General features: G+C 42.5%; 1 protein-coding gene across 1 annotated transcript; it reads right to left on the reverse strand.

Annotated features, from left to right (window-relative positions):
• Positions 1 to 16,472: 16,472 nt before the first annotated feature.
• suclg2 (succinate-CoA ligase GDP-forming subunit beta) lies at positions 16,473 to 120,701 on the reverse strand. The gene is made up of 11 exons (XM_030419157.1): positions 120,552 to 120,701; positions 97,355 to 97,496; positions 75,603 to 75,702; positions 72,678 to 72,768; positions 70,827 to 70,979; positions 69,014 to 69,103; positions 67,522 to 67,618; positions 62,693 to 62,854; positions 61,239 to 61,381; positions 26,505 to 26,625; positions 16,473 to 17,495 (listed from the first exon to the last, which is right to left on the reverse strand). Exons 1-11 carry the CDS (start codon positions 120,699 to 120,701, stop codon positions 17,383 to 17,385), a joined length of 1,362 nt encoding a protein of 453 aa, XP_030275017.1. The 3' UTR covers positions 16,473 to 17,382.
• Positions 120,702 to 121,896: the final 1,195 nt, after the last annotated feature.

Genomic DNA, 121,896 nt, shown 5'->3' on the forward strand with positions numbered 1-121,896 from the left:
TCTGCATTCAGAAATGGTTGGAAAACCATCTCCTTTTACTTTTTCTTTCCAAACTTCCCTCCGATCTGATTAAAAAACATAATGTCAGTCGATTTATGTGGCGGGGTGGAACTGAGATCTTAAAACGTATCTCTGGTCAAAGTTTCTGATTGCTACCAAACTCACTTATATCAGTTTTTCTTCTGTCTTGTTGTCAGCCATTTGGTTTTATGGAAGAGGAGACATTTCTTGCAAAATCTACCTTCACACTGTGGATCAGAGACGTTCTAATATATTCAAGGCTTAGAAAACGAGAGAAGGACCTTACTCTTATCTTGGTAATGTTAAAATAGCCTGGAGACATTTCAATGATGCTTTATTTTACAGGTTTTTTAATACTGTTTGGGATTAATCACAGGCAAAGTTGAGACATTGTTATGAACACTTATATGAAAGTGTATATTACCATATATGAATTCCAATTAGCTGATAGAGAAACCTGTAGTCGGTGCACATCAGGTCGGGTGAAAATGCGTAAAATGTGTCATTTGTCTACAGGCAAGCATAGAAGTCATCGTTTAAGTCATCGGGTTAAAAACATTTCCATTAAATAAAAAAATAAAAAACAGTAATAAATTGATATTTACTCTGATTTATATGAAGGGTTTTTTAAAGGGTATTCCTCTGGAAATCAATCACTATCACTACTGCAACACGACTTAGCAGACTAACTTCAGAGACTGAAGAACAGAACTCTTTACTTCACCTTTGTCCATATTGTTGTTATAATTAGTGGGTTATATTTTGATTAAAAGAAGAAGAGAAATCGGAAGAAAAATGTCATCTGCAGACGAAGGACAAGCATCCACTTTACATTTCTTCAGAAACCGTGTGTGAAAGCTGGTTATCTTTACATAAAGTGGCACATAACTTATTGAAAAAGCTTGTTGCAATCATCCTGCATAGTCAGTTAATGGCACGCCAAGCAAGGGGAGAAAGAGAGAGAGAGAAAAAAGGAAAGAAACAACAAAAAAATATTTTTTATCATGCAGCATGAGGTCACCATGAACCATTCACCGTTTTCCAGGAAGTTACAGTCCCCATATAATCTGAGTCTGAGTGATCATAGTTCATATTTTGAACACATCCACTGCATGTTATGGATACGCTATAAATAGATAAAACACTAGAGGAAAATAAATAGAAACATAATGCAAAAGCCGAAGTCCACAGGATACACAGGACACCAATAACGCATCAATACCCCCAATACCACATCATGAGATCTGTGACCACTTTGGAGAGCATTTTTTAGCCTGGCTGACACACGCACACACACACACACACACACACACACACACACACACACACACACACACACACACACACACAATCTGCCCAGGCGGCAAAGAGAAGAGAGAGAGAAGCCGGGGGGAAGAGTGTGTGAGAGTATGACAGTGGATCAATAGTTGTGTTTGTGGCGGCGCTCCCACAGGAGTGGAGCAGTATATGAAAAGCCGCTGCTGATGGCTGAAGGTCCTCTCAGAACATTCCCTGTGTGTTTAGCCCAGAGCCAAGGTTAAACCCAGCACAAAGACGCCACAAAACCTCAGCCTGCCTCCCCGGGGCTACACACACACTCTCACACGGGCAAGGGCCCACAGGAGCCTTTCTTCTTTCCCTGTGTGTGTGTGTGTGTGTGTGTGTGTGTGTGTGTCAGTGTTTGTGAGTGTGCCTTGTGGCATAGAAATGACGGTGAATCCCTTAAATATTGTGACACAAGCGGCTGCTTAACTCTTTCATTTATCGTGTCATCGTTAGCGGGTTTTACTGCGATAACTGGCTGTAATTAAATTAAAGATGACGGTGAAAACAATGGAGAGAGGGATCACGCTGCAGGTACGACAGCACGCTTCCGCAACGTTCAAACTCTTGTTGTAAATAAAGTAATGAATTTCATTAAAGGCAGACTGTAATTGTGAGCCGAGGCAGAGTTAACCCCAGTGATTTATCCAGACTTAATTTCCATCTTAACACCTCTTTATTGCTTTTACTAGCATTAAACAGCCCCTCAGAGAGAGAGGCAATAACTGCGGGGCCATAACACTGCTAAATCATGCATTTAAAGCAGTACAATGTGTGCATGGAAGTTTCACTACACAAAGGGCGACAGGCTCCAATAAAAAAATGAATGTAACGTTGTTTTTTCTCTGGTTGGAGTTGGACGTAAGAGATGGGGGGGGGAAGTCACTCTCCCGAGGCTCATTTTCCTCCTGAATTATATCTTTTTCACCAGATTCTCTCCACACAAAGGATCAGTGTTGTTGTTGATTACACAGATGAAGAGAAATAGGACGCTTGTCACGCTCTCTGCAGTAATGATAGGGTACTCTGTCAAGCAGCTCTCAAGGTGTCCACATTCCTTTACTTCAGCCGTCCTCGGGCCGTAACTAGCTGCGATGTGCCTCGACAGGCCGTCATCGCCACAGAGGACTGATGGAATACTAATTAGCGTGCCACCACTTGAATTATTCATGCATCTTAATTAGGGGAGAGATTTCCCATTAGGCTTTCGGATGTGACTTAAGAGTTTGGCTCCTGTTTTTTCGTGCGCGAGCGTAAATAGCCGAGTGTGCGCGCGCAAAAAACACATAGGCCGCCATACGTGTGCTCGAACAGAATTTAAATTGGACATCACTCACGCAAAAGCTGAAATTAACGCCGAGAGAAGCGATTCCCAGGCGGTGAGCGGTCATCACATTCATCACTGATGTGCAGCTCTTTCGCAAAATGCCACATCGCAACAACTTTTCTTTTTAAAAGCGCTTAATTAATAAATAACAGCTGCCTCTCTGCAAGGCTGCACAGAGAACATGCTGGTCCCGCTGCCCTGCTATAGGGTTCACCAATTAACTAACGCGCTACAGCTAGGAACGCAGACTGAAGCCATCGGTGCATCGGATTCCTCTCTTCCTCCCTGCGCTTTTCTTTGGTGCCGAGCGCTAGCCGGCCCGAGCCAGAGCCACATCCATCTGCTGCGGTTTAGCAGGGAAATTAGGCACTCAATGTAGCATATTTGTTTAAGTAATTGGAAAGTAATTAATAACCTGAAAATATAATAATGTGCTCAGCAGCAGCTCCTCTTCTGCAAACCATTCAGGGGAAAAGTGGTGGGAAGTGCCAAGTGTGTGTGTGTGTGTGTGTGTGTGTGTGAGTGTGTGTCTTGTCAGCATATTACAGTGCAGCTGCTTTATGCATATCTGGGAGTGAGATAAATAGGACTGACAGTAGAAAGGGGAGAAGGGGGGGAGAAATCAAACGTTGAGTCATAGGTGAGGCACCGACGAGGAGCTCTACATGACATCACTCGGCAGGGTGCTCATTGGCCGCCCGTTTGGCTGCAGACGCTGCCGCACTGTCTCCCTCAACCGCACAGCGAGGACGGCGGGCGAAATAGGAGCCCAAGGATTAGGCCCGACGTTAAAGCCGGCCTCTAATTACGCAGCTCGGAGATTGTTTTTTATAAATATTTGATGAAATGTCATCTGCTGCACCGAGGTGCTGAGAGGAGGAGGAGGAGGGCGAGAGAGGGCTGCTGCAGCCTCAGTTCACACTCACACATTCTCACACACGCACTAACGCACACACACACACACACACACACACACAATCAGTACCTGTAGACAGCCTCCCTTCCCTTTTCACATTCTTGCTCTCAAACCCACACGGATCATTCTTAAAGCACTCTCATTACTACGTATTTCCATGTAATAAAATCACTGAGACATCATCTTTATATATGCAAACCTGGAGCATCATCTTCACCACACCTCACACCGGATATGTATGTCTAAGTTTCGAGCAGACTAAACACGTACTGGGACAACTATTTTTGGCCTGTGATTGCACGAGATGGGGACTTCAGAGAGGACCGCACCTCACTGCACAGATCTGTGTATCTGTATCTGGACATTCCTGGATAAGTGATAATAAATCTTTATAGTGCTGTATGTGTCATGGTGCTGGGTTTTGGTTCAGCTGATTTCCTGTTTTATGTTGAAAGTTTATCCTCATGTGTCAAGTTTTACTCTCCCCTTCCTGTCTTTGTCTTTTCCCCGCCTGTTATCTGTGTACTCCTGTGTTTCATTTGTCCTTAGCCCTCGTTTATTTAAGTCTTTCTTTTTCTTTACTCATCACTGGTTCGTCTGTGTCTCTTGTGTTCCTGTGCCTGCTCCTCGGTCCTGTGTTTTCCCGCTCTGTCCTCAGTGTCTTCTGGTTTTTCTTCAGGTTGGTATTTCTCTTTATCTCTCTTTCTTTGTTTTTTTTTTTTTTTCTTTGGACTTTTCTTTGCCTGCTTTTTGTTGTTTGCATTGGATTTTGGTTTGTCGGGTATCAGCCCATCATTAAAGCTTACTTTTTGATGTTCAACCTACCTGCCTCTGCCTCGGCATCTGGGCTCTTTTATGATGAACTGTGACATGATGTTTTATTTTTGAAAACAGGGTATGAGTGTAATAGTCAAGATGCTCAGCGCGATCCTTATATATGAGGAAGGTTGATTTACATTTACATTTGCATTTAGGGCACATCATGGGACCCGCTCATTTCTCAGAAGAGCTTCATGGAATCTGTTCGTCTTTCACATGTTGAGGTGTGTGTGTGTGTCTCCCAGAGCAGACCCCTTCGCAGCTGCTGCACATGGCTCTGTGGGACGGTTGCCGGCACGATCGAACTCCACCACAGAGTTTTTCAGGCGTCCTTGAAAGTGCGCGTCAAGGGCGACGGATCCAGGTGGAGGAAGACAGGAGGGATCTCCCAGCTCGCTGCCGCCGCTTTGTAGCTCCACCAAGACGGCAAATTGACAGCTGTTTCACTGCTTGAGAGAGTCCTTTTGAAATTCCTACTCTCCTCCTCTCTGTTGAACCCTGGTGTAGTGACTCAAGAGCGGTGGGTGATGCAGACACGTTGATCCGAAGATCTGACAAGGAAATTAGGGTCATTGTACTGAGCGGTCTGGATGTCAGCTTTATCAGTTAATATGGGCTTTGATAAATAATAGGTCAGTGGTCTATTGCCTCATACTGTATTTCTCACCTTCAGGGGCTCATGCCATGAATCGTAATACTTTGTGTTTCTGTCAGATAATACCACCCCGTATGTCCTGCAGACTGGACCTTTAATTTCCAACTGACATCTGTGGGTTTCCAGAGAATAACTTGGTAGTGTCAGGTCTATATCAACTGTTTGCACTACCATGAGAGATAAACAAGAAGAAAAAACAAACAATTTTCATACTTGCCGATCATGAGATTTTGAAAACAAAGCGTCGTCCTCCAGAGGAATCCAGTTTTCAGAGACTCTGTTTACTGCATTCTGGTTATTAATATGTACATTGTAACATTTTTATGTTAAACACTCAATTTCACTTTTAACTCTCTGGACAGAATGTGGAACAATTCCCCCCTTTGGCATGAACAAGCTTGAAAATCTAAAATGAACAAATATTCATCAGTGATGCATTTTTCGCTAAATATTTCCGTGACAATCAGGAATTAACTAGAGTATTTCTTTCTCTTCCACATTTCTCTGTCTGTCTCTTACACAGAGAGGACGCTGTGCAGAGCCAGACACAGGTTGTGATAAATAAAAAGAGGAAAAGGTGTAAAAAAAATTGTCATAAATTTGGAGAAATACAGGTCATGGCTGTGTTGGCGTGACGTACAGTATATTGAGCAGAACGATGTAATTCACAGCAGTTTAACGCAAGCCTGAAGGGCATTTCCCGATTTTTTATGACAAACTGCACATTTTTTGACTTTATATGTGTAACTCATGGGACAATTAAAACATGATTAAAACATGATTTGTCTCTCGCCTTTAGGGTTGGTCCAATAGAAAATGCCATCATCCGTCGCTGATGGTCATAGACTATTGAACCCTGTGCCAATTGTACCATTGGGATTTAAAAAGCCCCCCCGCCATAAGTGCAAAAGAGCAGTGTGTCCCCTTGGAGTTGTTGGTGGTGTTTTTGACATGTGTGAGGGGAAAGAAAGAAGTGTGTTGCTGCTCAGTGCACTAATGTTACGTCTCCTTCTCCTGTTATTTGATTATTAAAACAGCTCCGTTAGGTGAACACAAGAAACCCGGTTACGTCAGTGGCAGCTGTGTTTCTGTTCAGTTGCTAATGCGTTTCTCTCAATGCCCCCTGACAGTGATGTCATCATCCATCACTGTGGACATCGTCATACACCAAATCAGTGGACATTACATACATGTTTTTTATCCAAAATAAGATCCCTTGAGGGAAACCAGGAGGGTATTATTGCGACAAAGACAAACGACAGGGGCTCGAAACACAAGCTGCGTGATGATCGTACAGCTTGTAAAACAACATTACGTAGAAATTGGCATTTTGTGTGATTTGGCGCCCCCCACAGTTTCTGAGTGGAACACCACTGTGGTGAATAGAAATCCCAGGTCTGTAACAATGTGTCGGATGTAATGTGGGTATGTAGATCCCAGGTATGTAACACTGTGATCCTAACTACTGTGACACCCTATCACAAGACACTGTACCATCACACTAAATCTGAATCTGTTATTTTAAGGTAAAAACGTTGCAGGTACATCAAACTTATTCAAGAGAGACAACTAAAGTGAACTGTGAAATTATGAAGCACACTGTCAGTTATAAACATCTGTCACTGTTCAACAATGTCCTTGTTCAACATAAAAAAAAAAAAGAAAAAGAAAAAGTGTTTGAGGTCAGTCTGACAGCTTGTCTCTTGCCTTATGGGATGTTCAGTGTTCTCAGCTCTCCCCAATGACTTTGGTTAGCAGTGTTATCTTAAATGTTATTCTAGAAATATAACCAACAGCACACGTATTTTCTTACATATATGAACGACACTTAAAAAAGTGCCCACTGGCCACTCAGCAGGCCTCGGGGTGTCATCTGATTCGTCGTGAAATACTAATCCTCCTCATCGATCCGCAGAGGATCATCGACGGCGGCAGACCAGATGACTACGTATACTTTATAATGAAGCGGCAACCTGAGGACGCAGTTGAGCCTCCACCTGATGTCAGCGAGAACAGGTAACAGGGCTGATGCAGAAAAATGTGTGGGGATGGGGAGTTTCAGCAAGCACATACAAAAATAAAATATTTCCATGTGTCGGTGCCACACGACCTTGTGGTATATCCAGAGCTCATTACAGGGGGAAGCAGCAGTAGAATCGGTGGCGATGAAAAGCCGACATGACCCTCGGATTGTCGGAGCCAACATGAAAACGCTCGGCTATCGGGAGGGGGGGGGGGTGTTGGCGGTGGTGGTGGTACTGTAAGAGCGAGCAAAAGGAGCTGTCCACAAACTGGAATGTGAACTGTACTGGTTTGCATAATTTAAGGTTAATGAGGGAACAACAGCAGATAAGATCCCCCTCGTTTTTATCCCCGTTGGCTCGGCTCTGGCAGGGCGCTTTTCATTAAAAAGGCATCAGAGGCAGCTCTTTAATGACCTGCGGATTCACCTCATTTCCAATGACTTCACGCGCTGCACTCGGATGTGAGCGAGCACTTCCCTTTTTTCAAAGAGATGCTCGGTCTTGTTTAGCTTCGGTGGATCAGTGGAATAAACACGCCGCTGCGTCTCCGCCCCCTTTTCTGAGCGATATCCTCATGCTTCCATCCACTGATGCTCACATACCGCCCGCAGACTGCATACGCATTAATGCAGATAGGCATTGTGCGCATATAAAAGAAGCACTTAATTGTCTTTAAAAGGAAAGTTGAAGGTCAGAAGAAGAACAGCAAGTGGTCATTAATACATCTTAAATGCAGCTTAGGCTATCACATGAGCGGATGTGCACTGGTGGGCTCGAGGGGGGCTGATGGGGGCACCGGGGGGCCCCTGTGGTTTTGAAAATGCTGCGAAAGTGCCCTTTATGAACGTGGTGAAGGACCTTCACTTCACTTTAATGACTTTCTGCACATTTCCTAAACACGTGTGGGGCCCCTTTTTATTTTTTAATTTTGCCCCTGCCCCTCAAACATCCTGAGTCCGCCAGTGGTTGAGTGTGTGTGTGTGTGTTTGTATGCATGCATCTTGTGCCAAAATACACAAAGCTTTGACTCCTAATAAGTGTTTCAGAGGCAGAAGCAACCTGTGGCCCCCACTTGCTGTCTCAGTTATCCTTCTGGAGGTAATTGGACAAAAGGAGCCGCCATCCTCCTCCCCACCAGCCACGTCTCCTCCCCCCCCCCCCCCAGCGCGCATAATCATGCCTCCATTTGCATGGAGAGCCCCGAGAATCAGCCTCAATAACGCCGTGCTGCTTTGAAAGATGAGTTTTTAATCTGGGAGAGGAGATGAGTTTCTGACCCGCACCTGTTTGTTTCCGCAGCTTCTTTTTCCCTTGTCGTACAAAAGTGACCTGCGGGTAAATTTGCCGAGGCAGGGTATCTGCTCGCCTCCCTAAGTACTGTCATTGTGCATTCATTAATATCCCCATATCTGACATGGTGGAGAAAATGGTTCTTGGCAAAAAAGGGCACTTGTCGTGGTGGGTGAGACTCCCTAACAGGCAATCAGATGAGGCTGACAGCGAGTGTCAGACAGTGCGTGTGTGAGTGTGTGTGTGTGTGTATGTGTGTGTGTATGTGTGTGTGTATGTGTGTGTGTGTGTGTGTGCAAGCGCAGGCAAAAGAGAGGGCTGCGGTCTTCGGGAGAGGTGTAGGTATTTATTCTTCTCCCATTGCCCTCTATTGACCCGTGTAATGGAGAATTTTACAAGGGGAAGTGTTTGAAATATCCTTTGGATGTAGGTAATGTTTCATCCATGAGAGCGGGCCCTGCTTTCTATCTGCCTCGCTCCTTCTCTCACACATAGACACACTGCCTATGCATGTATAACGTTATACTGCAATATGTAACATTGGAAGTTTTTAATCGGACTGTGTTCCAAAACAGTACAACAGTACAAACCCTGTAGATGCCCTGAGTGCTGCCGCTGGTCGAGTTTGAAGGAAAGACGAGATCGGGTCTTTGAATGCGACATCATTCAGACTGATCCACAGTGCAGTCCTGGTCCTCGCATGTCCTTCTGTGGCATTTTTCGCCAGATGTGCCACACCTGCCCGTATCGGGGGCACTTTTCTTAAACCTGGCACATTTTAGTCAAACGCGCAATCCAAGCAACGTTATGCCACACTGCGTTTACCCGGTGACTGTCGCAACCAGGATTGGGGTCACTTACGGTAGAGTTACTAGTTACCCTTTAAAAAATGTAGTCAGAAACGTAATCCAAGTATCACAATACTGAAGTAATCTAACTGGATTACTTTCCGTTGCTTTTGGATGACCTCAATACCAAACACCTGATTCTTTATTTTAAAACTGTCCTCACTTTTACTGAACGTCTCTGTTACCTAATTGAATCCTTCTTCTGTAACTTTAGTGGAATGCAATGCATTATTTTGCACCCTAATTATGTAATCCTATGTAATCCATCTCTAAGCCTTCTCGCGACAAAGGATAAAACTATGCGATGGCGTGACTATTAATTGCGATAACCTTTCAAACTCATCCGCAATTCAGATGTCACTATCCTGACCAGCTACCATCAGCGCGCCATTAACCGTGCTTTTAATCCTCACCGTGGATCTCAGCAGCCGGCAGAAGAACAGGAGGGCCGAGCTCTTCACAGTCGGCGGAAGCTCCTACGAATGAACGTACGCCGCAGTGCGAACACACTGCTGCTGCAAAACGTCTGCAAGTAAACAATGGTAAGACGAAGTTTGCAATTAGTCATCATGCCGTCTGGCGTATTCAGCTCATGCTAATTGCAGCCGTATGATTTAAATGTTCCAGGCCTGGGCTGCGCTAAGCTGGCACGCGTTTACCTCTTAACTCTGGAAAAAAGGCAATTCAGTTGCAGCCCAGAGCACAAACAAATCTTCAAGCGTATTCCACTGCACAAACAGCTCATCGCCTCTTCCCATAGAATAAACAGAACACACACACACAAACACATATGCACAGAGTTGAGGTCCAGGTACATTTTGTACGAGTAAAAATAAAACACACCTACTCTGATTACCCACAGCTCCCGCACCAGAACAACATCCTCGACAAGGCAGATCTGAGCGCACATGCTGAACTTCACCACCTTGTTTACTCTGTCTGTTTACAGCTGGATGTGTGTGAGTGCTTCGGCGCCACAGCAGCCTTCATCTTGCCATTACCGCTCCCGCTTTATATTGTTGCCAAAATCACAGGTGACAGGCCACTTTTCCCGGGTGCCTCGGCGCAAACCCTCCTCTCAGCGCGCGCTGCAGGCGAAGTCGTTTGACGGCGATGGCACCCGACACGCACAGGTTTCATATATTCAGCCCCGAGTATGAGACGGCGGGGGGAGAAGAGAAGGCAGTGAAAAGCTACCGTTATCGCTATTAACTGTCAAAGTCACCTTCACCCCGAGGCACAACCCCCACCGAGCACGCTAAACAAACATTCGCTCAAGATGGAAGCGACGGCGGCTCAGTGGTTAGCAGGAAGGATCTGGGTTTGAGTCCCGGAGGGCCTGTGTGAGTTAGCATGATCTCTTGTGTCTCTCTATGTTGGGACTTCTTAATACTATCTATACTAAGCATAATACTAAGTATATTTAATATTAACTTAATATTAACTCACTTAATCCTTCTAAAACTAACTAAACTTAGCATTATGATAATACTTCATAATAACTATACTTAGCATAACACTAAGTATATTGAATGTTAACTTAATAATAACCAATTTAATAATATTCAATACTAACTATACTTTGTATACTACTAAGTTCACTCAATACTGACTTTATACTAACTAAATACCAATACTAGTACTAAATTAAGTATTAAGAATACAGTTTTATTAATTTAATACTAAATACTTCATATGAATTTCCCAGCTGAAACTAGTATTCATGAAATTGATGAAGGGATGTTATTTTAAAAACAACCTGAGACCAGCGCAGCAAAATTTCCGCCGTCTGACGCGAAGGAAGATTATATGTGAAGGAGAAAAACAAAAACAAACAAACGACAACTCACGAACAACAAAAGCGTCTCCCCGATTCTTCTGCGCTGTCATTACCGCGCCTCTCCGTCGGCCCCTCAGGATTGCGTCTCACCTTTATTTTTACTCAGCAGACGGCATGAAAGCTCGGCATTGTGGGACAATGGAGTGTCTGAGTGTGTCAGCCGAACACCTGCCGAGCGCTCCACCAGGATAACTCGGGAGTCTAATTATCAAGCAATTTGAAACAGCATTCTGTTGTCTCCGCCGCCGTTTTAATTAGGGGGTGTTGGCTTTCAGAGGTCACACCAAATGAGCTTTTAACTACTGTCATTCCAAGAGAAGATTTCTCTCCTCGCTGAAGGCCGCTCTCCTGGCGCTACTTTGTAGACGACAGGACGGCGGGCAGATCGCCAAAAACAACAACAAAGCGGCACGAAAGTTTATTGTGCAAATGGAAACTTGGGAATATTTAAAACAGACTAAGTGTATAAGATGTGCAAAGCCCCAGTTTCCTCCTTTTCCCCCCTCTGTTGCTCCTTAATGGCTCACTCAAAGGATGTTGGCATGTTACTGAGGAAGGATGCAAGACAGGAAGGGTGGAATGAGTGACATGAGGAAAAATTACAGATGAATAAAAGGAAGAAGGTACAGAGGAAGGAGGGTTCGATGGAATAAAAACTGCGGACGGTAGATAAGAACGAGGACGTGACAGACGAAAATGAGAAGAGGGAAGATACAGAGAGAGGGAGCAGAATAAAAGGATGAGGGGGAAACATCCCAAATTACAAAAAGATGAGTGAATAAATGGATGTTTGAATGACGGGTTGACAGGGCAGGAAGGATGGGGAGAATGGGAAAGCAGCACGATGGGTAAATTGGATGAATGAGAATAAGAATGAGAATAGGATTCAACTTGAAACACACGAAAAGACGGACTGTTGGATAGATTCAGCTCTTCTTTTCTTTTCTTTCTTGTCATTTTTTTTTTTCAACTGAAGAAGGGTCAATAGTTGCTCACGCTGAGGGGAGTTTAAAAAAAAAAAAGAACTGAGGTAACTACTGGAAGGACGGAGGAGAGCACGGAGGGAGGCAAGGAAGGAAGGGAAGAAGGGATGATGAAAATCTTACAAAGGAAGCAGGATGGAAGAAGAGTAAAAAAAAGAGGCGTACCCATTTCACATTCTGTATATCACACTCGGTACACTGCGCATGTGCCCCTCTCAACAGAGATGAGAAACGAGCGATCGCCTACTCTTAGCCGTTTACAGTACCTGCATATACGAGCTTTCCCTAAAAAAAACTGCAGGAAGGCAAGGAGCAGAGCAGGAGTTTCAAAAAAAAGCAAACGCAAAGAAGAAAGGATATTGCCGCTGGACATCCTGAATTTAAAAACGCCACTGGCGGCCCTCTGTACTTTGGCACAGCAGTGATTTGACTTTAATGCTAATGCCAGCATGCTCACAACACTGACTGTATAAAACACGGACAGAGCTCCCAGGTCTGAAAAAAGCGAAGCAGTGTTGAAATCCTCCTCCTCCTCTTCCTCCATGGATGAGTGCTGCAGAGACGGGACAGGACAGAAGGAAGGAAGGTGGAAGAACAGACAAAATTAGTAAAGGAGGAAAGGGCGGAGAGGAGGCACGGCTGAGAGGTTAAGGTGTTTGGAAGCAGGATGGGGTTTAGCGAAAGGACAAAGAAATTAAAAAGAAGGATGGCAGGGCGGATGGATGAAAGAACTAATGGATGAAAGTAAGATGGAAAGGAACGGTGTGAGTCAATAAAAGGAAGGAGAGAGGAGAGGAAAAACACAGCGTTTGAAGGGACAGCTGGATCATTGGAGAACAATAAAATAAGGGGGAGAAACTGAGGTTGGATTGATGGAGGGAAAGCAAAGCATGATGGGAAGGGCACAGCGGCCACGCTGGAAACATCCCAAAAACTCTTTCAGACGAAAGCCGCGTGTTCAAACTTTGCACTTGAAACTCAGCGAGCCCCTCAAATTGTATTGATTGTGTGAGTGGCTCGGAGACGGGCTGAAAACAAGACATCGTCATGGCAAAAGGAAGATTCAGGAGATGGGCCGCTTATTGCAACTTTTTAAAATCTGCCCCCTCTTTGCTCATTTTCTCGAGACAGCCAAGGTAATTTAAATCGATTCTAAGTCCTTCAATTACGGACAGACTGACAACAGTTTGGAGAGAGGGAAATGGATTTTTTCTGCTCTTTCGCGAGCCAAGGCCAAATCTGAGGACCTCGGCAGGCGCGCCGCAGCCAAAATGCAACGCAGACGGCCCCCGGCAGCTCCCTCCCTCCCTGCTGACGTTTTTGACCCTCTCCCGCGCTGTGTTGCTTTTTCCTCCATAAAACCTGTCAGCGACTATCTTTTATGATTTCAGGCTGAGAGGTAAGACAATAACGGCTGCGGAGAGGTGAGGCCGGAGCTGCTGGTTGTGAACGAGACGGAGAAAAACAAACTGAGAGGCAACACTTCTGCGTGCGGATTGATCCCCGAGGGGAAGAGGAGTGTTTGCTGTTCTTGTACAGAAGCTCGAAAAAAACTTATGTAGGAAACTAAACGCATTCATGCTTTACACAAGGATGGATCAATATACCAGAGAAGACACACACACACACACACACACACAGGCTCATGCACCTTATCTCCCCACCGCCTGCTCGGCAGATGCACGGGCGGAAAATTGTAAATATTGAGCAACCCCCTTGTCCCTGAAAGATGAAGTACAATAGCCGCGGGCAATTCACACCGCTATTGCTTTATTATGGACTAATATGTTCATAGTTGTTGCTTCCAAATGACTCAATAAATATCCAATACTTCCTGAGAGACGGCCTTGACCCTGTTTGTCTGAAAGAAAGCTTTGTCCCCGAGCTCCGGCTCTTCCGGCGCGCCTAAACACTGAAGGCAGCTTCATAAAGTAGCAATTACCGTTTTGACATCAATTCAAAAGCACATAAAAAACCTGCCGCGTCTCCGGAAAGCAAAACGGACAATTACAGAGACAAATAAAGTGAGCCACCAAGGGTGAAAAATAAAACTGCCGCCGCATAATAATTCAGCTTAATTAAAGGAGCAGCCCGCCCAAAGAGGTCGCTTGAAAACAACGCTAGCCCCCCCCCCCCCCCTTCGCTCACCTCCAGAGGTATTAGCCGAGTTAAAAGCAGCGGGCTCCATGATAGAAGTCTTCGAGCTGACCTCCAAAGCTTCTTTCCCCCTCATCTATATTTATATGAAGGAGCGGCACTAATTTTGCCCAGTAAATCAGTGTGCACATTTCGTTGTGACCTCCAGCTTGACACTGAATTAAACAATATCAGGGCCCCGAGAAGCCCGCTTTAACAAGCCTTAAATTCCTCCGTCCAATCCATCAGCGGGGATATTTCTGACACATGGAGGGAAGAGCATGAAATAAGGCAATTATTGAACCCTTCAGCCCATTTCTACGGCTCGGCTGGCTGGCACGGCGCCTCGCCTCGCAGAGCCACAAACCCCCAGGTTTGTGTCTTCAGATGACTCTCGGCGATAGGGGACACCTTAAATTAATAAATCACAAACAAATTATGTTTTTCAGGCCAGCAACTTCGCTTAATGTCTCTCTCTGCTTTGTGTTAAGGTTGGCAGTAATCTGCAGCACGTCACTTCTAACTACGTACAGAACAAAGATGTGAAGCGGCCGTAAAAAAATTGCAAGAAGGCCTGATAAAAGAAAAGACGAGCTCTCTCTCTCTCTCTCTCCAGTTCTCTCTGTGTGTTCCTCTCAGACAAAACCTCCTGGTGCAAGCAGGAGGGAGAAAAGAAAAAGAAAAAAACAAAAAAAAGGAGCTTTGTGTGTGTGTGTGTGTGTGTGTGTCTTTCATGGAGGTGGCAGTCGATCCTGTGTGTCTGGGTATCCTCTCAGATTGCCTGACAGATAATCCATCACACAGTCAGTGTGTCTGACAGGAAGAGGTCTCAGTCAACTCTCCGTCTCTCGGTGCTGCTCGCACCGGGCCCGTGAAGGACAGCCGCTCCTCTCGGGTCTCTCCTGGGACGCTGTACACTTGAGTTCCATTAGAGGACTGAAGGTGTGTGCTCTGAGGAGTTAAACCGTGTGTGCGCCGACGCGAGGAACGGAAAAAAGGTGCGCAGGTACGTACGGAGCACGCTGTGTCGCATATTTTTACATGAGTGAGTTCTGAATTGAACTGAATACAATAAATATCATGAATGCAATCATTGTTGTGTTTATATATTTATTGTGTTGTCTGTTAGTTTTGTACTGGCCTGAGCAAAATTCCCTTGTGGACAATAAAGAACTTCTGATTTAATCACATCTGGAAAGATTTAAGTCTTTTTTCGACCCAAACAGAATGTCAGTTTGCACGTCAACAGCCTGTCATCCTTTAGTTTTTGAAATTTGCTGCTTTTTCTTGCATTACAAAGACACTCGCTCCATTAAAGTCTCCTTAAAACGATTTTGCTTCAAACAGACGACGATATCAAACCTACCATGAATTTGAGTTAATGTTGGACAAACAGTTGCTACATGAATAAATCAAGAATTGTGCTGGTTGGACAAAATAAAACATTTTTAAGATGTGACCTTGGAGTGGGAAGTCAGTGATGGAATGTAACTAAGCACATTTACTCAATTTGAGGTCTCAAATTAATTATATCGTTATCTCTGGAAAACAAAGTTTTGTTATCTTGAGATCTTGAAAAAAAACATCTCTGGAAAATGGAGGAAATAAAATGTATGAATGCAAGGTCCTTTAGGGCTTCCGTACATTTCATACTATTACTCCACTACATTTATTTGATAATTTACTTTGCAGTTTACATGATGTATCAGAGACAGTTTTGAGATTAATATTTGTCAGCAGTGAGATAAAGAAAAAAAATCTTTCGAACAAAAGCAAAAGGATTGAATATTGGATCCAAATCACCCGGTCCACTCAAAGCACATGGCGTATACATACTTGGGAATAAATATAATCAATATGTATGTTTTACCTTTACTACCTTTGATACTTCAAGAATTTTCCTAAAATACTGTTAGTATGGAGGGGTAATACTTCTTTTCAATTAATTCTTGTTTTGGTGACGGAGCTATAGCTTTGGGTAACTGACACATGGCTCAATAAATAAATAAACTCTATTTAAACAAGTCCCTCCAAAAACGCGACTAAACCGATCCGGATCTTATCAATATTTGAACCTAAACACATTAGACCATGTGACCTTCACACTGAACATACAGTAAGTTGACCTGAAGGATGAAAACTTGGCAAAATGCACGATTGATGCTGGAAAAGTCGAGGTGAGTGTAAAGCGAGCCAATGAACACCACAGTCATCTTGAAACATCAGTTTTTTTTTTAATCTCTCAAATTATATACACAGTTTTCACACTGTATTCAAGATTTGCTGTCAATATACATTCACGATTATAAAAAGAATCTAAATACAATTTCCTATCTGATTTTTTTTTTTTTTTTTCTGAACGCCTCTCTGTGCGAAACTACTGCTGGGATAGTTTACAAAAACGCCTTCATGAAACAGGCACAGATTTGAAGCAGTTGACACACCGTTTCCCATAGAGCACTTCAACAAATAAGACATCATGTACAAAATTCACAGCGCGGGTTCCTCACACACCTCGTTTGAGACACAGATAAGGCAACGGATGGATGGGTTCACAGATTCGGACCAACCTGGATCAAGTCATTAAGAAATCGGGCTGATTGATCCAAAGTTAACTGCTTGCCTTTTGTTTAATATAAGCTAAGTGCCATCAAATGATTTCACCACTCATGAAAATGCTGTTTTTTTGAGTCATATTCTGCCTTTAAAGTACCTAAAGCAAAGGCTGACAGTGGAAAGAGACAACGTCTCTCTTAAATATTTCCAACAAATGCCACAAAATGGAATGCACAAAGTGTTGAGTCTTCATCCAATTTCACTAGAGCTTTATCATATTTCATGTTGACTTTCATAATGTCGATTAATAACAAGCGTGAGAGTGATTTACCCCAATTAGTATGTATTTAATAGAGAAAAAAAACAAACCTGAAAGCTAATTTTCAGTGGCACAGGGGACGTGAGTGTAAATGTTAAAATCTGTAGTGATACAGCACCTCATACATTGATATTCAGTAAGAACTAGAAGTGTAATTTGTAAGCTAGTGTTAAAAAGAAAAAAACCGAAGGCCTGTGAGAGCAAAGGCTTGAAGTCTTGGAGGTCTGTAAAAAAATATATAAGGTAGACGGTGCTAATCTGAGGCTGATATAAATGGTGCTGACGGGCGGACCAGAGCGTAGTCGCTTTTTACGCTGGGAGTTTTCTATTTCTTGATGGCGGCCACTGCTTTCTTGGCGGCGTCGTCCAGGTTCTCAGCCGCTGTGATGGGCAGGCCGCTCTCGGTCAGAATCCTCTTGGCCTCGTGGACGTTGGTCCCTGGCAGACACAGAAAGACACGGTCACAACAGGTACACAGAAAAAAAATGACAAAAAAAAAATGGCTTAACAAGGTTGAACCTGATCTGCCATCTGCACTGATGTAAAAACCACGCTGTGTGAAAGACGAAGGGTTCCTTTGGAGGAATCAGTGCACACGAAGACAGATGGATGGAGTTATGGGTGAACGGCGGCAAATTCGGCTGCTGATCCGAAAGCGGCTTGGTCTCTGAGCAAAGTCTGCGAGGCAAGAGGGCAATTTGTGTGTGTGTGTGTGTGTGTGTGTGTGCTCCTCCCGACTGCAGCGAGGTCAGGAGTAGCAGGTGCTAGGTGATACCGTGGCATCCATGCCCCGGTAGACCCTCAACCAACCAGAGAGAGAGAGAGACACCCGGAGACACTCTGCACGGCCCCGGGGCTCCACGCGCAGAGCTGGCTGCCTCCCAGCGCAGCCAAACACCAGCCTGACACGGCTGTCACAACACAGGGCAGGGGGGCGCCGCAGTGGACGGAAGGACACGGAGAGGGGGAGGATGGCGGCGGGGAGAAGGAGCGAGCGAGCAGGCGAGCGAGAGAGTAAAAGGTCAAACGAAGCAGAATCACCCACGCCGCTAAAACAACAAAAGGCAGCTGTTTATGTGGCATTTACTGATTTCACACATGAAGAGGTGATGGCAAAGAAGACACTGTTTGCACAGTGTGTCTCATCTGGGTTCAACTACTCTTGTTTTTTTTTTTTCACTTTTTCATTCCTGTTCTTAATCTTATTTTGTTTTATCTCAATAGTTGCTGAAGTTATTAAAAATTACTTTGCTGTCTTTATGCTTCTGCAACACTAGAATTTTCCCCCAGGAGAATAATAAAGGCTCATTGTATTTTAAATAGTGATTGGGTCATCATGTACCACTGAAGAAGTCAAAACAGCATTGTGTAATCTGATTACTTTGCACAAGACCCATCACCTTAACCACTTTTCTTTATGAAGAAAAATTAAGGCCATTGCTGGGGCGAGCCAGTAGCTCAGCTGGTAGAGCACGTGTGTGTGAACGTAATACGATAATATGATAATAAATACAGTGAAGCTGCACAGGGTCAGGAGTAAAAATGTAAGTAAATGTAAGATATCAGCTGCTCTTCAAGGATAAAAGTCGAGCACAAATAAGAGAGATGACTGTCTGGCTTGCACAGGAACTCTGGCGTGTCTGACTGAGCATCCAAGGCACTCTGATATATAAAAACCCTTACCAATTTAGAGGATACGTCATGTTGAACAGTAAATAAAAATGAAAAATAATAAAGCATTAAAGTTGCGTTATGTAGTTGCATTTGTAGATTGATTTGAATGCCTGAATAAACTAAATAAAACCAATTATCTTCATTTTTATGACTGAATAAACTGACTTAATGGACAACACAGTTTCATACTGTTTCACTTTTTTAAAAATATGTGGCGGACCCTGCCACCTTTTGGTACTTCAAGCAGTGTTCTGGCACCTTATTTTCCTCCGAGAACAGCTTGTTTATTCAGTTATGGATCAGACACATATTTCTGACTTTGCATTGTTTCTTTATTAACACTGTAAATATGTATTTTCTGAGTTTGATTTTTTTTTCTAAAACTACATAGTGCCCCTTTAATTTAGTTGTAATCTATAAGCCAAGAAATACAAAAAATGCACTGGTTCAAATACAAATATCTGCTGGTTCTTACATAATAGGATTAATAAAACAAATAGGAAAATAATCATCATATCATCAAGTATACCACTACACTGAACAAATCGCTGATGTTAAATGGGTGGAGCTGTGTGTGTGTGCTCAGACACATACAGGTTGACCTTAGCTCTCCTGCTTGGCGTGTAATTAAGACCGCATGATATGTGAATTCTCCGGAGGCCCGGCCACCCTGATCAATAGACCTTTCATGAGGAATTCTATTACCAGCGCCACTTAACGCCTAATATTTCATCTCTTTAGTCCAGCCAGATAATAAGTCATTCCAAACACATTTCTGCAGGCTCGCACTCCAAACAATCAATTCCACAATGTAATTAATTAGAATAAGAGCAGGAAGAGGCCTTGCTCTGGCACGTAAACAGGGGGGATCGGGTGTCCCATGTCATCTTGTGATCAAATAGCATAGATTTTTCTCTCTCTGTAAAGTCTCAACCGGCGAGGCTGTCGCTCATAGAGAGGAGAGGAGAGGAAAGGAGAAGAGAGGAGGGGCGGGGGGGGGGGGGATCAGTGCTGTATGCTTTACATTCAATAGGCTGACCTGTGCTAACTTCATTGGGATTGACAGATCCATATTATCATACTGACAGGCTCATCTGTCAGATGATTAAAAAAGTTGCTGCACAACAAAACTTGAAACAACAGGAGATAAAAACTGTGGGAGAAGCTGCCATATGTGCCCACAGCAGATACATAATGCAAGAGATACACTGAAGAGACAAATATGCTTATGGAAAGTGTATACAGCACGGAAATAAAGTAAACAAAGCATGTGTTTTGTGCTCGTTTTCCACACCATAAATATTCATGGGAGGCAACAGTGAGTGCGCATTGTTCAGACAATACCTGTCTTATCCATATCACGTGTGAGAGGGAGGAATCTCACATCTGTGGGTGTGAGAAATAAGAGGTATGCACTTCATGTATGTTTGAATATTTGTATGTGTGCGTGTGTGTGTGTGTGTGTGTGTGTGAGGTGACTGCAGTTCCACTGTGAGCAGTAGGGAGCACTGATAGCTCACAGCAGCAGAGGCAAGGACAGAGCCCAGATGGATACAGCACCACTAAAAGTCTGTGTGTATGTGTGTGTGTGTGTGTGTGTGTGAGACAAATGTATGTGTATAGAGTATGCCAAGTATATGAATGTGTTCACCTGCAGCCACTAGGTGCTGCCAGAGACCTACTCAGAGCCCGGACCAAGACACATTCAGTATAAGGCACAATGCACGCACACATGAAGCAAACACACCGAGACAGAGTCTCATTTTGAAGACTTTGACAAGAAAGTCCATGTGGTTAACTCTGAAAAACCACGCAAAACGGAACAAAAAGAAAGATTTTTAGTGTCCCACAGGAAGGAAATGATCACAATATATATTTAGGATTTAATGGGCTTATTCGTCATTTGCAATGACTATTGGCAAATGGGATTACTGGCTTTCAAACCTCAATTTAAATTTCATTCCAACCCACACGGCCTTCCACACTTTCTCCCGCAACTCTGAGGCCTGCTGCAATCGGCTGATCAGCCTCACAACAGCCGCTCGGCTACGAGTTCGTTCAAGCCGAGACAACAGGAGGAGCAGGCGGCGTTAAGTATTCCTCCACGTGATATATTGCCACTCCGCAACACATTTCTGTTTGGACCTCTGTTCTAATTAGCGGGCTTACTTGGTGATTATTGTGAAAATGTCACTTTAATGTGTGAGTCAATTACAGGCCGCCATATTTCAACGAGATAATAAGGCCTGGGGCGCTGCCAAACGCTCGATGCTGCCGTACATTTGTGACTAATTCTGTCCTATCAGGCCGAGCTTCGTGAAGATAAGATCTGATGAGAGGAGGAGACTCAGATGTAGAGAGAAACTTCATTGTCCTGCAGTGGACTGCGTACCTTGTCTTAGAAGAAATAACAGCATCTACATCATCCAAATGAATAGCTGATGTCATACATAATAACTCTGCACTCTTAGAGGTGTTGCTGCTACAGCCTTTCTTGGTGTGGTATGCCTAATTGTGGCGACGTTAGAGAGCTTTTAGTTAAATATTGTTCTTTAATTGACATTACTGAGTCAGTGCTGACTCTCTGACCCTTCTGCTCTTCTAACTTGTAGAATTTACCATGGGCCTGTTTCACCGGAAACATTCTGACTTGTCACAGTCGGAGGAGCAGGTGTTACTAATAACATTAACGATGGCTCAGTTCTATCCGAGTGTCCCCGTAAGCCACGACAGTGTGACAGTGAGCCAGCCTGAACAATAACTAAGTCATCATTAATCGTATTATTTACACCTCTGCTTTTCCCACTCTGAAGTGTCACAAAGTCTTCATTGAAAAGGCTTATTATCTCGTCACTTTTGAAACTGTTCGGGAAAAGTTCAATAAACATAATTTAATAGGGCCACTATGTAGTTTAAGAGAAGACAGCCAACTCGGAATGTTAATATTTACAATATCAATGAGGTAATAATATAAACTCAGAATTATTTTTCAAGCTGCCCACCGAGGAAAATAAGGTGCCCAGAACACCGTTTGAAGCTAGAGAGGTGGCAGGGTCCGCCAAATATAAACAAAGTAAAATAGATTGAATTGTGTTGTCCTTAATGGTCAGCTTGTTTATTCGGTTTATTCATTTACCCTAAAACTACACAGTGCACCTCTAAAGTTTTACCAAAAAGTAAATGAACCCTTTTAAAGAAGTCAGTATTGTAGACTTTCTAATTCTAATCATTATAAATAATTATAATAATTACACACTTTTTTATTTTGTTGAACTATAAGTAAAACCAATCTGAAAGAGATGGAGGAGAATCACATGCATCTGAAACATCTGCTGAGCATCTTTTGGCAGATATCCTGGTCTGATAAACTATGTCCAGTTGGAAAAAAACAAGTTAATAATATCACTAAATATTAAAGCAACATCATGTAGAAACTTGCATTTTGTGCAAGTTTGCGACCCCCACAGCCTCTTAGAGCAACACCACACTTGTAAATACCAATCCCAGTTCTGTTACATCTTGTCAGACGGGATGTCATGGTGCTAACTACGAACAAAACTCGTTACGTCACAACATTGTTGAGTCTAAAGCTTGTATGCTGAAGTAAACGCGTGTAACGCTGTGATTCTACCCTCTCAATGAAGTTACATAGTGCAGAAAGAAGTGATGGGGGGCGGAGTGGCTGAGACAGAGACACCAGCCACACTGTTACAAGACACTGTACCATCAACATGATTTTGACACTGTTATCAGAATGTAAACAAGTTGCATAATTAAATTGATTAAAGAACAGAGATACCAAACTGTATCTTTAAAATGTTTGTCACTGGAGGTACAACAGAAAATACAAACGTTTCGGTGTCTTGCGACCCCCGTCTACCTCGAATATCTGGCGTAAATACATTTTTCTTTCATCGTCGGATGTCATCATATTTGTTCCTACTCCGACTGCTAATCCTCATAATAATCAGCAGCAACAGTGCAAGTTTTTTCCCTCGGCAGCCAGAAACGGATGAGCCCTGCTCCTCCCTCCTTATCCTGCGTGTCAAACATCAAATGCTTCTCATTTGGACGCCGAGCGAGACGCTCCTGAACAGTGCGGACTCCTTTCCTTTGATGTGCTCGCCAGTCATTAATCCAAGTTTTCATGTCTCGTGTGTTGTCTAGAATCTTGTTTAAGAGAAACGCACACTGCAGCCAAGGGTACTAGATCAACAGAGCATCTCTGACAGGCTGATAAAGAGCCGTATTGTTTGAACAAGTAAAATCACTTGTTTTCTGTTTTTGTGCAGCAGTTAACTGCTCAGTTCTCGTCAGGTGCTTTTTTTTAGAAGAAAAGGCAAAAAAAAAAAAAAAAGAAATATTGGTTGTTGTTTAATATTTACATCTAAGGATGTCTTAAATGTAGATCCAAAAGGCTAAACAAACAGATCAGATCGGAGTCGAAGCAAGCCGGAATGTGCATATTTAAGTATATCTGTTTGTGTGTGCAGCTGCAGCAGACGGCTATTTAAGCTATAATGATGCTGTCAGGACTGAAAAGGCCATCTCGAGCGCACTGTAGGAGCTTGCATCTCTTTTTAATTAAATGGGACAAAAAATGGCCAGATCTCCTTTTGAGGAGAAAACAGCCTCCACTGTTTGACAGACAGTTGGGGAATGGCTCTGTAAATCAATAGGCCGGGGAACAGAGTTAAGCGAATGCAGTCACCTTTATCCCAGGACTCTGAGGGCTATTTAAGGAGAATTTTTTCCATAGTGGTAGACAGCATCCTCACAGGGCAATATGTCCATGTTCACACTGTGGCCAAAGGGGGCAGTGCAGTGCTTCCTCAGGTATCTCTTCCTATCAGTACCTTAAATATTAGTGTTTCTCCGTGTGTGCGTTCTGTGCTGAATCTGTAGCATTAATTGTCAGTGAGTGAACACAAGTGCTGAATCTGTATCCCACAGACCGGTTGTGATTTAGTTAGACTCTCTATCAGCCCACAATAAGCACTTCACGCAACCCTAATCAACTAATTCCACTATCAGCATCTAGACCACATGGCCCTTCTCCTCCACATATGGGAATATTAAACTCTCCACCAATGAAATCTACCCAGGCCCTTTAAAAAGAGCCTTCCCAATTAAAAGTGTGCCAGTTAATCCATTCTGATCCTGCTGAAGAGCGCTGGGCCGTTCTCACTGCCCTGCAGTCAGCCTAGCAAGCTGAGCTGATTGATTCTGAACCAATCTTCTCCACAAGGCTGCAGCCCAGGACGTAATGACCCACAGCTAAAGCTTGGATTAGGCCCCGGCCAGCAAAACGCGGTTGGACCAACCACCAGCAGTGACCTTCTGGACTCAGCCGGTTTGTGAGTCAGGTTGAATTACATGGCCTGGTATGAGGAATGTGCAGGGACTAATTGAGGGTCTGTTTTATCACTGCCAATCCGGTCGCTTCTGCGGCAGATCAGCAGTTACGGATACACTCTTCAGCCAATCAGTCGGCAACGTTAGGACGGGCAGTTGACAGAAATTACACACAAAATTATGACTCTGATATGATACTTGTCCAAATATCTCAAAACTGACGCTGAAATTATGAGCAAAAACCTCGAAAATCGGGAAAAGCAATGGAACAAGGTACCTTATTAAATGATAGAACATGAAACTTCAAATTCGGGAAAAAAAAAAAACAAAACTTCAAGTGTAAATGTAAATGATTACTATTACCAGAATTATTTGACAATGCACTGATAACCACCACCTCTTCCTTTAATTCATCAGTTGGTTGGTTTGTCATCAGGATTACACCAAACTACTCAACGGAATTCCGTGAAATTTGGATTGTTGCCATCTAGGATTGAGTACAAAAGGGGACTGTTGGTTCTTGGCAGAGGTTTGCACCCTACTGAGTGCCATTCAAGTTTATAACTGGTGTTGTTGATCTGCATACTTGTGAAAGGCTTATTTAGCAGCTCTCAAGTTATAGTAAATGTACCTCTTCACTGGGAGCCTAGTGTTAACATACATTAAAATCTATGCCATTCATACGTTAGCTAAAGCTAAAGCGATAAAACTTTATTGTCCGTAGTTGTAGGTGGCAGGTCAGAAAGATGCTTTGCCAGTTTGGATATGTTGGCTCCCTCGGTCTGCGTGGTTTTCAACCATCTTTTACAGACTGGCTTTGTGATGTGAAGCAATGCCATATTTTGCTCCATGTGTCTGACTGTCAACAAGAAGTGGACGGACGGCAAGAGCACTCGTACTTGCAGCTACGCCTAATATGAGATGTGCATATGAATGAAGTTGGGGTGAAGTGCGGTTTTTAATTGCAGGGTATTGTGATACCTTTTCTAGTGGCAGTTCACTGTGTAACACAAAAAGCACAGCTGCATATTCTGCACTTTGAGCTTTTCCAACTGGCACCAGTGTTTAACTACGTGTGCAAGAGTAATCGGCGGGATCTGGGTGTAAGCCACACGTTTTTCCTTGTTAAAGGTTCAGTTTTGGTCCAGGTGCAAAGACAAAAAGAGGCACTGATATTACACACCTGCACAAAATGACTTGTGTTTAGTTAGGAAATAGTGAAAACAATTCTTTATGGATGTGGTGTACATTATCCTGATTTAGAGGTACATCTGCTACATCTAACTATCTGTGTGTGTGTGTGTGTGTGTGTGTGTGTGTGTGTGTGTGTGTGTGTTTAGGCCTCATTTGACTGCAAGTCAAAACCTTTAGGTGATAATATAACAACTCATCTTTACACACTACCGAGTGCTCTGAGCACACCTAGGACACAGTTGGGTTCTAGAAACCACTTCTACACCCTGACCTACAAACCACATTAGCAGAGCGTGTAAGGACGTACACACACAGACACACACAGACAGACAGACACACACACACACACACACCTGCTCTGGACACACTACTCAGCAGGATCTTGACAATTAAGCTAACCACCAACTGGCCCCCGCGCCTCCGGGAGTCACCGCTGCCATCCCACACACACACACACACACACAACTGAAGGGGTACCATTAGCATATACAGGTGAAAGGTGAGCCAATCAGTGCCGTCTCTGCTGTTATTCTGGCTGGCGCTAATGACGGGTGCGGCAAAATGTGACACGTATGAGAAATGCACTGCTGCTCTTACTGGGACACTGGGCCGCAATGAAGACGGATAGGCTCCAGAGAGTGCAGCAGCAACAAGACAATGGCTCTGAAATTTTAAAACAATGGGCTCTAAATCCTGCTGCACACCACCAAAGCTGTTATATACACAGCTGTCATTAGAAAATAGTAAATAAATACATTTAAAGTTACGTATAACTGACTTCATTATCTGTGATTATTATCACATGCTTTTTAGCTTTATTTCATGGATGTTGATGCTAGTCGTCACATGTTATGGCTGTGTGGCTAGCCGTCAGTGACAGTGATAACTGTAAGAGCTGTAATATAGAAAAGATCCATTCAAAATTAATGTTTGATTTGCTATTTACATGACACGAATGCTGACGTTAGGAAAGCCTAAAGATGTGCCTCATGTCAGGCCAAACAGCTCGAGTGACAAGTGCTGGAGGTGTGAATTTGGTTTCATATTATAGTTTTGAGGCCAGTGTCATTAACCTGCATCATGAAATCCTCACTAATGTCAAGTGCTTTTCAACACAGGCCAGATGGAGATCAATGGTCCAGGCTTCTGAGGGGGCGACACACATTTTGTATTGTGTGAGTGTCAGTAGGGACCAGCTTGACGAGTATGTGTGCACATTCTCACCTTCCAGCCTGACCACCAGCGGCACCTTGAGCTCCAGCTCTCGACAGGCCTTGGTGATGCCGTTGGCGATGATGGCACAGTTGACGATCCCGCCAAAGATGTTGACCAGGATGGCTTCGACCTGTGAAGCAAGACAATGAATAAAATGATTGAGTCCAGCGGCGGGGGGGGGGGAGATACACCTGTGAACAAAAAGCATCCATCTGTGTGTCACAGCGGGGCAGAAGCACTGAAAGTGAGAGCACTGTATTAGCAATGAGCGCTGAAATCCACGTGGACAGTGTGGACGATGCACATTTGTACTGTCCAATATTTATTGTGAGGTGAACACATTTTTGCCGAAACCGAAGTACAGAGTGTTCTCACAGGGTCCAGAAGGGCTGGTAACAGGCTTCACCCCTTCGGTGTAAACCTAATTCGTTCAAGGTTGAGATCTACTCAGACATACAACATTTAGTAGTAGAGCAGCCTCACTCCCTTTGTGTACAGTAGGTTGTGCGCCCACAGGCAATGCAACCTGCGGCCATACAATATAAAGCTATATATCATTGAGACGGCAGCAGCAGCATGTGAAAAAAGCAAAAATGGAGGCAGTAACGAGAATGCTTCAATGGGAAGCGGTGTCAGGACAAACAACATCGGCTCCACACCTGGCTGCTTTTCCAACTAATGTGGCAGAGCAATGGCTCATACTCAGCCTTTAAAACTGATTTACATACAATGTGTGGTAAAAAAACAAAACAAAAAAAAACAAAAAACAGGGCTAGTATAAAAATACAAAAGTATCATGTACACCCACACAGACAGCGATCAGCAGATCCAATCGTCACTTCCCATCCCATCCTGACCCTGTAAACAAAATTCTGCTGGTATCACTCCCAAATCCAAAAAGACGTCCTTCGCTTTGACAATTCCTTGCTTTCCTAGAGGCTTTTAAGAACAAACATGCATGTTTGAGCACACTAAGTTGTGACAAACAATCCTCCTGTCTGCGCTGTGTTCACTTCAGCTGTCAGCCGATATATCTCTCTAGCTATCTTACAGAATGAGCACGAAACTGATACCACTAAGTAGTGAAGCAAGGCATCTAATGTGTGTGTGTGTGTGTGTGCTTGTGTGTCTGTGTGTGAGAGTGCGATTACACTAACAATCTAGCACTTGGTAATTACCCTGGCTAGCTCAGTGGAAAAGTAGACTGAGAGCACACAGGATTAATCCTCCATGTTTGTTTATAATCACTGCTAATCTGTTAGCGCCGATTTGGATGAGCAGCTTGTGGGTGTGTGAGTGTGTGTGTGCCTGTTGTGAATGTGTATGTTTTTTATGTTTTCACTGTGTGGTAATGATGTTTATAGGGAGAGAAGATCAAGGACTTGGATAGCTATCAGAGCGACAGCCACGGCATTGTCCTCTCCCTGCTATCCAAATGAGCATCTCCTTATAAACAGTGGAAAATGACACAAGACCGGGAGAGAGCTCCAAAACAAACACAGACGTAGGCAGTAGCATAAAGACTCCGACTCCATGCAAAGAAATTGAGCAAGCTGTTAGGTCAACATGGTGTACTGTTTCAAACTGATTAAGTACATCACACAGGGATGTGACCAGGAATGCAAAAAAACAAAAGGGAAAAGGCAAGCAAGCATTCGCCTCCAAGTGCAAATGAGCATGACTCAGACGTTTACCTTTAAAGCAAAGAGAAACAACACGAGTCATGACCTCCTGAGTACGTATGTATGACACGTTTTATCCATTTCATGAGATTTTGTTTAAGTTCATTTAGACGAGGTAAGAGTAAATGTGTCGGCAAGTTCATCTTGTTTACCACGTTCCCAGCCCACAGAGCACATGACCTGAGGACAAAGTGGGATCTCCGTTTATGTCATTGATGCTTGGTGCTCACACGCAGAGTTGATTGACAGAGTCTACCTGATGTCAAACTTGTAATGTGAAGATGCCAACCATATTGTCATCAGCAGTTTGTTGTGGCTGTTCACATTCAACTAGACGCAAATTCAAACGATGCACTACAGAAATGTTCCTGAGTTTAAATGTGTATATAAATGACTTTTAAATCTTTCACTTTTTATGCAGCCCTGTGTTGAACCTTGATATTGTCACTATGGTTACCTGCGCTTCCGTATACAGTATGGTCTGTTCTCATTCAGAATGTTATGATAAAACACGATTTCAAAAAGCCCTTATCGGCCAATCATTGTAAGTTTATTCATTCAAGTTCAGAAAAAACTTATCCTGTTAATAGCTCTCTTACTCCTGGGATCAAAAACATTGATCCCAACTGGTTACTTCCTTCCATTTTCATACTCCACATCCAGAGATTGGAACACGGGCTTTCTGTAAAAAATCCAACATCAACGGGGTGATTCTCTTAGTCTTAAGAAAGCTTTCGAAAGCGCCAATGAGGATGTTATACAACTGTTCGCACAGGATAAGTATCACTCCTTGTGATAAGCACAGTCATCTCCATGTGTGAAATTGGTGGATTGCCCCTTTAATGTAAAGTGGCTATCATATTTAAGAGCACAAGTGATGCTCAAATGGATCCATGGTGTTAATTTCTGTTTCTTGGCCTGGTACAACACGACTGATGGGAACCTGCTTCCAGTACACATTCTCCACATGCTGATGTGTGCGTGCATGTGTTAGATGGAAAACTCTGCGGGCGAGAACGTGTGTGATCGCATCTTCCAGGTGCACAGGACAGACACACACACACACACACACACACACACACACACACACACACACACACACACTTGTAGAGTTCTTCTACAGATAAAGCTGCATTCATTTGCTTTATATAGAAAACCAACACATCAGTAACAGCCTATTGGAGGACGGGCCTGAATGTAAATGTGTGAAGAGTTGCAGACTGTGAAAGGCCTGGTCGAGAGTTTAGCAGCAACAGACAGAGGTGTGAAATGATACTGGCTTGTTCTCAAACCTCAGCTGTATATCGAACGGTTCCTCTGACAGCCTGTTTGGCGCGATCCAGAGTTCATTGAGTGTGTGTGTGTGTGTGTGTGTGCCTCCTCTGCTGCCTTAGGGCACATGTGTGAATGTGTGTTTACCACTGGCTTGTGCAGATGTGGCCTACAGCAGTGGCTCCAGGTCAACATTGACAAAGCCACTATCAATTTGTACACGGCCAATTCAAAATGAAAGGACGGGTGCACATCTGGAGCTTAAATATTATAAATCCAGAGGTTCGAGTCTGTGTAGGCGCACTACAGTATATCTTTAAGCCTAAATACAGAGGAAACTGCCTACAGTAACCACAGTTATTGTGATCAACAGCTTATATGGAGCAAAAACTTTGGGACAGAATCACAGCAACACTTTCCTGTTGAGATAATTAACTTACAGTTACCAAATAGTCTGCTGCCACAGAATATAGTCTCCTTGAAGCTTATGACAAAGTAAAATGAGCCAACGCCATGCAGCCACGGCACTTGGTCTTCCTTAGGCTACCTTGTGTAGTCCACTTAAACAATGGTGCTTGTGATGAAGACAGAAGAAGATATGCACAGGTAAAGCACCTGTGGTCGAATCCACCCTTTTCAAGTGGGTTGACAATGCCCAGCCCCTTAATGCTCCCTTCATCACACCCTTGGTGAGGTAAAAGCTGTATTGTGTTTTGAAACAGTCAATAAAATTCAGTTAATTTAGTAATACAGTACAGATGTCTGGGGACGCACCTGCATATCGGCTGATGTTTGTCTCGTTGACAGCAATCGGCTTATTTGCAAATAGGGATGGCAGTGGCCGATGTTTCTTTGTTGTGTTTCAATTTTGCACTGGCGCATTCATGAGCTACTGGTTTGTGACACCCCTGACATCAGTTTGTAAGGCTATGCAAGTACAAAAAAAAAACATTTTCAAATGGCATGGTAGTCATCCAGTGGGCTAAAAAAAAAAAGCTTTTGAAGAGGTTTGTACAAAAAAAAAACAAAATTCAAAAAAGCGTTCAAATTGCCTTTTCATGTGAGAGAAGGTTACATAAGGGATTTGTTCACAAATTTGTATAAACAAATTTGTGCTATTTCAAAGATACTCTAATTAAGGGCCCGGATGACTTTTTATGACAGTTCAATTATTTTCTATAATAAAAGACTTCTTTGTTTCCCTGCCACAAAATGGGGAATAATTAACAACAAAATCGAGGTTCAAGTTTCATTTATTTATCATTTTACAACGCTGGGGTTGCAAAAAGAAAATGAGTGTGAGTCCCTTTATGCCACTTCACAGCAAATTTATTTTACTTAATAGAGTGGACTGTGGAGTAGAGTATGAATTAGGGGCAAAATGAGCACCAACAACAACAGAAAAACATTCCGGGGTATCATCAATTTCACAATACTTGCAACTTGGCAAATGCCAATTAGATTGTAATCTGCATGAGAACGAGAGTGGAAATAATGGCTATAATAATCCTCCATCAATTTGGCCCAATATACCTGTAAGGTATATTGAATTAGATTCAGATTACTTCGCCCTGCAGTATACGTGCAGAAACAAAGATCCCATGAAGCAAATATACTTGGATGAATGACTGGATGTTAAGGCTGATTGTAGATTGTAGCTGCATACACACATAAATACATGTATGTAATGTCACAGTGATATTAGTCTTGTCCTCATCTTGGATATCAGACACTGAGGCACCGCAATACACGACTCCGCCCAACGATACCAATGTCTTTACATAACGGTGACTATACAACACAGGGTTTTGGGTGGGTAAGGCTTTATTCATTGCGTTTGACTCGATGTGTCACACGCACACACACACGCACGCACGCACGCACACACACACACACACACACACACACACACACACACACACACACACACAGGTCCCCACTGGGGGGCAGCAGAGACTCAGATGCCTTTTTTGCAGCCTCACAAGAGAACGCTCTATTCTCACACTACCTGCAGCCCATTTTTCAACTCTGTCTCTATTGGGAGGAACCATATTTCTTCCATTCATGCGTCTACTATTGACACCCATGTATATTAATGATACACAAGACATGATTTATGTAGCTTGGCACAGAAGTAAATGCGGTTTATAGAAATATGGATGTAGCAAAGATTGAGTTGCACTTTAGTGGACTTTCCCTATAATCTCTCTGGTTTTGGTTTACAAGCAGATGTACAGCCTAAAGAACAACGTGTTCCCCCGTACTGACCATACAACCGAAAAAATGAGCAGACATTTGACGCAGAAGTTCTTCTTCCACTTCTGCCGATTTCAGCTAAAGATCTCAAATGCAGAGCTACAGCACCCCCGCACACACAACCTACCCTACTGTTATCTGAGGAGTGATAATGTGATACTGTGTGCCCGGAGGAAACGCAGCCTTAAATTGAGACTACGGGGAGACATTGGAGTTAAAGGAGCAGAAGAAAGTTAAAATGTGAGCATCTTATTCATCCCTCTAATCAGATTCTCTCCTGGGACAGCTCATTCAGTGCTAAAACGCAGACTGTGCTCCAATCAGACATTTTGGCCCCTTTCATGCTATACTGCGCTGTTATACTGCGCTGTGCACCGTAGATTTAAGATATATTGCTTCTTTTTAGCAAGGCACTGGTCAGCATGGGAGTTGAAACGCCACAATGATGAAGCGAGGAAAAAGAACGGCAGCCAAATTCAGGGTCAGTCTTCTTGGTTTGATACCCTCTCCAATCAAAAGTCTAACACTGCTCTGCTCCATTCGGCGTCTCGAGAAATCCAGCCTTAAGGTACGAAATAGCATTGCACACTCCAATCCGTCTGAATTCTCCAACGTCACACTGTGTAGCATTTTACCTCCTGTCACAGAAGCATGTACAGCCTCTTTCCTTAAAGGCATCCACATCAGGTGAGCTAACTTGGCAGCGAGGTGGATTTCTTTCATCAGAGCTCAGCGTAAAGGCATCAGGTGTAATGTGCCAGCTCGCTCTTTTTTATAGAGGATCTTTGTGTGTTCTTTCAGGTGGTGTTAAGGCATGAGCCGATAGCTTCTACCTGGGCGCCGGAGAAACGATTCAGATTTTTCAAAATGGGATCATTGCTGCTGGCATCCTGATAGCCTGCCAAGGCTTTCTTTGCGTCAAAGTAAAAAAAAAAAAAAAGAAAAAAAAAAGGCTTTTACAGGGGAAACAGGCGTTTATGCCTGCTATTATACACCTTACTAAGTGCATTGAGGACAAGCCACAAGAAAAAGAAGTCACAATTTGACATGCTCACCTGGACATGTTATTGTCCAGCGTGTTTTCATGTGCCTTGGATGAATGTTTGAAAGAAATGTGTTCTTTCTACCGACACAGGCAGTTTGGACTATAAAACGGTCCGATTTTTGCATCAGTGTGGTCGTTTGTATGCACTGAACTGCGAAGACAACAGTGGAAAGTAACATTGCGTTTTTCAGAAAGTCTTCATATTCCCTCCACAGGCTGATAAATAGCAAACAAACATGATGTACTTTTCTCCTCCAAGTTTCAACCCAGGGGGGAATAAAAGCATTGTGCTCCTTCTCATTCAGCGAGGCTCCCTGTCACAAGTTTTGCGTGCGTTGCTGAATTATCACTCAAATACACATTTTCATGCCCATACCCCTGTTAAGCGTTGCTAATCTCTCTGCAGGAGAGAAAGAAAAGGGAAAGCATCTTGTTTCCTTTGTTACCAGCGAGCAGATAGGAGTAGAAAAGGGCCGGGCTGGAGATGGGTGTGTGTCTCTCTGTGGCCTATTAAGGGCTATTGTTCCGTCTTATCTGCTGGAGACAGCCCGTACTGTCGCCGCCTGCTCTGGCAGGCCTTGTTTATTTGTTTCTCGATCTGCCAAGGGCCCTGCGCTCGGCCCTGGGGCCACAGGTTAGAATGCACGGATTCCGAATCAAGGCAGGCTGGATGGCTCTAATCACACATCTTGGAATGGTGGGACTGCTGTTGGTGAGAACCGATTATTCTGTTTCTGTCCACATTTGAAGTAAGATAGGACCGAACTGCCTTGCATGGTCAGTGCGTTCTTTAGGACTTCTGCACACATGCTCTGTTTGGACTTGATGTCGCAGCTTCTGCCTGTTATGTTGCATCCGAACCACAAAGGGATATGAAAACTATGGTGTTCGGGGATACATCGATTACATTACTTGCCAACCACCCCCTCCTGTCAAATAGCGGCAGACAAATAGTCAACTTTTGTTTCACCAGTTAAATGCCTTTTATGTAAAGCCAGAGGTGCAGTGTCACGTGTTTATGGTGTCAAATTATCACTGGGGAGCTGTGTTGCGACGTTTGCATATAGATGACAATGAAGTTAAAGATAAAGCTTTGTCTATTTAATCAACACAAACAAGCAATATCCTGCCTTGTTATAAAAGATGAAGGTTCACACAAGTTACAGCCTTCAGTCTTTATATACAGCTCAGTTTTTCTGATATTGCCCACACTGTAATTATGCTTCATGTCACAGCCGGATGATGAGGACGTGTGGATGTAAGGGAGTGCACGTTTGCACATGTTCTTTGTCGTATGTGTAGGGAACATCAAATGACTAGGGCAAGCCGTGTGATAAAGATGCTCATATGGCAATCTCTTATGTTATGTTCTCTCCTCTGAGCACCAATTCTGTCAGACTGAGGAGCTATTTTGCCGGTGCAAATCTATTCTTAGAGAGGATACAGGACAAGAAAGGGAGAATGACACAAAGACGGAGTGAGGGAAAAGAGGGTCTTGAAGTCAGAGAGTGAAGCGAAGTGAAACAGATGGAGGAAGAGAGATGGAGAAGAAAAGAGACGGAGGGAGGTGATGGGAAGTGGTGCGGTCCCTGGCTTCTATTGAAGGCTAGGATTGGCCCTGGCACGGAGGGATAAGAGGGAAATAATTATCCGGCCTGCTGAAGCATGACAGCCGCTTCTTGGGACTGCGGAGAGACAGACTGAACGTTATGTCAAAGATTGGTCATGTCACCGGCGCAGACACCTCTTGACAGACAGTGGCATCTGAAGTTTCACTTTACGGTAAACCCCCCCCCCACCGAATCAGGCAGCCAGATACCTGCCTGATGAATGCCTGGTGGAGACAAGGCTTCATCTGGGGAAATGAAGGTGTAATCACTGAGCTTAGTCTACCATCTACATTACCTTGTGCTAGGTCTTGTTTACCTGTTCGCGGACATTTCCAGAGTCTCTGGATTGATTTCATTTTATGAAAAGGACTTAAATGAATAACCAAGCTCTCTCAAAATGCAATTATACTGTATTTATCTGCAGAATATTTTGTACTTGCTGTTAGCAAGTACTCCCAATTCCCTTTTCAGAAAACAAATTATGCCGATCATCTGAGTGATTCTCATTTAAACCAAAATCTGCACCGGAGACACACAACTCCTGAGTCTTCATGTCACGCGGCATCATTTTACCACACGCACCCTATTCTGCATTGACGTTTTTCCCTCGCCCACATTTATCAGCATCATCGAGTCCTCTCACATCTGCCCAGGCCAAGAGAACTGTACGAACACTCAGCCTCCTTCCACTTGCAGCCCCTTCTGACTCCATATTTCAGGTCAAAGAGGAGAGACCAATCAAGGCAGGAACGGCTTTCCTTTCAGTCAAGAGAGGTTTGTGAGATGGTAGGGGTGAGTGGGGAAAATGAGGAAAGGTGAGATCTGGCAGCACCGCATGACCAGAGAATGGATCCTGCAGATGGCTATTACATTCTTAAGGTTTGCTGTTTGAATGAACATCAGGGTCAGAGGCTGTGATACCCGTGGTGATCCGTTCATTCCTGTCTTCTAATGATTTCCGTAAGGTAATCCATGCATTTATTTTTTCCTACCTCGACCACTGAAAGTGCATTTCAGTGCTCCAGTATCAGCCAAGGCTCCCTTCATCGACTCCAACTTGTGCAGAATGCTGTTGCCCGAATTTTAGGAACCAACAGCCACAATTTAGACTAGCTACCAATTTTGTCCCTTACTGACTTGAAAATTCTGTTGTCAGCATTTAAAGCATTTTTCTTCCATTAAAGCGCTTGGTTATTTTCTCACGAAAAATCATTATCTAGATTTTGTCACTTCTAAACCAAATCTCTCGCTGCAACTATCTTATTTCATGTCATTTTAGGGGGGTGAAGACATTACCATTTTTAGGCCACTAACATTTATGATTTGGTTGTAATGAATGATTGGACCAAATGGGATTGAGTCTTTTCCAGTCAGGGCCAGTTGGTGCCGACAGTTGGGAGATAAAATGATACAGCATGTGGTGTTTAATGATTGTAATCGTTTGCCTTCTGATCCATTAACTGCCAGACATTCCCATTAGGATTATTTTAAACATGTTTGACAGGTGTGAGCAGCACCAATTAAACAAAAACTGTCGGCATAAACCACAAAAATAGTGCAGTTTGTCATGGCTGACAGTGCTTCTATTCCTTCTTCATTTCACCCGAACGTGATTTTCTTTTTCTCCCCGTTTTTAATGTTTTCTCTGATTTTTGTGTGAAACCGGAGCGTGAAAGAGCAGGGGAAGCTGTTTTTTGATGGATCTGTCTTTGCTGCAGTCATGCAACAATTTTTGGAGGTTTGCCTTATAACGCAAAACAATAATTCTCGACTTGCTCTCGTACATGATTTCTATGTTTAAGACTGCGGTACTGTACAAGTACTGTAGCTCGTGCATGACCAGTTACCTGTGGATTCCGCTGCTTCATTACAGCGCTTATTTATATCTAGCAGATAGCACCCTGACTGTTACAGGAAATAAAACAAACGGAAATCACAAACAAGTGAGATGACTGTAGAAAAGCTGCGAGCTACAGGCAGTTTGCACCGGCAGACCTACAACACATCATTAACACTTTCCACTGTTCCTGTCATATGGAATACTCATGCTGTGAGCACAACACAAGATCTGATTGCTGTTGCTCGCTGCACGCATGGCTCAACATCGGTGTTCCTACCAGTTTGGAAAAATGCCAACAGTTAACGGAAGTCAACTGAGTTTGATTTGGAATATTGAGGCAATCTGCGCCCTGCAACATGGATCATTTTCTCCAGGGATGTCTTTTGAGGTCTACTGTGGTCATGAATCGATGCGCCACGTCGGCATGCTGTCGTGTTCGAACGCAAGCGTGCCAAAAAAATTGTTCCTCAGACCCCGACGCCACCAGCGTGTACAAGCATGACGCATGAGTGGATTCATGCCGTTCAACCTGCTTTCAACATGATGGCGCGGCAGGACTTGTCCATCATAATTGTCATCAAACGCACACGTGTGTTTGTTGTGTGTCCCCCATCCTTTGTGAATGCCTTCACAGACTTTATTACTTCCGCCTGCCCTCCCATTTTTAATGTGATGATTCGTTTGTGTGGAGCTTTTGGTATCTTTCCCATAGCGTAAAATGCCACATTCAAGTGAGAGTCGAGCAGGTAATCAGACACGACAGGACAAGGAGTTCAAAAGAAGTCCAGCAAACGGGAACAAATGTATTAAAACATATTGTGTAGACATGCAGTCATCATTGACACTGTAATGATTCACATATAACAAAGGAGCTTTCATTTTGACACAGTTTATATTCAGGAGTGCTTGTTGCCTCAGGCCAAATAGAATATGTTGCGTTTGTAAATGCAGTCCATCTTGCCTCTACTGCTGCAGTCAAAGCGGTCAAAGTTATTAAAAAATCCTCACAACAATAGCTATTATTAGCATTATTAATGCTGACAGTCAAAAGACAGAATATGTAAATACTCGCATACACACTAATATACTTGTGGTGCCTGAAAGTCTGAGAACTGAATCTGAAGATCAGCTTAAAAGAACATCCTTTGGCACACCTTCCCTCTTCCTTTGTCATGGATTCAAGGTACAGCAGATCACCTTGTTGCTGAAGGGTTTGAACGGCCTTTTCAAACACTAGGTCTCAACTGTATAGTTCAAATCAAGCAGCGCCATATTTCCTCTTTTTTCCCCTAAACATTTACAATTATCAACAATGATAAAGAGAAAACTTCCTGCCTCTTACACAGAACACGATAAAAGCCGCCATCAAAGGTACAATATGTGCCGCACCAACCCACCTGCATGGGAATACAATTTGAATACCTCCTTAACTAGAACAGACTGGGGAAATGCATGGAAGTTGGCGATTAAAGAAGTCCTCCAAATGTGTAAGACATTAGGTAATACAGTATGACATTTTGTGCAGAGCTTATATTACCTTTCTTAGACTTTTAAATATTGAGGGAAATTATCCTCAGAAAATTTGACATGGTTGTAGGAGCAGCGGGGCTTTGTTCCATTTATTGTATGAGTGCCCAGAAGTGTGAATGAATTGAATCTTACATGTCAAGTCTCCAGTTTGAACTGAAATGACACGCGCTTTGCTCCATTCCAACGAATTGTCTCTCAGCCAAATAAATAATCCTGATGAAGTGGAAAGGTCAAAAACAACTCTGCTTTGCAATAGATCAGAGGTTGGAGGACTGTCTTGATCTGTTACACATGGATAGAGTAGTAGTTTTTCCTAAAGATTGGTCACTGGGACATATTGAGGAATTTTTACTTTATGGTATGATCCCATCAGTTGATGTGTAATGCATGAACCTCACCTCTCTGTTTTGTGTTCTTGTTTGTCTTTAACATGTCTTATAAGTAAACAAAGAAATTCTTGACAGCAACATGCTTTGAATGTGCTACTTGCTGATCATGTCCATATGCAAGTAATAGCTTTTAACCAATCCGGAGTGACACATTTCCAGAGTGCCGTAGGGGTAGTTCTAAAGAAATAAACATGGCTACAGAGAATGTACAACCCCTGTTTCGCTCCAGCCCATACCTGCCCTATTAATGGTCTTTAAGGGAAATTCTACTTGTTGAGGGTTGCTAATTTTAGACTCAGTTGTTAATTACTCCATCCCCCTGATGTTTGTTTTGAACACGCCTTTCCCAGGGCAGTGACCCTGTGATGTTTTATTGGACAGTAAATGTCATCCTATCTACCCTCCTGTAAACTCCTCGTGTGAAGAAAACTGCCCCTCATATGACTTCCTGACCTGTTCTAATACTAACTAACTCCCACACCTTAGGTGAAGGGGACTCTCCTCTCCTCTCACATCCTAATATGTGCACTACCATACACTGATTGCTGAATTCAAACAATTTTATTTCCCACAGGTGTGGTCTGTTAATTTAGCATTATATGATATGTACATATCATATCAGTTCATGGGTAAAGGCACAGCGAAATCTGGGACATTATTGTGGATTTGCTTTATGATGACACTGATTGTGTTTCAAACAATAAAACACACACTCCATGAATATTGTTGTATTTCAACTACACTCATGTAAAATCACATTTAATAACACTGGTCGACAATATTGAGTTTGCATCTTCTCCACACTGTCCTTTACCGTCTTAATTTTGAGTGATGGTCAATCTCTACGGAGAGTTAACTGTAAATCAAAATGTAATTACATTATCTTAATCATTTAATCAATGTTTTCAATCATGTATAATCACTGCATTTGCTCTTGTTGGGGCACAACAACCTCCACAAATCAAAGTTTAGGGAAACGCACTCGCTGCTGGTCCTTCAACACATGGTGATCGTTTTCAAGTGAGTAATCATAGAGGAATGTTCTCAGGGGTTGCCACTTGATAATAGTGTGCAACGGTGGGATTGGTAAGGATTACCTACACATATAATTAAGCATCAACTGTGACTGATGATTTCTGAACCGAGCCCACAAGTGTGCTGTTTTCAAATCTGAACCTTACTGTGTTTTATTCCCTGTTCATTTAGATGCCAACTGAATTAAAATCACACTCCTTGATCTATATTGCTATAATATAGTTACTGTAGATTCTACACAGAAACTAAACTCATACCAGATTTCATGTTTTAACCCATTAGTCCAGCCATAAGGCCTATCTGACAGGAAGATTTTAGATTTTCAAAATGTAACGTTATGTAGAAAGTGACAGAAAACAGATACAAAGCAGTAGAAAAAGATTCCATGCAGTACACAGAGTGAGGAGGAGAGACACCGACCTCTGTGGTGAGCAGGAGGTTTGTCAGACGTCAGTGAGGGATGTAGAACTCATCTCCTGCTGCTCACCTCAGGGTATCACAATGCCCCTGAACCCACACACAACGTACTGTACGCACACCGACACGCACATTGTGAATGTATCAGCCGGCACACACACCAAACTGCACACACATACACACACCACGTGAATTGGACTCAACAATCGGAGCCAGTGCAGGGCAGGCATATTATTCATCCCCAGAGGGTGTCGTGTCACTGCTGACAGGCAGACATAAATATTCCTCAACCTCTTCACCAAGGGTTAATGGCTGTCCATCAGGCAGCAATGAGACTTACAGGGCAGCACAGGCCTGGTGTAGACTCACACAGTGTGGGCACTGGAATAGCAAGGTCACTTATGGAGATTGGGGGGAAAAACAGTGAGGACAAGAAGCCACATGAGGCATGCACGAATACTCTGCTTCAGCATGTTTACACGGGCACAGATAAATAGATTTATATAAAAAAAATCCCACCCACACACCTGAAATCTCCATATGAATTTACATGCGAGTGCACCCACACAGATCAGTGCGCATACTTTTCTTGCCAAGACAGACTGAAGCCTCACCTAAAAACTTGAGCATGGCTCCATGTCATGCTGTTTTGTGCTCCACTCTGCTCAAAGCAGGAATTATTTTATTAAACTGAGGAAATGCATAATAGTTGGGGAATGGCATACATAATCACCTTGGAGACTGGGTACAACAAACCGGCAGCTGAATATAAAAGAGCCAACATTTCCCGCTTTGTTCCTAATGCTGCACGGCCAATCAAAATTAATTTATTCTAATGTATGCACACAGAAGGTCAATTATCCAAATGATTCCAGTTCAGATTGCACCTGATCTTGGGAGCCAATGAGCCATTGAAAGGGCAGATGGGTGTGCTTTGCAAGGCAAATCATCGCCCCAGCCCTCTTCTCTTTGTCACCTCCCCACCATTTGCATGTCTAAATGTGCAGACCATCCGCTCACCTTTAGACAAGTGCATTCCACTAATGGATAAACAACTTGGCGTTTAACTTGTGTAGGAAGAGTCTGACAACAGAACAAGATCCTGTATACAGTAGGTGTAGCCATTAAAGCTACAGAAGCGGCATCCATCTGAACAGCAAAAGTATTCAAAAGGTAATAAAGAAGTCTTTGTGAGCACAAAGCCATTTGATATGAACAGGTCCAATGGAAAGAAATGATGATGCAAAGTGTACTGATTAAAAGTTGTTGCTTCAGGTTAAAATCGGGTGTACAGCCTTCAAGTAGACGAAGCTCTCCATATTCACAGGACAGGCATCTTCGTTATAACACTGAATGCGCTTTGGAAAAGTTGACAGGCAAGAGCTACGAGCTACGTGTTACAGAAGTTTTCCAGTCTTACTTCTTGATCTCACTTCCCCTCCCCCTTTTAATAAATGCCATTCCTGTGCAATTTTCACCTTAAAACCTGTAAAAAGAGCAACACAGCGGTGGCAACACCTGCCCTTTTCTGTTCGCCAGAGCGTTTACAATTCACCTCACTGTTAGACAGCTTGATCACCAGTTCCATACTCTCTCCCTGAGAAGAATATTTTGGGTATGTTGTGGAAAAGGACATTCACACCCTATACTATTGACACCACAAATCAGGTTTGGATTTTCTGCTATGTACATAATCAAGTTCATTATGTTAAATAAATCATACTTGCCTTTGAAACGGTGAAGCTTTAATAGATAAGGCAATATTACATTTGAACATACAGCACTTTAGAGGCTCTCCCACGCTGTGACAGAATGCAACAGCAGCCGATTAAGCTTAATTAATGGTCAAGTGTGACATTTCACAATGTGACATCAGGAACTCTTACTGCAATGACTTACGTTATACACGCCAAGAGAACTTAATATTTCTTCTGCGACTGGATGTACAGCTTGAGAGGCAATTTAGCCGGGCTGGTATGACCTCAGAGAGCTGTAATTCTGATGAATGGAAGGTTATCTTCACACGGCGTTCTCAACCTTTGCCGGCCCCCTAAAAGCCTCTATTATAGTGCCCCTTTCTACAAGCGCCACTGATTTGTTTTTCATCCTCGTCTATGACTTAATCACGGCGGTTATTGAAAGCAAATGACTTTTTCTTCTATGCCACTCATCTTTGGCTGAATGAGTAATTGATAAGACAGAATAAAATGTTCTCCCTCCACTCTTGCCCTCCCACCCTTGTAGATCCTGCAAGGTCTGGGTAAGTGGGTGCTAAATTGCTGGAAACGTCCAAATCTGGTTGAAAACAGATTGGCACACTCAGGGATTCATTTCCAAATAGCCAGACATGGATATAAACACTGATTGGGCATGTTAGCATGCCTACCCCATACTTTCATGCTGCAGCGGGAGCTGTTAGATCAGATTTACTCATGTCCTTAAATCTCATCAAATGGAGAAGTGGTCGCCTCTCAAATGCATTTTTTTAGTCAAATGTTGGTTCCAAGGTTGACATTTTGCCCCGCAGACTTTAGATGGAGCTCTGGAGAACAGAGCAGCATATCAATTAGCCATTAAGGGTTTGCTCAGGTATTAGAGGGATCAGAGATACCAATAAAAGCCTCAAGAGGAAAAGGAAGAGGCTGAGTAGACTAAAGATCGATGGAGGTCTCATCTAGGGGCTTGCTCCATGTCAAGGAGGGGCATATAAGGTGGACGAATAATGAGACCTTTGAACTGCCGGCTGAGGGTGTTATCATAATGAAGACCTCAGACAATCAGTGTCGTAACTCATCTGGTTTTTCTTGCGGGTTTTTCTTGCGGGCTTACTACTGTGCAAGCAATGTAAGTGTCAGTGAGAAAAATAGTGTACTAACAGAAAACCACAACCGATAAAATCAGTATATTCTTTTTTTTTTTGGCTTTATTGATAGAATGGCTAAAGATATGATAGGAAACAGGATGAGAGAGAGGGGGAAGTGACACGCAGCAAAGGGACCCAGGCTTCGAACCCAGGGCTGCTGCAGCGAGGACAAAGCCTCTGTACATGGGACGCAGGCCCTACTAACTGAGCTAAATGGTGCCCCAAAATCAGTATATTCTTGCCCTTTCAGGGGGTAAGAATATACTAGTTTCTGAAATGTTGCTTTTCATTAGGTCACAGATGGTGTATTTGTCAAGAAAGCATGTGTGGACAGTGAATTGTGTCATTACCAATGCTCTGGCTCTGCTGTAACCCAGTCAATATAACCTGCAAAAACACACTTAACAATTTTCCAATAGCTAAACAATAGCATATAAAATATAAGTCCTGTTGTCCATGTTTCACGACACTCGTTGACACAATGAATATAGTATCTAACTAGAATTACTAGAACAAAAATAATGGATTACTGACTCCCCCACAAGAAGGTTCATTAAGTTTAACAAACACAAGAGGACACATGAGGTTTCTCAGCTCAACAACTAAAAAAGAGAAGGTGACATTTGTTTATACAAGAGGCTTTTCCGATAAGTCTCCTTAAGCCTAATGGCCACCAAACACACTGTAGACATGTTCAATCAAGCTTTTGTGTGGCGAATCCAAAATTAAGTTATTTTACTGTGTTTCCATGTCATCGAGTTCAGTCACATCTTTTTCTTCACTGCTCCGATATCTAAATGTGTTTTTTTTGCTGGACCCCTTTTTTATTATCATAGCATTGAACAAACCTTGACTTATTACGTGAGTTCCGTAGGTTGATACTGTAATAGTATGTCCATAGATATTTTTTTTAATTATTTCATGCACACTCGTGATTATATCTGTTGCATTATTTTGTTTACATTCTGAAAGGTATACTTACTACTCCTCCCCCATTAAGAAATACTGAATCTATGATTGCAAATATATACAAATATATATGTTTCCACATCACAGTTGCTTATACTGAATATTGGACCAGGATTGAATTAGACTATTTATGATGTCACAAAATATGTTTGTGGAGCACAGAGGACACTGAAGGTGAAAACAGCCTTCTCGTGTCAAACTCTGCACATACATCAGTCTACACAGTGACGCTCAAACATTCAGCGGCAGGAACAAGAGACAACCTGGATGCTGCTGTTAGATTGTTTTGTGAACTATTGGTTCCAAAGTCAAGAATTAACTTTCAATCCAAATTCTAAGCCAGTATGGCTTAAAAGATCTTATTTTAACATGATCAATTCATCGACCAAGTCATCTCACAAGCAAGTTCAGTCTATAAAATGTTAAAAAGTTGAGAAAATTAAAAGTAGTGTCTTCAGATTGCTTCTATTGTCCAACCGACCGCCCAAAACCCAAAGAGTCTTCATTGACTGAAGTTATTCAATTTAAGAAGCTGAAACCAGCATATGTCACACTTTTGCTTGAAAATTTACTGAAATGATAAATCGATGAACAAAATTGTTGGCAACTAATTTTCTTTCTATCGACTAATTGAGGGACTCATCCTTGCAGCTCTCAGCTAACATCCCCAACAGCAAATTATAAAACATTTCCACTGTACATTATAACCAGTGTCGCACCTTTGTCAAAACTGAATTGTGAAATGTGTGTGTTGGACATTAGGGGTCATTCACTGCTGCAGGGGAGGGTGTCACTGTTCAGTGTATTGGCTGCATGTATCCTGTGTGGTTTAACATTTAATATGACTTTGATTTGCAATCCGAGCAACCACGCATATACAATCTCTCACTCGTCAAGAACACACAATAGCAGTGAAAGAGTCAAAGTAGAGTTAGGGGGGTCTTCAGTCCCACATCTCATTCGTTCAGCCACCTGCTGTAGTAAAACTCCCCTTAATTCATTTTTTTCCAGTCCATAAACTCTACCTCTAGCACCTTTAAAATCACCAGCGTGGTCTCCACTCCTGCCTTCAGTGAACCGGTGAGTGAGGTACCACACTCGCCTCCAATCCCCACCTCTGCAGATAAACTCTTTCAGTTCCTTAAGAATAAACAGGAACACCCCCATCTCACCACTCTATCAACCCACTGTCCCATATACCAGTCAACCACGCATGGCAGACTAGCCCGTTTGTGTGTGGGTGTGTGTGTGTGTGTGGGTGCATGTGTGGCGGAGAGCGAATGGAAGTCTTCTCCCGCAAGATGAGCTCCAGTGATTACAGGCTGAGACAGTTTTCTAATTATTCTGTCAAACATCAATCCTGTGGGCTGATGCAGGCCGTCCTGTGGCCTGATGGACAATGTAATCACTGCTAGAGCCCCCTACAACCCCCACTTCTCCACCCACTCCACAGCTCTCCACACCCGTTTCCTCCCTCTCCCCTCACCTTCTGCACTCTCTCAAATTCTCCTCCCCTTATCTCTCTTTTCAACACGACCGTCTCACCCCCCCTCCCCACTCTGTCGCTGCTTTTCTACTCATCTCTTTTCTCTACACAATATTTCAATATTCCCATGCTTGCCAGCTGTAAAAAAAGAAGAAAAAAAGGACACTCTGGATCTAGGAGAGTAAAATATGAATGTCAGAGGGCTGTTAAAAATGATACAGCAGGTTGTAGGAATGAGGGAACAATCAAACACAGTACAAAAGGCACGTTCGGAAGAAAGGAAGGATGAGAGACAGAGGGAAGGGCAAATTCAAGTTGCAACAGACTGAGTCTTGCTATGCGAGGAAGAATTTGTAAGATTCACTTTGGATGCTCAGACTTGAATTACAAACTGAGCAATTATTTTCACATTGAAATTTGAAACTGAAAGTTAAATTGCAAGCACATGACTTAAATTATAATCTACATGGAAGGAATCTTGCTCTTGGTTGGTTAATCTGCTCTCTGCAGGCTGATGTCTGTGCTATTCACGTCTGGCAAAAGGTGGCCTTGTTGAAGAGCAAACACCAATCTGTCTACTCATTTGTTGAGAAAGAAAAAAGGAATGGGCTGTATCTTTTTACTGATCATTAAAGACCAACAAAGGGACGAGTCTTTTCCTGACATAAATGATCTAAGTGATTGTTTCGAGGAATTGTCAGACAAGGCAGCGATGAAATGACAGACAGCCGGTTAACAGAGTTGTCAGAAACGTATTGATACAACTTGACGCCACATCATATCTTTGTTTTGTCACCGTAAAAGATGTTAGTATGGACCTTCACTGATTGACGTGAAGCTAACATTAGCTCAAGCTGGGACAGGGAGGAGCGCTCTTTTGATTCTGTTAATGCAGAAAAGAGACACGTTGCTGATTTTACTCAGTGCAATCTTCTTCAGAGATGACAGGCTGAGAATTCCATTTATAGAGAACAATCACAATTTACAGTCAACTGCTATACTAAAAAGAAACGCAGAAATTAGAATTTTTCCTCAAGCTGTTCTGCTCACGCTAAACAACAACACTATCACATCTACCCAAAATGTTCGACCAGACAAGACACTTTGAACGACATTAATTCTCATGTGGAGATTTAAAAGGATTATGTCCAATTTCCAATTCTTACAAACCTAGAAGAGGAAGGAGCACGTGCACCAGCGCTGTTGTCTTCAATCGACTGTATCGAGTGTATCAGCTGAAAGGGAGGATATTCACACAGATAGCATGTAATTGTGGATGACAGATACAGATTTAAATTCATCATCTGGTTGAAAAATCCATAGTCAATTAGTTAAATTACATTAAATTTGTTCTAAAATGTTTGAGTGCTGTCATGTATCAGTTACTTGATGTTCTTTCTCCACTCGATTATGTATTCCTTAAAGCCCTCATCCAGTGTTTTTGGATATCGTTATGATATTTCATATTTCCTGGCAATGTACATTTCTTAACATAATTTACGCTTTTGCTAACATGGTCTGATGACGTACGACTATAGTAGAATCTGGAAGTAATATGTCTTCCTCCAACAGGGGTAATAAAGCAGCGTGGCTCCCATGAGTGATGAGTATGTGAGTGGACAAGCAGGAAAAGATATCTCCGGTGACTGTGTTCAGAGCTGTGTTAGCCACCGGAGCAGAGGGGAAAGTTTAGCACAGGTGTTGTGTAAATGTACAGTACAGGTTACATTTTGACCATTAATAAACTCTGCAGCTGCTCAATACACACAAAGAACTTCTGTTCGAGCGACAGCATCACTATCCCTGCAAATATTCATGCAATTGCTCATCCATGCTAATATCAATGCTGTCACTACTATGATAGCGTTGCTGATTTTGCTAGCACGACAGTCCGGATGCGATGATAACTACTACGTATGACTATATACTACGCCGCCAGTCTCTGCTTGAGATAGGAGGGTTGACTGGTGAACAGGAAGAAAAACTGACTGGCGGGGGGTTTTAAGTACGAGGGATGAAGTGAATGAAAACAAATGGACTTGCCTGGTGACATCCTGCAGTGGGGCTTTAAGAAAGCAGCGCTTGTGTGACATTATTTTCACCTCTCAGAGAACCAAGGTTACAATATAACCACAGGTTTTCATACTCAGACTGTTGTGTCTTCAGCTGAAAGCTTATTGTTCCTTTTTGATTAAATCAAATGATACTGAAAGGGACAATGAGCTGTCGATGTCACAAATAGGACCAGGGGAAAGGAAAGTTGATCTGTAACAAAAGCATCAACCAGGAACAGTGGAGCGTCTTTTCAAGTGAAGGAACTTTTTTATACAAAAGTCCATATTTTGATCAAAGTCTCGAACTAGAACTCACTTTTCTTGTTCTGATTACCGAGCACTGATATCGTGTGTTGTAGTGCTGCAAAGCAATCTGAGCTCGTAAGGCCTCAGAGGTTGTTGTCCTGGCAACTGAACCATAACAAAGCAAATGTTGTACCACTCACAACCACGCTAGAATCGCAACAAATAAAAGCAATTGACAAGGACATAATGGACAGAAAGCTGTTATTCTGTATTTTCTGTTGAGCGTGGCATAATTTTCAATGTGGACTTTTTCCAGCGTGAACAGTAACCAAATGCACGTTTTGTAAATGTTTAAAATGTCTTTTAAAAGACTGATTATACAAAAACACGCCTGCCGCATAGCAATTTTCTCCCTTTCTTTACAGTACATCCCAGGTTTCCCATTGCAAATCTCTTGTCCATCTGTATCCTCCTCTGGCAGTAGCTGATATTGACTGAGATAATAGTGAAGGAGAGCCATGTTCGACATTGCCTCTGCTGCTCCGAGAACAAGGCAGACTGCTACAGCGGCAGACAGTCATGTCAGCTTGGACAGCGTACTGGGGACTGGACTGGATCACACAATCTGATACGAAACTCTTCCCACCGGCTGTCAATTATCAGAAACGCGGGGAAAATAATATCTAGATAGGGGAAATGCGAGGTGGCACGTAAAAGTCACGGATAATTTTCACATATTTATGCAGGTTTGAATGTATAGATTTGTGAATACAGAAAGCTGATGGGTTTGTTTTGCAAGACAACATGCATCTTTCTTCTCTTGTCTTCAGCAGACGTGCACTGTTATATACCGTTTCTATGCTGTACGTGCCTCATTGTAGTGCAGATACACTGCTTTCCACCCTGACCCTGAGGATAGAAAACTAAACGTAATAGGCGATTTCGTTGGAGATGCGATGAGGCGAGCGTTTCATGTGAGTCTCAACGTCTTTCCATTACGCTCGATAATAAAGCAGTGTGCGGATCAGACAAGAGGCTCGTATCAAATCAGGCCTGGAAAAGCCAATTACACCGACAATAATCTCTCGCTGTACTGCTGCCGGCATGTCTCGCCGTACAAAGCAACAAATACCTGAAACACGACGAGTGGGGGGAGGAGAGACAGGACATTTGAAAAGACAAACTAAATGTGTGAACGCTTGCTCATTTGGCTACGCAGCTGGTAGAAAAGATGTGAGAGTTTCGGTGTTTGCCGGCTGTCTACTGAATAACACTTAAAGTTCTTCAAATTTAGCTACGGAGAACTTAATTTCGACATTTACTTAGCACTGGACAAAGATGTTAAAACCCTGGATGACATAAAACGCCACTGCTGCCCTTGCAAGTGTCATGCTGAGGTTGTTACGGAGGCGGATAACAAAGCGAAGCTGGTGGAGAGGACATGATGTCTCAACCCCGTGACCCTGCCCACAACCCAGGGGGCTGCAACAAGAGAGAGAGAGCAAAAAGGCTGTTGGATTTGAGAGCTGGGTCTGACTAAAATCAGAAAGGTTAATGCGAGTCGTTAGAAGCCCCGGGCCATGTTAGAACAAACACAAGCTTCAGGAGCCTCGGCACAAGCATATAAGCTGCAGACAAGTGGATGCATGCACTGATACTGAGTGGTGCAGATTAAATATGCTCTCATAGGAGCCACAAATAAACACTCCCAACAACACAACATCATCCAACCTCATCTTAAAATCACCCATCTATGCGCTGCACTGTTTGGGAAAATAGCATCAATGCTCACTTTAATCTCTATACTCAAGTAATGTCCTCTATTACTGACCTTGTGATATGGAACATTTGAATCAATTTCAGAGTTATAACCCAATTTTCCAAGTTACAGTAGAATGAGGGGGGATACCTGCAGTCCCGTGGTAAAAGCGTGAGGACGTCTCAACAAATCTTTTTCATTATCTTTAATAGTTTAAACTAAATTAAGAACATTTATATCATTTGTCTGGGTATGGCTTCAATAAGGTTATTTCCACAGTCAAAGGAAATTGATCAAGTTTATTTGGGATTTACCATTATCAGGACGGCAGCATGCAGCTGCAGTTCTCTATCTCTTTTGTGGCTTCTACTGCCAGTTGGGCTGTGGGCAAATGTCTGCTATTGTCAGAGTGTTAAATAAATGAAAAAACAAAGGGAACTCCACTGACGTTACACATAAAGTTCAGTTTACTCAAGACTGTGAAAACAGTCACTCCTGTGAATCGTGTCTTACAGTGACTCGTACGGCAGTTAATGATGTGAGGTACACAATAACCACCTCTAGTCAAACAAGGAGGGAAAAGACATTTTCTTTGGTCTGTTGTGATTGCTGTTACGCAGCTAGTTAATTTACAGCAACACTTCCATCAGCTGTCACCGCAATTAGCAGTTCCAGTGACCTGGGCTTAACCTCGACGAGCGACTTCAGACATATCGCCCGCGTTATTAGTCCTAGAGGACAGGAGAGGGCACAGTGTTTGTGGTGTCAGTACATGCCTCGGAGAGCACGAATGATCTCATCAGATGGGTGTTTGAATGGCCTCCAATAATCCCCCAGCATGTGCACACATAAGAGCCAAGGGAGCATGAAATGAAGGAGGTCTAACAGTCCCGCTTCGGCCGCAATGTCTCTCAGCACTGGACATGGCCGCCTGCGATGGTGATACTCCCTCCAGTCTTGGGAAATGGACAGATGGAGCGATGGAGGACTGGAATGGTGGCAAAGGGTTTGAGCGATGATAGCAGATGATTTGGATGGAAGGGGTCTTTATTATTCATACAAAAAAATAATAGAGCAGCAAGCAGTTTGTAAGGATTACACTGGCTAACAACAGCACGCACACATTTAATATGAGGCATTATCGTGGGTTACCGATCCATGACTATGTTGAAACCATGTGTGAAGTGTAAACACAGCAGAACCGCCCCTCTCATGGCATGATATTTATAGGTGGCGAGAACCATGTGTTAGTCACACTGCCAAGACAAGGGGTTGAGTTCATTTTAATTTACTCTCTGGATGTGTTCTGGTTAGCGGTGGCATGTGAAATACATGCAAAAGGATGCATGAAGGCCTGCCTCACTGCATCAAGGAAAAAACAATGAGGGGAAGTGTCAGTATTTTCTGAACCTCAGCTCTTTATTCACTTGTTTTGATGTGTAAATGATTCATATTTACCAAAAGTTTTGGAATTGCTGCCCGACCCTCATGGGTTTACAAGACACCAAGAATATAGTTGCAGCAGTCAAACAAGTTCATTACATTTCATTCCAAACAAATTATGTTGCAGCTCAGTCTTAAACAAAACATTCTGCCTCCCTTTCCAATGCTTGACGAAGAAAATCGGCTACAAAAAGGTTCCCTTCCTGAAGCACATCTCACATTTTTCAAATTCATCCAACCAAAAGGAGTCAGCATATATTGAGGACATTTCGGTTTCACCCAGCTCACATAACAAACAAAGTCAGTCCTCCTCTGGATTGGCAGTCTTCAAAGCTAATGGTAATGTTCCTGAGCGTAACTGGGTACATAGAACATTTGTCCTTTGTTTAAATTATACTTCACATAAGGTTATACAGCATAGCTGTCCTTTATGAGTCAGTTGTTTTGTAATTTTTGCCTAGACAGTATATAAACAGACCATTTTTCTTTATGCATGAGAAACATCTTACGCCTAATCTTCTGAATATCACAAAGTAACTAAGTAATGAATGACAAATCATTCAAATAAAATAAGGATTTCACCAAAGAGTTGAAATCCTTATTTTATTTGAATGATTTGTCATTTTGCCTAGGGATGACCATGCGATATGTCCCAATTAAATATCTTTTCGGTGAGTCTATGATCAGACATCTTCACATGACTATTCCAGAGGCAAAGCATCAAGACGTCTGAAATCTCACATGTGACTCACCCTATGAATCGTTTCCACCCTTATCTCTCTGCAACAGCTCGCCTCTCGCGAGATTTCCCTGCTCGAGCGAGTTTTTATGTTTCTTATTACAAAAAGGATCTTACTGTTTAACAAAAATGTCTATCTCTGGAGGAATCACTTACAGTAATCTTGCCAGACAATTACAAAAATAACCTTCACCAGTCGGGCAAAAAAAAAAAGCGCTTTTAATAGACGTAGCTTTGAGGGATTCAGTTGCCCCAAAAGATTCTGTTGCAGCCATTGAAGCTGTGTGACGATTGCCAGCTGAGGCGATTTACTAAAGTGAATCCAAAACATTTGGGAGGCATAAATCATTTACACACCAAAACATGTAAATATAAGGCCCACGTAGCGGAATTTCCCTTAAGGAGTAGAGCTGCATAATAATCCAGGGTTATGCTCACTACCGTAACAATTCTGACTCCCGAAACTGTGCAACAGACGATACATTTCTATTTCCCTTATCATCAGGTGGAGAGCTCCTGCAGAGGCACATGAGAATAAATGAAGCCCTTCTTTGCTATGCCCTTCCTCTGAGTACTCGACTTCACAAGGTCGCTCAATCACACGCAGCTCCTCTCCCTGTGGCATCCAAAGACCCTATCTGATCGCTGGCTGGCTCCCCCTGGCCCCATGGTGTGAACCAGGTGCTGCGATGACAAAACGCTCCTGGCAGCAATAAGAGAACGGAGAGAGCAGAGCTCAATTAGCCCGAGCTCCAATCCCAGATCCTCTATTGATTTCCCACGGATGAGGAATGGCAGACAGGAGAAAGCTCAATCAGACATACCCATGGGACCTGTCGCTGCCTGTGTGTGTGTGTGTGTGTGTGTGTGTGTGTGAGAAACAACAGGGGACGTGTTGGTGCCGAGACAAGGTGCTGGGATAAGGTGAATACATTCGCGATCTATAGTCTTTATGCATACATGATGGTAAGTAATAGTGTTGTCTACTGAGGGTGCGGTGGAAAATGACATGAGTCTTTAAAAGCATGCTGTGCTGTCCTGCCCAGATCAAATGGAGAAGGAGACAGTCGAGGCGTAAGATCCCTGAAGGGCAAATCAATCTGACAAGTCATCAGCTCCATGGTGCATCTCTGGACAGTTCCTCCACTTCCTCAAATTAACCTCCACAAGAGGAATGACACACAGAACGTATGGAGTCTGAAAACCTCATTTGTCCTTCACTTATGTCTTGAACCTTCTTCCTGCAGGTGCAAAATTCATATTTTTGCCCAAATACACGACGAGGGCACAGATTCAATATTTGGTCCCTGACAACGTATATATATATATATGTTAGGATGATGTATTTTCAGAGCTGGGTTCAAGAGTTTAGAGCAGCGGCATATGAGTAAAAGATGTGTGTTGTTCAGGTTAATGGTCAAGTTACACTTCTGTTACTCTGCCCAAGTTCATGAGAGTGGAGACACAAGCTGAGTCTCATTTCATCTTGCAGAAACCAAGACTCTGCAGCAGAATCCTTCTTGCTTCGCCCACGCTCTGTGCACTCAGTGTCTTTTGCTCTCGCATGCTTTTCTCTCTTAATTCAGAGCTTTTTTTTGTGGACAAGTCAGTCAAAAAAAAAAGAAAAAATCGTGATAGTGACACATCACTATTAGAAGCAACGGTTCACCAGGCCAGCCGGCGTCCGATCCCTTGCTCCTGGTCTGGAGCAGCATTGCCCTAACTCATTCAAATCAATTTAAACCACTGACTGACTTCAGGTGCCCCTAAACCTGCAGTATCCCTAAAAGCCAGCAGGGGACGACGCAAGTGGTTTCAAAAAGAAGTCGGACTGTATGGAAGCTTATGATAAAATGATCCTGTTTCTCGCTATTTGAATCAACTCATTAAATAGTTGAAATTGACAGTAAAGCAGCTGATGCTTTAGGACGTGGTTACATCGTGACTGACAAGCCACTACCACAGCAAGTCCTCGGCTTTTCCATCAGATCCAACAAGTACCCTGGCCAGCTCCACCCTCTAGTCAAAATATGGCGCACTTCTGACCTCAAAACATCAAGATGGTGACGGCCTTAATTCATAATCGAGGTTTCAAAACATTAGTCCCCTAACCACGTTACGTCTCAGAGGGTCTATCTTTGAGTGAAACACATTTCTGTTTATCCGATCGGCCAGAACACAATGAACTACACATAGCTATGGCATTTTATTATCATATATGTATCCACTGGCTAAAATAGCAACTCTCCAAACTATGTAATAATTGAGGGTTTCTTGAATGCTTATATGTTACTGAATTACTGTTCAGTAACATATTATTACTGTTACTGTCCAACTAAATTCAGCTTTATAACTAAATTCAGAATCAGTTAAGTCTCGAAAAAAAGTACTATATATAGAAAACAGAAAGAAATATGTACAAATATTAGAAAACATATAAACTATACTTTGTTCACATTTTTTTTCAATTCAGTGAAAATGAAGGCGCATAACAATACGCAGACGTTCAACTTTCTCTAAATAGCACCACCTGCTTAGTTACTGCCTCATAAGGCATCCTGTTTGTTAGCGAGAACCACTCGACACATCTTTACAGCTCTTATGCAGCTCATTTCAAAGACGTGTGCACTTGTGTGCTGATTTGACTCTTCTCTCCATTTTGTTGAACACAAGTTCTGTGAGACTGAGCAGGCAATGTTGAGTCAGTATGAGCTGTCCTTTCGCAATGACTCTTGACGAAAATGTCTCTTTAAAAACGGCTTTGAGGTGTGTTTCAGGTTGTCGTTTTGCTTAAGAACTGAAATGCTCAGCGGGCCCGGTGGCACGGTACACTTATTACAAGGGATGCCAGGATTGATTTAGTTTTGAGGAGGCAGTGACCCTGGTTAAGGTGAATCAAACATAATGCCCGCAAATGGCAGAAAGGAACACTCTGTATGAGGAAGCCACATTCTTATGCATTGTTCTGCCAATACCATGGAATTCAAAACGACTAGAGTAGAGCAATAAAATTAAGCAAGCAGTGAGGAAACATCTTTATATGCTTTACACAGTCAGAACAAATGTCATATGGCATTCGATCATGTTACAATTACAGATAAATGTAATGTACAAAAAGCCAGAAGGCAGAGCTACAGCAAAGCTAACACTTGCTGAGACATGAACTCTTCTTCTTCTTCTTATAATTTCAAGATTGTATTTGAACAAGAATTCTTTCCTTTAACACCCCAAAAGACAACATGCGAGCTTGATACAGTAATCAATGTGCTTCACTGTCATCAAGATGAGTGTCGATGTTTTTCTTTGCACGCTGTTATTTCTTCACTTACGCACTTGTCGGTACAAAAAGCTTGACGCAATTACTTCCACAGTCCCAATAGGATTGTTCTTACAGTATATGAAAAAGGAGCAGAAGTGTGGTAAACAAAGACATAATACATCTAAACACTGTTGCTTACCGCTACCTTACGTCATGTTTGAAAGATACACGACTACTTCTGGTGAGGCTGATTTATTATGTGTCATGTGGGTGACTGAGTTAATGGAGCAAAGGGCCTGGCTCATCAAGCCAGTTCACCCACTCAGCATCAGTCTATAGGTGAATGCATCGCGAAGGTTGCACAATTAAGTTTTGAACTACAGCCCCATATCTCGGAGAATTTCAGTGGACAGCCTTGGGAGTCTATACACACAGGCGCGCTCGCTAAATGCTCAAACGGCAAAAAGAGATCTCACACATTATTACATGGAGCTGAAAGCTATGTCCATGTCTACATGTGCACAGACCAATTACTTTGCGAGCCGCTGAATACCTTTCAAGGACTAACACGGGGTCAGCACACTCTGTGTTTAGCCAATACCATAAGCTCCACACATTGCTGCAGTGGTTTTAAATGTACTACAGCAGAATGGTCCCATGACAGACAAAAACCCAACCCTATAGCTGTCACCAGAGCAGGATTTTAATGCACAGTAAGCATATCTGCAGGAAAACCATTATATGGAGGTAGAGCTGTTCTCTTATAATGGCAAACCAATACAATGACCTGCACAGTGTGTAACTGCAAAAAAAGACATGCATCACCCAGAGAGCCACTTCTCCTTTTAAGCACTCAGACCCCCCCCCAACTCCGTCTGTCTGGTACAAGGAATGTTCACTCTTTCCGTGGCCTGGCCTCAATATGGCAGCCCCAGTGTTGGCTGCACTGAGTACTCGCTCCTTCATGGCCGCCCCCTTATTTAGACCTGGTGTAATATTCTGCGCGTTGGGAATGAACTCCATTACCGTGGTAGCTTGTTTTCTCTGTCCCCCTCCTTCTCTCAGTGGCTTTGCATTGCTTGTGTTAATAACACTGGGAACCAGCGACTCCCCCAGGGGGCCCTCGGCTTCGGGCAGAGGGGTGATTTCTTTCCCTCTAAAATAACACACCATGGGGCTCTCACACCACAGGTGACTCTTGTGATTAAAAGTTGTCGGTGTCCCTGGAGGGCTGCACGCGTGTGCAGATGTGTGTATGATGTGGGCGCCGCAGTACGAGCATGTATTTGCACCTGTTTGACTGAATGAGCTGTGTGACTTGCACCCCAAGGATACAACCCTGTAAAATAGGGCTCCTTTCCTTCCTTTCTTCCTTCCTTCCTTCTTTCCATCCTGCGCAGCCTGAAGAGAGGTCGGCGCACGTTTCACAACACATTTCTCTAGCTTACCTGGCTTGGACCAGAGCCACTGCCTCTGTGACTCCATACATGTTCATGCACATTAGACATGGGCTCAGACATCTCCATACGGAGATGACAAAGGCAGTGCCTGGACTCCTGAAGGATTTAGCCAGCAGGCATGAAACTGAGGGGGAGCTCCTCACATTGACTTTAACAGGATTTAGTGAGATCAAAGGCCGCAGGGAGGAAAAGAGATACAAAGAAGCAGAGACGCTGAGAGAGAGAGAGCAAGAAGAAATGGAAAGGAGACGAGAAAGACGCCAGAGACTGGCTGTAAGAAACAGCGGGGCACCACCATAAATGTCCAGTTATGTATCATCACAGAAGCAGCTGAATAATACCTATAAAGACGCTTTTACAGAAGACAGAGGACAGTGTTGGAAAAGGAAGTAGTAGTGGCGCGTCGCCTGTAGAGGGTCAGGTGCAGGAGTGTCACTGCAACAAGGAGAAAAGTGGTTAAAGAGGGACCACAGGTGAGTTACAGCAGAGTCACTGAGCTGGAAAGAAGGAAAATAGTATATAGTTTTGCTTGAGGGCAATTTGGACTGAAACACTAGGGGACGAGCACAATAATCCCACACAAACAGGAGGAGGTGAAAATGCACTGAGCGAAACACCAAACATTACTGACGCACACAAACACACACACACACTTGCTCGCTCAGGTGAGCCTCTGCATTCCAAATTGAGACCGCAGCCATGCCAGTGGGAGCCGAGAAGATGTTTTCATGATCAACCGCGCGATTATGCAACAACATTAAAACATGCACGTGAACATGCCTCCATCTTTGCCCAGGAGGCGGGTCGCCCGGCTGAACTAATGGTAATATGCCAATCTGCACCTGTTTCACCTCAGAGCAGAGCCTTCCCAGCTCTGCACGCCTGCTGCGCCTTAAACAACGCAGCAGCAGCTCAACCAACAACAGCGGCGGGCAACAAGCCTACAGCTAACAACCGCAAGCTTTTACACAGAATCACATACTGTATTTTATGTATGCACGCAGACTAGAGTTGTCTTAACATGTGATTTTATAATATAATCAGGAAGTGCTAAATGCATTATAGATTGCCACAGACTGAATTTTAAGATGTTATTTATTTTTCTTACAGTATATCTTTATTCTTCCTGCCTCTCATTTTGACTTTTCGCACTCTCAGACACAGAAGTACGGAGCGAGAGGCAGAACATTCACAATTCTTACTCACAACAGGAACGGAAATGTGACTGGCTCTCTGCCAACGCCAGGAGAACAAAACGCTACTCTGAGAGGAAAAGCCTTCATCCACCCACAGAAACAGTTCAGTCGGAGTAGTTTAAATACTTTAAATTGTGTTAAACGGACAGAGGATTTTATTGATTGTGAATAGAAATGGAGTTGATAGCCAGCAGACACAACTAACCTCACAATTGTTCTCTGCAGTCACCCTATTAGTATGCAATGTGGCAAAAATGAAGCCGTAGCGCTATTACTTCAATTTATACTCAGTTCAGTCCATCTAAATAAACGCTCGCAAAGTCACACGAGACGCACGTGCCGCGACTCCTCTTTCATGATCTCCCGATTACATGCACCACTAGAACTGAACAAACTTGGAGCCATTACTTGTATGCATATTCTAAAGACGTTAAAGGTGGACTCTGTAATTTTGGGGAAGACATTTTAATCAGAAGAGAAATATCTTCATCGACTGATTTCTTTTTTTTTTTTTAAGCCTACACAAACTAAATAAACAAGCTGTCTTTGTTTTCATGACTGAATAAGGATCACACAATTTCACAATGTCACTTTGTTTAAATGTGGCGGACCCTGCCACCTTTCTAGCTTCAAACTTGTGTTGTGGGACCGTATTTTCCTCTGAGAACAGCTTGTTTATTCAGTTAAGGCAAAAATAAGCATTTCTTCATTTTTATTATTACCTCATTGATATTGTTAATATTTAGATTCTGAGTTTGAATTTCTTCCCCAAAACAACATAGTGCCCCTTTAATTTGTGGTTTGGATGGGTATAAAACATGTGTGATGATGCTAAATCATACACAAATGTGGAAACAAAGAGAAAAATACAGCGGCGAAAACAGTTGCTGAATCAGGAAAAGCCCACTAATAAACCTCTTATTATCATTATGATTTGAATATTTTTTGCCACAAGAAATAGTTGTTTTATATATATATGTAACACTGGCCCTTATACAGACATACGCCAACAACAAAGGTGTGTTTGAGAAAAATGTCATCATATACCCGAGCCCATAAAAATTACAGAAAACTGCCTTAAGCCCTGAGAACAAAATGGATGTCGAGTTGGACAAAACATCCATCTGCCACTTTCTTCAGAGCACCGGCACAAGGCAATAACGAGGTTATTTGGCTGTCGGTATTTGCTGCCTGCTGCTGCTTCGTGCCTACAGGTGATGTGAGGGAAACCTCAATAAATTCAGCCATTCTGTCAACAAACTGTTCTATACGTGGATATGAAGAAAGTGGAGCTATTTATTTTAGCATGAAAAATAAATATGTCCCCGCTTAAAAAAGCCGGGGGGCGAAATTCAAACAAAGCTGAATGGTCTAGTACACCCAGCTGAGCTACATAACATCGCACATCTTTGAAAAACACACGCCGGGCTACACACTGCTTTATGATTCTTATGTTCCTATCATTTCATCGCGACTCTTTTACTTCTGTGTTGTTCCTATACAGTATCTCTATTTCATCTGTTTTCTCTTCCATGCTCTTTCAGAGAATAATAATGTTTAAGGTAATGAACGCTGTAAGGGTAGATACTGGAGAAGTGAACACACAAGAAAAAAGGAGGCTTTGTCATCTCAGACTCCGTCTCGGCTGTTCAGTGGCAGCAATACACTCACATCACTTCCACTCCTCTCAGCACAATGAGCCTGAGACATCAAAGCGGGGACTGAGAGGAAGAGAGCGAGAGAGGCGGGAGGGAGGGAGGGAGGGAGGGAGACCAAAGCGTTAAAAAAACGGCCGAGGGAAAAGACAGACACCAAAATACTTGTTTTGGTGGAAATGTGTGGCGTTATTACAGCGGGATATTTGCTGCTATAGTGCGCGACTGGACGCTGAACGCACCTCTGTCTCTTGTCACAGCGTCTAAACTATTTTAGTCGACTCTGTCAAAAGTCACCCATAAAAAATAAAGAAAACACATATTCATGTATGCAGCAGAACATTAACGGCCGTTTTCTTCAGCTGCTGTCAAGCTCATCATACAAGCAGAAATAAGCATTGTTGAAACAAATCCGGTTGTTTTAAAAAAAAAGAAAAGAAAAAAGAAAGAAGCTACTGTTCGTTTGGGGCTTCAGACAGTAAAACAACTGTCAATAAGAGGGGTTGCATTTTTGAAGGCCATAACCGCCAATGAAGAGGTGTTTAAGTGAAATAAGCACACCTGCTGCCTCTCTATGCCTTACTGAAACATGGAATCAATAATGTCGCCTTGTCGTTCTCACCTAGCCAGAGGCGTGATATCAATTTTCGATTTCTGCTCATACTTTTAAGTTTGAGAGTGCTAATTTGTGGAGAAAAGAGAAGAAGAAAAAAATTACTGAATGCAAATGAGCCGCTCTGCCTCTCTCTCTCTCTCTCTCTCTCTCTTGCTCTTATTGTGAAATGATTAACATTCCCTCCACAGATCAGAGCAGGTTTCTCAGCTCCCCTGGTTGAAATGCTAATGGTGCCTCCAACTCAGTTTAATGTCAATCCTATTCTACTTTTTTCCCCCGTTAAGGGAGGAGCTCTCTGTCTCTATTTCCATACACAGCAGCAGGAGGGACAGACAGCAGGCTTACTCTCCCATCTGGATCTGGGGAATCAGCCCAAGACAGAGAGAGATGGAGGAACGAGGGGAGGATCCTCTAGTTCATGAGGGAGTGTTTTGGGAATGAATGCAGACTTTAACAACCTGATTCTGCCTTTGCAGAAATCCGCCTCACTTTAAAAGGGTCCAATAATAACAGATGATGGCCCCACACCAGCAGAGATCGACACGTCTTTGAAGTTTTCTTCCTCCCCCTATTGATCACATTTCTTTTAATCCACCATATTCATTTTTATTTTCCCCTACAGACCACTGAGTTGAACTCACCTGAGACCAAATAGAATCTACACACACTGGAAATCTGAGTGAGGCAATGTATCACCTGCTGGGGTGTTAAGGTTGGTGGGGTTTTAAATATGCATCTATAAATGTGTGCAACACTGGTCTGTTGACTGCTGTGCGATAAATATGAGGCAGAGCTCTTTAAAAATGGCCCTCCCTACTCACACCGAGTCATATGAAAAATTCTACAACTGAGCATTAGGTTTAGATGAAATTGAGTTTACTGGAGGTGTAATATTGACAGACTATCTATTATAAGAGCAGACTGCGTATCGCAGTTAATATATCTGTATTCACAGCCCATACATTCCTTCTGCATGTTTAAATGAAGTGCGCTAGCATTATTCTAGTAAGCAAATGTTTAGAAAAAGGGTTGAGAGTGTGATATGTCATCTGTATAGCAGATTAGTGACCTCTGCTGAAAGCTGTGTTTGAATTTGGCTATTCCCATATTTGTAGATATCTTTTAAAATTGGTAGGGAACACATTTTTGAAAGCATTCATCCTGCCAAGTCAAATCATCATGGGTAAATAAAAGTTCCAAAATACGCTCGGGTTGAAACTGAATAGGTATCAAATACTACTCTGCATTCAACACAACCGAGCCTCGTCAGAGATGCTAACACAGAGGCAACCGGAGATGAGCTCAGTAATGTGGGAGTGACGGTGGCGGGGGAATTAGCGGTGTGATGACTGTCAACACGCAATCAGCGCTGCTGTGTCGTTACAAGGCTCATGTTGTTTAGTTTGGAGTTATCAGCTTTCTGAACATAGAGCTGGATCACTTGTGAAACACCCCGAGCTGCCACTCGTCCCAAGCTGCAAGACTTCCACAGGCACGCTTGTGAGTTCACTTCTGTATTTGTGCGTTCGTTTCGAGCTGCGCATGAGCCTGTGCCGCGTGTTAACATGCACGCGCACATTTGTGTGAAGTCTTAAAAAGCAGAGTCTTGCTGGAGAGCACAGAGCAGTGATTTATCACGCCACTGCAACTGAATGATGGCATATTATCACACAGCCTGACGACTCTGTTTTCCTCAGTGAAACATGTATGTATGCCAAGCTCTCTCGTTTAATGAGCGCTGTTGTCTCAGTGACAAAGTGCTAACCAGATAGACGGGGCTTTGTAAATGTGTTATGACAACATTCATGACTGCAATATCAAAGACAACTCAAAAAGTGGTCAAAAATCGCTTTGTTCATGCCGACTTGTTCTTCAAAGATAAGATAGAAAAAGAAAGAAATTGTTAAAACGATTGTTCCTACCTTAGGGTCAGCAGTGAGCAGCTTAAAGGCCTCGTACACCTGCCTCTCTTTGACACCTCCCCCCAGGTCCAGGAAGTTAGCTGGCTTCCCTCCATGCAGGTCAATAATGTCACATGTGGCCATGGCCAAACCGGCTCCATTCACTGCAAACATTGACGTGTCAGTTAAATCAAAAAAAGCAAAAATATGCGCTGAAATATGGAACAAAATGGATATTACCTTTGAAGTGTGGGACTAATGTAGTAATGTGTACCCATTTTACATGTTGAATGGAACTGTAGCCTAGTAAGGATCTCATGGAAAATGTAGCCATTATATATAATGAAGGTAAATCTGACCATTGGGTCAAGGATAAAGGTAAGTGTGACACTGGCAGCCGAGAGCTAATTAAAATAACATTTCAGGCGTTGGAGAGATGACATTTACTACAAGAACACCCACAAAGCAATCCGGCAGGGAATTATCAACCAAAGAAGAGCAAATATCCCAAAAAAAAAAAGAAAAAAAAAAGTCACACTTTAAAAGCGAATCGCTTGGAAATCTTCTAATCAGGAACATTCAACGCTTCAAGTCGAGCAACACAGAGAAAATTTGATTATGGCTTGACTCTCGACTTCAGAGAAAAGAGAGTTGATTAAAAGACTATCGGCCTCGCTTCTTTTTTTCCCCCCTTTTTTTTCCTTTTGCGGCCCGTGTCATCATTTAGCCAACTGCCAGTGTGGCTACCCTGCTGAGCCAAGTGCACAAAACTGTCTTACCTCATTTAGTTTAGCCAAGCTGCACTTGTGTCCTGGCAAGCTCCCCAACCGAGGTCTCAATAAAAGGGAAATTCGCTTTAACAGCTGTCACTTTGGTGGCTTACAGAGCTCTCAAGGAAGCTGCAGGGCCTTAAAAGCTGTTGTTACTTTAAGAGAGGCTGGGAGCAAGGGATGCAGAATGTGTGTGTGTGTGTGTGTGTGTGTGTGTGTGTGTGTGTGTGTGTGTGTGTGTGTGTGTGTGTGTGTGTGTGTGTGTGTGTGTGAAAGAGGAAGAGGGGTAGTGCTAACAGACATCTAATGTGTTTATGAGGCTATGGGGTAAGTAGCAAGAGCACCTGTTAGTGCTGCTGTACACTGTAAAAGCTTTGATTTATGACAAGAGAGGGGGCCTTTAATGAGAATGCTAACAATCTGGCTCACTGGAGACTTTCTGGGCGGATTATAGCTAATTAGAACGCATTGGTTACGGCAGCATTCCTTCTGGAGTCCTCGGAAAGCTGCTTGTAATGTGGACTGGAGGAGAGCTCAGACTTGCCTTTACTTTGACTAAGTTTTAACTGTGTCCTAGCTTCACACTTATGTGACTTAAGAGACGCATTAAAGCCTTTTGCCAGGAGGGGGTCGCGTATGGAAGAATTCATTTAACGGTGTGTGTGTGTGTGTGTGTGTGCGTGCAGAAACGAGCTGCGTACACACCGAAGCAGGCGATGTTTCCGTCCAGTCCGATGTATTTGAGGTCCCACTTGGCCGCCTCCGTCTCCGTGGGGTCACTCTCTGTCATGTCGTCCATGGCGAACACGGCTTTCTGGCGGAACTCGGCGTTGTCGTCAAAGTTGATCTTGGCATCAAAGCAAACCACTGGAGGGACGGGGGAGACGACAAAAGGCAGGGTTGGAAATAAAGACGGCAGCAGAGGACGCATTAAGAGTGAGAGGGGAAAGGAGACGGCAGGCGAGGGGAAAGGGAAGAGAAGGAGGACTTCAGACATAAAAAGCCAACTAATTATCATTTTCTAAAACCTGAAATTAATGAACTGTGCGGCGTTCCCTTGGCCTACTGGTCTTAATTATTTCAGAGGTTGGCTCACTAAGGGCTGGGTTTTTGACACTGCCTCTGAGGGATAGGCCATTATAGCAAATGGACATTTCCTTTAGACTTCAAAGAGAGAGCATTTCAAAGAGACCGCACTTGTGAAGCTACCTGGAGAAAAACCAGGCAAACAACGCAATAAATCAGGGGAAGAGCTTTCTCTATTCATAACACTTGAAGTGGCTGTCATTAAAGGAGTAGTTGGACATTTTAGAGAAGTACCCTATTCACCTTGCGACTGAGACTAAGATGACAAGACTGATCCATTGCCATGTTTGTACGGCAAATGTGTAGCTGAAGTTAGCAGGCGGTTAGCCGAGCTTGGCACAAAGACTGGAGAAAAGAGTGAAACGAAACAGTGTGGCTCTCTCCAAAGGTTAAAAAAAAAAACATCTTTTAAAGCGTTCTAACTAATGCGTCAAATCTTATTTGTTCAAATTGTGCAAAACCAACACATTGCAGTTTTCCTGGAGGTATTGTGCCAGACTATTTCTCTGTGGAGCGCAGTTGAATGTTGATTTGCTGTGAGGATGTCAGGCAACGAGCAAGATTACAAGAAATGAGCGTAAGAAGTAGTCTGGCATGTTACTCCATGTGAAACTGCATCTGATTTCCTCCCGTCTCCAGTCTTTGTACTGGGCTGAGCGAACAGCGACTGGCTGCAGCGTCATGCTGACCATATAAGAATGAGAGGTGACAATATTTTCATCTAACTTTTAGCAAGAAAACCAAGAGCTTAATTCCCAAAATGTCAAACCAATAATTCAAATAAATTACATTTGAGTTTTTTTTTTCAAACTGGAAAATGTTTATAAGTTCTTGTTCAGACATCCGTGATCTCCTGGGTTTAATAAACTATGTTGAAGGAATTCTAGTTTAGAAGTTTGAATCTAGATTGAGCGTAATTATAACAAACTGCACATTAAAATAGAATAGTATAATAAGTATACACTTGTCTGCCCATACCATTATCCGTGTCAATTTTGGTCCCGGCAAAGCCTTCAACTTTGAACAGTTAAACACATAACGTTTATGCATTGAAGAGAAACGGTGGTCATGTCAATAAAAACTTGAGCATCAGCTTTTCACATTAATGCTACATTTCAGGGGAAAAGACAGCCAGAAAAGACACAAGATGTAGTGAGAAAAGGCAACAGCATACAGGAACATTGTCTTTGAGAGTGACACACAGACAAAGAGACAGACACACAACACAGTGTGGACATGCAGCAGGCAGACTGTCTTGGGACCGGGGGGGGGGGGGGGGGGGGGGGACATACTGTGTGTCCTCCAGGTGACGCAGCACTCGCACAACACAATTCCCTTTGTTTACATTTTGACACATCTATTATCGCAGTCCATCTACGGAACAAATTGAGCTATTACCAAATGAGAACAACGACACATTTTCCACCCTTGAGAATTTTTCCCAGCTAATACAAATATTTTGAATGCCTGGTGGAAAATAGCTGCGCTCCCTAGTGACATGTGAACAAATCGAACCGAGAAATGTGTCGACGTTAATGTGGAGCTCGCCTACAAAGCCTGCCTCAATCACAGCCGCTGCTCCGTGTGCAGGTGGAAAATGAAGCTCATACCTATTGGTAAGAAGCCATTGTTTGAAAAGAGTCATTCTTTATTCATTAATATTCATAAGACATCATGAAACACAAACTTCTCTTGTCAATCTTTGATAAAGTATACTTTGAACAAGAATCTGTTTTTGAGCCGACTAAATAACATCAAAGAAGTGATGCATCTTCAGCACATTGTAATGTGTCTCGATAGGACACATCACAGTCAATCTGCGTTCAGCGCTCCAGACAAGGCGATCATTCTGATTTCTCTGGGAGAAAAACAAAGTTCAGCGCAAGTTCAGCAAAAGCAGCATCGCAATAGCTACAATGCGCATCATATCTATAGTATTCTGCCTTTCATATGTGAATGATGAGCCTTGAAACGTTGTCCTGCTAACCTCCAAGTGTTTCATGTTGGGCGAATGTATTTGATGAAGTGACAATGGAGGACTGGAATATACAGCACTTCTACGTTTCTTTGTGGATTCAAGTGTTTTCATCTATTAGGGATTGAGGTAGAAACTGAACAGAGGCAGGCTTTAAGGCCATGAATTGACGCTGGACCCATAGTCATAGCAAACAGCGATCCAAGTCTTGATGCAAGCTATTGTTTGACACAATGGAAGACTGACATTGGCCTCAGATGGCAAGAGCACCCCTCTAAAAGAGAACACACACTGTGTCTGATCAGCTCTTCCAGCTGTTCTTGGTGATGATTAAAAGAAATCATGCCATGAACGTTGTACTCAGACTTACATTTCAATCCTGTGTGTTTTGGACCAATTGTGTTTACAAGTGAACAGAAAAGGGGTAAAGCCAGTGTGGATCTTCATTAATCCAAAATTAATTCCACTATTTTCCCACAACCTTTACAGCACAGCAGTGATGAAGCCTGCATTTATACTCTAGTCTCACCACGGCAATCATTATTTGAAGCACTAAGTGTTGACTAATGTTGACAATGGAGACATTATTTATTGCTCGAGTGCACCACAGATAATCCTGAGTCTAACTGCTTTAAAGTTCATTTCAAATGACTAAACATGTAATAGGGCACACTACACTAAAGACAGTGGATGGAGGTAGACTTTATCCCCTTTTTAATTTGTTTTCTATTCATTGACACTAAATTTCTCTTCCCAAAAGTATTCAAGGCTTGTGTATCACGTGTTTTCACAATAGGGTGGATTTAAAACTACAAAATTCATTTAATGCAGATTTAAGGACACAAACTAGAATAAAACCGCCTGGTACGCCTCCGCCCACCAGTCACAATGCTATGGCGTTGAATAACTGCCAGCACATTTTTTGCATATTTTGATGTCACATTTAAGTTTACCTTCAAACTTTTGGATAGAAAATTTCATAATGAGATTTTTTTTTCCATTAGACATGTGTGTAAAATGTTGTCATAACTATCATATGAAGTGTTGAGCAAAGGCCAAAAATGTGTTTTGAGAGGTCTAGGTGACCTTTGACCACTAAAATCAAATCAGTTTGTCCAGGTGGACATTTGCGCTAAATTCCAATAAGATCCTGCAAAGACATAAGTCCACAAGAATGGGACAGGGGAATGGACAATTATTGATTTTTGAATAGGGCGAATATGGTGATTTATTGTACATGCAATGGAAGTTTGGTTTGTCTACAATTACTGAATTCCTAGTTTTGAGAAGACGTGTAAAGAAAATATAATCATTCAAGGAAGGAAGTTTGGTATTAAAGGACACATATTATGCTCATTTTAAAGTTCATAATTAAATATTTTGGGGTCATCACTAGAATATGCTTTAATGCTCAATTTTTTTAATTTTTTCCCATCGTACACTAACAACAACAGAGCAGCTGTGTTTAAATCTATTTTGACGTGCCAAACTAGCTGCTAGACATAAATAATGCAAATATGTGACTCAGTGATGTAGTGTGATGTCACAAAGACGCAGAATTGAAGAAGAGACCACTAACGAGGTGTTTCAGGAGCAGTGTTTTCTGTGAGAGAGAGGAGCTTCTCTTGGTGCGGACCTTGACCTTGTTCACTTTCCAGATCTTTTACGTGCGTAACAACAAATATTAAAGACTGCAGAAGAGGAAAACAACAAAAAAGCTCTGCAGGTCGTCTTCAAGCGGGCTCAGGTTTGTTACAAGATATCAAAACTAAGGATCCTGCTGTGAAGGAGTTCGTCAACACAAATTAAATTTCAGTCGCTTTTATGGCCTGATATATAGCATGTATACAGTACGTAGAGGGAATTGAGCACTGGGCTTATCGGATGTATTTTGTTAGCTATATAGAGCATCCCTGAGTGGTTAAATGAGAGACGAGTCCGTAGCTGCTGCTGTAATTTCTCTGGTAATTGTAGTTCCTCATTAATAGTTGATGATAGACTGCGCTTTCAGTTAATCATCAGCAACTTAGAATCATGAACAAACATCAACATGCTGAGAATATGAAAACCTCTGATCCCTGAAGCCATTTGGATTTTGATCCAGACAGAGTCATGCTGACAAGAAACTGACGTCAACATGTTGCAATTACACTCCATATTCTTAAACGCATTCAGACCCGAGGAGATGAATCCCACAGTCCCCGATAACAAGGTGGCTGCCTGTTCATGCAAAAACGCAGAATTCTGAAATATGACACATGCTTAACGTGATTTCAGGACAGTTAATGAAAGGTAAAAACACACATGCAGAGGCGTGCACAGATACAAATAATACACAGTAAAAGACAGAGGCCCACATCCACACACACACACACACACACACACACACACACACACACACACACACACACACACACACACACACACACACACACACACAGAAAGTCAGGCATTTTTCTATGATACAAGGTACCTTGTCCTTCGGGAGTCTCTCCGAGTGGATTGACTTCGACTTGAGTGGCGTCGACTTTCAGGAACAGATCATAGAGCCTCTTAATCTGATCTGCTGCCTGTGAGGTCCACAGAGGACAGTAATTACCTGATGGTTCTGCTCTGAGCAGCCGGCCCCACCAAGGCCACTCAGCATCCCACACAGGCTACATAAAACATGGCAAATCACCCTCAACATCATGCTGTCGCTGTTTGTTTTGCATGAATGTGTATGTCTCTGTGCTGAGGGGGGGGAGCGCTTTTCACGTTTTTTTAAAGAAAGATGTGTCAACTGGCAAAATGGATTACGACACATACTAGACACTTTGATGCAGTGTGGTTACATACAAATACAGCATCATAAAGCACATTTCACTAGATTGCACTTGGCAGACGCACCCAAACGTGTGCTTCTTGTGTCTATTTCTTTCTTCGTACAGGATCTACATTTACAAACAGCATGCAGGCAAAAGATGAATACAGTCGGTGAATATAGCAACCTAGAAATGCTACGACACTTAAATCATCACCGTCAAGATAGCCATTTTAAAAGGATCTCGACTGATATCTGTATTGCTGCAACTGTTCTTTAGTGATAAGACAGAATGACCTCTCAATGCACAGTTTCAGACGCAGCCGAACTATGTCACTTACTTTTTTCTGTCTCACACACACACGACCAGTATGCATGCACACACGCTCGCTGACTTATTGAACAGTCAGGCAGCTAACTCGCCGCAACCCAGGAGAAGCATACTGGAAGACACTTAAGCATTAAATTTCTATTCTCTTCCTGCCTGTTTAAAATCAATGGTAATTCAGTACAAACAGCCAGTTTTCACTTTGCCGATATATAAAGATACAGTGTGTATACATCAACACATTTCATGTGATTCTGAGCTAATCTGATTGAAAATGTCATGGTGCCTCTGGAAAAAGACAACACATTTCTGATCTCTTTCTGACGCCAAGAGACAAATGGCTTTGGAATGAACTCTACATCTAAGCACATCGTGAATGTGAACCATTTCTGTGCAGCTCCTTCTTGGCCTCATTTTACTCGCTAATGCTGCCTGAACAAAATTTGTTCAACTTGACATGGCAAGAAAAAGAAAACGTTTGTTTCACTGTCCTCAAAATTATAGGTTGCCCGCAGAGATGGGTTTTTGTTTCTTACTGTGTGATTCACTTACAGATCCAGTGTGCGCCATGTCCTACCAAATAATGGTGCCATTAGTGATGTTAGCTTCCCTCAGCCTGGCACAGGGCTGTGCATCACTGACAGACATGACAATAGACCACCTGGCAAGTGAGTCTGGTGTAATGACACTTCACAACTTGCCTCTGGAAAACTAATAATAGCCAAAGTTTGGTCTGTTTGTGAATCAGGATATATCTGTCTGTGTGTGCGTTTGTGTGCATCTCTCTGCCCGTTCTTTGCATTGGGACTTTAAAGGCTTCAGTGTGCCCATTACCTGTCTCTGCAGAGGTCCATTGAAACCCAAATTAGCTGCCATGCGGAGTGCCTGGTCGTCTCGCACGCCTTCAAATATATCTATGACTTCCTGTCAGATTTGCAGTGAAAGTGAAAGAGAGAGGGGAGAGAAACGGATGGAGAGGGAGAGTGAGACGGAACAAGGGGCTCAAACACTGGACTATAATTTCACACAATTCATGTTCATTTCAAACTGCCGACATCGTAATGAAGTAGAGGCACGCTGCCAGAGAACGGAGAAGAAGGGAGATTGGAACGTTGGATTCATGCACATCAGACCCCCGTATCTTTGACTTTGAGATAGAGAGAGTCTCTCTCTTAAGTTTCTTCACAGGTATAACAATGGATGAGGGATTTCAGGGTGCACATGGGTGAAGAAAATAAAGTATGAAACTGCAGCTGTCGTAAGCAGTTTGAACCGATTCTCTTTAAACTGCGTCTGGACCATATAGATTTTAATGAGACGTGTGCAAGGTGTGCTGCGCTGTCGAGTGTGTTGGATAGCAAAGCCACAGCTGTGTGTTGCATATACAATCCGAAATCCTCTGTGGAAATAATGACTGACATAAATCTCGGTGGGATCTTTACAATCTGCTCTAACATCTGTAGACTACAGCAAAAGTAAGATATACGACAATAGGACATGCAGGCAAACTCCATCTGCAGTGTTCAAATTTTGCATCTGTTGACAACGACGGGAACCTGTTGCCAAGTAGTCAAGTGACGCCGGATTAAGCTCTGTAAATGGAATCTAAATTATAGCAATATAAAACACAGAAGGCAGTGTGTTTGTTCGCACTAAGCTTCAGTGTGTTCCTCTATGTGTTCAGCTGCTGCATTGCGCATGCAGACAGGACAATGAAAGTAATTGAATTAGCAGAAAATATGAACGGAGCGCAGCCTCCATCTGTAAGACCCACCGGGCAATCCAGTCCTGGCCTGATTTCAAGACAAATAAAAATGTTCTTGCAGCAAAGGCGGCGATGGGTTTGCACTTTTTAAAGATTTAAATAGTGCTGGACAAAATAAATTTTTACCTCCTGCATTTTTTGAAGGAGTTGTATTTATGTCTCAAAATTCATCCCTATGAGCTAATGCACCCTTGGCAACAACTTGTCTTCCTGGGGACCAAAAGCCAGTACATCATATTCAGGGGAGAACGGGGTACGATGAGACACTTTTTACATTTGATTATTTTACTGCAAAATAAAAGTCTATTTGTTTCAAATAAGAGTTACTAAAAATACTTCAAGTTGTTGTGTACCCATCAAACTCGTCTAGTTATGATGGTTTGAGAACTATGACCACTTAAAAAAAGAAGTCCTATGGCACAATAAGTGGGGGTCCAATGAGCATGGGATCGGAGTAGATTGTGCTCTCCAGGGATACACAGCCACCATTAAATACTGATATGTAAATGACAAAAAAAAAAAAGATTTTGAGATCATTTTGAACTTCATTAATGGAATCACTTAAACAGAAAAATAGCAAAAATGTTTAGAAACAAGATGAATTCACTACTTTTTTAAATTTGTGGTCATATTACTACTTTTGTTTAAGGGTATGCAGCCAACGTAGATAAATGGGGTGGCTCATTTCGCCCATTGGCTTGACTCACCCTGTTCGCCCTTACAATAAACACAATACATAAAAACAATACAATAAATCACATGTGCATCTCCAATTGTGTTACATGAAGAAATGATCATAAAATTGTTTTCATTCTCATTGAGATTCAGATAAAACTCCATTTGTCATTGTGGTAAGGGGTATAAAACCCTTAAATTGTCTACCTTAAAGATGAGCTCTGGGCTGCTGGCGGCTACCTCCTCGATATCCATTCCTCCCTGGGGGCTTCCCACCATGACAGGTCCATTGCAGGAACGGTCCATCAGGATGGCGAAGTAGGTCTCCCTGGTAATGTCGAGGGCCTCGGCAACCATCACCTGGACACAGCACAGCAGGAGAAAAAGACGCTGATGGAGGACTTCAGCTATGAAACCTATTTTTTCCCCTCCCCTTCGCAAACTTTTTACATTACAGTGCATTATGTCTAAAAAAAAAAAAAAGAAAAAAAGTGTTCAATATCCAATAATAGATTGAGCACAGCTACATAGGCACATAAGCAGGGTCCATAGATTGACAGAATCTAGGAAGCATAGCGCTGAGAAAATCTCATATGCTGCGAATGAGACAAAGGGAGGCAAATAGAGAGGGGCTGAATATTTAGAGACCGGCATGTAGAGGGAGCAAGCAAGCAAGCAAGCAAGAGGCTTATTTGGAAAAGAGAGAAAAAAAAAAATCCTGACAGGAAACTATCAGTTGTGTGGTGGTTAATGGGTTGCAGGTTTTCCTGGACGGGGTGTTTGTTTGAACATGCACAGCCGTTATGTTCTGCTTCCAGCCTATCGCCCAGCGAATGAGGATGGATAGCCTTCTCTACCCTCCGCGTGAACAGACAGCACTGCTATCTCCTTGTCCAAATGTTGTCTTCTCCAGTCACTCAAACGTTCTCTTAAGTTCCCTGTTGTTTGACTTGCAGCCCAATTCTTGACTAAAACTAAACATATTCTGCTCCAGCAGTCTTGTTCTTTCCGTTTCACCTCAACCCGCTGGTTTTGTCTCCTGCACTTTCCCTCAACAACCATCTTCTTTACCTCCTGTCTCCCGTCTGCCTGCCTCCTCCTTTCCTAAGCCTCTTCCCTCATTCCTCTATCAGTGCCATGACAGCAAATCCATGTAGATGCTGAAGGGTTGCCCCCTTTTTTCCTGTGCTGTTCCTCACCTCTGTGTGCAGTATGGGTTGAGGGTTGACGCGAGCCCTATTGGCAGGTTGACAGCTAAGGTCTGGCTGTCATCTCACAGACCAGGTTGTGACGAAACTCCCGTCTGTGCCGGATCCTTCAGGTCAGTCAGTGGCTGCTCTTGACAGGTTTGATTTCAGCTGGTAAAATAATTAGATGGCCAACTGAAGGCTTGTGGTTTTCCTGGCTCACACCCAATTCAACTTTTGTCCAATTTATTTTGTTGGGTTTTTGCCTTTTCTTGTGCCTCTGAGACGCAGAGTTAAATCTCAGCTTGTGAAGTTTCTGGTCTGTGGGTACCTTTCTTTTTTCATAAAAATGACAAGAGTGGCGCTCATTTGTTTCCGCCTAAACTCTGCAGCAAGACTAGGAGCAGGAGTCGGGTGGAGTTGGGGTTAGAACGGGTAAGATGGGGAGGGTTACAGGAAGAAAAGGGGGCCCAAATACACAAGCCACGGGCTGAGAAGGCTTCATCACCTGGATATGTCTGTTTTGAGGAGGTACTGCATGCAGCATGCGAGTAGAGAAAATGATATTCCTGCTTGTTAGTGGCACATAGAAACAGTTGTTTACCAAACACTTTAAATTCACAGTGGGCTCAGTTCAATTTATGCAATGAGCCATAACACCAGCCAGCGCATATCCACAGTAAACAACAGTGGACAGCTACTATTTAAACCTAGTGGGAAAAAAAACACAGAGCCAGACTGCCTTCACAGTCATTAATTTTACAGAACTGCATTACTGGACTCAAAATGCCTTGAAATGAGGTCAGAAAAAAAAAAAACGAGAAGAAGAAGAAGTATCTGTTTCTTTTGTTTAGTCTGCGCAGTAACTCACCGTTTTTACTTTCACTCCTTCTTTCGGTGTTTGCTTGGTAGTCAGGTTGAAACCCAGCATCTTATTGGCCAGTTCACCAACAACTGCAGGGCTGATGGAGAGAGGTCAACAGGTCAGACATTTTGATGATACACCGACTTATAACTGGCAGAATGGCGCCACTGTCATTCCCACTCTGTGCCCTGCAGGCCTGTTCTTGCCCCATAGATGTGTAATAGCATGTTGTATTGATGTTTTCTAGCTACTGGGTTGACCTCCAGGGTATGCAGCTGATTGAATATGCGCAGTAGAGTTTCCGCCACTGACTAAATGTTTTGATGATGTCATACAATTTAAAATAGCTTTTCTTGGTGCTAAGGTTTTACAAAACATCCATGGATCAAACATCTGTCACAGATAAGGTCATAATTTACCTAGTTTGCAGTTTAAGGTGTCCTGCCGACAATTCTATAGATGTCTCTTTCATAATGGAGGCCTACGGGGAATGCTTTGTCAACCACAGGGCAATCTTTTGCCACGTATCTGTATCCAGGTCTAAATAATACAGTCATGGTTCTTGCAGTAGAGTTTGAATCACATATCAAAAACATCACAAAAACAGCCTTCTTCCATCTTAAGAACATCTCCAGACTCCGACCCTCTCTATCTCACCCTGTCACAGAAACACTCATTCATGCCTTCGTTACATCCAGACTGGATTACTGCAATAGCCTTCTCCTCGGATTGCCCAACCAAAGACTAAAAAAACTTCAATATGTCCAAAACTCAGCTGCCAGAGTCCTAACTCACACACGGTGCTGGGAACACATCACCCCCACCCTTCAGCACCTGCATTGGCTCCCAGTCCAATACCGAATCTCTCTTAAAACGCTTCTTCTGGTTTTTAAATGTCTTCATGGCCTGGCACCTCCCTATCTAGCCCGTCTTCTCCATCCCTATTCGCCACACCGTTCACTACGTTCCTCTGATTCCCGTCTCCTCTCCATTCCCCCCTCTAGACTACGCTCTATGGGTGACAGGGCCTTCAGTGTGGCTGGCCCCACACTGTGGAATGCTCTCCCCCTCAGTTTGCGCCAGTGCCCATCTATTACTACTTTTAAATCACAACTGAAGACTCACCATTTTAAAATTGCTTTCCCTGATGATTTGTAATGTTTTTATCTGTTTTATGTATACTTCATTTGTATACTTCACTTTGATGCTTGACTGCTGTTTGTTTTTGTAAAGTGTCCTTGAGTGACCTGAAAGGCGCTTATAAATAAAATGTATTATTATTATTATTATTGCACTATGGGTGGGCAATCACAATCTTCCCTGTTTACCTCTGATGTCCTCTGACTGCTCTGCCTCAACTCTCCGTGAAGTTTTCTGATGGACTAATTAGCTTACCTGTTACTAAAATAACCACTGACTGTAGCTGTTAGCTAGTTAGCTGCTCTGCCCAGACCTGACCAGGAGCTTGGAGTACCAAGGGATTATTGGTGGTTATATCACTTGTTTAAGGGCCTTGAAAGCTAGGAGGACCAGGTTTTTTTGGCCTGGAGCAGGGAATGAAGCACCATGACCCAAAGTGAGGTTAAGCTTCCTCCACAGACATCATGACAGAGGCGAAGAGACCAAAGAGGACGTGATGGAGGAAGCTAAGATGACAAAAAGAGGGAGTGCTTGAGCAAGAGGCCAGAAGACAGTTAATCTTTTAGTCGTTGGCCAAAAGAATCACAAAAAAAAAAAAGCTCCAAGACTTTGCAGAGCTGGACTAGTTGGTGTTGGACTTATTAGCTGGTTTGCTATGTCTTGTTTTCATTCATAAGAAATGCATTGACAGTAAATGTCTGTGTGCAGCGTCCATATTTAGGACAATGTTTCATATGTAATCCAAAACAACAGTGGCATCAAATCGCAAAAAAGGGGGAAAAGTTTGCATAATGTTGCATTAAGAACCAGTCTTAATGTGCAAAAACATTTACAGAAAAAACACACGATTGAAAATGAGGTCAACTGACAGACAAATAACTATTTCCTAATCGCTGCTCAGTTGAATCGAGATATGCCTCAGCACTTTCGGGTATAAAACAAATTTTTACAAAGCACAGCTTTTGGAGACACTTTGTTATGCCTGTACATCGCTGTGAATGAACCGCTTCTTATTCTCCCTGCTTAAAAGCAGGCTGCATGCCAGGGATGCTTCTGTAAGCCTGCTCTGGTTTCATAAGTGAATAAAAATGAAGCCAGGAGTTGTACTCATCCTTTGATAGATGAGAGGAAGGTGAACTGTGCACTCATGTCACTGTCTGGGGACGATGAACTTCAGGATATCTCACTTTGAAAAAGTTCCCGGCCATTCCAAACCCGAAGTAGGGTGACGGTGATCCATGTCTGGGACAATTGTCATAAATCATCTTTTTGTTGCTAAGGCAGCAGTAAGTGGTGGGTACCTTTCCTACTAAAATAACACTGTTTTACTACACGAAAACTGCAGCGCCTGTGCAAAGAAAACACTTTTTGAGATTGATGCTAAGCCTTTTAAAAAATGCACAAGAGTTCAGAGTGAGTCTTCACTAGAGGTATGCACCCATCACACTTTGTAATTTTAAACTAGAACAAAATAAACGTCTGCCGCAGCAAAAAGCCCAATCAACCTGAGAGAGGAAAACTCAGCATGGGGTGAATAAAGCCTCTGGTGACCTCAAAATAACGTTTTTAACATTTAATTGAGGGTAGTTGTTCGAAAAATGAGACACTGGAAGAAAGAAAAACTGTTTATTTGCAGTACAAGTATACGTGACTGTGTCTTTGTGCCTAGGGATCATCTTCAGAGAGCTCTTTGAGCCTCCTCACTCTAAAAGCCGCTGTTGTTGGAGAAATAATATGAATCTATCTCCAACAGTAACTCTGAGCGTGAAATGCACACAGGGGTATACTTACTCCTTAGTTAAGTGCACTCCACCTTTAAGGCCACTGTCAAACACACCCTTGCCTCTGCCACCGGCCAGGATCTGAGCTTTCAGCACGATCTCCTTGGCATCTGAAAGACAGAGAGAGACAGATTGAGTGAGAGACAAAATGAGGAAAAGAAGGACAGAGAAAGAGAGACAGAACACTTAAGATATAGGCTCAGCACCTTGGATGCCCCCTTCAGTTTGCCACTTATCTCTCTATCTGACTGAAGTGAGGATGTGGGGAGGAAAAGACAGGGGTGAGGGTTACCTTGTGAGGCAGCTGGATTCACAAGATCATGTGATCATGTGATCCTGTGAATCCATCTTGCAAGGTCTCAAGCTATGCGCTTGTGTCTGAACCACAGTTGTTCAACTAATAAGCATCCTGTGGAACTACTGCCAGCTACGGGGATGGTTTAGATGAAACGACCAGCGAGAGAAGAAACTGATTGAAAAAATAATGGCGGCTCCCTGGTAAGCACTGATGCTGTAATAGCATCACTTACAGTCGTGGGCAAAAGATAACATACACTTCTATTAAACATGGACAGGTGAATCTAAAAAAATTAGAATGTCATGGGAAAGTTAGCTTTTTTCTGTAACTTAATTCAAAAAATCTAACTTTCATATATTCTTGATTCATTACACATAAAGTGAAATAGCCTTGTTTTAATTTGGATGATTACAATACAATACAGCACATGATCATAAAAAAAATAATTATAATAAATAATAAAAATTCCGGTATGTCAAAATATTAGAATATTAAATAAGACCAATCAAAAAAAGGATTTATAATACAGAAATGTCGACCTTCGACAAAGTATGTTCATTTATGCACTCAACACTTAGTCAGAGGCTCCTTTTGCAAGAAAGCCCAGGTTGCTTGGATACCCCATACATTGTTCACAGGGTTTCAGGTCAGGCGAGTATCAAGCACAGCAGTATCACGGTTAGCAAACCATTTACTAGTCCTGGTGGAGAAGAAAATCAGCATCTCCATACTGTATGGAGATGTTGATTTCTTTTTCCATTTTCCCTTTTCGATTTGGCACCTGTCCTGAATGTCATAAGTTATGCTTGTAATCTGTCATAAATAAATTACTGTATTATAATAATATAATAATGATAAAGATTGATGTTTCTTTTAGCCCTATAAAAAAAATCAAAGGACAAATGCCTATACCGATTTTCATGGCATTCTATTAAATCATTGTTGGGACATCTAACTCAAAACCATAAATATGAACCACATGGTGGCTCTAGAAAAACAGTCATGGTCTCAACAAAATCTTTAGAATACTTTGTTGGGGAACCATCAATGTCTTCACTGATTTAGTTTTAGTCCATCATGAGTGGATTTAGAGATATTTCACTGGATTAGCACCAACATGTCAGCAGCACTGGATGATGAGTCTGGGACGCACCACATATATCAAAAAATTCCTGGCAATCCATTTAATAATAGTCAGCATGATTCACTAAAATTCATATATTTCAACCCAATGGTGGCAACAAGGTGAAAGGTCAAGGGATCCTCTCTGGAACATGTATGTCAGTGCAAAATTTCATGGTAATCTATCCAATAGTTAAAAAACAATATTTCAGTCGGGACCACAGTGGAGAACCAAACCGACAGATCACAGATACCATCTGTAGAACCATGCCACTAGCATGGCTAAAAATACCAACCACATACATGATCCACCTGACCTGTTTCACTGATGTGTTTCCTTACAACTGGCATCCAGTTATAGTCTTAGTGCAAGAAGGGAAATAAGCAACTGCACAACTGTTGGAAACTTTCACATGACCTTGCTCCAATTATATAACCACCCTGGCTCCCCTTTGCTGTCACTGCCACCTTGCAAGAACTCACACATCATGAGGAGGCCCCTCAGCTGTCTATTGAGCATCCTGCCCAGAATCTCCCTCTATTCAAATGGGGCGAGGACACTTGATTTAAGATGGTCTCTGGCTAGGGTTATTATTATCTAGGTGGGGGAGTTCAGCCATTGACAGGTGGCTGCCATCAGGGTGGGAAGCGGGTGGTAGGGAGAGTGGAAGGGGATGATCCGCCGCGCGATGGCTAGAAAGACGCCCTGACCTTGAGGGCAGGAGACAAGCTCCTCCCTTGACGGAATTCTACGAGCAGGCAGGAGAACGTCCAGACAGGTGCTGGTGCGCCGAGAGAGCCAAAAAACTGTGGCTGCGCTCACTGCTGCTGTAATGGACCCAGAGAAAATAGCCTCTGACAGGGTGGCAGGGATTAAACCAACACTGCATTAGTAAGACCTGCTCTCTGTGGACAGTCGGGAGCTGAGAGGAGAGGGAAGGAGAGAGAGAGAGAGAGAGAGAGAGAATGAGAGAATAAAAGGTGTGCTCATATGCAAAGGGCTTCGAGAGGAGTCATAAATGAATAAATATGTTAATAAAAAACTGCTACTGCGCAAAATTTAAAAGAGTTCAAAGCAAGATGAAATAGTGCGTCCTGCGGGCATGTGTAGCGGAGAGGGACAGCACAGCGGAAATGACTTTTGCTTTAAAGATGGAAAAAAAGAAACAAGTGGAAGAACAAAGATGTAGCCCAATGGGGAGATAGCATTGTTTGAGGTGTGCAGAAAGGTAAGAGTATTGACACATTGATGGAGACCCTTAAAAAAAAGCAAGCTATGGTTTTAAAGTCAAGATATATTAAATATATTAAAAGGCATGTAATGTGCCAGGGAAGGTAATGGGGTGAAAACAAGGCAGGTGTTCATTCCTGCTGCACTAGTAATTGATGGCAAACCTGCTTATTATGTGGCACACAACAAGATATTGTAGCAATATCAGCAATTGTAAATGGGCACTGAAAGAGCAGCGTGCTGATAATAAGAGGAAACTTTATAAAACGAGGGAGATAGAATGTGATGAAGTGCATTCCCACCTAAAAGACTTTATGATTAAAAAAAAAAAAAGCAATTTTCACAGAAAAAAATAACTTCTGTCGAATCGTACAATATTCTCTGGTTAACACTGAAACACCACTTCCCGTGGAAACACAAGGAGAGGATAATGATGTCCTAAAAGATCACAGTGAACATGGTGCATGGTAAAGAGCAGGGCGGCCATTATCTGGTAGTATGACAGACATGAGATGGCCTCTAACACTCAGACAAAGGTTGGTCCCTAATGAGTGCGGGGCAGGATGTGGAGCGGACGGAAAAGGACTAGTAGTATGTAAAATCAGAGATAAGTCACGCTCTTATGTGAGGGGAGGGAAGGGCACATGTCTGAAATTAATCAGTAAAGACGCCAGCGAGCACCGGTGGATTGTCACAGTTTAAGGTTTTCAATCAGTGAAAAAAATGCAGTTTTAAATCTCTAAAATTAGAGGTCACCCTGATGAAAGGACGCACGCATCGCATTCTGAGTATGTGCTATCAGACAGCAAAATATTGTTCATCCTGTCCAAGATAACTCCCTGAATATTTGTTTCATTATTGTTGGTGTGCAGAATGTTCACGTGCTACATGCATAATCTCTATAAACAGATCTGCATGCGGATGCAGAATCTGTGGGCAAGGGACAAGATATTGGTATCTGAAGCATTCTGGATTCCAATTGTAGTCTTTTTGCTGTCTGAGTAGCGTTAAATAATCATGTTTGAGTGGTGTGTGGTGTATGCAGGTAAACAGTCCGTGTTGGCAGCAAAAGTGGTGGAACACATTAGCAAGGAGATATAACTTTTGATTAGCTTTATTAAAAAAAAGGTTCTGCATTGATATCTCTCTACAGATATCATCGATCTCTCAACTCCAGCTCCATCCTCCTGGCTTAATTTGCTAGCAGACTGTAAACAATGTTGGGCACTCGGAAGAGGAACCCTTGACCAGGAAATCCGTTATCTGGATATCTGCTGGCTACTCACGAAAACCCTGAAACACAGGCCGTGTCCCCAGAGGTTAAATCGTCTCCGAAGATAGCCGATGGGTTTCAAGATTGCTCGATACATAATTTTTTGTTGCAGCAACAATGATTAGAAATAAGCTGTGCAGAAAGTCGTTTGGTTATTAGTTCAATGAAACCCCTTTTCATGGGGGGAGGGTTGCGTAATCAGTTCTCAGCTTACATTTGTTTCATGCATGGCCCACTGTAAAGATGGAGAGAAAGATTTTCATCTCCATTTCTTTTCTTTATCTCGGGGACACGGGGGAGCACATTAACATCGCACAACATCTCCAATCACATCACATGCGATCGGAGTAATGTGGTCATCATCCTCAGGCCTTACTCATTTCCCAGTAATGAGTGCAAATCAACTCCCAGTCTGCTTGCCTGTGACAGCGGCTGGAAAAGGCGATGCTACTTCTACAATCAGTGTCTCGTTTACCCTCTTTCTCTCTGTGTACTTTTAAAAAAAAAAAAGGCCTGTCCTCTTCTCCCCCCTACTCCGTTTCCCATGTAGCCCATGGGTGGCCAGCAGCAGCATTAGCTTTGGTCTGATATTTAATTAAACCTTCGAGGCTAGGGGGATGCTGGCTGGTAAGGGACAGATGCAGGCTGCGCGCCAATCCAGAGAGTAAGATGTGGCTGCCATCTGCATGGAGGGAGAAAAAGATCACGACGGCCCTCCCCAGCGTGCATGTGTGCTGTAATGAAAGTAATGTGGCGGCTAAATGGAGGAGACTAATCAAACTCTTGGGAGAGAGGAGAAAACAAACAAGGGTGCACACAGCTACAATCAAACACCACAGAGAGCCTGAGCCTTCCTATGGATAAATGCCATTAAGACTTGCAAATCGAAAGACCCATGAACCTTCAGCATCTGTGCGCATCATGACGAAAACCCTTCCCGGTTGTGATGCCACACAGGAGAGTGGAGACTGCTGCCAAACAGCCAGGATTTAGTCTTAAAAAATAAAGGTCTGAAACATCAGTCTACCAAGACAATTAAAACCATTAACGATGACGTCATCGACGCATATTTATGAAATTAATTCCAAGCAGCTGAAGTATAATTAATGATTCAGGGGTACTCCAGTGCTGTAAGAAGAAACAACAACAATCTGTGCTTCCATTTGCTTCCATCTAGAGGCACATGGCATGTCTTTAAATAACTTCAATTATGTTGTCAACAGCATATTGATAGCTACAGAAAGCTATTGGAGCAGCTCTAGCTTTCACTTCCACTTTCACTTCGCCACAGGGCTCCTTGCTGTGTCACATCAATGGCTCACTGATATTAGGAACAATGAACTCATAACCTAATATAGCAAAGTACCTTCGGCCATGCAGGGGATCAAAGACTTCAACTATCGGATAAGCTTTACTAATTGCATGAGCAGGAAGCGGAATGTGTGCATGCTCTCGCTCCTTGCATTTGTAAAAAAAAATAAAGAAATAAATAAAAGTCAAGTGAAGCCGACACTTATTTCAGCAGCCTTGCCAGCATACTGTGTTTTAATTTGAATTCTGAAGGACCAGTGTAAAAGGAACGAGTTGTAATCAATGTTTGGACTGTTTGTGTTATGGTTTCCTTGAACCACAGCGGTAACGCTGGTATTATCTTGGACAAGTTCAGCTTTCCGTAAACTTTTACCATTTCCAATCCTGCCAGACTGCAAAAAGGTCAGACAGAAAATTGCTCTCCATTCAAGCAGTGATGGCAGGTGAACCAAAAGGAAAGATATGAAAATAAAACCTTTAGTTTTTCATCTACCTTGACATATAATGGCCTTGGTATTCTTAAGGCTAAATGTTTTCCTGTTCAGTTGAGGTTGAAAAGTCAACAAACACTGATAAATCCTAACCACGCTCTACATGTCCTCTTGCTGCCGGCATCTCCGCAAGACCAAGTGTTGGGAATGTATCAAAGGACAAGCAAAGAGAATTAGACACAAAAAGTCAAAGCTAACTACAATTTGGCTTTTTTTTGTTCTCTACACTTAAATATATCATTATCACCTCTCTATCTTGTCTGGTTTAGCCCAACGTCCCTGTGTCCATCTCTGCCTCTAATGATGCCATCTCAGTGCTACTCAGTGGAGGAGAATATCAGCGTCCCGGACCGACAGTGACACCTCTGTGTGACACATCCTCCAGTTACTGCCTCCATGACGGACGAGTCCTCATTAGAGGACAAGTCCACCTGGCTTTCAGACATAGAGAGCACTTCTAATGAATCCTGAGCTGGCCTCGGTCTCCTCTCAGTGGCAGAGAGGTGCGGTTCAAACCCCTGGCTAAGAGTTTTTTCATTGCCGTACAAGCAGAGGGGTGACGGTAATGATAATGGTTTTGTGGAACGACGGGTGGTGTTTATCTATACTTCCATAGGGAGAATCATTTGTGCGAAAACAAAGCCTCTGCAAAGACATTTGCCGGTATCAAGCCACATCATGAGACGGTTAACTAGAAAAAAAACTACCCCTGGGTTGCAGTGTTGCAGAAAAACCTCCATGAAAATGTTTCAAACAAGTGACTGAGAATCTACACAAACACGAGCTGCTCACTTCTCATTATTGACTGAATATCTTTCATCAGTTCAGCATGAACAATAGCAGATAAAAGTTTTCTAAAAGCTTACGTCATCTGCTGCTGTCGACATGCTAGTGGGCAGGAAGACTTGCAACGCCATTTCCACTATAGGGGTAATGAAGTGTAGCTAATGGTTTGAGATCCATAGGGGAAAAAAAAAACAAAAAACAATGTTTGTGCATTTTACTCCACTAGTACAATTCCCATTACTGAACCTGGCTTAACTCTCAACTCTGACTAATACCAACACGACTATGTAGGTAGCCTGCATGTATGCAAAGCACCCTGACATGTTCGCTTCTACTGGCACATTAGTATCATCCTAATACGATAGAGGGGATGTGTGAGAAGTAATTCCACGTCTCAGCCACAACATGAATAGGTTAGGGTGCGTAATGAGGAGGTGGAAACACTAAGCTGCTTACAGAAATCAGCTCTTTGAGAGACAGGCCGCTTTACCCAGCAAAGCCTATTTACAGCTGTTAAGACAATTTCAGATGCATGGCTTTTTCTTAGCAAACGAGAGACCTAAGCGCCAGCTAATGCACTGGGTGAGAACAACAGGTCCTTGGAGAGGCCAGCGTAATTTGCATCTGGGTATGTGTGTCTGAGCACTTGTACTGTCAGCGTGTTTGAGTGCGACTTCTTAGGATTTTTATGTTTGCAGTTAACCTATAGCCAAAAATATGGGCTCAGTGATATTGTTATTGTGACAACACTATATATGGGCATACATTTTAGATGTCACTGTGATATTTAAATGCTGCATCACAATAAATGCGTTATCAGACCTGCTCTAATACTTGTCTTTACCCACCTAGTCATTCTAACCCCTTTGCTGATGACTATTTATCGAGAATGTCATTGTGTTGACATTTTTTTCTAGTCACTCCTAGAATATTGTTGCAAAATACGTGTATTCAGTCAAAAATATTATGTTTGATTTTGTAGCCAGATCCAGACGTTCCTTTGAAAAGATTTTCAAAAAAAACTTAAAATATATACTGTGCATTACAATGGCGCATAAAAATAACACACAGCCATACCTACAATGTGATCTGAAATAAGCCGTTGCAGTGCATGTCAGCATGCTGCTGCGCCCATGTCAATAACCTCCTGTTTCACACCAGCCCCATCCCATCTCTTCTCTTCTCATCGGGTGTGTGTTCTCTTGGCAGGTTGTGGAGACAGGAAAAAAACTGCAGACTAACATCTGTCTTCCTGTGTGACAGGCGAGCCCTGTGAAGGGGCATAAGCTGTTCTGTCCATCAGCAGGAGCCTCGCAGGTAGTTTGGGGGGGGCTGTGAGGTAAGGACACCTGCAGCTCACTCCGGCTAACTCCCTGCACTCCCTTATTTCCTCTACAACGTGAGTGAAGTGGCAAACGAGGACAAAGAGGTACTGCTGTGGCACTACGGTTATTTTACAGGAGGGTGGGGCATAAATTGCGGGGTGTTAAGCACTACAGACAAAGACAGGGAAAGCGACACAGCGGATAAGTAGAGCAACAACAGATTGAAGTGAGGGTGAAAGCGAGGAAACAAATCGGAGGGAGTGGAAAAGATGTAAGAGATGAGAGGGATAAAGAAAAAAAAAGAGGGACTAAAGCACGAGGAGGGGAGAGAAAGGTCAGAATGTGGGGGTTAAACATAGAAGAAAGAGCAATGTTGTTTTGACTTGACTTTAGCAGTTAATAGCTATGTAAATGAACCTCAACACATTAGCGCAGAAGTTATTAACATAATAATATTTAACTCTGGCCACGCAAACAACAGCAGTCTGGCTAATGGTTGCAAATTTGTCAGGTAATTTTCCTGTATCGGTGTGCACGGACCAGATTAATCGCGCAAGTGCTGCAAGTAAGTAGTATGATACCCAGATTCCATGCAAATGAGCAAGAAAACAGCGACTGAGGTTCTCCTATGATTACGCAACTTTATTCTTCTGTAAACTGCACATTTGCAGTGCACAGCACAAAACACAGAGCGCAGAGTACGGCATGTACTGTGTACCAAGTGTCCAAACACAAACTAGCCGAATGGCAATAGTGTAAAACAGAAGTTATTTCAGTGGAAGTGGAAGCAAAAAGCCAGAGACATCCAAACACAAGCCTCTCCAGGAGATTGAAATGTGCGGGGCGATAGTTTGAGGTTGTTTTTGAGGCTCTGTAAACACAGAAGCAGCATGCATAAAAACAGCCACTTCTAATATTTTCCATCTAAGTCCACACATATCAACTCACAGCGCCAGCACCGCCCTCTTATTTTTCAGTTTCGACGGTCAGAGCACTTTTTCTCAACCACTCAACTGGTAGATAATGACTGCTGTTATCTCTGTGAAGTGAAAGCACATCATCTGTCATCTCAGAGCTCTCGCAATGAATGAGGAATCGTATTGTTGAGCTATAATGGTATCCTGACCTCCTTGGCCCCTGGGTCAAGTGTTATTAAGATAATAATAAAGAAGAAATTGGCTGGCAAGCCATTGCTTTGAAATTCTTTAGCTGGGTGATCAAGGAAAAATACAAACTCCTGAATGGTGGCGGCCAATAATCCACTTAACTGTATATTAGGGCTGTCAATAACGTTAATAACGCATTACCGCAACATCCTCTTAACGCCGTTAATTTTTTTAACTTGCGATTAACGCTCAGTATTAAAAAAAAAAGAAACGCGCATTGTATGTATGATGGCACGTGTAGTCTTGATCCAGAGGGTGGCAGAAGAATAAGAAAGGGAATCAGAAGAAGAAGAAGCAGAGTTGGTGGTTCAGGAAAAACAAGGTGGACTGAAAAGCGAAAGCGAAAGGAAATGGAGAAAGGACTTAGGAACGGCAAATTCACTTTCACTGCCAGATGGTTCGGTCGATAGGACAAAAGTTATCTGCACGTACTGTCGACATGAAATGAGTTACCATTGAAGTATGTCGAGTCTCAAATATCATTTGCAAGCCAAACACATGGCAGATGCAGAGAGCCCACCGCCCCCACCCCCCCCGCCAAAAGCAGCCATCACCATGTTTTGATCCCATTTAGGGTGAGGTGATATTTTTTTGAGCCTTTTATTTTCCTGCATGATTTGAAGTGTTGAAAAAACATTTTCATAAAGCAAGCATATTTGCCTGACCCTGACCCTTTCTTATGTTGTAAAAAGTATTAAGAACATGAAAAAAATACATTAAGGTACATTTAGAAGAGAAAGAAATGTGACAAAAAAATTGCGATTAATTTGCAATTAATCGCAAGTTAACTATGAACAAAATGCGATTAATCGTGATTATAAAATATAATCGTTTGACAGCCCTACTGTATATACAATGCATCAATCTCCATACTAGTAGCTTAATGACATGTGAGCTCCTCAGCGGCATCGTTTCTCAGTCCGTAAGTACACTTTGCTTCTGATGTCATCCAAGTGGCACCCATCGAACACGTACACATCTATTCTGACACCATCACTGGGAATATTAGAAGTAATCTTACTATTACAAGAGCTAGTTAACTTATCTTGCATAGTTGGATGACTCCATGACATATACACTCTCGGGTCTCATGCAGTGACAACGTACATCATTAACAGACCACTGTCCTTCTCCGCTATCACAGCCAGGCTTCTGTGACGTTCACACTGAAAATAGAGGAGGTCGGGATGGTCACTGATTGAAATGGAAAGGCCGGCCAAAGGCGCATAAAGATGGCAACAATACAGCCGGAGCATCCTGTAATACTGAGGTTGCATATTCTTTTGAAGTTCAAGAACCCACTCTGGAAATCAGTTCCCTCAATAGGTGAGCAGCTGCCCCCGTGGCCTCCGTCCAGTAGACCAACGAGAGGAAGAGGACGCAACATGGGCTCCAGCTGGCGTACATACACACACTCGAACGCACAAAGCTCTAAGAGGGTCGTCTTCTCCCTCACTACTTCAGACAAAGACAGAAGTGAAAGGGCCGTGGTCGAGCTAACTCTTGGCACTAACTGCTTCTGTCAGCTCTTTTCACCAGAGACTCTGCTTCATTTTCTGAAGGGGGAAGATGAAAGTGGTCTTAAAAGGCGCTTGAAGTGTTGAAGAGCACGAGGCGGCTCTAGTGGGGACTATGAATGAGACGGGAGGGGATGCGCAGCGAGGAGAGGTCTGGCCATGATCCATGTTTTAACCATGTTTGACAGTTACATGTATTTGTCGGTCCCTAGCTGAAACGGAAGCGGGTCCCATGTGTCCGTGAGGTGTGTAGCACAGCTCTGACTTTTCCTTTTCACATTCAACAAATGTTAGGTTTGTCTATACATTTTCTTAATCAATGATGACACAGGGCTGGCATCACGCACTGGGAGCCAGGCATAATGGAATTTGATGATAAAGGACCTTCCAGGCTCACGCAACACCGTAATCCAAATCCAGGTAGGCAGAAATTGGAACTGGAGTGCATACGAAGAAAAGGCACGCGGAGGGAAAGCGTTGGGAGAAAAGAAAAAGAAAAAAATCACTTCATTGCTTCTTACAAATTCACTGCTCAATGAAGCATGAAATAGCCTTAATAAAACATGCAATTTAGGGCCAGTATTATCCAGATAATGGCTTTGTCACTGAGCAAGTGTTGGGACACCATGACATAAAAAAGGAGCTGAAGCATGAGTGATGCTAATGTTCCACAGTAGCACATCACTACTCAGTGCCTACCACGGGACTTCCCAAACTGGGTTTGATTTGTGAAGTCCTTCCACACTGAACGACTGCATGTAAATGTATTTATGAAAAACAATAATATGCAATGTATTTATAGTACATTGTATATCAAATTGTATATAGTTAGATGGGAGCGTAGAAAGGTTCACAGGTTCAGGAATTGAAGTACATTGATTATGATGAATTGGTGAGTTGTGGAGAAGAGGTAGAATTAAATAAGTGCTTACTTCTTCCTACTCCTTTTCGGGCTTGTCAATGGAATGTACTTTGTAACATACTTTCCATATTATCACGCTCATCTGTTTAACTAACTGAACTTTTTGTTTTATTTTGACATGTCCAAAATAAATTTGCATTCATTCATTCATTCAACAAGTAAAGAGGCATGTCCTACTTTACGAATAATACTGATGTTTTTAACTTAGGAGAGTTTTGTCATGGTCACGAGTAGCTCTCTACATCTGTAGTACCATCTTTCTGAAAGTCAATGACTATGAACACATTTCTGTTCAGTTCAAATGAAAAGGTACTAAACAGCCTAATCTTTTTTTTTTTTATCCTTGATTTTTCTACTGAATCTAAAATACTCGCACATAACTTCTGAGATGTATCATCTATTCAGCACAGCTTTTGAATAAATGAACCGAGAGAAGCATCGCACAGCAACTCCGCTGGCACATGAGCCGGTCAGGAGTTGAGGTCACGTGAGAGGGGAGCACGCTCGCATACAATGCAAACGTCAGGCACAGATAAGGAGGTCCTCGCAGCGGCTTGTGGTGCTGCCCGTGGTGGGGAGGAGCATTTCTATGACAGATGGTACAGGCTAGGCAGTGTGTTGGGTTCGTGAAGAAGCATATGGCACTCTCTAGATGATCTCATACACCAGCGCCAGGCCCAGTCGGAGGTGTAAATGCTTCTCTGCACCCTGCCAGAAAAAGCGGAACAGTTGATATCACCAGCAAAAAATTAATGTGGAGGCACACCAAGTGTGAGCGCGTGTGTTACGGCATAAATTATATCTGTGAGTTTGGCATTTTATCCCACATTCCTACAGATAAACCACTCGGCTGTATAACCACAACAGACAACTGAACATTTTACACAGTGAAGCAAACCTCCAGATTGGCATTTTGGATATTTTTCCTTCAATGGTCATTAAATGCACCAAGGATCAGGATTTTATGGCGGGGAACGTCCTGTCTCTCCTCCCAGTTGCCGTCACAGTTACAGTTGCCCTGGCCCTCCACACCACTGTGTCCTTCCAAGATGCCCTTTGGCTCAGTGTCTGGTGTATTCTGTGTCTCTCCAGACTGTTATGATGTGTCTGGGAGTCCATCCAGCAGAAGCTGTTGTGCAGGCGGAGTCTCCCCTGGACACCTAAACCAGCAGATTCCCCTAGCAGTTTGCTAGTACATTCTTTTACTCCTTAGCGGTTTTGCACTTCGAGCAGCACATAATACTAATTTCTAATGTAATATTAAATCTCTCTCTGATTGTCTCCAAAGTTGGCTTACTCTACCTTTAAATCATGAGCTGCGTGTGGAACCAACCCAACAAGCTTCGGTCTCCCTGAGAGGACACGCGTGAGCACCCACAGCAGCAGAAAAATGCGGTAACACACTTAAAGCCAGTATTGTGTGAAAAGATTTGCAGATCACAGGCCAGAGGCATGGAGGGGCTCTAAGCTGCCACAGAGAGTAGACAACTAAATAAGCAGACTGAAAACAATCACTTTAAGATACACACAACAACAGTGTCCTTGGCCTTGAGCTACTTTTAGTTACACATCATCTGAGGCACAGTGTGAGCCTCATTGACTTGACTTCAGAGTGCTAGAAGATCCCCGGTAGCCAAAGAAGAGCCTCTCTCTCCTTTTTTTTTTTGAGAAGAAATAAATAAACCACTGTACAAAGCACGGCCAACAAAATGCTCCTGTTTTCAATGTAGGATCTGATGTTTTTCTCAGCCAACTGCAGGTACACTCTGAGTTCTCTCGAGCATGTCGACTTAACACGGCAATGCGTGGCAGATTGAAAATAATGGAGATGAGTTCTTAGGATAGGTAGAACCTATAGATCTCTTTCTTTCCCCTCTCCCTGATACACCATCTCGAAGCGGACAAGCATAACCAAATCTGCACGCCTGCGTTCACACACACACACACACACACATACACGCACACACACACACACACACGCACACACACACACACACACACACACACACACACACACACACACACCTGAATCATCAATGAGTTAATGTCAAGGTAGCTCCCTATTATTCAGTGAGCCAACATATCAGGTGAACTATCCCTCTAATAAGCTCACATGAGATTTGACAGCCATGCATAAAAACGGCTCTGTTTACACTGAATATTCATAACCGCGTGAAATAAATTAAAATGCTGCCTACCTCTGATAATTGTCATTCTAGCAGTGAGGCTGTGCCAAGCAAAGAGAAGAGAAAGAGCGTAGCAGGGGTAGACTGAGGTGAACGAGGAGTGAGAGAAATTGAGGTAACTTTAAAAAGAGAAAACAAGAAGGAGTGGACAAAAAAACAGGAAGATAAAGAAAATGTAATTGCAACACAATTTGTCAAAAGGCATGTCAGGACGATGACAATAGCAAAGAAGAACAAAACGTTGCGTCTCATCTGATATGAGGTGTTGCTATACACAAGTATGCGTTGCTCCCATTCATCACACAGGCTCAACATGCGGTGAAGATAAGAATCCAGAGCAATGTTTTCTTCCATCGCCGCTTTTGTCAATGAATGATTGCTGGGTGAGGCAGCAGGCACGGCAGACATGAAGGGCTCTCGCAGCAAGGAAGGGGAGGGAAAATGTGGTTTTGATTTAGAATTCAGACTGAAAATCCATCAAGATTTGCTCAACAGATGCATCTGTCAAGCGGGTGGCGACACACAAAGTGGACTGCATAATCAAATTCTCTTTGGCTGCAGCGGGGCACAGGTATTTGTATATATGTGTTGGTGTGTCTGTGTGTGTCTGTGTGTGTATATCTGGGCGCATGTGCATGGCCGCGCATGTTTGCTTGGAAGGCGAAGAAGTAGAAATCTATATTCATTACTGGACTTGCTCTGATATCTCAAAACTGGTAGATAGCAAGCAGGTCTTTGTGACAAACCTGCATACAGACATGTATATCTGCGTATATACGAGTGCGCTCACATCGACGCAAAAGGAAAAGCAATTTTTGACTGGAGCTACAGACCATTATCAATAACAGATAATGGCATAATGCTGAAGGGGATCTTCCATAGGAGAAGACCTATATGTTTTTCAAACGCGAGAGTTGAATCTGGATAGCGTTGGGAGGAACTAGTGAAGCACGGAGACTCACAAAGCTCTGTCAGGTAATTTACTGGAAGAAGCTCTTGCTCCATTTCCAACCTACTTTTTGTTATTAAACTTTTTAATTGAAGAAAAATAAGTTATACATGTTGCTCTTAAGTTTGTATATATGCCAGTAAGTCTTATCATCCAAGCAGATAACGAAAGAAAAGAGATAAATAATTTAAAAAAATAATTAATTAAAAATAAAAATTTGAAAAATAATAACAAAATAAAAAAAAAGAAAGAAAAATTCACATCATTACAAAAGCACCCACACTTAAGAACTTAAGAAGCCAAAAAATAAGAAATGATAATGATAACTAGAAAAATAAAAATAGAATAAATAAAATAGGTAAATATACCGCAGTAAATAAAATTTGACAATAACAGCTACAAAATTAATACATTTGTCTGCCCCATATGCACCTTTCCCTTATCATAACTTTTCCTGCGAACAATACCTTATAGTGGGGTGCTAATGACTGCGATGGTAAATCAACAACACAAATAATAATTATAGATTAAGTAAAGATAGTTTGCTGCATACATGTATAACTCTGACTGATAACAGTGTAATTGCTGAAACATAGTAAGAAAACTGAACCAGATGAGTGGAGTCAAAAACTAGGGGGTTTTATCACATTACACAGTATCTTGCCTTAAAGTTGTTATAAAATGTATCCAGATTTTCCAGTAACTTTCAAACGAATCTTGTTCAGGCCTGAGAATGAATGTTAGCTTCTCCATTATAGAAACATCCTGAGCCACTTTGATCCAGTCCTCGACTGTAGGAGAATCTTTTACCAACCATTTCCTTGTGATTGCTTTCTTACTCGCTAGTAACAGGATATTACACAGATATTTGTTTTCAGACCCCTTCACAGTGTCTGGTCTTAATCCCAGACATAAAGTCTCGAACTCTGATGGAATCACTATTTTCCTGATTTTCTCCATGGTCAATTGAATTTCTGTCTAATATTTTGAAATGACTGGTCAGTCCCAAAACACATGTAAATATGTTGCCTTATTCTCACCACAGGATCTCCAACAGGATGTACTTACTCCCAGAGAAATCCTTTGAGCCGGAACTCTCTCCAGGACAGAGCAGATCCATATGCATCACGATGTTACTCTCCTTCTCCCATTTCTCCTTTATAGATGCAGTATCATTCCCTTCTACCTCTTGTAATGCCTTAAATATATCTTCGATATGTTTCTACGTCCAGGGTCTGACCTGTAGCCCAGTAGAAATCTTCACTACACCCAAATTAGTTTGTTGCTTCCCAACCACTTTTATAGTCTTGGACACTTCAGGGCATGCAATGAGACGTGTTTATTGTTCCACAGAGGGCTTTCTATTATGTTTTCTCATGGAGAAGGATTGATGTGTCTTAACTCAAACTTTTACTAGATCTTTTATTTGACCAACTGATGGCCTTATGCACTTTACACTGAGGGGTACTTTGTTAACAGCACCTCAGCTCTGTAGTTTGTGAGCTGAGTTACATTTACTCAAGCCCATGGTCGTTCAGAGTCTGAGCAAGAAATGAAACATGCAATTAAAACATATACTTTTTAAAAAAAAAAAGTCAATAATGAAATAATTTGCTGGCAAGCTGTGTTTACCAACAAAGGTTTTATGAAGTGCTCCTGAGCCCTTGGAGTAATATCCTTTACATAACATGTGTTTCCCAAAGAGTTGAACCTCGCCCCATCCTTGCCTCTTAATGACTGAACCTTTTATACCAGTGAACCTGTTTACCTGTGGAATGTTCCAAACTGGTGTTTTTGTAGCATTCCTCGACTTTCCCGGTCTTTTATCGCCCCTGTCCCAACTTGTTTGAGACATGATGCTGAGATCAAATTCAAAATTAGAGATGTTAATGATTCATCGTGAATCCATTAACTGCCGTTAAAAACTTAACCATTTAAAACTTGCGAAACCCCAGTCACAGATGGGTAAAAACAAATCAAGTGGTATAACTTTAAGCAACTCTGTCAAAATGAAAATACATCAGTATGAGAAAATGTATGAAATTAAATTCAAGTAATTTGTCATTTAAAACATATTATAAGACATCTTTTTACAAACTGTTATCAAAACATTTATAAATAAACATGATTGGATTTATCTGGGCTAGTTGGTGAATAGCAATAGACGGAAGCTGCACAGTTAAAATTAAGTCATTATTTTGTGTTTTAGTTTATCATTCAAGTAACTTGGTGTTTACTTCATTAGTCTGTTTAACTACGAATCTTGCACACTGATTGTGCATCACATATGGATCAAGTAACTGGTTTAGACAGTTTTATAGTGGAAAAATGCCAAACGTAATATTAATGATTAACTGATAATTGATTGATACGGCAGCAAACTATCAACTGAAAAATTGCTTTGAATCTGTATCCCTATTCAGAATCAGCATATGTTAATGATGAATGTTAATGAGGTACAACACTCAATATATTACATTTGTACGGTTTTCAGTTCAAATAACGATCAGCAAAATGATCACATTCTGTTTTATTTGCTTTACGCAGCATCTCGACTTTTTCGAATCAGGGTTTTTATATACAGTATTTCTTTAGGTGCGTGTGCTGTGTTACTACTGAAAAAAAATGAATATACATTTTTCAGACCTCTTTTAGGTCACGTTTTAGAAATCACAGTAATAGAGGTGCTACTGAAACTTGACTGCAGCGTGCCACAGCAGCACTGCATTACACACATCAATTATTGATTCTGCCACAGAGACTTGGGCTTTCCCTATTTACTGCTGAAGAGCATAGCACATTTTTGGAGGCATAAATGGGTACTGTCTGAAGCTATAACCAAACAAAAGGACTGCACACCTGACTGTAGAGACAGTTAATATCAACAAGTGTGACGGCTCAATTGAAGAGGACAATTATCTTCGACAATTTTAATAAAAACTTCTAGAAAATGTTACATCACTTCAAGGTCCAAAAAGTTTGTTTTTCATAACCACAGCTTGGCATTCCGGCTGTCACACACACACACACACACACACACACACACACACATACACACACAAAGATTAAAAGCTTGGGCATGAGACTGGTGGATCTGGGTCATTGGTTTTGGAAAGACAGCAGGAGTTAGCGTGTCATTCTCTCGGTGTCCCAGTGGAGCACACATTGCAAAAAACTTTGGACTTTCCGATCACTCCCTGCACAGCCCACTCGGTATGGGGCCTCGGAATTCAAATCCCGCTCTCCATGAGCCATTAGCTGGTTGCGAGTCACCCATCTGCCACAATGTAAACTCTCCCCTAAGAGTTGTCAGTCAAGTTAAAGGGAGTCAGTGGTCCATGTCGGATATTTTTTTTATGTTTTGATTGAGGAGGAGAAATGTTTTAAGCCATTTGTCCTCGGTGGTAATAGAACAAATCAATCTGTGTCCACTTTGGGAGAGTTGGACCACTTTTCAGCACATGAGAGGAGCGGGAGGACTTTCTCTATAGCATAGCTGCAATTGAACTGTCAACTTAACCACTTCATGGTTAAGTGAGTGTAGCAGAGAGGAGAATACTGGTTGGTGTATTTATATATCTGTGTGTGTGAGAGTTTTTTTGTGTTCAAATGGGCAAGCTTAACCCGCGCATGTCATTCATCTGTGTCTATGCGCCCATGCTTGACTGCTTCTTCCTATTGTGTATGCAGGGAACCAAGGACTCACAGCGGGATATCAGCACCACACAGAAATCCATTGGAGTCGGTCCTGGTCAGCTCAGATACCCCGACCATCCATATCCACTGCGCAGAGCCTTACCCTGTGTTCATTAAGTTGGAAAGCCATGAAACAGAGCTCCATCCCGGGCTGGCTTTACACCCCGCTCCCCCCTCTTGCACCCCTGAGAATCAGAGCTCGCCAGTCCCAGTTCCCATTTCAGCCCAACAGATCACTTAAAGAGATTACTGATCTCCCTCTTTGTTCTTATTCTCCATCACACACATGTTTGACCCAACACGGCCAAAAAGTGAGCCAAACACATGCACGCGAGAGCATGAGGGGACACAGTGTGTATCTGAAGAAATAAAGCATCAGTAGATTCTCCCTCGCATGCTTAAATGGTGAGCCAGCCACGGTCGCAAAGTGTGAGAAACGCACACACGCACAAGGACACTGACTACAGCTTGGCGCACAAATGGAGATGAGAAGATATAGCAGCTCTGAAGTGCACTGTGGGAAACAGAGAGGCTGATTTATTAAGCCAACCGCAAATTACTGTAAGAGTTGCAAAAATTTGCGTTGGCGCATCTTTTCAATTTGGCTGGGAATTTAAGGGGTCACGGCCACAGTCGAGTTCAGCTGAACGCACCGCTGCTAATTAAGACCTGACGCCGGGCTATTTAACGCGTGTCTTGTCCATTTCTGAAAAGCAACTGAGCGCAAAAGGAAAGTGTAAGTTCTCTGCCACTGAGCTTGAAATATTGGTTGAAGAAACCAATAAAGATACTTCTGAACCGCAGTCAGGCAATTACCTCTACTGCAGTGGACAATCCGCAATGATAAATCATTTTCATCCTCCGTTTGTATAAAGTTCCTTTTCCCTCTGCACATGCACTGTTCTGCACTTCAACATAGAAAATGTCCCAAAATAGATTTTACAATAACCCAAACATGCAATTTTGTGCAGTGCCACATTTCATTTGCCAAGAGAGAACTTCAATAACTTTGTCATAACTATGAACAAATTGTATCTGATTTTTTTTTTTTTTGCGTCTAGAAAAAAAAAAAAAAAAAAACAGTAAATCCCGAGAGATAAGTCAATCAACTCTTGAATGCGGCCCCGGGTTTTATTAAGCTGTCTGCTTCTACTTCCCAAGTTTTCTGTCTCTCCATTTTCTTCCCCTACCGAGCCGGTATAGGTACTGTCATGAAAATATATATCCTCTTCCTCCAATTCAGTTTATCTTTGTCTGCATCGTAACCAGGGCCAGTGGAAGCAGCATCCCAGGCGCTGGAGCCTGAACGCAGCAGTAAGAGTGGCACCTTCCTGGCTGACAACCAACCTGGACGCACTATCAGAGAGCTGTAGTTGGAGAGGACACTGAATAAAATATAAAGCTGAGGGTGGAAATACACACAGTATGTATAGGGCAGTTTGGTTGAGTGGGAAGGAAGTCGAACAGGCAATGGAAGAGATTGCTATGTGTGGGTGCATACAAATGTGTGTTAAACCGCCTTTGCTCATACGCGCACAGTGTATTTGTGTTACAAGAATAAAATTACAGCTTTAGTCACTTCCTTGCATGGCTTCAAGTGGGTGCGTAGCTACAATAATTTCCAAGTTTAACCAATGAATAAAAATTAATAGATTAAAACGGAAAAAAAATTTTTTTTTAAAAATGCATGCGATACATAAGAAACTGGACACGAGAGGCTGTGAAACAAATTAGCGCGGATGAGCGCATGATGAAAAACCGAGCGGGCACGGCCGCTAAGCTCAGAAAACACAGGCCTCCACATCGAAGCATACGGCATAAAGACGTGATTAAACTGGAAAAAAACTTCAACCCTGATTAGCCACAGCCATTTGCACGTCCTGTAGCGGGGCAAGAGAGCCATGCAGCACAAATAGGGCTGTTAAGGTTTCGCAGTGTACTGTGCGGCGGCACAATTGCACAGTAATTACAACCAACCACAGTTTACAAAACCCAACAACTCATTATCAATAATATCAGTAATAGAGCATCGCACAAAATACATGTATTGTATGTATGTATTGCAAGACATACATTACATCATGTGTAAATCTATACAACAGAACAGTTATGCAGCAAAGTGATGTTGTGGCCACGTGTTTAAAGGACAAACAGCTCATTTCCCTACTGTGTGTATTTCAGCAAGCATCATGTGTTGCTGGACCAGAGTGCTCTGTGAAATAATGAGAACACATCTACATATCCCGCTTCATAGCGCCATGTCATCAAAAATACTGCCGTGTTACTGGACCCAATAGAGACACTAAGCTAATCTCAAATCAACTAGGCTGGAATGGGGCTGAGAATCGTTGTTTTTAAGTAACGACCGCAGCTCTGACAGCAGCAAGTGTTGAAAACTAAAAAGTGAAATAAAACTGAATAACCAAAAGCAAGAATTTATGTTTATGTTTTGCTGGGTCTCATTGACTTGATACTTTGATCAGATTTTTCAGGATTTACATCATACACAAAATGTACAATATGTACACTGGCAAAGGTCTTACAAGGCCATGGCTGCTTCTGATCATACACCAAAACTGTTTCAGAGGTCCGGCTTGTTATTTTCCTGAAAATAATATTTAAATTAATGTATAAATGAAAGTTATGAAATGTATGGGGAATATCTGTATGTCTGGCAAATCTGATGTCTCTTCATTCTGAACTCTCTGTCTATTGCTAATGATCTTGTGTGGCCTGCCCTCTTCCAGGTCACCACGCTGGGGAGGAGGTCGAGTGGCCAGGGCACCACTTGGCCATGCCACGTCCTGCACAGTTGTCCTCCCGCACCCACACACTTTACATATCTATATAATTGTATCAGATATTCTGTCAATGCAATTTGCACATTTTGATTCTGTTGTTCTGTTCTGTACATGCGACATCTATCGCATGTCTGTCCGTCTTGGGAGAGGGGATTGTGGCTCTTCCTGAGGTTTCTTCCATGTCATGTTTTTTCCTGTTAAAAGGGTGTTTTTTTTTTTTTTCGCAACACGGAAAGTTTTTCCTCACTCGAATTGAGGGTTTAAGGACAGAGGGTTTCTTTCACTGTACAGATTATAAAGCCCTCTGAGGCAATGTGGTAGTGACTTTTGGCTATATGAATAAAACTGGTTTGATTTGATTTGATTGTATTATCGGTACCTTATATCTTAGATATCCTATTGACACTAGGGCTGCATAATTAATCAAAAATAACCACATAGCGATTTTGATTTCATTTTGATTAACTGTGCAATTCTCTCCCAAGATAGAAAGACATGCAATCTGTTTAATTAATCACAATGATTTTCCTTACTATACTGCGTAGCACCAGTTGACACCATTATAAAAACTATTTCAGACACCCGCCCTAATTTGCCGGTTGTGCCATTCTCTATCCAAGTGGACGCAGGTGAACTGCATTGCTTTTTGTGTGTGTGTGCGTGTGTGTGCGTGTGCGCCTCTACTCACTGAGTCTCTTTGCAGCCTCCAGGGCCTCAGAGGCTGTGTCGGCCACATAGAAGCGCTGGACAGCCACGCCGCTCTCCTGCATCAGCTTCTTGCTCTGATACTCCTGCAGATTCAGCCATCTCCTGGGACTCAACCAGGTGCACTGGAGGGGAGAAAGGGAAGGAGGGGAGGCAGAATGAGTGAGCGTGACTTATAAGTGAAAGATATTAAACGCAGTGCAATAACAAGGTATCATCTTGACGATTTGTACTTAATGATAGCAGTTTCACCCGCACTCCCTGCTGAAGTGTGTTACATTATACAGCACTACAACATGTCTAACACCTGCCTCTGAGTGCATGGGCTACATCGCTTCTCGTCTCCTTGCCCCTCGCCTCTCCCCCCTTCTTCCATCTCTCTCTCCCCTCTTTTCCCAGTAATGAGGCAGGCAGTCGGGACTAAGCTGCAGGACAGGTCTGGAGCCGTTTGCTCCATCAGCAGACGCAGGCCCTGTCAGCTCCAGCTGTTGTTGCTATTAAAAGGAAATTGGCTTTTTAATGTGACGGGGAGACACAAGCTGTGTACGAGTTAGAATCCCTCCACACCAGCACACAGTACAATGTGTGTGTGTGTGTGTGTGTGTGTGTGTGTGTGTGTGTGTGTGTGTGTGTGTGTGTGTGAGTGAGTGTGTATGGGCATGTGTGCGTGCGCGCAAATGTTTTCACAGGGAAGATCTCCAGGGAGTCGTTAAGGAGAGAAAGGCCATTAAAGTAAAGTGAAAACAAGGATTGTGAGGTAAATTATGGTTCAGCATATAAATGATGCTTCAGTGTGTGTATTTCCTCACCCAGTGAAGATTTAACTAACACGATTATAACATCTGCATCGCACTGCCGTTTGTTGCTGACTAAGTTAAACTGACCCACGCTGCTACCCACAGTTGCTGTGTTATTCAAGGACTTCTGCATGAACATAATGTGTACATTATCGTGATACTGTTAACATCTGATTGCATACTATGCTGTTGTTGGCATTGTTGTATTCTACCTGAATATTATTAGCAGGACTGTATCAATGAAGCCAAATCAACTGCTCAATGACACCTGCTGCACTCAAGCCTGCACGGTCGATATTCTGCACTTCGCAACCACCACTAGTTTTCAATAGAGGTAGCCAGCTGCTACAGGTTGGCTCTGTGCCTGTCGGTGGGAAACATACATTTCTGTGGAGACACACAACTCACAACCTGAAATATGGCAACTGCATCAAGCAGTGCACCACAGCTTGAAATTGAATCTGCGTCCTTCGAAACCGACTGGCAAAATATGTGGCAGTTGGGTGAAATTATTAGAGGTGGCGAAGATGGACAATCGACATGAGTCGGTGTTACAAGATAGAAAGTGTGAATATTCAGATGACCTTAGTAAGAATATAGAACTGTGAAAGAAAATATAAATGGCGGTTTGACAAAATAATGACTCAGAAAAAATTGTGTCTTCGGTGGAACAGCTTCCAAACAAAACCAAAGGGAACATTTTTGCTATAAGCCTAATTATCAGTAATAATAGGAGAGATATATTTATTCACATGTTACTCTTCCTTCTGTTGCTCACAGCAGTGAATTCTACACTTGCATGAAGTCACACAATGTCTACAGGCAACATGTCTATGCTCCGTTATATGTTGTGTCTAATTTAGGACACAGCAGCACTAAACTGCACTTACTAAACCAACATTTTGAGGTTTAGGGAACTAGAAAGAAAACAGCTATAAACATGCAGCTTAACATTTAAATTATGTTTGTCAATTCCTGAATAGCATACAGAAGGTTCCTTGAGTCAACAGCTTTCATGCTATGTAATTTGAAAGCTGCATTTATAAAGGAGGCCAAAATGAATTCCTTTGGAGTAGAGCTGTCCCAAATTATTATTTTTCAAACAATTAATCTAGCGATAATTTTTTCAATTAGTCGACTAATCTAATGATTAAATTAACGTTACATGACCAAACAAAAGTAATGCAGTAACTGTAACTGTCTTTGGTAACTTCTATGAGGAAAAAGCATCTTTCCTCCCGCCTGTCCTACCGACTCTTCCTCACATATCTGCCCAAAAAACATCTGTCTCCGTCAAAACTTTTAACTCACTCAAGTGGTTGTGTTGATATAAATCTCCGCGGCGGTCAGCCCTCCGGACCGAGACTTCAGTGAACTTTCCCCCAGAAAACAGCCTCCCTCCCCGCGAGTGACAGGGTCGGGACAGCGTCCTGTTTACTGATGCCGATTATGCAATTATGTAAATTAGAGCAAAAAACATCACTTTGTCACTTTCCAGGATGTTTGGTGGGTCAGGTCTCAATCACTACACATTATAACAGCATCCATATGAATATAAACTGTAGACAGGTTTAGACTGATGGGGGGGACACCGGGAAAACACCTCGAAAGCACACAGACGTCATCATCATGACGTGTACCGTCACACCTCTTTAGGAGCTGTGTGAATTACACCGCGGTTCATCTTTGCTCCAGCAGTGCTTGGCTCTGTGTGAATGACCAACGGCGAAGAATTGGTGAACCGCTGCTGTTGTGTTAATGCGGCGTCTCTGTGTGAGAGGGGCTATTTTCGGCCTCAGCAGGTCCTACCACTTCCGGATATTCGCCTACCCCCCGTGGTTGTTTGGGATGACGCATCGTCCCAGCCCTAATTTAGAGTGAGGAGACATTACGTAAATACCAGAATGTTTTGTTGTGTGCATTATATTTTTGAGGTTCATAAAGGTTTATAAAGTTTAAAAGATTGACAGTTGTGTTCTCACGAATAGTGATTAATTCAATATCAAGACAGCAAAAGATCACATTTTAAAAAAACACACTAACACAGGTACACAAGCCTGAATGCGTGCAAACATAAACCACTAGAATCACTGCATACAAGGAAAGAATGAATCCAACAAAGCAACAAAGATAGATGAGCTGAACAAGCAAATCTTATTTAAGACTTACAGCAGGACCCAAAAACAGAAACTGTAACAACCAAGATGTTTTTGTGGATATGTGTGTGCATCCACATGCACTGTGTGCGCATTTTTAGGCTGCATTTTGATTCGCATAGTATGGTACGTGACAAGGCCACTCTGTGCCTTAAAAAGGCGTCAGTCACTCCATCATTCATGAGGGCGAGGAAATATTAGCAGCACAAGGGTGTGGTGGAGGGTATGAGGGGTTGAAGGGCAAAGTATTTGTTCAGTGTCTGCCGACCATTAAGTGTTGAAGGGAATCAAGTGTAGCCCCCACTAACCCTTAATGGTTATTGGTGATTAAAGGCTAATGAGCTTGACATGGTCGCTCTAATAGGGAACAGCCAAGCCAAAACTTTTTTTTTTTTTAAAACTAAGAGCACAATCATCAACGGGACTTAACTGAGAACAAAACCGCTCGGCTGGTAATTCACAATCCATGCCAAAACCAACCCTCTCTGTGCCACAGCACACTGTATAAGCATGCTTTCACCATTCCAGCTCTCATGAGAGCCTGTCGGGAGACCTCATTAGAGCCAAAATGGCTTGTTTTCTAGGAGAACAGTACATGTTGCTCCATATTGGCCTCTTCTCTCGCATAACTGAATACAGTAATAAGGGGCATCCACGGGTCACCTCTGCAGTCTCGTCTGCAATACCATACTATTCACATGTTTCAGTTATAACAGTTTATATGTATCCATGTCAGCTCTGCTTTATATTCTATCCCCCATAGCACTCTATAAAAGCCAAGAGTGATGATGCTACTCTCTCACAGGAGTCTGGAGGGGTTCAAAGGCAGGCGAGAAAATCTGCAAAGAAAGGAGAAAAAAAAAGGGCAGGAAAAATTACCACAGAAGTTAGGAGAAAACTAAAAAAGGTCTGGACAACATGGTTCAGCCTGTTATGGAGCAAAACCTGGTGCGTAAGACTTTTGGCATTCGCTCGTCTTCTGCCTGTCGCTCATTCTTACGTGTCCACTTTAGCGGAACATATCCCACGGCCTTAACAAGCCAAGCTGCAGAGCAAGTTTTCTCTGTTTGTTGGACTCATTTGACTGCTGTCAGGTACCTGCAGGGACTCCTCTCTTAAAACATCCGCCTCCCTTGCCATTCAAACTGTTTGCCTTGGGAGGATCAGCTCCCTGCTGCCTGGGTGCATGTCTCCATCTGACAGTCTATCTACACTTCATTTCACTGAAGAAAATGGCAGGTGAGAGCCTGTCACAGGAACATTTTACATGTCTTTTCAATGATCAGATCACACCAAGACAAATTAACTGACAGGTCAAACCGTTGGGATTGGATTTTGAACTTAGTGACCTGAAACCATCAACATATGATCAATCTTTGACTGTGATCAGATGTTGGTAAGGTGTGGAGAATAATGGATACATCAGCAACACCTAACCCCGCAGTCAATCTCAACTCCGAGCTTATGAAACTCCTAAAGCGACTTAGTGTTAGAGACAGCAATCTATCAGCGACGTCACACTGTCGTCACATTTGGCTTCACTTTTAGAGAAACTGAGAGAGGTTTAAGATAACATTAGCTGCATAAATCCGCCTGCTGGCGAACGGCTCCAGCTCAACTAATTCATGCATCACTAATTTTATCCAACAATTATTTATAACATTGCCTACAAAGATCAATGGGATCTAAACTTTAGAGTGAAAGTTCTCAACAACAGTTGCCTGGCACACTCAATCACTAAAGATCATTTCAAGGAGAAGGGAAACCATGTTAATCAATACATTAAGTCCTAGTAAGGCATAAGGAATAAAGAACACGTTCACTGCCTCTTAGGCGACCATTCTAGCACGCAGAATGACAAACACAGTGGGACTTAACGTCCTTAAACCACTGATGGATGACAATAATGTGACCTGAAGGCGCGGCCATCAAATAAGCGGACAAGAAACGCTTCGGTCCAAATTGCTGCAAAAATGAGGACGCACCTTTGTAGAGAAAGAGACACAGGTGGGGTTGCACAATTTATTGTCTCAGCATTGACACTGTAAAGTGCGTTCGCAAAACTCACACCACATAACGCTCAATGTCAGGTAAGGCAAATCAACTCTGCTAGGTCACATTTAAGATGTTTCTTTATGTTTTCAAGGCATTCAAAAACATTTAGATTGCAGCACTAAATATTAACTATGTTGCTGCTCAGTGATTGTAACCATGGTGACTTGCGCCTACTGAGATAACTACATAACCTCCATTGAGTTATTCAAGGTATCAAGTGAAGATTCAAGATCACAATATCAGCATATAAACATAGCAGAAAAACAAAGTACCGCAGCTTGGTGCAGTCCTAAGCAACGATAAAGTGAATCTCCCATTAGCCTCCCAAAACCAGCTAACTAGGAAGCTCAAAACAGTGCATATAAATTAAAATGGAATAACATAGAATAGTGAGGGTGCGGAGGAAAAGAGCCAAGCAGACTTCCCAAAATAACAGCGGCTGCTACTTAGTGGAAGTCAAGTGGGGCTGGAGGTGTCCCTCCAGGCACTGACAGTTACCTTGGGCAAAACACTGGAGAATGGAGAGGCACCTAGGGCAATTTCTAGTATATACCAAACCCGCAGACAATTTGTATCAAAGGTGGCCTCTCAATTGGTACTCTACTAACAACATACCTTCCTACGTATGCTGCCTGCATGGAGCTAGTCATCCAGAAATGAATTTTTATCTAATAACTGTCTGCATAGTGTTGCCTATAAATGTCCACATTCATAATATATCTATAACAACAGACTTTATTTATAAGCACTATTCTCAACAGTTACTAGGTGATCTACAGTAAAACTAAAAAAGCACATCTGAGAGAAACTGTCAAACTTACAGCAAAGAGACAACATTCATAACCATCAGCTGCAAGAATGGTAAATAACCGGTTCATTATGAAGCATATTATTCAGCTCTGTTTATGACCCCTGTCACCTGTGTAGCCTAGTTTGACTCATTTACTTTTGCTTGTTTCTTGTACTGCATTTATCTTTAATCATCACCTTTAACAAGTTAAACATTAGCACATAACTACATAACTATGCAGAAACCATTCAATGTTGCTCTCATTCTGGTAGTGATCCTTCACATAATTGTTTTTACCTTTAGATAAGGCACTAAAAACATCTTTGAGGCTCTGTGCCAAATCTAATTGGTAAAAATAATGGCATAGTGCTAAAATGCCCGTCTATATTTCACAGTAGACTCTTTTTCTTAATTTCCCCTGTGCTTCTTGTTAAATTTCAGAAAAACCTCAATTCCAATCTAGATAGACAGATAGATAACTTTTTCAATCCCTGAGGGGAAATTAGGTTACCATAGCAGCAGGTACATTCAAGTACAAATACAATCAAAATACAAGGGCAAATATAGAAACGATAAGAAACAATAAAGTACTACATACATGCTGAGGTATCGAGGAGTAAAGGTAAGTGGAACATAGGGTGCAAGAGGATAAGGTGCCGTTTTATTTACTAGTGAATGACAGCAAATCATATCGCTACACAAGGCTAGCCGGTGTCTGCTATGTGAATGCATCAGGGACGCAGATGACACATTTTATCAGCAACACATTGTAATTTCATACATAATGACTTTTAATAGGCTGTAATAACTTATATATTTTCTGAACAGCATATTTGAAACATGTTCCTTTGGTTTTTTGTTGTTTTTTCTTCCTGCTCAAAGTGCATACAATAGCACTTTGCTGATGGGACACGTTCACTTTCTTCACTTGTGACAGTGCAGCTCATTTACTAAAGGTGAAAACCAAAAACAAATACTGAACAAATGTTAAATACTGATTACTGATACAACAAAGGTTGAGGTTGAGACTTTGTCTCTTGGCTGGCGTGACTGATGCTCCGACAGACGACACGACTGACTGGATGTGTCATTTAACTTTTGGAACTTCACCCGCGTTGAAATCAGTCCTGTGTGAATGCTGCGTTCTTCATTATGCTCTGAAGATGGCCTGACGGCAACATCTCAGTTACTAATGAGCAGAGGAATAGCAAAGGCAACTGTTTCTTGTTGTTGTCTGCCCTCCTATTGCGCTGCGAAGATATTTTGACACCTGTAGGTACTCTTGACAGCTGAAATTCATCACTAGAAAGATGAAGTGATGCTTGGTGTCACCCACAGCTGGTCGTTAAATCTGTCTCGGCGATGTCAAGCGATGCTGTAATACACCCTACATGTAGGCACATCTGGCTCAGCGATCCAGAGTAAGAGGAACAAAGACGGAAAACAGGAGGCTTGTTGCTTTACCCGCCAACACCTTCTGTAAGTGATGTTCTCGTTATTTACAAACCCATGAAACCATGCTGCTTCTCTAATGAAAAGAAATCCAATTTGTGATGTCATTAAAAGTACTGTAATAATACTCATTTTACTTTGAGGTGGCGAAGTACGAGGAGATATTTCAGGCATCCAGGGTTTTCAGAAGTTGACTGGCAGCTGCAGTGAAAACGCTCTCTCGGCAGGATGGTTTTTCACTCGCGTACGGCGTTCTGTGCGTTGGTATCACATGTGCACCTGGTTTTGAGACTGATTAGAGAAACTCCAGTTCTCGCCGAGTCCTTCGCCTCTTTTTTGTGCAGCTGATGTAACGTCTCCTTCCTCTTAAAAAAGACGTGAAAAACAAAAAAGAAGGAAGCGTTCAAATCAGGGGCTGGCATTACCTTGGCAATGCTTTGAGGCATCGAATTCAGACCTACAAAACATAAACCTATATCACTGTGAAATTATTCAGGGTACTCCTGACTCTCCATCACCGGGGTTTTTCTCAACCATTATAAAGTTTCCGCGACAGAACAAAACTAACTGATTGACAGATCTCATGGTTGTTGTCGGAGGCGAGTGAACATCTATAGCAAGTTGTATCATTAAACTTTTCTGGCTGTTGATTATTATCAGCTCGAACCTTTTCCAACTTGTAAAGACGTGCGAAATAAAGAAAACTCAAAAATAAAATCAAGAGGAATTTAAGTCCTAGTAACAAAGTACGTTGATACTCTCAATAAACATATCGTATAGAGCTGAAATGATTACTTGAGTAACTCGAATAATCAGATTACAAAAAATGGTTGAAGCAAAATCGAGGCCTCGAGGCGTTGTTTAATTCCCATCACCCGCGTTACGTGGCCTGCTAGGCTCAGGGATAATTTTTCCACACTGACTGTTATTACGAACACACACGACCACATTCAGAATTGAGTGGGCGTGAAGGCGGAGTCCCAAGAAACAGTTTGTAAAAGACAGAGAATGTCCAAAGTTTGGGATCATTTCACACTTAAAAAATAAGATAACAAAGTGCAATGTGTCCACTGCAAAGCAGAACTGGTGTGCCACAACAGCATGTCAACAATGATTCAACATCTGAACCAAAAGCATCCAGCTGTTGACACCAGCTCACCAAGCGTCGCCGACACAAGGTAACGTAAACATCGATGTTAGCTAACTTAACGTAGCCTACCATCGCTAGTTAGAGCGTATGGCATTTGTAGAGGCCATCGCCTGATGTCGGTATGACTAGATATCGTGTTAAGATGTGGAAACTAATTTGTGTTAAATTGCAAGAGAGTAATAGCCTACACTAAATAACTCCTTTCCACGCGCACATCACGCCATCATGTAAACACTGCATGTTTTTGCTTGGTCTATTTAACAGGCCTGTCATTTTCGTTATGCATCATGGGTATAGTTGTTTAATAATGTAAAAAAAAATGTTTTGGCTTACTCGAGGAATCGATGGGACAATTGGTAGCATACACAATTCTAAAAATAAAATCGGTAGCTGCAGCCCCAATATCATATAAAAGAAATCCCTCCAGAGTCCATCTTGTAAAATACTCTACTTCAAAATCCCCTTCAGGCTCATCATGACCACACCTATGTTTCAGTTGCTCCAAATCAAGCACTTAAAGCCATCAGACAGTCAAGTCATGATACTAAGGAATAATCTCTTTGACTGCTACATGTCTGCCCTGGAAGAAAGAGTAAGTGGTGAATGGCTATACGGCAGCAAGGCAGCAGGCAGGCAGGCAGGCAGCTGGTCTGCAGTCCCCGGAGATGCTCTCTCTACAGTAATTATCATCAGTAGCACTCTGGAGACAGTCCTACCCCACTCCCTCTACCTAACTACTGCTCTACTTGTTCTCAACACACACACACACACACACACACACACACACAGAATATGAGAAGACACACATGGGATGCTCTGTACACACTGTGGTGAAAAACAAAATTGTATACTCTGACATTAGCCCTTGATGAAATAAATATCCGCGGCGAACTCCTATACACGCAAAAGCACTCAAGATCTTTCTCATGAATGCATCCAAGTGACAAGAAGTGGGGCACAGCGGCAAAAAGCGAGCGGTGACAATGATCAACAGCATTATTCTCTATTAAAATACCGCACGGGGATGAGGTGAAACAAGGCGAAAGAGGACAGGTCTCATTCATCCTGCACATTGAAAGCAGTCAGGATTTTTCAGTGGCATGCCCTCAAACACAAATAGAAAAAAAAGATGTAATTGGAAATGCAAGCTCACATTAGTTACAAGGATGTAGGAATGGATAAGCAAATCAGCTCTGTGTGCTTTTGCTTTGCAGTTTTTTGTTCAGATAAGCCATTTCTGATGAAACACTTGGCTGACGTAAAATCACCAGAGGCTGTTTTCCAAAAAGGTCCACATAACATGTACCTGGCATTCCCTCTTAGGTCAGGGACACGTGCATTTTCCAGGAGATCCCGGAGGTAAAAATATGCCACGACTCAAACCCATGAAGACGTGCAGTATTAATGCGACACAGCCCCAAAAAACAGCCCATCATTGTCTCCATCAAGATTTTACACCGTGTCTGCGTTTCCATTTTGATGCAGAGGCACCAGCGAAATCCTTTACAACGGAATTCAAATCAGGCAGGGGGAGAAAGAAGCCAAAGCCATATTAAGGAAGCACTTATTCCGTGAAAGAATTTTGCTTTCAGCAGGCTTGCAGCAAGAGTCTTGACATTCAGTGAGTGATCCCCAAATGTCACGCGCGCCGTGGCAGGGTCGGATACTAACTTTGTCTTCTCTCTTAGAAAAGTGCTTTTTTTTCTTTAGAGCCAAAATACAAAATGTCCTACTTTCAGTCAGATCTTAATGGTTTCTTTTGATTAATGTTTTGATCGGAGAGTCTTAACTTTGAGATCGCTCACAGCGAGGTGCAGCCCAGTTACATTATCAGTCTGTCAAAATTAAAACGTGCTGTGTAAGAAGGGGGGGGGACAACATTTGATACCCTAAATATGCACGGTGTAATGAGAGTTGTTCAATATGTTTTCTTTTTGATGGGTTAGCATTTGATTAATTAAATCATCACTTTCAGCTGCTGCCCTCAGGGCAACAATACCCTGTGCTGAAAAGAACATCATTTGTCCCTGTTGCCATAAAATATCTTAATCAGTAAGGACAGCCACCCAGCAATTCATATCTGGTTCAGTCCTTCACATAGTCCTTGTGCTATTTTAGTGTAGCTTATACTCATGTTTGGCATTTTGCTGTTTTTTTTAATTTTTTTTTAAAGTAACTTTTGTACACACAAAGACTAGTTATGCATGCAAGGGAGACAAAGCATTTTCTGTTCTATTCTTTTCCAAATTGAAATAAAAATGTCCAAGTCATAAAAGAAACACATTGTTTATATGTTATATGACATGCAACAATATTTACTCACGAATAGGGGTATCACAATTCTGATTCTGAATCAAAAGAAAGATGGATATGGGCAACCAATTATAGATTTCCATCATCCCTTCCTACGTGTGTCTGCTTAAAAAGAACACACACCTAGCATACCGGTAGCCTGCAGCTGTACCTCCAGACAATTGAATGAAGACAATCAACTGGCTGATACTGGAGTTGTAGTTTATTTTCCTGTATTGATTTGTTTGGGAGGAGGGTTGACTCTGGACAGATTTGAGAAACCTAACTTTGTAACAAAGTGTTTTTTAGGTTAGTTTTTTTTTTTTTTTTTTACCTAAATTTCTTCAGGGAGAGTTGTTGTTGTTGTCAAGATGTTTACAGAGTGTAAAAGTACTTGTAAAAATGTGTAACAAAGCCGGCATTAAAAATGATGTAGCGTGTGGATTCTATGTGGTGGAAAAATTAGACAAGGCTAAAAACAATACCTCCCAAAAGACATTTCCTAAAAAACAAATCGACATTTAGGGCGTTTTCACACCTATAGTTTGTTTGCTCTGGTCCGAATGAGGGACCAACTTGATACAATGTTGCATATTGCCTCGAGTTTGGTTCGTGTTCACACAGCAGCATTTACAAGTGGACCAAAATGTGTGATGCGCAAGGAAACTGCTCTCTAATTGGTCTAAATTTCGAAAACGAGGCAGCAATTCAGCTGAATTTAGCACCGAGCAGACAGGAAGTCAAGCACTAAAACAACAACAATTTGACATCCGGTTACTTTTCAAAATAGCACACAAATCTCAAAAAAGAGACAAACACAAGCTCTTCTTCTGATCCTTCGGTCAGGAACACTTCGTGTTGTTGTTTTTATGACACAGACCTATAACTGCGGTCGCGAGTGATCATGTGATTATCGCGGGAGCTCCTTGGCCTCGCGATGCCAGCTGCCTACCGTACTGCACCATGTCCGACTCAAAACGCAACCGGGGGTTACCGGTCGGCGGAGCAAAACACCTGATCTGGCCGTAACACAGCGGACACGTATCCAGTGGAAATTCGGGGTTAAGCACTGATGCTTCCTGCAGTTGGGTCGGATCGAGTTTGGATCATGTTCTCACCACAAACGAACTGTACCAGAGTTTGTCCGGAACCGGACCGAGACCTTGTTGAAGAGGTGGTCTCGGTCCGGTTGTTTTGGTTCGCACCCGAATGCGATTGATGTGTTCACACCTTCCCAAACGAAGTGCACCAAGAGGGTAAATGCTCCAGGGTTCGATTTAACCGAACTAAACAAGGCAGGTGTGAAAACGCCCGTAAAAACCTTTCACAAGTAAAAAAAAAATTAAAAATGAAAAAATAAAGAGCAAAGAAATCTGAATCATTGAAATGTGCTGAATAAACTATGTCTCCATATTGGCGCTCTCGTCACACAGCACTCTGAGTGGCTGTGCCCTCATACAGAGACACTGAGGGCAGACAGTGTTACAGCAGCAGCAGCTGCATCAGATTGCCGAGTCCTTGTCGCAGCTGTACTTATCCACAAGTGGCACTGAAGGACAAAATCTTGGTATTGTCAACCCTACTCCCCAAACACTTCTTCGGCTGCTCCATATGGCATTTAGTACGGCATCGTGCAACATCAGGACTTCTCCTACGCGGCACAAGGCCGTGCGGTCTCGTGTTTGGTTGAGATCAGCATGCACAATGTCAAACTGCACTTGTTGTGAGAAGTGTCATTGTGGTGAGGGGATGTCTGATCTTGGCACTTTTGCAAAGTCATTTCGACACATGCCACCACTTTGTCGTTTGCCCTTCTGTTAAACTTAAGGAGTCAATATCCTAGGGCTAATTTAAAGCAGTTGTCTTTATCACTATGAAAGAGTGGAACAATGTCAAAAAGTCACCATCTGACAGAGTGGCTCTGGATCCCATGGAAATTTATTAGAGCCATAAGCCTTAATTTACAGGGGAAGGTTACAAAGCAGGCAATCGCCTTTGATCAGGCCCATAAACAGCAGCCAGTCAATGCTGCGCTGCTCGTAAATCTGTCACTCAAAAACTCAAAGGGTTGACACCGCAGGTCAAAGAACGCATTTGTTTCTTGAATGGAGGTGAAGGCAGACAGGATCCAGCCAATAGTGAGTGAAGATGTGATTCTGCCCTGGCAGTTGGCAACACTAAGGGAATATTATCTCTGAGCTCAATCCATCTATCTGAGGACGTCAGCACTGTCGTTTTAACAATCCGGCCAACAGCATCTTATATTAACGCCATAAAAGTCACACAGGCGGTAGTTAATTTTCGATAGTAATCAATTATGAATACATCAAATCATTATGGTAAAGATGACTGCAGTTTTTTATTTGATTGCTCATTTGTGAAGCATCCTGGTATTGATATAATCCATAAAATCATTGCTATTATAAACTGCCAAAAGACAAGTTTTCTGCTTTAATGTATCATTATAAAGTAAATGTTAAATTAATAGATAACAGAGGGAATAATGAAACCATCTGTGTTTACATTGGTTACTTATAAACCTTACTGTACTGCCACTGGTTGCCCGGGAAAAGGATGTTTTAACTGTCGATCCATTTCTATTATGGACCAAATGATTGCATAAATGTTTTTTTGTCCATGTGTTGTGGTTACTTGCGACTCTGAGGAAAACGTTACACACAACATCACTACCTGCAGAGCTGAAAAGATTTGTTGATTGATCCATTGGTAAAACAAAATTAAATAAATCAAAAAAATGAAAAAGTCAATTGTTTGTTGTTTTTCAAATAAAAATACATAAATAAATCACTGGTTCCACCAATCTCTGGCTTTCTTGTCATCTATATATTTCTAGCTTGACCAAACTAAGCATTAAAATTGGTTAAGTTGGACTCTGGGCATTTTCTGATATTTCGTACAATTAGTTTTTTGATTAACCAAGAAAATGGTGAATTAAATTAATCTATAATGACTAATACATGCAACCTTATCAACAGGTATGCAAACCAATACAATAGTGCTGCAATATCTATATTTTTGCTCTTGTAAACTTAATTTTTTTCTTTGTTTTTTAAAAACCAAACAAACAAAAAAATAGGGAAACGATGACTTAACACTGTATTAGTAAGGACATGTTTGTTGTACAGCATTGTAATCATCCTAAATTCATGTCCTACTTTGCTTTCTCAAGCTGTGTTTTTCTGTGTAACTGACATCGGTGTGAGGACCTGTGGTACCCAGTACTCTGCTGGATGGAGTACAGCAGTGGACCTTCTGGAAAAACTGCTCTGATTGATGATGTGGAACACACATGCAAAGTGGCCGCCGCAGCCGCCGCCACTGCTGCTGCTGCGTGATCCAATCAATATCTTATAGGACACCTGAACAGGATCCTTCATCACTCACCACCCTTCAGAGGTCAATAAAAAAGTAACAAATTACTTTATAGAGTTTTTCCTCCCCAACAGTTCATAAATTATGAATACAGATGAAGCACTGTGAGGAGCTGCATTAAGGCGGGACAGAACGGAAGGGATTCAGGATTTACCTTGAGCAAAAGACACTATCCCACTCACACAGAGCAGAATCATCATTAACAAGTCTCAATGGCTGGACAAAGTGCAGCTCCATTAGGGGAAACTCTCAAAATGTCATTCCCAGAGAGTCTATCCCAGAAAAAAAAAAGGAAAGGCTGATGCTTTTCTAGCGACCGAGGCTAAGGCATCATTTTAAGCAGGCATATTCACGAGTAATGCAAATCACTATTGATGTGGCCCACATGACACTCCTCTAAGAAGAGAAGAAGCTTACAGGACTCCAATCAGTATGAGTTCAGACGGGCCTCTGAGATCACTTTAGGATTCTGAACGTCCTCCTAGTGTCTCTCCTTCTAATGACCACAGGGTGTTCCTCTCCCATCAAAATCTGCTCTAGTGGATTTTTACCTCAATTCCTTGACAAAAACAGAAGAAGGAGAAAAAGCACAATCACCACAGAAAGTGCAGCAGAAACACAGAAGTGTTAAACTGAAACAAAGCAGACCTTTAGGAAAACTTAAAACCTGATGCACTGAGGCACTTTTCACAGTAAAAGCCGTGTCAAGACAAGTGAAGACAGCTGACTCTATTTTTAGCCACGCTAGTCCCGCTGCTCTATGGATGGCAAAGTCTGTCTGTTGATCTTAGGAGCACTTTGTGCACAGTGATAATTAGCAAATGCTAGCATGCCAAGAGAATTAATTAAGACAGTGAACATGTAAAAATGTTATGCTAATGTTTTGTCGTTTTCTTTTTAAACAAACAAGATTTAAAACATTTGGCATTTGATGCCTCTAGTGCTTTCAGGTTTGTTTTGGTGGATTTGTCCTCTTAAAAAAGGGAATTGTTCAGTGTTTTTTGTTTTTTTGAAGATAAGTAAACAAAACATTCAAAGTTGGTCCAACCTCACTGGGGAAACCTCATACTTTTGCAAGCTTACAAAGCAGGGTTCTCCCCAGACGGTGGAACAGCAGCGCTGCGCCGCTATACCGCTAGGTCAGCGCCGCTATACCGCTAGGTCAGCGCCGCTATACTCCGCGCGTGACTGTGACGAGCGTCGGTCCCCCGGTTGACGGCTAGGAGCCCCCGGCTGACGGCGATGAGTGTCCGTCCGTCCCCCAGCTGACGGAGTTGATGACCGTCTGTCCGTCCGTCTGTGTCTCCCCCCCCGGACAGAGGGTGCGCCACTACACTAACAATTTCTGGGGAGAACCCTGCTAAGCTAACCACTGACATCTACCTGTCCAACAGAAAACAGGCCAACTAAGCATCGCTCTTCTTCCCCATCCTCTCCTCTAGTGTTTGGCAGCAGGCGAAACCCCAACCCCAGATCCACTCTCTTTGGAAAGAACTTTGCTGTTTTCTCAGCTTTGGTGAGATCGGTTGGTGAGAGCGACAGCAAGAAACAGCAGTGTATCATGATGTTTCACTGTTGACATTATCATATGCAAATTCAGCAGACACGGCCCAACCCTACAGTATACCATTAAATCCACAGAATGGTAACTAATGAAAGTACTTAATCTGAAAGCCAACCTGGCCTCGACAAGATTAAATTTAAACATTTACATATGATAGACCACATTTGAGATCTTTTGAACACAGCAGGCGAACGGCTGTTTCCAGAGGCACTGAATATCTCATATTATACAGCAGTATCCCCAGATGTCTGCTAAGGTTAAAATCCTCATTACTTGTCATGGCCAGACCCTAACCCCTTTGAAATGACACTGCCTTATTAGTGACGACAAATGACTGCAGAGTTAATTAACCAGAATGCTCCTCAAGGGGCATTATCAAATGTTTAAGAAAATTAACAGATTGCCAGTTCACCAATTCTATGTAATTGATTTGTTCCCATTCAGGTTATGCACTCGCCTCTTTCCCCCCCCCCCATCCATTTAGCTAACCATCCGGGGAGAATTTAAAGGGGAGCTTTATAGTGTCCACTTCCGTGAGCACGGGCCGAATCAGAGGGAGCAAGTACTCAGAGCGAACTATCAAAATCATTGCCGTACTGATTGCGGTGGAATGTTTTTCTGCTAATGAGGTGGCAGTTTGCTACTTAGTCGCAACTCATAAATACGGGCCGTCTTGCAATTAGAAAAGCGCTGTGTAGTAAGCCGTGAGTGGGGTGACACACAGCAAAAGGGAAAACGGAGGAGGCAAAGAAGCAGAGCTGATGTGGATTTTCTGCATAAACAGCGCGGCGTGAATCACAGGCACATCTCCACTTACAGCCAGCCATGTGGCGAGTGCATGCCTCGTGAAGCATTAGTGGGCCAGCTCAGAAAGCCTGGTCGCCTTTAACTGATAAAGTAATTGAGTATTGACGGCAGATTTGGTACGGCCGGCGCAGATTTGGATGAGGGGTAACGGCAAAGATAACAGGGATGTAATACTGGGAGCAACACTGGTAACACACAAGGCCAGTTTGCAATTTTGGTTTAATCAAAAGCATAACGACTCATCCCCACAAACATAATACAGGTTGATCGCTGCAGAGTACATCCAGGCTTTTGCATCTATTCACCTTTACTTGCATAATGCCCATCCCACGTTCTGATGATATCAATAATCGAGATGAATATTCCGCTTAAAAGGATTAGACAAATCAGGTATGGTCGCACGCGGGGCACAAAAGATGTACTCTTTTTAAGGCTCTCGTTACTGCTGCCGCGCACTTGTTGCTTTCCGCGCCCTTGCTCCTCAAAAGCCAAGGTCGTGTCCGGGCCATCATAACGCGGCGAGAGAAATGACATCTGTCTGTTAGGGAGTGGGGAAGAGAGCAGCAGAGCAGAGACAGAGGCGGGAGCAGTAGAGCATGGCTCCAGGATTTAGATCAGTGAGATTTGCGTCATTGGCAGGTCTTTAGGCAGGGCAGGTCTAATCTCCTTCAGACAGGCTTAAGAGAGGAAAACCTGACTGTTGTGTCTCTACAGATAGGGATATCAGTAATTAGCATAGTTAATAAGAGAGGGTGTACAGACTAGGGAGTCATGTTCAAAGGTGTCGAGTCTCAGAGGAAGATAACTCAATAGTAACGAGAAGCCAATGCAAGGATGTGCAACTGTGTCAAAGTTCATCCACATGTACATTAAGGCAGGGCAATATATCGTTGTTCATATTCAAATATGAGACTATACATCATCTTTGATGTTGGATATCATTATATCATGATAGGGGCGTGATTTAAAGCCTTTCCTGGATTAAAAGGCTGTATTACAGTAAAGAGATGTATTTTTCTGAACTCCCTGTTCTACTGCCTTTACCCACTCAGTCATTATATCTACATCACTGGTGATCTTTGTGTTATTATCTTGTGAAAGTTGCAATACTCATGTCTACAGATAACACTATACAGATATCGATTCTGCGTGGGCTCTCTCCGAGTACTCTGCCTTCCTCCCACAGTCAAAAGACATGCAAAATTGAGGGAAATCAGTTGTTCTAGATTGCCCTTAGGTGTGAATGTGAGTGTGAATTGTTGTTTCTCTCTATGGGTCAGCCCTGTGATGGACTGGCGACTTGGCCAGGGAGCACTTCGCCGCTCGCCCGCTGTCAAGTGTAAGCAGCTACAGATGATAAATGAATGGTCAAAAATATTGTGATATTTGAATTTGTTCAGATCGCCCAAACCTAGAACAGCCTGTTGGTGAACAGAGCGCTTCATAATTGTTTCGTGCAAATCGAAACTGTGTGTATGCGTATTGTGCATTTATCAAACATTTAAAAGGATATATTCTATCTATTCCTTGGAAAATTTCGAAGATTAAAAATTCTGATTAAGATCCATAGAAAATAAATGAAAAGTTATTGAACCGAGTCCGTTCAATCGAGCATGTCTGTGGGATCTAGAGGAAAATTCAAAACGTTGATACATAGACACTGATCAGCCACTGATCAGCCACAACATTAAAACCTCTGACAGGTGATGTCAGTATCATTGATCATGACGTTACAATGCAGTGTTCTGTGAAGTAACCTTGGGTCCTGAAATGTATGTGTGTGTGCCCAGTTGACACACACCAACAATCCAAACACCACTGCAGACCAAGTACACCCCCTCATGGCAAGGGCAGACACCACAGGAGCAGGACGCCCCCAGGAAGTCTTATGACCATGTCTCCATGTCAGAGCTGTGTGGTTTTACAAGGGGGAACCCACAAAGTATCAAGCAGGTGGCTTTAATGTTGTTACTGATTGGTGTGTATATGTATATAGTGTGTTGCAATTAATTATTACAATATTATTTATAGGCTATCTCGCCAAAGCCCTGATGTACATCCAAGTCCACATATATTAACTTGTTTACAGGCAAATACCCCGGAGCCACATTCATGAATTGCTAACTCAACCACAGCAAATCAATGGCACTGCAGGAGTGATTAACTGCTGTTATCATGTGACTCGACGTGTCCAAGTTAGGTCTCTGAAAACTGCGAACTAAGTTTTATGCGAATGTTCTCACAACTTTCAAAATTATCCTGGAAAACAGTTTCTCTAGGAAGAAAGCTGCAGGGTCAAACTCTGACATCCAGGAAAAGTGTCTAGGGCTATGCAAGTTAATGTAAGTTGTGAGGAGACACTGGTGTCTTTATTGCCACGTATTGTAGCAGCCTTGCTGCTCCGTCACAAACTCACTCAGACAGGATCAGGCTGCCAGACCGACGATCTCTATACAACGTTCACAGGGGGCGGCCCCAGGCAAACTCACTAATGAAGCCCAAATCGCCCTTACGATATGTTTGAAGGTCTCATTCCGAAGATGAATAAATTTGTACGACAGCTGAGCGAAATCTTCAAAATTCTGCACTCTCACTAAATTACAGCTGTCAGCAATTACTTACATTGTTTTTCCAACTAATTTTCGTGCTCGGCCCCACTTTTTCCTCATTAGCCGCACAAGATCAACAGCACGAGTTAAGCTGATAGGAGTGCATTCACTCAGTGCATTCCCCTATTTCAGAGGCTGCCAACATTTCCTAATGACTGCAGCCCTTCTAAATTATTGAAAAAGCCTAAGCACCTCACCAGCTACAGAAATGGCTATTAACCTTGGTGAAGCGATATTCAAATCCAGTTAGAGCTAACTTCGTCCTGCAGTATCCCTTGCGGGGAGGAAATGTAAATGTGTTCTTGCTGAGACAGATGGGGAAGCCGCCCGTCGTTTGAAGTTCCAGCAAAAGAAGTCGTTGCAAGCAGAGGGCTCTCCACCCCCCACTGTAAAATATTCAGGACCCAGTCTCATTGAGCCACCTCTCTTCCCAGTGTTTCCCTTCAAACCACGCTGGGTTTCGACACTCCTGGGTTAATACTAAGCAGGCACACCTTACAATTTGTTTTTTTTTAAAACGTAGCAAACGTTTACAAATTCACCACTGTGCAGCGACAGTGAAAAACAGCCTGAGGATTATCTCGCTGTGCAGACAAGAATTCAGGAGATTTGATTTATGAGAGAGAGGGGGAAAAGGAGAGAGGGAGAAGGAGAGAGCAGAAAGAAAAAAAAAAAACCCACAACATCCCACTCCCCTTTTAAGAGTATCCTGGAGCCAACCATCTGAATATTGGGATGTCCTCTGCATTGTTGTTGACAAATCATCGCAAATTGAATTCCTCAGCTTAGCTGGCACACTGTCAGAGCTGATTTGATTCTATTGTAGAGATACCTGGCTGTCAATCCGTTCAGGCTCTGATACTGCGCTACAGACCAGAGAGAATCCTTCATCATTACTCTTATCACCTGGCCCGAGTGAGAGCGAGAGGGAGAGAGTGAAGGAGAGAAGTAAAAGTAATTGAAGAGAAGCTGGTACAAAAACCAGTAAATGTGAGATTATACATTTCGAAAGCATTTAGCTTTCATGGAACGCCACCACATTCTGCACACCGCTGACAACAACACATTTTGCTGACAGACCTCCAGATTGATGCAGATTGCATGGAGTCTCGCATACATGCAGGTGATGCATGAACACGAGAATACAGAGTGAGTGGTGCAAAGCAAAGCTGGGAAATACAACTTACATACAAGAGGATAATTCAGCATGATAAATATATATACATGACTGATATCACAATAATGTCATACATTTATGTGGGTAAGCATTTGTTATTATCCACTACAGCTTTTCAAAATTCTTAAAATTGTATATACAACAACCCTTTAAATCTAAATGGATAAAGTTAATTTCTAACATGGGTGTGTAACGCCTAGACAGTTTTAGCTGCATTTTACATAACCACTAAAGCAAATTACAAGGACTATGCCCTTGTAATTTGTTCTCAAATATAGTTTGTTATCTTATCCGTTAACTGCCGCAATCCTAAAAAATTCCTCTCAGCTACCTAATCAGGTCACCCACCGAATTGACAGCAGCTTTTACTTTCGTACACGTTCTGAACAGTGATTTAGAGAACACAACATTTTGTCATTCTTCAAGAAGAAATCTCCTCAGTTGTTTGACCTACGCTGAAATCTGCTACACATTCAGTCCGGGTTTTAAATTACAAAGTGCACAAACCTGGTGTCAATTTGTCTTACTTGATCTAAAAGGTCAAATTCAGTACCGGACTTTTCAATGCCTTCAGCTCTTTCCTGTTATCACATGTTGTAGTAATCTCTACTTTGTACCACCAAGAGGCAGCATCTAAACTGGTGTTCTCCACTAACACCTCAGTCTCTCATATTTAACTGTGTCTATCTGCAAACAAAGCAACAGAATGCGGGATGTGTGTTTCTCTGATTGTCTCAGGTCTAATTCCTGGTGTTGGACGCTTAACATTTTCACTCTGCTGCTTTATTGAATGGTAATACGTCAGGTCATTAAGTTGTTGGGATTTCCTGCCTTTGTTGGAATTGATTTTCATTATAGTTAACGATGTACATGACCACGCATGCAGTAATGGACTGCCTCGACCCTCAATAGCATCATAGTGTCTTACTGTTGCGTTGGTTTGTAAATGTCTTTTGTTTTTTGTTTTAACAGACAGCAGGAGCTCTGCATCCTGATGACCATATCAACTTGAGCCCTACTACTGGGCATATCTCACGCTCATTTGGGGAATTGGTATCAATAAACGTTTTAATTTAATGGTACTTTCAATCTAAAAAAAACAACACTTTTATTTCACTTCAGTGTTTGATGCAAACCATTGATTTTCAGGCACGCCAGCTATCAAAATCACCCTATTATGCTCACTTTATATCTTTATCCACATATCAAGATAAAAGGCTCCAACAGGGCAACACAGCAGAATCAGACATGGAAAAAGTAAACATGACATGAGATTGCCAACTGCACTGCAAATACAGTGCCAAACAGTGCGTGCCTCCTTGACTGGAACAGTGTTTACACTAACAACAGGTTCCTGCTCTGTCCTTTTCCTAAGGACATCTGTCCAGACGGGATTCCAACAAAGACTGGATCTCAGATCCTGGCCGAGAAGAAACATGTCAAACTGAGGCGGTGCTCATATCTAGAGCTGCAACTATTGGCTGGTTATCTGATGATGATAGAGAGATTAGAGATGCAATTAATTTAAGTTTCCAAGCGAGTATGTCTAACAAGTGCTGGGCCCAGCTTCATAAATGTAAGAATTTACTGCTTATTGGTATTCATGAGGAGTTTTGGGGTTTTGGACTGTTGGTTTGACAAAAATACCAATTAATGTCACTTTGGGCGGCGGGTAATTGTGATTAAAAGTTTTCGCATTTTTTGACATTTTACAGAACAAACAATTCATTATGAAAATAATCGGCAGATTAATCAATAATGAGACTGTGCCGTCATCTGGCATTTAATACACAAAACACAGCTCTGCTTTCTTAAAAGTGCACTTGTTTGTTAGACAACATGGATCAGGGGGCTTTACTTCTGATTCCCTTCCGTTGATTTGGCAGTATTGTTGTTCCACTCTTTTTTTTTTTTTTTATCATTAAGGCCGAATGCTTTGTTTGCAAAAAGGTTGTAACTGGAATCATTTTCTCTTGTGTACAGAGACAAACCTAATCGGATAAACTCTGTGCGCTGGGGTTCACAGCTCACAAACAGACACTGGAGGATCAAAGTGCACGAGTTAACCATTTGACTGTGTTCTTATCTGAAACAGCCGCAATGCTGGTTGCCGTGTTCAGGTATTTCTGCTTAACTTTGCTTTAGTACCAAGCTGTGGACATGTACAGACTGTTAATAATTGGTAATCACGGATTAAGTCACAATACTATAGGAGTCTGTAATAATCATTACGCTGCAGGACAATCATCTAAAAACACATTGCAAAATAATCTTAAAAAAGGTGAAGTACAAAAATGATACATTTTCACCGCATTGTGGTGTCAGTTTCACAGGATTTGAAATGCACTGAGATTAAACAATGCAAGTCCCAGCTCTTAATGCCTCACACACACACAATATATTGCCATATTGACATTTTATCCAGTCCTTATTAATACTGGACCAAGTGCTCACACAGCCTGCTGTAGAGGTATCAAAACTCAACACATAGTTACAAAATCTTGTAGAACCCCGACTTCCATTGACAGGGTTTTTGAACCGTTTTAACGATTTGCCAATTCGCAGCTTATAAAGCTTTAAACATATCATGTATCCACATACAGACAAACATGTCAGGTTACTGTCAAAGTGGCAGATAAACGCTCAGATCATTAGCAAGGTTGTCCTCAGAAAAGCTCCTGTTTAATGACCGATTTATCCTTAAAGAATGATTAAAAGTGTAACAGCACGGACATACTCTCGGTTACATCAGCAGCAGGCTGCCTGTCACACTCTTCAACTTTGATCTGTCAAACCTCTCTCTGCTCTCACATGCTAACCTGCTAGCCACGCAGCTAGACTGACAGCTCCCCGAGGCGATGACAACGGACACGCGACAGCAGAAACCACCCGTGAGAGGTGAGCACCGCATTCACAGTAATGTAAGCTGCAAGAGAACCTTGACTTTGTCGAGGAGTATGTTCTTAGAGGTCGCTGTCCTCAGTCCTCTAGCTGCAGCCTGGGATGCCATGGAAGCCGCCATGTTGACACGGAAGACCAAAGACGGATGACGTCGCGAGCATGTGCGAGTTAACACAGAGCCGTTCATAGGTCAAACGGCAAACAGGGGCGGGGCTTAGAACAGAAGCTCCACGTCACACACAGTTCACTGTACATTTACTATACTTATGAACTAAACAGTACAGTTAATGACATAGTGAGTATAATCTTATTATTCTTATTATTTACCATTATTACTTTTATTGTTATTATCATTATTAGTCTTGTTATTGTTATTATCACAATCGTTATTGTTATCATAATCATTATCAGTATATCTTTTTCACCTTATCTTTAGTTTATTTTCTTTTTGTCTTGCTGTTCTGTTATACATTGTTATCAATAACTCAGTCACTGTTGTTCTTTTCCCCCTGCCTGTGACTGATAAGCTGTTGTAACACATGTATTTCCCCGCTGATAAATTAATAAAGATCTTATCTTACCTTGCGGTCAGTAGTGGTAGTAGTAGTAGTTGTAGTTTAAAGCTAGCCTCCTTAGTCCAATAAAGTATTTATATGACTAAAATCTAGGCTACACTGCAATGGCATGCACAACCTGCAAAAACTCCCCTCAAATCCATAGATGGGAGTCAGGGGGTCCAAGCAAAGGAACCCCCCTTTCAAGAAAAAAGAGAGATTTTTCACCTTCAATAACCTTAATCAATGAAAACATATTGTTTTAAAGTGTATAATAATACGCAATGAAAACACTTGTGCTGATTAAAGATGTGTGACAATGTGTTTTTAAGTTTCCAAAGATTTGTTCCCACGCTGCAGATGCCTCACAATGGTTTGGTCCACTTCCAGTCAACACACCTGTGGTCTGTGGACCTTCTCTGAGTGTGGTGGTGCTGGCGGACCATTGTAATTAGATGTTTTGCAAAAATGTACTTTTAAGAAAGGTGCTATTTTTCTCTTGGGACAAAGGTTAAGGTCCAAGCACAAAAATGCTTGGTTTGGTTAGAAAAACACTGTGTTTTGCTTGAAATTAGCTTCCTGTTTAGGTGGCCACAGACACCGCTGTAGATGTCTTGAGGTCTCGTTAAAAACGAATGGTTTTGTCACCACAAGCACGGCTAGAAAATTCCCAGGGCTCTCCTTAGAAAATATTCAGGTGGGTCACGTTTACAAACTAATTTACCTCTACCTTAATAACTAAAACACAGTTATAGTTAGGGCTGCATTTTGTTCTGCCTGTTGCCTCGCAGTTGAATCTGAGCCAAAATATTGGTACTTTAACATGCT

The sequence above is a fragment of the Sparus aurata genome, chromosome 6 (assembly GCF_900880675.1).
Source record: "Sparus aurata chromosome 6, fSpaAur1.1, whole genome shotgun sequence".
NCBI classification, from domain to species: Eukaryota; Metazoa; Chordata; class Actinopteri; order Spariformes; family Sparidae; genus Sparus; species Sparus aurata.

Coding starts and splice junctions, on each gene's coding strand:
- suclg2 (XM_030419157.1), bottom strand. CDS start 120,701: ATGAACGGCTCTGTGTTAACTCGCACATGCTCGCGACGTCATCCGTCT. Junction 69,104..70,826: donor GCCCAGAGCTCATCTTTAAG/GTAGACAATTTA, acceptor CAAATCTGACAG/GAAGTCATAGATATATTTGA. Junction 61,382..62,692: donor CGGAAACATCGCCTGCTTCG/GTGTGTACGCAG, acceptor CAATGTTTGCAG/TGAATGGAGCCGGTTTGGCC.